Genomic DNA, 126,169 nt, shown 5'->3' with positions numbered 1-126,169 from the left:
TATATAATATATACAAATGCCAGAAAAAGAACATTGTTTTTCAGCATATACTTACCAGAGACAGGTTTCGGTAGGTAGGAACAGTCATGTTTTACGTTCTCTCTTCATCACAAGGAAAAATGTGCAAGCATTTTGTCCCTGCTCCTTTTCGTTCTGACCTGAGGATGGGACACCGGTAAAAACTCTCTGTCCTTTTGAGTTTTCTTGTAGGGAGACAGTGAAGATTTCTTTTGAAACTAAAAGCCAGCCAGTATTGAATGATGGGAAGATGCCGTTGTATGAGTTTTGAGTGGGAAACCTTGTTTTTCCAGGTTCTTAATCCAAAGCAATTTCTAGACGATCACATACGTTCCACTGTTTTGCAGCTCTTCTAGGTCTATCCCACAAAAGCAGGAAACTCCTGAGGAAAGAGGGCGGAGTGAGCAGTGGGGGAGTGCTTACCTGTGTCGGATCTGTTTGGTCTGCTTTACTCTAATGAGATAAACCGCCCTGAAAGCTATGTTCTTCCACCACCACCGCCCTGCAAAACAGAGGAATCTTGATCTCTGCCTCACAAAGCAGGAAGGACTGCTGGCCCAGCCCACGTCACACGGCCCACACGCAAATCTATTTGTGAGTTGTGTAAAGTGGAAATCTGTATATTTTTCGATCCTGATTGCGTGCTGTTTGTCACATGTTGTTTTATCCCGTTTGATTTTACAAAGGAGGCAATGGTTTATTATTTCACAGAGGGATGAGTTAAAATCCTTTTTGCTCCTTGATGTATCTGGGAATGAGAGGTACTGATAAGCAACAGAACAGGTACTGAATTACTTTGTGAAGTCTGTTACCATCTGAACCTTCAGTGCATGTCTGAAAAAGAATGAACAGAACAGAACAGAATAGAATAGAATAGCAGGACAGGACATTTCAGTTGGAAAGGATCTACAGCAATCATTTAGTCCAACCACCTGAACAATTCAGGGCTGACCAAAACTTAAAGCATGTTGTTAAGGGCATTGTCCAAATGCCTCTTGAACACTGACGGGCCTGGGGCATCAACACCTCTCTAGGAAGCCTCTTCCAGGGTTTCACCACCCTCTCAGTAAAGAAATGCTTTCTAATGTCCAGTCTAAACCTCCCCCTGGCATAGCTCTGAACCATTCCCATGCATCCAGGATGTCAGGGAGAAGAGATCAGCGCCTCCCTCTCCACTTCCCCTCCTCAGGAATGTGTAGAAAGCAGTGAGGTTCCCCTCAGCCACCTTTTCTTGAAACTAGGCAGACCCAAAGTCGTTAGCCATTCCTTATAGGACATTCCTTCCAGCCCTTTCACCAGCTTTGTTGCCCTACACTGGACACATTCAACCACAGCTGGGCAACTTGTCCAGAAGGATGCTGCCATAGTAATAGCCTTACTAAAACCCAGAAATTTCTACACCCACCGCCTTCCCTTCATCCACTGCGTGGGTGACCTTATCATAGAAAGATACCAAATGAGCTAGGCAGGATTTTCCCTTTGTGAACCCATGGTGACTGTGCCTGATGACTGCATTATCGTTTAAATGCCTTTCAGTAGTACCCAGTATAATCTTCTCTGTAGTTTTTTCCAGGAACTGAGGTTAGACTCACAGCTCTGTAGTTCCCTGGGTCTTCCCTCATACCCTTTTTGAGGATTGGAATAACTAGTGAGTAGGGACCTCCCCAGACTTCCAAGACCTTTGGTAGATGATCAAGTTGAAGAAGATGGTTCTTCTTTCAGTCTCTAGGAAGCATTTCACCTTTCCCCTGTTTCATCTTGCTATCTACTCTACCTTCTGCCCAAACTGCTACTGATTAACTTAGTACCTACAGTAAGATCACTTATCAGCTTGGTCTGCAGAGAAGCTTGCTTTATTCCTAAGGGCTTGTTACATAGATACCATGGTGCAATTAATCTCTCTGCAATCATTATGTCTTGTCTTCCCTATAACCTTGTCCTGATGCAATTTCCAAGAGTCTGAGCAAGTACTGGGAACAAAGTGCTACTGAACCACCTTTCCCTGTGTGGGGAAGTTATGCCTATGCTCAAATGTTCAAAAAACAGTGTGTAACTTTGAGAAATGCAGTTGTGCTTAACCTGCCATAGTTGAATATTCACAGATTTCCTGGGAGCTGGCAATCTCTTTTTGTCTTCCAGCTTATTCGAGTTCTTACAGGACAATAGTTGAAAGTTATCGTATGCGTAGTCACTGTATGGTGAGGTTTTTTTGGCATGGTTGCCTTCTACCTGCAGTGGCTTTTCTCTGTATACCAAGGTTGAGATGTGGTCACAGAAGGACTGATATTGCAAAGAGAGCTTCTGCTGCAACTAGTTCCTCAACTGTTGCGGGGATAGCTAAAAAACGTAAATCTACAGAGACTGAGTCAGAGACACTTGTTATGTTGTGCACAACTAATGGACTTCTCTTTCCTGAAAGTAGGGAGTCACGTTTAAGGTGACAAGTGCTTCCAAAGCTGTCTGCACACCTGAAGTTCCTAAGTATTTAAAATTAATAAAGCAGAGCCTCTGTTTCTGCCATGAGAAGGATGGCTAAGTAACAAACGTTTACCAAGGATATGATATATGAGGGTTTTTATCTCCTCTTACAGCCTTTTAAATTCATTTACATCATGTTTTGCTTTATCTTTTTATTCTGAGTTCTCCTTAGGGCCTGGGCTTTAAAACTGTGAGGTTTCGTTAGCATCGGTAAAGCTTTCTGCAGCTGGTTTAGTTTAATGACAGAGCTCAATCTGGTCTATATTATTTACTTTTTGTTGGAGGACCTTCTATACTTGTGTAGAAACTCTGCACATGGCAGTACTTCTACTGATGAAAAATCAGATGTTACTGTACATACGATTAAAATTGGCAGTATGCATTCTTGTGAAATAATTCACCCATCTGATTATAATGCTATTAAATGGAATACTACAGTGACTTCTCATTTTTTTGCTAATTTAGAGCTCCTAATGTGGATCAGAGAGAGGTGTAGATGACTGGCTAAAGGTGAAGGAGGAGAGCAGTTAAGATCTTACTGCTAGAATATGGTAAAAGAATCAATTGGAATACCTACTGCAGAAAGAACAAGTGAGCAGAAAGAAACAGTTGCAAGATGAAATTAAGGAATCAGTTGAGGATAGTTGAAAGAACACAGGAAAATCATATGCTGTCATTCTAGACTTTACAAAGTTTTTCTGGAAATAAGAGAAAATAAGACCTGTAGATGCTGAGCTGCTTTACTGTGGAATAGTATTTGCATTCCTTTTCTCCAGATGTAATTTCACCATTCCAAAATGGGAAAGTTTTCAGCCAAAGAACATGAGATGCAGTGAGAAAAGTTAATGTGTAATTGCCACAGAATTCCCATTCCCTATCTTCCTTCCTGGTCCTAGTGACATATTCTTGCTGCTTATATTGCCAAACCTGTTACTCACTGGAACCCTCCCTGACATGTTCTGATTGTTAACAAGGCATAAAACTAACCAGTAGAAAGGGAAAAAAGTTCTATCTTCTGTTGGATTAGTAAACTAACAGTCACAAAAACATGCAGGAAGCACCAGTATGGCCACAAGTGTGGAAGGCCAGAGAGAGGATAACATGGTAAGAGAAGAAATAGGAAAGAAAAAAGTTAGTAAAATCTCTTTTAATGAAGGCAATTTTTGCTTGAAAACTACAACAGTCATCCTTTTTATTTTCTTCTTCATTATATATTCTCCATTCAAACACAACACTGTTTCAGCACTAGTTTTAGCACTAGTTTTCACTGTGCTTTGCTCCAGCCATGTGCCATAAAGGCAGCATACCTCAGAGAGAGGAAGCTCGATGTGGTTCCTTTTTCTACCTCAGGAAAAATGGATGTTATGCTTCAGTTACATCCGTGCGAGTAGGGTGGGTGTTCACAGGAGTCAGTGAAAGAGCATTTTCTTCCTTACTTTATGAAAGCAAGTAGACACATAAGCTGAAAAGAATGTAACTTTTATCTTGGCATGGTTCCTCAGTGTATGAGCTGTCAGTATATTTAGTGATCCATACAGGTTTTATCCAGTCCTGGCATGGATTTGCACTTCTAATGGGCATTGCCAAATTAGCGAGAGCACATGCTAACATATTTCTGGTACGTGCCATGATCATGCCTTGCAGTATTGCAGTTTGTATGGCATCTGAAGAGTTATCCTGGTCCACTGTAGCATGGCATTGTGAAGATGTTTTGGATGGTTTTTTGCTGTGTGGTGAACGACTGTTTCCAAGGTCAGCCATCAGCCGCAGGGACAGCGTCTTAAAGAACACCATGCCACATCACTGGCAGACCAGGCTGCTATTTGTAAATCGTGCTGTGAAAGCAGGACACCACTTTTGCTTTCTCCTGAGGCAGCAGCCGTAGTGATACTGCAGCTCCTGTTGTTTGTAAAGGGAAACTGTTTTATCAAGGCTTCTGTTCTCAAGAGATAGCTTTCTTGTTCACTGTAGGCAACAAAAACCCAGGACACTCAATATGTGTATATCTGGTTGAACTGATGGCTTTGAGAGAATTTTTTAATGGTGATAACTGCAAGTCTGCTTGTTCCATATCGTATCTGTATTCACAAGGCAAGTGATGACTGGTTTCAAAGGGTCTTTCTGTGAATATTGGAGAATTTCAGGACAGAGTGGTCACAATTCAGGACATCTGTGTTGTTCTGAATGTTCTGAATCATATTTGATGCCAAAGATGATCTGTGTGATGGTGCCACTGTTTCTTGAGAAGAATTGTCACGTCTACTGGCTATTGGCAACCTCTGATTCATAACACTATTCTGTGAAACCCCTTGCAGATGAAAAATGTCAGAGTGTTTCAGGAGACAGTGTGAACTATGTGAAAAGCTCTCACTGACACTTGGCTGAAGAGACTTAGTTGAATATATTGGAACTACTGATGAGGTATATTCTCTTGTCTACTGCCTCCTCTTGTTCCTCCTGCTTCTTCCAAATTTTGTGTCACTTGTTAAAAAGGGACAATAGTCTCTTGTTTGAATCATCATTATATGACCCTTTACTTCTCACGCTTCAAAATGTGGCAGTGTGAGACACCCAGACCTCGCACAAGTTTCCAGTCTACACCTTGCCATAAATCCATTGATACTGACAAAGCCTCCAAGGCTCCATTGATACTGATGAAATTTCCCAGTCTTTGGTGGTGCTCTTGTTTCCAAGCTTTTGATGGTGCTATTGTTTCCAAGTCTTTGGTGTTGCTATATTTACCCTGATTCTCCTGTTCATCAAGCTACTCAGCAACAACTCTGACCATCATCAAGACTTCCTAAATTTCTGTTTCAGCCACTGCGATGGGATGTACATTTTGCCATCTGAAAAGAAGATAAAGGGTCTTCATGATAAGAGCTGACTCCTCTGCTTACTTGGCGACATCATGTTCACCTGCTATTCTTGAAATTATATTTGCAAAGTAGGGGATAGGGCAGAATGAGAAATGTGTGGAAGCGAAGGTGATTTGTCCAGTTTCCTATGAGCACTGTAAAGGACAAATGATGCACTGAGCTTTCTTTACGCAAAATCCCTGACAAGTGTTTGCTCATACTGAGTACTACAGCTTTCTGCATCTCTTGCTTCTGCTTGCTGCTTTCCTGTTGAGAAGTGCCCTTGCATGGCAGCCCAGCTACAGTGAACATTGTGAAGCCTGTCTCACAGTTTCTAAAATTCCAAACCTGAAGTATATGAAACCGGCAACATGAGTTTCTACCAGATCAACGCATTTCATCGTGGGGCTGGAGAAGGTAGAAATACGTTAATTTCCATGCAAACTATGAATGGCTTGTTTAATATGATTAAGACCAAAATATGAATCATTAAAACACTTCCAGAGTTCTTTTCAGAGATTATTTTTTATGCTCCTATTTTACATCTTGTGGAGTTGCAGGCTGGTTTTCTTACAGGTTGTGTTGTAACGGGAAGGTCAAAGAAGTGTAGAATCTGACTTCAAACATGTTTCCAAACAAAAGAAAACCAAAAGCAAGGCTTCTTGTGAATTGTGGCCCTCTAAATGTAGACCTTTTGGCTAGTAATTGCTATAGTAAGAGGACTGGGTTTTGGGTTTTTTTCTGTTAGGTCAGTTAGAGATAATGGAAGTGAAATAGCTTGAAGAACATGCAGGTAGAAGTGAAAAATAAAGCCTGATGTTCTGCAAATCAACACTGGATGTATGCCTTTGGATGAGTCAAAGGAAAAAAAGATACCGTTTGGGGCTGACAGATGAAATCCTGATATTATAAACAAAGAGGCTGTGGTTAGGTGATTCCCCACATTTGATATGCCCATGCAAAACTCTTCAAGATAAGAGAGTAACTGACTGTTGTTGTGAGATGTTGTTTGACAGTACTCCAGAAAGTTTACGGAGCACATGTCTGCAGTAAGTAAACTTGAAGCCATAGATTCAGTTTTTATTGCAGGGCTGATAGACAGGGTATATTATGTATTTTATAAATATATGTATATTTATACTGTACAGCCCACATATGCCAATTGGAACTGTGTCCTATTGTGATATGTACTGTACAAACAGAGTAGGATGTATGTTTAGTCATTCACACAATTCCCCACATTTCTTCATTAACAGATTTCCTATTACTCTATTTCTAGGTATTTAGAGTTAGTGGATGGTTCCTAAGTGGTAGACATTTTCTTACTGAATATTATGAAGTGATTATTTTTAAGACATTATATATGCCAGGTACTTGTCTAAGTAAGCGTTGGCTGTTCCCTGCTGTTGTACATACTTACACTACTAGACCCTCCTTACTCTTCATGTGTCATTACTGGTAAGCAAAGAAATGATCCATATTTTGTCTCTGCATAACCCGTCTTCGCCCCTTTCCAGGTGGCCCCTCATCGTAATCACTAGGTGCTTTTTGAGGCAATTCTCTTGAGGAATTCATTGTGAACAGCCTGCACATTGTTTGTTTACTGCCCTGATTCCAGTAAGTCACAATGTCCTCCCCTTCCTGAAACTAAGGGCACTGTCTACTTTTCTTCTACTGAGGAATACTAGCAAGGAAAGGGGAAGCAAGGACTGTTGTCCTAGCTGAGGAGCCGATCTCTGATTCACGTAGTCTCAGTTCAGCTTCCAGTTGCTACAAACCTTTACACTGTGACTTTAAGCAGCTCTCTTTGCAGGTCTCTTGGAGAGCGAGTAGTTTTAGGATGGGGCCTCACTCTTACATTGTGCTTTGCGCATAAGGCAGAGATTTTACTGAGCTGTCGCGCAGCCTCCTTCAGTGGAAAAAAGGAATAGACATGTTTCACTGAAATCACATTTCAGGATCAAGTCTAAAACATCATCAGCACGACAGCTCCCCAGTGTACTTACAAGCGACTTTTCGTGCCTTTTCGGGGTGTAAGTCCTAGCGGGTTTCCCTAACGTTTTTAGAGCACGGTAGCTCGCGAACGCTCCCTACCCCGCGCCCGCACCGCAGTGGATCGTGCCGTCCACACTAATAGGCAGCTGCTCCGGCTCTTAAAGAGACCGCGGCAACCTTCTAATTGCCCGGGATCCCGTCCAAAGGAGGGGACTCCTGCCAGAGGAGGGTGGTCTGGATGTCTTGTCGTCAGGGATTCCCCAGCTTGAGAGGGTTTGACAGGAGCCGTTCCGTGCTGCCCCTCGTACTGGAGGCTGCTTTAACCCCTTCTGCTCCCATCACAGTTTCAGGCTGACAGGAGATGTTTGTGGGGAATAATCCCACCTGGTTCAGATGATCCACACAGATAAAAATTGAGAGCAGCTTTATCCCTAACTCTGCAAAAGAAACTTGTCCGATTGCCCTTCCATCCTGGCATTCCCCTGTTGCTCTCACCTGCACTGACCCTCCAGGTTTGACTTCTCTTCCTCCCCATCCCATGTATCTCCTGAACAGTGCCAGTGCCAGTGCCAGTTTGGAAACTTGTGGGCACACACTTTGTATGTGTGCCCTATCCTTCTGTTTGGATTAGACCGGAATTTTTTCCCTAGCTTGAATAGCACTTCATTGCTGCACACTATTAAACTTGATGACCCAACCCAGGCAAGGCCCCTATCTTCACCTGCGTGCTCCTCAGCCTTCCCTCACTCTATCAGCTTGCCTCTCTGCTGCCAAAAAAGGCTGTCCATCCATCTGTTTTAACATGACCCTGGCAATCCTTTCATGTCTCTGCCTTGATTTCACATGTAATTCACGGACATGAACTGGCTTTGTACACCCGTATATTACAGCTTTTGAGGGACTGGGCTGACTAAGGGTATGAAGAAAGTGTTTCTTTGTTAGAATTATTGGTTAAAGACAATCATGAAGCGAATTGTGCAATAAAGCCCAGGAACTAAGTCTTTCCTCTTAGGCATGATTAAAATACAGATAATGCACTAGTGCTTGCAAAATATGAGCTTCTTAAGGGTGCCTTCCTCTGCTAGAGCTGTCCTCACATCTCTTGTTTTTCCCATCTGCCTGAGCTATCCTCTTGTTGAGCACCTGTGATACACCTCCAGGGCAAGACTTGCTGGGTGCTACGAACTCTCTGCGATTTTCAGAGAGCTCTCACTTATGCCAAGAAAATCCTTACCCACTGAATGATTAGAAAACCTGATCAGGGTGGAAGCCAGTGAAGAATTTCAACTTGGTTATGATCTGATATGCTGCACAATTTGAGGCCCTTCATTTTGTACTGAAATGATGAACTTTGAGCTTTAGAACATTTCTCGCCACAGGTGTTCTAACACCATAGCATAATTAGGATGGAAAAGTCTCATTTAGGTCAACCGCCCTACACAAAATGGACAACTTCAAAGCTAGAATGTGCTGCTCAGGGCCTCGTCCATACGTCTTCTGAAGGACTCCGAGAATGGAAATTATTCAGTCTCTCTTGGCACTTCTTCATGATACTGAACAACCCTCACGGGAGGAACCAATTTTTCCTTACAGATAGCTGAAATGTTCCTTGGTGCAACCTGAATGTTACCTCTTGTCCTTCTGCTGTGCACATACATACACCTACAAACCACTTCTGTGGAGGAGCTGCTTTCTCTCTTCTTAATTGTGGCCATTCCAGTCATCTCTGAAATTAGCAAGTAATTCCGTAGTTTCTGTCCATATGATTTTTCCCTATTGACAAATACCCAGAGTTACACTGTCAAAATCTCCCTCAATTCATACACTACTGACAGTCAGATAACTTAATAAATATTTCTCATATCATTAAGTTCTACTAGCAGAAGCCTTTGCTCAAAGCTTGAAGATCAACTGAATTGTTGTTTAGGGGCTCTGACAGGAGGTGATGCAGTTTCATGGGCCAGTTCATCATTCTATTACTTGCAAAAAAAGGGAGTCCTGCCACAGCCCATTTCCACCCCTGGCCACTTATTGCAGTCCCCTTCATTGCACCAGCACTAGCACTCAGGATGTCACCTGGATCAGCAGGCTGATCCGAGTGGAACTGTGCTGGTGTCAGTGTAGTGTGCAGGTATCTCAAGCTGCTTATGCAACTGTTCTGACAGACTCCGAGCTGTTTCCTCTGTGTGGCCCTGGGTAACAGTGAGGGCCTCTCTGTGCCTGTTTATCCATATGTAGAATAGTGGTAACATCAATAATGTACTGTGACATCTTCAAATAAAGGTGGCGAGGAAATGTGCCTTGTTAGTACTTACATGGAAACAATTTCTTCTTTATTCTTTATAGACAAAACGCGGAGCCCCAGTCAGTTTATAATCTAAGGATGATTGTAGAAATGGCAGGATAATTTTATTAATCAGATTTTAAATTTATTTAAAATTGTCAGATACCAGAATAGTCACACAATGAGTCGACTATGAGTCTAATATCCAGAATAAAATGCCTAAATTTATGCTTCTTTATCTGCAGGTAGATATACAGGTACTGATAATCCATTGTTTACTGAAAAGCCAAACAAGGCTGCTTTTCTAATATTTACAATACCAATTTTCTCACATTATTGAGTTTTACCATACTTTGTTCTTAGCCTACTTTTCTGGAAACGAAACATATTTTAGACAGTCTGTGTACGTGTGTCTGTACACCATTATTCCTCGGTAACCTTTGGAATAATTATCTTCTACCAAAATTAGGGGATCAAAGTCTTAATTTTTTCATTTGATAATTTTCTCCAAGTTATATTTTGATAATTATCTCTTTGATATATCTTTGATAATTACCTCAAAGATCATTTGTTCTCTTATCTCAGAGAAAAGGTTCTTATAAACTTAATAAAAATGGCCCAATGGGAAAAAAAATTCCTGTAGATGTCCCAAAAGAGGGAAAGGTTCCAAAGTGAGCCTCATCAAAAATTCAGCACAACAGTAGGCTCTTGTAAGTGCTCTGGGAGACTCAGTCAGAGCTCTGAGACCTGGAAAAACTACACAAAACAAATCCACAGGAAATTCACTGTTGTTCCATCTATGGAATTTTTTGGTTTCCATGCTCATGCAAAAAAAGGTGCTTACTTTTTCTTTATTAAAATAAAGCATTTCCAGCCTGTGTGACTGTGGGGAAAAGGTTGACAAATCTTGATCCATGAAGTTTTGAAGGCAAGCACATAATTAAAATAATTGTAAGTACAATGACAGTGCCCTCTTTTTAAGAGTTGTCTCACAAGTGAGGTTACAATACCAACATTTTTTATTAGGTACTTTATTTTTAATGTAATTTCAGGAAAATTTATGACTTCTGGTAAAATCAATGCAGATATTTTTTCAAAATATAGGAGAAGTTAAATAGGGCAGAAAAGCCAATGATGACCTACTGTTTGAGCACCCTAATACGGGTTCTTTGGGGGGGGGGGGGTATCTCAGTGGTGCCTCTGCAATGGCTATGGTCATGGGAAGAATTAAGAGATCAGTGTTGTTTGACGTGACCTCATAGGAGATCCCCCCAGCAGGCTGATGGGACCAGAATGAGTCAGGCTGAGTTACTCCAATGCAAAATAGAGTGGTTTGGCCTAGGAATGAAAACGAATTTTGCTCTGAGGCAGATCTGAAGCATTCACACAGTTGTAGGTAGCAGCCCTCTACAAAGGCAAAATGCTTTAAATGCCTTCAGCTAGGTCTGCCAGAACTGATTTTACCATTGCCTATGACTTGTACCACATAGGAACTTCTTTAATTATCTACAAAAATTGTGACTAACAATCATTCCAATCCACAGGTCAGTTTCATGACGCAGGATTACCAAAAGCGTTTGCAGAAAGTAATGTATTATCCTCTCCCCTCATATTATCCTCTTTGATTGCCTCTGCTAGGGTAGTAAGTCAGTGCTAAGGAAGCATTTCTCACATTTTTCCAGTCTGCTACTTTCCCTTCGTGCTCTGATCTCCACACGTGAATCTCCATGACCCAGCTCACTGTCACCAAATAACTCTCATTATACCCGAGAGGACTGAAAAATTGTGCTTTGCTGTGGAGAAAAACAAAAAACCAAAACACCAATGAAAAAAAAACCCCAAACCAAAACAAACCAACCAAACCAGTAAAGGTCATCCCTGCAGGTCTGAGACTAGAAGTGCAGGGAGCAGGATATAGATGTACAGGACTGCCTGTGCTGCACCTATGGAGCTGTCGGTCTGGCCCCTTCAGCCAGGGCCAATCTTCTCTGCTTAGGAGCAGAGCTGCTCCACAGGCTGCTCTTCATCGACAATGATCTCTAGTTTCAAGTATGACAGCACCGACCTCCATTCATCTGCAGGTGGGGGCAGCGGAAGAGAAAGGGAGGGAGGGAGAGGGAGGACACTGCAACCTACGTGAATAATTGATAGTGCAAGGAAAGGAGAGCAGCTGGGTTCCCTGTCTCCATCTGCTCACCAGCTGGGGATGAGAGAGCCTTGCTCAGGTAGGGGATGAACGGCTTAGCTGGTTTTATTCCCGTCTTGCCTGCAATGCCAATTAAATATGTTTTGCATCTAGAAGGAATGGGAGCAAAGATAGCGGGGGGGTGAGGGGGAGGGAGAGAGAGGGCTGGTTCAGATCTCTGCTGCCCGTGTAGCATTGTGTAATGGATTGACTTTGGGGCAGTTTCAGCCTCAGCAGGGAAAGTGGCTGTATGCTTTTTAAGACATTGTGCTATACTGCATTATGTAGACAAGCAGTTGAAGAGAGTGGAGGTGGGGAGAGCAGATGTCTGCGTAGGAAATGAGACAAACTGAAGAAATGGGGGGGGGGGGCATGATAGAAGGTCTGTTCAGACTCAAAGGAATCCCATCCTGATTCTGTCAACCTTTGACATAAAATGATGAGTCCAAATGGGCAGTGGGAGGTGCTGTCTCTGCATACTGAGTACTATATTTAGAAGCTGTGTGCATAGATCTGTGGAAGCAGCTGATGTGAAAACATGTATGTTTCCATCTGTGTGTGTACATCTATGAGTTTGTGATGACCAAGTGTAATAGTATAGTAAACCACAAAAAAAATACGCTTTCTGCCCTGAAGAGCTTACCACTGAAGGATATGCTGCTGTGTGTATGTGGCATTGCACAGTTTCTGTGGACCTTCTGACGTTCTCATAATGACTTAATGAAATTGCAGAGATCAGTTTTGTGTTACAGTTGATACAGACTTTAACTATGCAATCAAGATAAAATGCTAATGCGTTTGCAAGAATGGTAAAATTCTGTTTAAAAAACCTGGGAAAACAGCAAAAGGTATAGATACCAATTACTGTAGTCAATATATTAACATACCTACAAAGATACCTGAAAGAACAGAAACTTGTGTGCCAGTCCCTAAAACACACAATAACTATAAAATGCATAATGATCTATGCAAATACAGACAAATATATGGATTACAATGCAAGACTATAAGTTCACTGAATTAGTCATATACGAATGCAAGTATCAACAGGAAATGAATGTATTTAGTACAACTAAAGTCTTATTTAGGTGATATTGTTGCATCAGCTGTGTAAATAGTGACAATTGTTAGCTTGATTATAAGTTGAACAGTAAGCAAAAAGGGGGCCTATGATTTGCTTACATGTGGCAGTGATTTATTTATATGTTTATTTCTAAAGGAGACTGATCAGATCAGTAATTAGGGTATTTAATAATTGTTTGCTGGTTTGCTTGTGAGTCTTCAGTGCTTTGTACACAACTGGAGTTGCACAGGAGGTTAGGTAAAGCTGTGAGACAGTTAAATGAAAGCTGAGCCCAGTGTTGTTTAGTATGGAACGAAGTTGGCTCTTGTCGGTAGTGGCAAGCTGCCAAAGAATGGCAGAATAACCTCTGTATAGTTTGCTTCCTCCATGGCCAGGCTTGCTATTGCTGCTGATAATGACCCTGGGATGGGGGAGGGCAGTAGTTACTGCTGGCAGCCCTCTCTAACAGCAGAAAATAATGTCTCTTCCTCCTTCCTGGATGCAGCAGAAGTGGCAAGCTTGGCTCTTTGCCTTGGCCCAGTCACATCTCTGCTCAGAGATTCAGGTGAATGAGTAAGAACTGCCTGTGCAGAAAGCAGCTGTTGTATTCAGTGCCCTGGACCCATCTGGGAGGCATTTGAGTTGGAGCAAGGAGGTGGGCTCAATTAGTTAGCCCCTACTCCAGCATCAGATTTGGGGGGCGGGGGGGAAGGAGGGCGGAATGTAGACAAGAGGAAATGGAAACACTTGGTTCCTCTGTCAAATCCTGTCTCTCATTTCCTACTGTCTCCTTCATGAGTTATAACAAACCCAGCGTGAGGCTGACACTTGGCAAAAGGTTGTAGCTGCTGCCTTTAGAGGTCCTGATGTGAAGAGGAGACATTACATCATCCTGTAGAATGAAATTTGGAATCACAGGGAAAAAAAAACGGGTCTAGAAGAGCTGTTTTCTTATTTGAACACAAGTATATGTATTCTGTTGCAATGGAAAATCATGATCTTACCCCCAGTTTTTGACAATTTATTGATGAGTGAGTGCAAATACATGTTTCTGACCCCTTAAAATTTGAGCTTCCCTACAGAACAGCTTACATGTTAGATCAGTGAGCTATTTGGATGGAAAGCCAAATCTCTAGAACCTGATGTGCATCAGCTCCACATACCAAAGGCTAGTGGGTTTGGTATCTTGTTAGTCTTCCCTTGAAGGGAATGGGAAGTTGTGGAGGATTGCCCTGATGCTCACTTTTCCCACTAGATAGGGAGCTTGGGGAAGAGATCTTACTCTACATCCGAGCTGAATGAGGGAACCCTCTGCTGTCCTTGTCCAAGACTGCTTGTCTTACCATCACCGACTACCCGGACGACAGCTTCTTCAGCTCGGCTGTCCCAGCAGTGTGCTCCCTCAAGTTGTGACCATCCACGGATAACCCATAAAGGCGGCGGGGGATGTAGGGGGAACCGCTCTTCTGCAGCGGAGGAGGGAAGTCATCACCCCATCCTCCGTTGTCTCATCTTCCTCCCCTTCCTCTTTGTGTTCCACGGTGCTGCTGCCTGCCCCGCCGCGGCTGGGTCCGGTCCCGGGTGCCCTTTGCTGCTTCTCCTGTGAAGCGCGGCTTGAGAGGAAGAGGAGGGGTGCGGAGCCGCGGCTTTGCAGGGAGGCGGCAGGGAGCCTGTGCCCTTCTCCATGGCGAGGCAGGAGGAGAGGAGGCTCCCGAGGAGGGAACCCGGGAGCTGACTCAGCGGAGCAGCCCGGCATGTCTTCCCGGGAGCACGGCTTCCCTGCCGGAGCCTGCGGAGGGTAGGTACTGGTGCGGCTGGAAGTGAGGTTCCTAACGGGAGGTCAGGGGCTCTGGGCAGGAATGGAGTGTAATTGGTTCTTTTGAATTTTAGGGATCTGTGTGTGAGCAAAGTTCAAAGCTGTACAGGTATTAGTAGAGTAAGGCTTATTCGTGTTTTCAGCTGTCTTCGCTGAATACCTGAAAGTCCTGTTTTAGTAAATATGTGAAAGAGGAGGAGGGAACTGATTGCCCAGAATTTTCCTTATGAGCATTCCAGGCCTGTTCTTGTTTCTTATTGCCTTCAGGTCTCCTGTCCTTTTCTAGTGAGTCATTAAAAACACGTATTAGTGTCTCATTGCAAGAGTCACTTATCAGGCTGGGACGCCAGTTATTGAACTGACTGCTGTTCCATAATTAGCTGAAAATCATGCTGTATTGTTTCTGCTGCTGGAAGGCTTCCAGGTTAGCAAAGGTTTTTACAACAGCTATACAGCTGCTTCCCTGTGAACTGTTAGGAAGTTACCTAATGATTTGGGAACTTGTCTCTTCTGAGTGCAGCAAATCCCCCTTATACCTGGAAAACGTAAGAAAGATGGATGAAAAGATGTGTGAAATCTGTTAAGGCCAATTTGTATTTTTCACAGATTAAATACTAGCATTGACTTGGTTATTGAACTGGCTCAGCTATAGCAGATGGGAATTATTTTGAGGGAGCTGTATAGAAAGATCCCAGGATTGAAATAGCAGAGGATGCTGCAGTACAAGAATATAGGGCATGAGCAGAGTTGTGTGTGTGGAGACAGTGGCTTAGAAGTCTGCAAAAGGGATTCTGGCACTTCAGAATTGAGAGTGGAGTCTTTAGCAATGGATCAGCGGTGCCTGCTTCTAATTTGGCTACCTGCTTGAAATTAATGCACTGCTTACTGTCACTAGTAAAATCCTAGTTTAGTCTGCAGCATTTTCCAGGTCTTCTGCTTCCCCTTGTTGCCATTTCCTAAAAATAAAGCTTCAACAAGTATGCATTCACACGTACATATTCCTGTCTCAGTCTTTGGAATTGCTTTCCTTTTCCAGAAAGATGACATTCTGCTTTTCTGTGGTCAAAGAATTTGAAGTGCCAGTTTGAAAACAATTATGTTCTCTTTCTATTAAAAAAATCTTAGTGCTTTTCATTCCAGGAGTTCCAAATTCACAAATGGGCTTTGAAGCAATAGTTACAATGACCCCAAACAATTGTGGTATTTTGAAAAAAGATAACATAAAATCTAAGTAATTCTCCTGGACTTTTAAAGCCCCTCAGCACATTTCTAATCTGGGATAATTACAGAATTAAGAACATCTCTACATGTATGGTAAGACCAGTGATTTTGGCATCTGCTGGCATCTATTGGCATCTATTTGATATCTGTTTGACAATAGAACTGTACCAGGATTGAATGGTCAGGAGCAGTTGCTGCATGGAGAGCTTGGGTCAGTCCAAAGTGTAGAGATAAACTTATGGTGAGAGAACAAGAGCAGGACTGGCCACACTGACCTCATGTAGGAGCTGCCAGATTTCCATGATGCACGTGTGTGTTCTGCTCTTTACTGAATGATTCAGGATTGAAACCAGTGGCATGCTAAAGAAAAACACTATAGCATGAAACAAGGCCCAAGGGCATCCAGTTGCACTGAAGTTCTACTATTATATTTCTCTGGAGTTGGCTAGTTTCTGAAAATGAGAATTTATCAAATTAAGCTCTTACCTTTTTAGGGCTGACAGAACAGAAACTTCATGTTTCTAAAAGAAACAATAAAATCTTTCACGTACTGCCTTGGGCATCAATTTTATTAGTCCCAAACATACTTCAAGTAAATGACTAGGATGATAAATAAAGTGTGTGTCGGTATAATATTAATTCAGAATAAATTTGCCATCTAACTATTCCAATATTTATTTGAGGATGTCAAGACTCACTCCTACATCTTCTTTCCATTATTATTCTTACATTATGGCTTTAATCTCTAAATGTATTGCACAGATCTCTCTCATTCGAATTTCAGGAGAAAATCATGGGATGGCAGCATTGTGTTAAATTGTGCAGGTCAGCCTATATGCAAGTTACATGATGCCTTTGGGCTACTAGAATAAATTGTGAATTGTCAGAAAATTAATGGGCATAGAGGTTGTAGATGGAGCTTGTAATATAGTGTAGCTTCCCGGTTGCAGAAATATGTTATACTTCCATACAACAGGGAATGTAGCCACTGGTTTCAAAGCAAGAGTCTGCATGACTTACTGATTTCTTAGTGTGGAAGAAACTGCAGTAGGATGCAGTAGGAGTCATGCATCTAACGGCTAGAGGATAGCAGTTCATCACTGCATTATATGATCACATAACAAATGTATTCATGATTGCGTTACAAAGCGGAGTCTTGTCTCTTGTACTAGAAACTTCCTTTTTTGTTCCGAGCTCCACCTGTGTGACCTTCACGATGACTTAAACCCCAGTTGTGACTGCTAGCAAAAACTGTGAATGGTGTGGGATGTTTATTAACTAACAGTAGGAGAACTGCAGCTAGCAGTGGGACTGTCCGTAGTGCAATGGGCAATGCAATATATGTCTTTTAAACTGCAGTTTGAGTTACTTTTTGTTTTCTCTTCTAGGAAATCAAATAGGTGCTGCTGCTATTTGTGTACACTGCTGCTCCAGCAGGGGCCAAATTAATAATATGTTTTCAGTAGAAGATGTGCAGACAAAAGCCTATCTAATGGGCATGCTGGCTTTACCAGCAGTGGAAACACAGAACTGTGTCTGCATCTCTCCTTCATTTCTGTTCTAGCACCATCCTTGTTATGCTCCTGCCTTGGAGACTAATACCCAGACTGTGACAACTGGGGCTATTCTTTAGCTGCTCCTTTCAGTGATATTTCAGAACTTTTATCAAATTTATCAAATTAAGCTCTTACCTTTTTAGGGCTGACAGAACAGAAACTTCATGTTTCTTTTAGAAATGTTTCTTTAATATGGTTCAGTTTTGAGATCAGATCCCAAAGCTTCCCGTGAGACCTAACTTTATTCTGCTGCAAATCTGTAACAGAGGAGGAGCTTGGCAAAAAAGATCATTCAGCACTTACATGGCAGTTGTGAGGAAAATAGTGCATGTGAACAGAGACAGAACAGTCAGGGTGAGAAGATTTTTGCTGTTATATCCAAGATGTTTGCAGGTGGCAAGTGGTAAATTAAGACAGCTCGGGGAATCTCTCAGGGAATGACAGCTTCCTCATAGGCAAGAAATGGTCTGGGTAAAGGAAGGGTAAGCAGAAGGCAAAGGAGGCACTGCAGGCAAGCACCAGCATCTCGAGTTCTTCAAGAGTTAGAAGTGTTTTCTTCTTCCCCTCCACCCCTTCTGCCTCTCTCTTGCAGGAGGTCTGAGGAGGGCGTGCGCTGCTTCAGTGATGTTATAGACTCTCCCACCCAAGGCTTTCCATGTGCTCTCACTCCTGCTGTCCCCCAAAAGGTAAATGCAGTCCACGTTCCTCTGGCTCAGGGTTGGAATGTGCCTTGAACCACTGAGCAGAAGAAATTACTAAAGCAAGCTCGTGTACATACATGTAGTCAGGCGCTGGAACAGGCTACCCAGGGCAGTGGTGGAGTCACCGTCCCTGGAAGTGTTCACACACTGTGTAGATGAGTCCCTCAGTGATGTGGTTTAGAGGGGGGCTTGGTGATCCTGGGGTAGAGGTTGGACTTGATGATCTTAAAGCTCTTCTTCAACCTCGTTGATTCTATGATTCTATGTGTTATAGCTACAGTTGCCCGATTCTGTAAGAATCCTAAACTTATTAATTTAATAATTTCTTATACTATGCTGTGTCAAGTTGATAGTCTGACCCATTGAAAGAGAGAAATTCCTGATACCTGTCCAATCAGGTTCCAGGTCAAAATTTTGCAACCAAGCTGAAGAGAATTTGGCCAATTGTATTGTCCATGCTATATGTTAAGGAAGAATGATTCCATCTTGTCTTCAGCCAGCAGGTAGTTTCTGTGCCAAAACATGGAAAGAGCTGTTGGATCTTTTAATATCTGGGTTACCATAGAAGATGATGCTAGCTTCTGGAAATGTTAAATTGTTTTCCCTGTTATCTTTTCCTTTTCACAGACTGTGGACTTGTTTGAGATGATTGAAAAAATGCAGGTAAGGAGAAGTTATTCTGTCAAACTTTGGAATCTCTTGATTTTTTTTTTCATAGCCAAACAAATAATCAGCTGCTATTTGTCTTGCCACTTCTGATCCAGTGCCCTTCAATTTGACTTGAAGAATATATAGCTCTTCTAGGCCCAAGCTTCTGTACCTACTCTTAAATGGGGTTTCAAAAGCGTTTTCCTGTGTTCATTTCTCCAGCCATCATGATGGAAGCAGTAGACACAAATTATTATAATTCTGTCCTTTGCAGAAGTGTGATTCCGAGAGAAAAGCGAAGTTGCATTAAGGTATCTCTGGCATCTTTGTCATGTAACTATATTTCTTCTGGGTAGCAGCTGCTAATGACGGGTGATTAATGGGATGTTAACATAACTGTATTTCGTAAGGTCAAACAGTTTAATAAATAACTACTGTAGACCCTGTCTTTAACTTGCAGAAGAAAGGAGGACTCTGGCTTAATTATCTCATGGAAATATGTGCATTTAGTTGCATATATTACATTATAAAATTAAAATAGAGTGAAAGGGGAAAAAACCAGCTCTGACCTACCAAATAAAAAGATAGTGATGTAATAATGTATTATATATCTAAGAAAAAAAAAATCTTTAAAACTAAATTTTCAGATTATTTGTTCACAGAGCATTCTTAGAGACTACCAATATTTTCTCTGGATGGTACAGCATTCTTTAAAATGCTGTGGTTAACTTTGACCTAACATAATATGTAACATGGCACGTAACTCCTGCTTTTTATTATGTGCAGGAATTAAACTTATAAGAAACAATTAACTTATTTTTCTGGATTTTGGGTGATCAAGTTATGGATATGAGGAAAATGCAAGACTTTGGTGGGACTACAAAGGTGAGGAGGTGGAAGGTAACAGCAAAATGCTGAGTATAGAATTATGAGACTGACACAGAATTATTTGACAGACTTAGAAAGGAAAAGTGAGGGAAGGAGGGGCTGAAGGTGTATCTTCTGTATATTCATGTATATACAGATACAGACCTTGAAACCACTCTACTGACACTGAAACTATGTTTGGGATATATTCTCAGTACATTAGAATAACCAGTGTGGCTAGCTCATTTAACTCTGCTAGAAAGTGAACTAGAGCGTGCAGAGCTTCTTGTTCAGTTCAAGAGCATGTTGAAAGGCATGACAATCCTTTCCAGGCCTTTTGGAATCTGTATAAGGAAGAATCACTAGCAGATTTCCTTGGTTTTATTACTTGTTTTTATTATTTGTTGTGACCTTTCTTTGTATTTTTACGAATTCTTTAGTTGTTCTTTTGTTCATTTTTGCTTTCCCTTTTCCTTCCATTTGACTTCGTTCAGTTTCAATGTATGCTTCAGTCTTATTTTTTAACAACTACCTTCATGTTTGCTCGGTTTGTTCCCATGTCCCATTTATATCGAAGTTGTCTGTTTTGAAGTAGTCCCCTCAAGGCACCACTTTTTCCCCATAAAAAACATGTGTTATCATAGCATTATTATGGTATGTTCGACCTGACTGTGGGTCTGGATAGTTCTTCTGTGCAGTCTGTTCTTTCATCCTGCTCAAGTCAGGTGTTTTCCCTGTACAAGACCCTGGGAATATCAGAGTCCCAGATGAATGCTGTAAGGGAGACAGTAAGGGAAAGTCTTAACTTAATGGCAGTGCTTCAAGCCAAACTGGACCGAACCAGAAAATTGGCTGAGACTGATACAGTTTATGCCTCTTCCTTTCAAGAAAAAACAGTGATCATCAACCAGTTGTTGTGCCCATGCTTTGACACTTCAGCTTATGCTGTAAGTTCCCTGCGGTCCTGGCTACCCGCTGAAATAATGCTTTGGACTACACAGTGCAGGGCTGCATAAGATCTTTGCCAGTATCTTAAGCATCAGTCTACAGAAGAGGTTGATAGATTTAGGCCTATGTGTTCTGCACCTTTAACAGTGCAGGGTCATGAAATGTGCTGGCACGTTCCTCCACTCTCTGTACAGGCTCCTATACAAACAGCAGCTCTTTTACAACAACCTGTAAAGTTTCCCCTTAGGCCTCTCTTGAGATACTGTTCTCCTACCAAAACCTCCTCTGAAACTGGAAACTTTCTGCTCTTACCAGATCTGCCAAGGAACGGGAGAGATACCTGATAGAATTGCTTTTCCCGACCTCCATTTCCATGTGCAGAAACCCCCTGGTGCATAGCAAGTTTGTCCTGGTGCTTTCCACAGTTTGTTCCAGAAGGCTCGACTGCTTTGTACTTGCATGTCCCTCCTGACTCAATCCTATTTTGATAGAGCATAGAACTTTCCTGCCCAAAAGAGGTGTTCCTGAGATCCCTGTTTCAGAGCCTGATTTTCCTATAACCTTGCTTTTATGTGTAATTTATGCCCCCTTTTATTTTTTTCCCTTTTATTGCTCCTGCAAGGAGCATTCTGATCATTATTAATCCTCCATGTAATGATACTATTGCTCGATGGTGATGATGTTGCTGTACTAGCAGTTTTTTCACCCTATATGGCTGGAGCATTGGCCCCAAAGTTTTGCTCGAGTCTCTTAAATCTCTACTGTTGACTTCCACTGAGATTTATATATTTCTGCCAGCTACTAGTTTACAAGCTAGTTCCACTATAGAATACTTGCATAGACATAGCTGTTATAAATTAGATCCTGCTTATACTGAGAACAAAGTCAAGACCTGCTTATCCTTTCTGGAATCCCTGATTAGCCGCTCCATGAAGCAGTCACTGGTGGTATATGAATATGTAGTCTCAACATCATGTTCTGGTATGAGAGTAACAAGATTTGGGTACTCATGTATTGTGTGTAAGAGAAAGCTACAGCTTAGATCCTGGTCTGCAGCTTCCTATCTGACAATGCAAGTTTTCTCTCTTACTCTTCTGTCTGTGCTGATTCTTAACTGGCACTATGGCTAGCATTTTATGCAGCCTGTTGACTGCCATATCTTTTTGGCTTCCTTTATTCTGGGCTTCTGCTCAGTCCATGTTGGGGCTGTCCTCACTAAAGTTTTCCTATTCATGTGTGCTTCTGCTGCAGAAGTGTGGTGGGAATGAGCTACTCTTGCCATGATGAGAAGGCAGAGGGTGGAATAGCCTTAAGAAAGAGAATCAAGTCTGGATGCCAGCTGCCATTTCAGGAAGAACCTAAGCATCCAATAGTCTTTTGTCTGGCATTCTAACCCACCTCACAGTAATGGTGCCTAGGAAGGCAGATGTGCAGGGCTTTGCTGTGTGGCTCCTTGCTGCTTGCAGGAGCCTGTTGCACTATTCAGGTGTAAGGGTGGAGAGCAGCTCTGATATTCTGTCTTGCCTCCAAGAAACAGATTTGTTTCCTTATGTGGATGGAAGCAAGGCACATAAGCTGCTTGATAAGACAACGTCTTCTTGCCTAGCCCTAATCCTCAAAACAAGTGTTTGTTACTACTCTTAATCCTGCTCTCAGGTTCTATATTTTCTGCCTGACAGTATCTTCAAGGGAGAGGAAAGAGCAGAACAGGAATGAATGGTTTCAGGTGCTGTTCTTTTTGCATTCTGTCTTTGCCTCTTCCTTTTTTTTTTAATTGTTTGGGATAGGAAGTAAAGGAGCTGGAATAGATCAGAGGATTAAAGAAGGGAATCAGTTTGGAAGACTGCTTTTGATTTCTGCCAGCTTTCTGCTTTTAAAGAGATGTAAGGTGGGGGGAGCTTTTCAGTTTTGATGCCAAACTAAGGGACTGGCCAAGTTCTAGCTTTACTCCTCCTTTTTACTCCAAACTTCCAAACTTGCATAAAATAGAAGTTTATGGAGAGAGACAATTACTTATATTGGAGATACAGAGAAGGACACTGAGGGTAAGTGAAGCAGACATGCTAAAACATACGATTCACTGTCTGTGACTTTTATGTTTCCAGGGAAGTCGTCTGGACGAGCAAAGATGTTCCCTTCCAGCTCCTCTCAAGGTCAGGCCAAGTTGTTGTTGCCTCCTAAGTTGCTGAGAGTGGCAGATAATTACTGACCTGGCTGGCAGTGTATTTTCATTTTGAGATGAACAGGGAGCCTACAAACAGCCGAAGAATGCATATATGCTTGCCTTCTTTTTTGTTTTTCCCTTGACGTTGCTGCACAAGAGGGTGAAGCAATGTAGCTGAAATAGAATCAATACTTTCCTTTACAAATTTAAGTAGTTCCAAGAGGTGTTTCTTATTATTAACAATCTTAGTTTTGACTAAGTAATTTCTTAAAATTTATTCAGTTGAAAAGCTATAATAGTATTTTTGAAACCACATTGCATTTATTTCAGTAGTCTGCTTGAGGACTCATATAGATGCTACTAGAAAGTTGGTGTGTTTCCCTCGATATTAGATCAGTAAGAACAGATTCCCAACTTCAAAGTCTCACATCTTCTTCTCCATTTCTTCAGCCTCCGCTCAGGCACAGTAACCTTAAAATCAGCCTTGACCTTGAATTTAATCTTGGAATGACCTTAAAAAGAACCCGCATAGAGAATTGATATAGCTGACTTCTGACAGAGATAGTCAGTGCTCTTTGTGGTGATGGAAGGGGTATCCAGCTGGCATAAAGTGGCTCAGATACTGCTCCTGTTCTTGCTGTCATGACTCAGCACTGCTCAGTTGTATACCACAGGTCTAGCTATGGAGATGGCACAACCTTAATCCCACCGTAAATAATAGTACTATTTCTACCATCCCTACTGTCATCTCTGTCTGCAGAAGAACAGCAGCTGTCTAACACTGTGTGGAAGGAAAGGAGAATGGCTCTCACTCCTAACCTCATCCAATTTCCCTGTAGTTTGGCTACCTCCTCATTTTGTATGCCTGTATTCTGTGTAGTTTCAAAGAGGAAGATGGGTGATATCTGATTCCTAAATTTATTGTTCTCAAAGTTCTGTATTGCTGGGACCTGGAAAATGGAGTCTAACCTTAAATCCTAAAGTAAAACTCTGAAGATGAACTAGGGCAGAGTGGAAGCTGAGGGCACAGCATGCACTATCATGAATTCATAACGCTTTAAAAGATGTCATGCATTTTGCTAATGCTCTCTCCTGATTTCAGACAGAAGAGGAGTATATTCCTTACCCCAGCATCCACGAGGTGAGTTAGTACTGCTCTCCTCTGTTTTTCCTTGGACTTACTGGCCTGTCAGCGTTCATGTTCTCTGTCCTTCCGAATAGGTATTACAGAAAGGGTGGCCATATCCTCTCATTATCTTACCCCAGTTTGGGGGCTACTGGATTGAAGGGACCAGCCACAACCTCTCCAGCTTGAGTCCAACTCTGTCTGATGTACCTTTTCCCTGGAGTGGTAAAGTGAAACTGGAAAGTGACCCTACAGCCAAGCTGTACCGCAAACATTTTCTGGGGAAGGTAAGGGTGTCCTTCAGAGCCTTCTCTGCCCACCCAGCCTCAGGGCTGAGATACATCTCGGGCTTTTTCTGATGGACTTAACTGCACAGCTGTTCCATTTCAATTCCTCATGATGCCTTGAACTAGCGTAAATAAGGTACAAACTACCATATGGCCTGTAGTGTTTTAAGTTAGTCCTGTCCCCCTGTGATACGTGCATCATCCTGTGCACTAACATAAGAGAAGACTTGTACAGGAAATGCTTATATTTGGTTAAGAAGCTCTTCTGAGGCTCCATTACAGATAACAACCTTGGGATGATAAAGAGGGAAAAAGTGTAATAATACCGGAAATTGAGATGGTACTATTTTTAGAGGGGACTTCAGCACTGACAGTGCAAGCCCCTCAGTAGTAAGCAAAATGGTTCATGTTCCTCAGTAGCAAGTATAGTCACCGCAGAATGTGCATGAAGAAACTGAACAATGTGTTTTATAGTTGTTTGATTTAGATTAGTTTAGTGCTGAGTGTTCCTTGACTTCCAGTCTGATAGACAGGGAAACAGAGCTTGGCCTCATAAAGTGGGTGTTTGCTGGCTGGCCATTAAGGTCTGTTGGCCTGTTCAGGGAATTGATTGATTCCCAGACTAGATCTCAGGATGATATTAACCATCAAGAACAAGTGAGAAAAAACCCATGATCTCTTCTGAGATTCGGTTCATGGCATAAGGAGATAAGAAAGCCTGACAGGTATACTTGCAAGGCACCTTATTCAGCGGTCTCCCTCTGCAACTGCTTAATAAGTTCAAAACTAGGGAAGAGGTGGATCTTTGAGTGGTGCTGGGGACCTGTTCTGCGGTAGTTGGGCTTGTCTGAATGATCTTGTGTAGTATCCAACACTAGAAATCAGTATTAATATATATATGTAAAGTGTCATTTGTGGAGGCTTCCCCTCTAGGCTTACAGATCTGCTGTACAATCTGTTAATGGACATTTATTCTGTGACATTCTGGAAGCTTTCAGTATGCCGACTGTAATTATTTTTCTGTCATGGTAAATTTAGGGCCATGCTTGAAGGTTTCCAAAGCCAGCTAGAATGAGAGGCAAATTGGGATATGATTTTTCCAGTCTGATTGTAGGATTCACGGCAGACCTCAGTGTCAGTGACTCAGAGTCAGTCTCAGGACAACATGAGGTCTAGAGGTTCCTGGGAGAGGAGCCTGGGTTGTTGAGGTTGGAAGTAACCTCTGGAGTTCATCTCATCCATACTCCTGCTCAAGCAGGGCCATATCACCATTGTTCTTCCAAGTGAGATCCAGGAATTCCTGTATCATCAGACTCTCTGCATTTGCGGTGTCAACCAGCAGTGCTTTAGTGCTACAGAAACTCCTCTTCCTTTTCCAGAGTGTCCAGTGTTTATTTGTTGTCTTGATATGAATATGTCTTATGTTCAATTAAACATGCAAGTTTTTGGGAAGCCAGTGTCAGAAAAGAGCCAGGAGAACATGACTTTTCTCACAGAAAACTTTACCTGTGGGTAGAAAAGTTCATCCATATCTTTACCCATGGCTTTTAAAGGGTTAGGTAGGAAGAGAGCTCAGAGGTTTTCCACAATGTATTTCCTCAGTGCAAAGTTTGAGAGACCAGTGATTTTGATGCTGTATGGATTGGGTTCTTTTCTTGCTGATAACATGGGAAGTTTATTTCTGAAAGGTAAAGAAAGGTCTTCTGCATGCTTTGAATAACTGTGAACAATTCTTAGCAGAAGAAGAGTCCCTAAGAATCATGTGATGGGAGAGGCATAGCCAGTGGTTAAGGGAATATCTTTTAAGCAAGATGGGAGATCAGATTATGTGTGGTATTACAAACTTAATGTGCATGTCTGTGTTTTGGGTATGCATATACTAGGTCACTCAAATTTGGGCAATTCTTTTGACACTTTCCACAGAAAACCTTACAGTAGATCTTGTAAAACAGCACCAAAAAAAAAGGTGCTAGGACATACAAGCTGTAACTCAGTCCTTTACTTTGTTTCATTGCCTATATTTTATAGGATGATTACACAGTAAGATTCATGTTGCCTGTAGGAGGAAGGTTGTAAAACCTTATGTCTTACACTGTGGGAATTATTCGATGTCTGTGTTGTTTTCAAGACTATAATAAAGAGAAGTAGCTTTAAGCCAGGAAGGATTTAATAAAGGTATACCTTGGGAATACCAGACAGAGAATCTTAGGGTGCAGTTTCACAAACACTTGAAGCTGACAGTGTTGATGAGAGAAGCTTTCTTGCCATACGTTCATATGTGGTCCTGTATTTCTCCATTATGCTGTCCTTTCCTTGTGCTGGTTTAAGTGTTGCTGCAGTGCTCTGAATATGGAGTATTCTCAGTAGAAGGAACTATGTCTTAAGTTATTAGTGTGGAATTCTAGCTTAACCTAGGATAAAGAGGTGGAAACTATTTGAAGTAGTCAAAGGACATTTTTATTATTAGGTGTAACTGTAATGATCTCTTTTAAAGTGTCTCTAATTTCGTTTCACTACAAGTCTATGCTTTTAGTAAACATGATCTCCAGCTTGCTGAGACTGCAAGTCTTCTCGTTCGTAATCATTTTCCTCTGGTATGCAAATACATGTGTTTTGGACCTTTTTACTGTTTACCTGTTACGACAAGCGCGAGATAGAGCAGAGATGCAGAGAGGACCTGCAAGAAGGCAACCTTACCAGGTATTATTTCAGTACCAGCTCAGCCTTAGTGGCTCTGCAGTTGACAACAATGGCAGTAGAGTCTTAGTCCTTGTTGTTATCTGGCTGACAAACAACTCTTTAAACTTTTCCAACAAGAAGGCTTACTGGAATAACCATGCTGCCTAGTCGGTACTGTAAGTTTATTAGTTATCATCTATTACTGTTGATAGGTTTGGATGTTCAAGTATCGTAATATTCCTGTAGGTCATAATGTAATCATTTGGCTACCAACACTGCTTTTCTTCCTTCAGGGATGAAATCATCCCAATATTTTACCAGGTGATCAGAAGTTGCCAAGCTTTTTCAAAGTTAATTGTTTGTTTGTTTTTCTTTATTTTCAGTTGTTTAATGGAAGAGAATGGGCTAATGACTTCTGAATCCTGGAAAGACCTTTCTGTGTTCTCTGGCTTCCTATTTCTAAAAGAAGTGATGAAACATACCAGGCTCAGAAGTTTCATCACGTGTCCCATTTTTTGGCCTTTGCAGCTCTGTGTTAAATTTGGCTGCAGCTAATTTCAGGCTTTGGCTCCTATTCCTTTGTTCTGACTTCTAGTTTTGACTTTTGGTGGCATTGTGCCATCTTTTTCCTTAACAGCCTCTATTGGACATCCGCCTGAGCATATGAGTTCTTTGATTCATGTACCTCTTTGATTCTACATTTCAACTGCCCATTGAGCATGCTCTTCTTTTGCTCCTGGAGTCTGCCTGTTCCTCAGCTGCTCTGTCTTTCTGCCCTTGGGCACAGTGACTACTGCACCTGATTCTTGTTCACATCCCAAAAATGTATTAGTATCCTGAAAGTCATGGTCATGCAGAAATAAACTGTCCTCTCAGCTTTGGGATTCCCTGGATTTCATTTTTTCTTCCCAAGTAAGATAAGTTCAGTCACGACCAACGACTTGTGTGACAGATCAGTCTGTACTCCTGTGATTTGAACACTGCAGCTAGCAGACACGTTATTCTGTTTGCTGCTCTTTACCTTATACCTTATCTTTTCCAGGACCCACTTGTTCGGACGATGCTAGCACCAAAAGCCATGAAATTTCTTCCCCATAAGTCAGTAGTAGGGCAGTTCTGGGTGTTCTTGTGTGGTTTTGTTTGTTTTGTTTTCTGTCTCAGAGAGGAAGTGAGGACAATGATATAAGGATTCTAATACTTCAAGTAAGGTCAATAGCGTCATCTTCACATGCAGGTTCAGGGTAGTGACTGTGGTCTTAGTTATTCTTCTCTTTTTCTTTTCTTTTCCGCATAGAGGGAACTGGTTTCTCTCTGTGTCCACCCAGATAATCAGAGGATTTCACTAGATATATCTTTATTTCACAGTGAGTCAGAACTATGACTAATACAAAAAAATAGTTCAGAGTTTTTCCACAGCAAAAGCCAATCTCACCAGTGTGTCGAGAGAGGTTGCGATCTACCAGAGAAAGAATAGACCTTCTGTGTTTTCTAAGCAAAAAGGTCAGGAAGGAACCATCAGATGAGCAACTCTTTGATCAAATTACACACTTTGCTCCTAGTGAGTCCTTATTACTATTATTTTTTGTGTGTCCAGAGTGTTCCTTTCACAGAACATATTCCAAATTTGCAAGTTCTGACTGTACAACTGGACACTTAACTTACCGTCCTGGTGCGCAACACCCTTGTGTCATGCACAAGAATGCATTTATACAGTGCTTCCTCTGATGCTCCCCCTGAGTCTTGTAATCCTGCTTACTTCATGCTCCCTGGCCGACTTCTCAGGTTGCAAGTGGCTCTGTCTTTGGTCTGAGGTGACTGCTATTCTGGTGATAGAACAGCCTGTTCATTAATTGCAGAGCTGTGCAAATCTCTCTCCCCTGTTTAGTTTGACCATGAGAAACACTTCTACAACCAAACAGCATAAAACCTCTGGTGTACATCAGAAACGAATCTGTACACACTAAAATGTAGGCAGAGTACTTTGAATATATCTTTCCAGTAAGTTGGTGATGAACAATGCCATCATTAGAAAGTATATCAACAAGCCAGATAGCAGATGGTACCTCTTCTCTGTAAAGCAGTTGACCAGTGGAATTGGGGAATCAAGCTCCTCATTAAAGTGTGTGTATTTTATCTCCTGCATTTTATCTCAGTGAGTGGGCAGAGCTTCTTTTTCCTACAGAACCACAGTGGGTACTCCAGCTGGATATCTTGAGGTACATTATCTGTCTACAGAAGATTCCAAAAGAAAGCCTTGATTTTTATTAATTTGTCTTCTGTTGCCTAAACTGTTCTGCACTGAAGATCTCTGTGGACACATTCCTGAGTCCACTATCAGCAGATTGCTGTGTGACATTCTCCTTATTTGCATGTTGCTGAGGCATAAGGAGGCACTGATAATTCTGCCTGCTATGGGGTAGCTGGGACTGTTTTGGTTTGGAAATTCTTTATTTTGTTTTATTTATTATTATTTTTCTCTGCTGAGAAAGGAGTCCTACCCCACCTTCCATCGGCGCTAGCTCAGAAGTGCGATATGAATCTCACTATGTTCTCTTTGGTTGGAGGCTAAATACTGGAATGTACTACTGCCCCTTTCAATAGAAGTTATTATTAGCATCAAGAGGTTAAGATATTAATCTAATCAAAGCTAATGCAAAGAGAATTGGATCCCCTGCATGACATTCTCACTGGTCTCTGTGTCCTGCTTATACCCCAAATCCGATAATTTGGACTGTTTGCTGAAAGCATGAGTTCAGTCTCAGTTCTTTGGTCAGATTTTATACAGCAGCCAGCTCTAATAACTAGCCATAAAGTAGTTTTCCACTAGGAAGATGGGAGTGATCTAAGCATTTCTGGTTGATTCCACCTATATATTGTTCTCATTGTCCTAGAAACGTATAGGTTTCCATTCACATCCCTTGTCAAAAGGCCTCTAACCTTTTGAGGTTAGAGGTCATATATATTGATGTATATGTTATATCTACCTATCTCAGTATATAAAATACATATTGTTATACCCGGGCCATTGGAACATGGGTGTATACCCAAGAGAAATGTATGACTGCAGCCACTTGCATATAGAGCCTGTGGAAATGTTTGCATGGCAGTTCCTTGTTTGACTGAATGACAATCTCTGTTCGAGGCACACTCCACTAAAGCTTATGCTTTAGTGTAAGTAGTGTTAGTGGCACTGCTGAGAACAGTCTTCACCTGCAAAGAAGTTACCTGAACCTCTGATGCATCCTCACTGAGATGTGAGTGCTCTTACAGGTCAGCCACTTGGTATAATGATCCTGCCAATACTGTTCGTATAGAAGATTCCCATGACCACATCCAGTTGAATGTGCTGGAGACCACTACTTAGTCATGCAGAGTCTGAATGGATACAGGGAAAGTCCGTGAAAGATACACATTTATTTACAGGAAAATTGATTACTTCAAAATGTGTTGCTGAATGTTCTCAACCTGTTCCTTCTCAGGAGCCCTTATGGTGGTGGACAGCTGAGGAGAAACTGAGCTGAGAGTGGATGAGCTTTGACTGATATGCTTATGCACCAATCATCAAGGGGGCTGGGAAGCAGCATATGCCTGTCTTCAAGCATGCCATTGCTAGTCAAAGAAAATATTAGCTAATCTTGAGTGACAAGTTGTATGCAAAAAATCTGGTAAACTTTTCTGGGGAGCATGTTGGGAATAAAGCATTTTGGCTTCCTGTTTTCAGGAGCACCAGAACTTTTACTCCAGTGACATGTCCTTGGGCTACCTGGTACTTTCTGTGAAGTATGAACAGATCGAGAAACAGGAAAATCTACGCCTGTTGCTCAGGTAATAGTGCCTGTTGTGGAAGTGTGTGTCACTGTGCAGTGTATATCATCTTACCTTGAGCTTTCTCAATATGGGTGCAAATCTCATGTCTTTCTCTGGTAGTGGGCTGCAAAGAAACCTTTGAGCCTTCTTTTCTTGCCTTCCCCTCTAAGTTTCTCTTAGCAGTTTCTTTTAGGAAGCTGAAGTCATGTTTGCAGGCACATCTTTATAGTTCCTGTGTGAACATCTGTTCTTCCCTCAAAAAGAAAGTGTTTATTCTGCTTTAGAGATACGCGAGTACTCTCTAGGAGAGTATAGATTCCCTGATGGAAGGCAGCCTAGCCCAGGACTTTGGACTTTGTACTTGAGACTAAGGCTCCCTTAAAGGTGAGCTAGAATGTTCTTTAGCTTCCCAGGACAGCTTACAATGTGCCATAACTTTTAGGGCTTCCATACAGAGCCATTACCCAGAGAGAGCTGATGGATGAACTAGAGGACAAACACGAGTGGATCTTGCATGGGTGAGAGGCACGCTGCAGGAAAGCTTTTTACCACACTGTGGTGCACTTCCAGTAGGCAATATGCTACTGGAACCAACTGATGTGCAGTTGCTGCTGACAAGGACTCAGCAAGGACTGAGGGGAAAATACTGGTTGCATAGGAGTTAGCTGCAAGAGCAGCACTGGTGGGTTTCCTCCGTTGTATGTGGAGAACATTTCAGAGTGCCAGGCAGAGCAATAATCTGGGGACGGAGAGGGAGCCTATTTGTGAGCTGTGCCAGGGAGTGTTTCCTACATGGAAGAGACTGGTGAAGAAAAAAAGGGTAGTAAATCCTTTATTAAGATACTGTATTATATGCAGCACCTTTTGCTCGAGAGCTTTTTATAGCAGTTTGAAGAGGTCTCTGACAGCCCAATATTTCTTCTTCCCTAGAAAGACATATCTCCTTTAATATACATATATAGAATCATAGAATAGTTTGGGTTGGAAGGGACCTTCAAAGGTCACCTAGTCCAACCCACCTGCAATGAGCAGGGACATCCTTAACTAGATCAGGTTGCTCAGAACCACATCCTTTGGCCACTGATGTAGTTACTCCATCATAGAAGGCCACTAGCTTGTTCAGGCGGGACTTGCCCTTGGTGAAGCCATGCTGTCTCGAATCACCTCCCTGTCCTCCATGTGCCTTAGCATGGCTTGTAGAAGGATCTGTTCCATGATCTTCCCAGGTGCAGAGGTGGGGTTGACAGGTCAATAGTTCCTGGGTTCCTCCTTTCTACTCTTTTTAAAGCTGGGTGTTATATTGTGCTTTTTCCAGTCACCAGGGACCTCGCCTGACTGCCGTGACTTCTCAAATACCATGGAGGTGGCTTAGCAACTACATCAGACAATTCCCTCAGGACTCTGGGGTGGATCTCATCAGGTCCCATAGATTGCGTATGCCTGGGTTCCTCAAATGGTCATGAACTTCACTTTCAGTGGGAGGGACTTTGCTCCCTTAGTTCCCGCCTTGCAGTTCATCCACTCGAGAGGTGTGGGGAGAGAGCTGCCAGTAAAGACTGAGGCAAAAAAGTTGTTGTGTATCTTAGACTTCTTGTCCGTTGTTCCCAATTCACCAGTCTTGCTCACTGTGGGGTGTGGGGGGCACACTTTCTTTGGCCTTCCTCTGGTTGACATACCTGTTATTCTTTGCATACCTTGCCAAGTTCAGCTCCAGCTGTGCCTTGACCTTCCTAACTCCATCTTTGCACAACCAGTCAGCATCCCTATACTCTTCTCAGGATGTCCCTGCTTCCATGGCCTGTGCATCTCCTTCTTGCTCTTTAGTTTGACCAGTAGATCTCAACTAAGCCATGCCGGCCTCTTGCCTTCCTTACTCGATTTTTACACCTGGGGATCACAATCTCTTGTGCTCTATGGAAAATCTCCTTAAAGATCTGTCAGCTCTGTTCTGCTCCCTTGTCCCTGAGGGCATGGGGTCCTATTGACTAACTCTTTGAAGAGCTGGAAGTTGGCTTTCCTAAAATTCTGGGTCCTGGCTGTACTTTTTGCCTGTCTCGCCTCCCTCAGGACTGTGAACTCCACTAGTGCATGATCACTGCAGCCCAGGCTGCCTCCCATCTTGACATCACCGATTAGCTCGCTCGCGTTGGTGACCATCACGTCCAGTATCACATCCTCCTTGGTAGGGCTGTCTGTCACCTGGCTAAAGAATTTATCCTCAGTGCACTCCAGGAGTCTCTTGGATTGCCTACAGCTCACCGTGCTACTTTTCCAGCAGATGTCAGGGTGGTTGAAGTCTCCTAGCAAGAGCCTGTGAGTATGATGCCTCCTGTAGCTGGAGTAAGAAGGCTTCATCAGCAGTCTTGACTTGATTGAGTGGCCTGTAGTGGAACCAATCACAAGGTCTCCTTTGTTACCTGGGTCCCTGGTTCTTACCCATAAGCTTTCAACTTGCTCATGGCTATTCTTGAGAGACAACGCTTTGCACTCTATCCCTCTCTTGGTGTAGAGGGCAACCCCTCCATACTTCCTTCCTTGCCCATCTCTTCTAAACAGCCTGTAGCCATTGGGAGCTGCACTGCAGTCATGGGATCCATCCCACCAAGTTTCAGTAATGGCCACCACATCATAGCTTTCTAGCTTCACGATGGCTTCCAGCTCCTCCTGTTTGTTGCCCATGCTGTGTGCATTGGTGTAGCAGCACTTCAGCTGGGCTGTCGGCCTCGTCACCTTCTTAGAGGAACACTTCTTAATTCCTTTGGAGTGTTCTACTTGTGTTTGCCTGTTGGCTCCTATTTCCTCAGATGCCCCTTCCTCATCTCTGTGAGACTTCATGTGTGCTCCTGTGTGATCAACACGTCTTGGAGCCATCAGCTGAGGATCCTCCATCAGCTTTCTGGAACAATGCTACACCAGTTTCTACCTCCTATACTTGGCATAGATCTGCTTTCTGAGGCTGTCTCTAACAGACCTTTTAACAGTCTTTCAAACATTCATTGTATGATCTTATGAATCCATTATAATGCTGTGTCCATGAATTGTATTTCAGCATTTAGATTTCTCTGAAAGAAAATGGTGGTAGTGGGAAAGCAAAATATTTCTTTAAGCAAGAAAAGAATGCAAAGGAGCAAGAGACTAAGCATCCCTGTTTTGTCTTCCTCTGCTCCCCACAACAACTGATGAGCAATAAGAAGTGTAAATAACCTCCCTTTTCCAGTGATTTTATGCACCAGGCTTAAAATTAATCCTCTGGAATTGACTGCTTTAAGGATAATCTGAGGGAATGGCTACTCTTTCTTTAAAGAGCCAGTGTTGCTTGTGTCTCCCTTCAGCCTTTTCTCTAATGACTTTTTTGTTTCGTGTCAGGACGCGGACTGGCACCAAGCATGACCTGATCCCCATTTCCTGTCTGAATGAGTTTCCTAATGCTGTCCAGATGGCAAAGGTGAGATTCGTGCTTGCCTGATTGTTCTTAATGCCTCATTCTTCAAGTTACTTTTACCTCTGTCCTCCCACTTCCCTATTTTCTACTATACTCCAACAGTACTGTCATGTACTTCCCTTTTACACTTCCCTTTATCTTCCCTTCTTTCTCTTCTAAATTTACCTCAGAATTTTTGCCTGACTCCTATCAGATAATTAGAAGCAGTGCCCATGCTCTAGTGCCCACAGCGAACCAGGGCACACGATAATCTCACTTCTGTTTCCCTCTTGCTCTCTTTCACTCAACAGCTAGTGTGTGAGGATGTGAATGTTGAACGCTTCTTTCCTGTCCTCTACCCCAAGGTACAATGTTCTGATATGTCCTTATGTCCCTTTTCCATCAAGGTATGGCTAATGACATCCAACTGATAACTTGTGTTTTCATTACCTCAGGCTTCGCAGCTTATTGTTGCATTTGATGAACATGTCATAAGCAATAACTTCAAATTTGGGGTCATCTACCAGAAACCTGGACAGGTAAGCTCCCTTAGATCCCATGATAATTGAGGCAAAACATAAAGAGTCAGTTTTCTTAGCTTAAATGCATTAAGAAAGTCTGTGTTATCCTGTGAAAAATACACATGCTGTAAAGAGAAAGGATGGAAGCTTGCCTTATGTTGATTGATTTGTTTGTGCAGGTCCTCAAAGCTGGTTATACAAAACTGTGTATAGAAATTGCTGCCTGGTGTTTTGTACCGCTTGTGCTCCTTACAACTTCTTTGTCTTTTAAAGACGACAGAAGAAGAAGTCTTCAGTAACACAGAAGAGAGTCTGGGTTTCCTGGAGTTCCTGGATTTCCTTGGTGACAAGATTCAGCTGCAGGATTTCCGTGGGTGCGTACCTAGCACAGTTGGAAAGCCAGACTGAGTTAAGGAACACCGTGTGTGTGACTCTATTAACAGAGCCCTGTTTTCAGAAAAGTGTGGTGTCCTGTGAATCCCAGTGCAGGTGGAGAAGTCCAGAATGCTTTTGTCAGCAATCCTGTCTGGGAACAAGCTGGAGCTTAGGTCTGTGCTGGTATTTTCATTTAAGGGTTTCCTCGTATCTTAATCTGACCCACCATATCAGCAAAGAATAATTTTATTGGACTGTGCAAAGGTAAGTTTGTTTCGCAATGGTATGGGTCAGTATTGTTTTAGTCTCTCTGTGGTGTGGCTCATCCTTCCTGTATTTCTAAAATATGGATTGTGTTTCTCAGAAGACTGTCGCAGAAAGTAGCTCCTTTGAGGATCCCTGGTTTAGCTTCGTGACTTTTAGCAAGCAAGTATGTTCATCAGCTGAAATACTGTGCAGCTTCAATCAGTGCGTTTGCTTTGGGAAGATTTATTGCCTTCACTATTACTGATTTCTTAAGATACACCTTTGATAATATTGATGTACCAAGCTACTGTTATTGATACTGTCTTTCTTCTCTCCACTTTCTAATCTCTGCCCTAATGCCTGACCGATGGCATGGTATGGATTTGCTCAGGTTCCGGGGAGGCTTGGATGTTACCAGAGGTCAAACAGGCACCGAATCAGTCTATACAAACTTCCGAGGCAAGGAGATCATGTTTCATGTATCTACGAAGCTGCCCTTCACAGAGGGAGATTCCCAGCAGGTACTCAAAGGAGAACTAAGAAATACAACAGTGGGGCTAAGAGAGGAGGGGTATTTGGTGAAGGACTGCATAGAGGGGAGAATGCCCAGCTGCATAATATTGGGAATTACTGCTGGAGTAATGGTAAAAGTAGTGATGAGGGATTTGGTTGAACACATGGGTTGGAGATGCTACACAACTCGTGTTTGAGGCTTTATTATACTGTTCTGCTCATTTTCACCTGCCGCCTTGCTTTATTGTTTTTAACAGCTTCAGCGGAAGCGTCACATTGGGAATGACATCGTAGCCATCATCTTCCAAGATGAAAGCACACCTTTTGTCCCTGATATGATTGCTTCTAATTTCCTACATGCTTATGTGGTAGTTCAGCTCACTCATGACACCACTGGGGACACTCTCTACAAGGTAAGCAGAACCAATAGATTCCTCTGTACTGATTTACTGATACTGATGCTTGAAGTGGAAAGGTGTTCTTGGGCCTTTGGGAGAGGTATAGGTTCAGCCAGCTGTCATCCTAATTTGTTAAGTATCTATACATGAAACTTGAATGTAGTTATATGTTTTTAAAAGTAGATGGTGAATTTTTAGAGCTTAAAGCTTGAGAATTGAAGCAAGACGAATTCAAATACAAAATTTTGCTTACATCAAAGAGCACGAGGTACAATTGATCCTATTGTGGGAGATGTCTTGCTTGTACTATATAAATCACATAAAACTCATTCACCTGAGTGACAGCCATGTCTGCATCGCTCATCTGCACAGCACAGTGCTTGAGATCATGCACTGCCTGAGACTGTATGTCAGGTACAGGTGGTTGGCCTAATCTGAACCACCTACATCTGCTTTTGGGGATCCCAGAACTGATGCCCAGCTGAGAGGAAAGTGCTACCTGTTAGGGCCCTCCAGTTGGAAGAAGCCCTGCCAGAACATGAATTCCCTACCTGCACCCTTTGGACACAGCTCTTTCTGTCACATGACTATATATTGATGCCTATATAACTTAATGTTCAACTTTGTCATGCTGAGACAGCAGAAAATGTATGGAAGCTTGCATTCTGTGATGGATTTTCCAGTGCAGAACCACTTTAATCAAAGTGCTATGTCTCATGTTATGTAGGAATTCTGATTTGGTGATGATGAGTCCTTATACCATGGAGGTCTACAAAAACACCAGGAATATCAAAATTAGGACAGGTTCCCCATCTCCACTCCCACCAAAGAGGGTGCTGGGGATGGAACAACCACCTTCCATTGTTCCCTACGCTATGGGCAGCCAGGTCTGTAGTGAAAAGATAGCCTCATGTGGATCAGGGGTATGGCGTTCCAGTTCTCCTCTCATCTTCTATTTTATAGGGTGTAGAAATTCACTGGATTTTTTTTAATGACAAGAGAAAGAGCTGGGGAAGCTTGGCATTTGTCTTGTCTCTTCCTACTACTCTTGTTTTCATGTTTGCCTGTCTGCAATTGTTGTTGTTGTTAGTGTCTGCTGTTGTTTTTGTTAGTCTAGTAGGGTTGCTTGTATCTTTTAATGAAAAACAAATAGAACCATAGAATCATACGTTAGTTTGGGTTGGAAAGGACCTTAAAGATCATCTAGTTTCAACCCCCCTGCCACGGGCAGGGAAAATAGTCCCAGTCTGGACACTGGAGCCAACATAGAGTGTTCTGTAAGGTTTTTCCAAAGGGGTTTTAACTTATTCTGCCTTGAGAGTGTTCAAGTGCCTGGGAGCCTGCAGTTTGGGAATATATTTCCTATCCATTTTTTCTTTACTTAAGCTTTAATGCCTAGAGGTTAAATTGGAATATTAATGGTATTTATTTCTTTGAATCAATTTTTGCAGCCAGAAAATGAGAAATGAACAGCAGGATTTTAACTAGTAGATAGCTATTGGGAGGCCTTGTAGCTATTGGGAGGTAGATAGCTAGGGAGAGGGGGGCCTTGTAACTAGGGGAGCTGGCCTACAGTGTGAGAAATCTGAATTAAATTGAGGGCCCCTTTCCTTCTTTCTCTTACTAAACTCATGCCTCTCATGGGCTCTGTGACATTTACACTAAAGTGTTATTTTGAGGCAGTTGCTGTTAAGTTATGGTATTGTTCCCTGTTGTATGAAATGGCAAATAATGGTATTGTTCCATCTCAAACATGTATGTTTATGTGTGTGTCAGAGAGGTGGTTTCACAGATACTCCGCTCTGTGTGCAGTGTATCTCCACTGAGGATTCTCCGTCAAAAACACATACATATTGGTACATACAATATGGTACAACCATATTGGCAAAGGTTCTTCTAGTGGAGATAAATATTGCAGGCTGAATAGAAGCATTTTGTTGTTGTTGTTCTAAATACACTGGTTATTATTATTGAAAATACTGTTTAAAAAAGCAATTAGTTTAATTGGTTTTTGTTGCTCTTAATGTGTGCACAGCTGAAATGTGCATTTCTGGGAGATAAATCAGCACATCCATTCAGTGAGTTCAGAAATAGATGGGTGCACAGGATAGCATGTTAGATCTCTTTCAGCTATGTAAATATTCAGGAGGGATGGGATGTACCATGGTAGTTTGAAGGCTTTGGTAGTCTCACTTGTGTTATGACACTTATTTTTTGCCCCTTATATTGTTTCAGGTTTCAGTCACAGCCCGAGATGATGTCCCCTTCTTTGGACCCCCTCTGCCAAATCCAGCCATATTTAGAAAGGTTTGTTTCTCTGGTCCAGTGTTGATGGCAGGGGGATGTGGTGCACACCCATGTGTTCTGAGTCAGTATTGTCAGTCTGGCTAGGGGCCTTGGAGGTCTAAAAAGTAGTAAGGTGGAGTGTGCTATTTTTATTACTGTTTTCATCTCCATTCTAGTCTTCATCTTGACTTGTAGAGTGCAGAATTCCGTGAATTTCTCCTGGTCAAGCTCATCAATGCTGAGTACAGCTGCTATCGAGCTGAGAAATTTGCTAAATTAGAGGTGAGTCTATTGCCTGGTTGCTTCCATTAGAAGTTATAAAACTTATTTCTGACGTTAAGAAAATACAGTACAATTATTTTTTTTTTACTTCTAATATTGTGTTGCTTAAAAAAGGAAGATGAAATGGGATTATAATCAGCTGTGTGATGCTTCCTTTATATTTCACAGCAGGTGTGATAGAATATGCACAGGTACATTCTAATGTAAAGATCTAATCCTCAAGTCAGAATGGGAATATCATGCATTTCCTTCATTTTGCTGGAGGAAATCCTGTATTAGCTGAAACTGAGTATTGCGCTTCAGGATTTGTACTGATATTACTGATTTTTGGTTCAAGGTACCAAAATTCTGTTCCAAACTTTGCTGCTTGCCTGATCAAGTGAAAAACAAGCCTCTGTTACATCACCTGTAAAAAATACTGATGTCCTTTATGACTTGCTTTAGAAAGACCTTAAGAGGGCTGGGTGTTACTGTAATGTATTCCATAACTATACAGCTAAAGCCACTTCATATTGTTCAAAGTAATTTTTGTGGTGATTGATTTATTTATTTATATATCAAGGAGTATGTGAGACATTACAAAAACACAGAGGGACAAAAAAATCCCTCCGAATAATAACTGTGTTTTCATTCCTCATATTGATGCAGGAAAGAACCCGGAGTGCCCTCTTGGAGAGCCTTTTTGAGGAGCTGCAGCTTCGCAGTCGCAGTATGATGGGATTACCCATAGGGGAGGATGACAAGATAGAGAACGGCAGTGGGGGCTTCCTTGAGAATTTCAAGGTGAGCCGTAGTGGATTGATTCATTACCCAGTTGCTCACACTTTTCTCAAGTTCATTGTGTGTCCCTCCAAGGAGTATTGACCCTGCTGAGCAGCTGTGCTTAAGTCTTTCCATCCAGCAGCCTTTCTTTAGAGCATCTTCAGCTGTGCTTTACCATGTCTCTCAAAAAGAGACATTTTTCCCCTTTCTGTGCTCCTTCCTGCAGAGCTGCAGTGCGGGCCAGGGTGGAATTCCATACTGTCCCTCAGAAGTCTTTATACTTCATGCTGGTGTCAGATGGGGTTTCACTCCATGACTACAGAAAAAGGAGTGTTTGCAAGAGGAGTTGTAATAACTAGTAGCAAGCAGCTTTCAGTGCCTCCAGCAGATCTCTTCCAATTCATTCTCACTATAACTGAAAGAGTTGCGAGAGCCACTGCAAGAGAGTTTCTAACGTATCTGTGCATGCAGTATGTAGAAATACTGTGATGCTTTACTTACGCTGTAAAAGCCAGAGTTAATTTACCTTTGTTCAGCGTAGATGATGCTTTTTCTGTGATAAGTCAGGATCAAGTGACAGAACTCAATTTTAAAAGTGATCAAGATGATATGAGAAAGCAGAGTTTTCATATGAATGTGCAAACCTGAGTTTTGAACCAATTATATCAAGAGAATCTTGTATCACTTTCCTGTCTACTTCCCCTTTCCACTTCTGTGGGTAATGCCTCAACACTTCTTTTGTATAATAGGTTGTCTGTCTGGACAGAGAGATGTATTTTAAATATCATTTCTTCAGATGACCTCCACCTGCTTTGTGTAGTGGGTTGTTGGAATTGTTGAGGTCTGTGAAACTAATCCATTCATGTATAGGTTTGGTAGCTATAGGCATAGCTTTGGTCAGAGCTGGGATGCTTTAGTGATGTGTATTCTTACATACAACCTGTCTATCCTGTCTTTGCTGCTAACCAGGAATTTCATACCCATCCACGTCTTACACTAATTATCCCAAAATGTCCTTTTTCTGACTTCTAGCAGATGTTGTGACTTGCATGTCATGTACACAGATGACCTTTGGAAAAGGCTGGAAAAGGCTGAGTAAACTCAGAAAATGGCTTTTTCAAATGCTGCCGATTTTGGTATGGCTGCTTTCCCCTTGGAACCAGCACTCAAGTTCATGCAAGACTGAACCTTACAGTCTTGAACAGTATGATTTTGTAGCCTGTAGTGGGTGGGACTGGTACAGATTATGCTGGTTTATCCAGTATGCTGGGATAGTGGTAGGGAATCTCTATTGCAACAGGACAAGGGAGGTAAAAGTAGAGAATATACTTGAGGAAGAGTTCTTCCCTGGCAGTGAATTGCCTAGGACCAAGAATGGGTAATATCTAAGATGCTGCCTTCTAGGAATTCGGATTTCTGTGGTTCTGGTGTTGGTCTGTGACAACTTTCCACCCAATCTGTTGTGCTTTATTGTCATACTACCCTACCGTGTGCATGTCTATATGTATATCTGTGTTTGTCTGTTTCCCTGCCTCCCTCCTGTTCAGCGGGTGATCAGAGGCCGCAGCCAGAGCCTGGATACCATGGGAATATCCATGAGAAAGCAGCAGCCAGCTACCTTGCCCAGTCGCCCAATGCCAGCTGGCCTTGCCCTCAACCAGAGTGTCGCCGAGGGCCCTAAGGCCGTTGCTGCGGTAAGGTATTCGGGTGGGCTGTCAGGAGAAACCTGGCGTACCTTTGTGACCCATCCATAGATTTTGTTTCTCTTTTCCTATTAGTTTGTCCTCTTGTCGTTCTGTGAATCTCTTGTTGTTGTATCATCCTGTTTCACAAGTGGCGACAGCATGCACTGCAGTGTGTTTTAGCTGTGCTGTCTCTAGCCACAGTTCATCTGGAAACTAGAGCTGACATTGTTGCAGACTGGGAGAAAAAAGCCAAACGTGATTCTACATTAGACATCTATCTCTGTTATCCTGGAGTAGATACTGTATGTTGCCATACCTTAAAAAAATGCATGCAGAGTGGTTTGACCACAGTGGTATTGTATTGTCATGTGGCAAGAGCTCAGAACATAAGGGCACTAGATCTGTTCCATTTTCTCCAATTTCACCAGTCAGATTATTTTCTGTAGGATAAACCAGATGCACAATGTTTATTCAAGGTGCTGTTTTGCTGTAAGTAGAATTTGCATGTTGGGAGCAAACAGCAAATTAATAAAAACTTGGGGTGATAAAAAGAGTGAATATTTCCAGTCACCATCAAAGCCTTTCTTATTTGATGAGGATACTAAACATCCTTGATCAATGTTAGCGTGATAGATCATAGAATCATAGAATAGTTAGGGTTGGAAAGGACCCTAAGATCATCTAGTTCCAACCCCCTTGCAATGGGCAGACACCTCGCACTAAACCATGTCACCCAAGATTCCATCCAACCTGGCCCTGAACACTGCCAGGGATGGAGCATTCACAACTTTTCTGGGCAACCTGTGCCAGTGCCTCACCACCCTCACAGTGAAGAACTTCTTCCTTACATCTAACCTAAACTTCCCCCGTTTGAGTTTGAACCCATCACCCCTTGTCCTATCGCTACAGTCCCTAATGAAGAGTCCCTCTCCAGCATCTTTGTAGACCCAATCCTACAAACAAATGACACGACAAACATTTCCCGAAAAGGATACATGTTTCTGATACTGGAAATATGGTTACCTTGGTCAAAACCCTTCCAATTGACTGTGGTCTCTGCACTAATGATGTCTATACAGGCAAACTACAAGAAAACATCTATGTGTAAGCCAGGAAGATGCCTTTCAATGTGGAAATTTCTTGGTGACAGTTTGCTGGGTTGCATGAATTCTGTATGTCAGCACAACAAAGTCACAGAATAGTAACGACTTGGGTTTGCTGCCACCTCCTCTCCTTTTAACTTGTAGTTTTCTCTGCCTTTCTGATTCTGCCTCTCCTTATCTCATCATATGGGATATCTCCCTTCCTGAGTCTCTTTCTCTGTATACTGGCTGTGTATCTTGTTCTGCCTTTGTTTCTATATCTCTGTCTCTTTCTCATACCACCTTTATAAGCCCTAGCTTCTCTTTCTCACTGACAGAAAGTACTCCTTGCACTGGTGGAGCTGGGCCATGCTACTGTGTTTCAGAGTAAAGGAGAGAATCTGGCTCCTTTGTTGCTCCTTTGTAAGGTGTTGCAGACACCCTATCCCATGCTTCCAGTTCTCCACAGTTCTTCCTGTCTTGTTCCCCTCCTTTCTGTCACACTTTCCTTTTTTGTAGTCTTTTGCCTTGCCTGGTAGGAGCCCATCACGTACTCGAGCCAGCCGCTTCCATGGGCGACGGAGTAGCGCCATTGGCAGTGAGAACATACAGGAGGAAAAGAGGTATGAGCTGTGGGAAGATAAGACAGAGGGAAAAAAAAAACAGGAGAAGATGAGAAAAGGAAGATAGAAAGGCACATATAAGGACAGAAGAGAATCAATAGGAGTGAGAACTGAAATGGAAATGGTTGGAATGGGAAGAAAAGCCTGATTGTTTACTAATGGAGAAATGGACAAATGACAGAAACAGACAAAATAAAAAAGGACATGTGGAAGTGGAGACTATCAATATTTGAGGAAGAAGGGAGGAAACAGTTGGAGGAACATAGTAAGATTGCTCTTAAATGTAGTGCAGTATGATCCAGCCCTCCTGGTCCTCCTGTTCTGTATTCGCCACTTTAGCTAAGAGCCAGATTAAAAGCTTTTACTTTGGAAGGCGAAATTGGGAGTGTGTGTGCGTGTGTTTTCTTGTTAAAACATTCAAATAGGCAAAACTTCCAGTATCTTAAAGGAATTAAATTAAAAATGCTTTAAAGCAAAATGACTAGTGTTTAAGTTAGATGGTCTTAGAAATAATTGTAATCAAGAGGTAACATATAGATTCAAGGTATGACATGGCATATTTGAGAGAATTACAACCATTCAAAAGTTGTCTCTTGGTCACAAGAGATTATATAGGTAAATTGATAAATTTGTCTCAGCTCTAGCTGAGACACCTTTTTAAGATTATAAAGTATTAAAAGTCACATGAGCGTTCTGCATCTATTATACAGTTTTCCCAGTTGCAAGAATTCCAGGGAACAGTTTAATGACTCAGTGTAAAAGGGAAAAAGCCATCTTCTATGTGGAAACTACTGATTTCACAGTAAGGATAATTACTGCATTTTTCCCTTCTTTTCAGTTATTGGACCTTTCCTTAATGAGGTGCCTATGAGCTAATCTCAATAAAAATACTATAGAACTTTCTTTGAGAAAAAGAAAATCAGAGACAAATTCCCTGTAACAGTCTCACCCAACACAGTAACTACAGCTCCTGACTGCATTAAATAGTTTCGTACCTTATGCAGCTGCACCCCTCAATCCATTGCTTTGTGTGCAACATGCTTCACTGTCCCCTTAAAAAATCCTGGATTTTCCCTTTTTTTTTTTTCCCCTGCTTTTTGCTAGGAGGGAGTTTGGTTTGTTTAGCTTTCCTTTTGCTTATTTGTAATCTTAGACATGAGGCACATTGAGCCTTATCTTGTGTTTCATGGAAGACTTTTTGGGTAGTTCTTGAAGGTGCAGTTTCACTAGCATCTGGTCCAGTCTAAGTTCATTGCTACTGAAAAGCAGATACCATACTTTCCCTCTCCTGGTTTCTGTTTCAGCTACCCAGCCCTGTCCTGTTCCTTGTGATGGCTCAGATGCTTAGTGGACCCTTCATGGAACTGATTCAGCCCATTAATCTAACAGAAAAAGTACCAACTTTCTTTTATTGGATTAATTGGCTGCCAGGTTCTGCCATGAACTGGCTCATGGAGAAGCCTGATGGGTACCAGGGCTGATGGAGAGTACACTCGGCAAGAGTGAAGGTGGCTGGAGCGGTCTCACTCTCTGGCAACAGTGTCCTCAACATGTCCTGTGGGACTTCACCCTGAAGCTTTATGATATGCAGGCTCTGATGACAGAGCTGACCCAGTACATCTCACTCGTTCCTGCGCCATAGAAGTTTCAGGGTTGTTTTAGTTTCAGGGTTGTTTTTTGTCAGGATAATTTCCAGTCCCACAAACATTTGTATTTGCACAAGTGAGGGCGTGAGGAGCTGTGATGTGAAGGGGTACAGGTAGGATCAACTGGCCAAGAGAGCAGAAGAGGAACTTTGTGAACTCCATCACTGAAGCCACAAAAAAAAACTCCAACAAAATCCTGGGGTTTCCAATCCTTTATTAAACATACCCCACTTGTCAGTTACTCACACAGACAGCTTTCTGCAGAAGTGTCTTTACAAGTACTAGTAGCAATCACACTAATGTAACCATCCTGAAACAAGGAAATTCGCTGAATCCTTTTTTATGCAATAAATATATTTATATTATATATCATGCATTATAAATTTATACATTATATAAATAGAAATATATATTATAAAAATATATTTTATGCAATAAATAAGCTCTCTAATCATAAAGCTTCTTAAAATCAAGGAGATGGGGAAATGGGGAGGGGTAGAAGAAAAAGTTGAAGAATTTAAGGAGAATACTGAAATAATTTTATGCTTTTATATGAATTCATAAGGAGCTTAAAGTTAGTAATTTCTAATACATTGCCCTCAACAGGTCACATCTAAGGAGTCTGTCCTTTTCAACACAACTGCATTTGCTTCCCTTTCTTGTGTATATGAGAGATCCAGCTTTGTATTGTGGCTTGTAAGGAAGTGTTAGAACAGATAGTGGTTAACTCTATCCCTGGGCTATAACTGGTTTCTCTTTTTGTCACAGCAGAGACACTGCAGAGAGGATACAGAAGGTGCTAGACAGTCCAGGAACATTCTTTGACTTGAAGTCTGATGGATCATCCAGTCCCAGCTCCCCAGAGTTCCCCAACAGGAAGAGCAAGTGAGTTGAAAATAATGTTAATATTTGAAAGTTGCTCACTGTGTTTGGTATTGGCTGAAGTGTGGTGGTATCTCTCTTGCTCAGTTGGAGGTTTTCCTGACATTGTCCACATCAGGCATTTCAGCATCTTAAAAGGTAGATGTCTTTTGGCCATGGCACAGTAATTCAGAGCATGTAAGTAAGGAACTGAGCTTTCTTAAAGAGCCAGTGAAGAAAGATTGGACCACTTAAAGGTGATTTTGGCTATATCTTTACTGTAACGTTAGCTTGCATCGAACAGGATACACAAATCCCTAGCTGTCCAATTATCCGTGCTTACTCATGTATATGTTTCCTCTGTAGTTTGCTCTGGAGTGATTTTGGAGCTTTATGGAGAAGCTTGGACAAGGGTATGTTGGGTTGTACTCAAGTTCTGCCCCTCTAAGCAATATTCATGCTGCTACTCCCAACCAGTGTGAACTAGCCTGTCTTCAGTCATCCCAAAGTGTTACAGCAGGGTCTCATGTGCATTTTCCATTGATAAAGCATGCCACACCACAGCCAGTGTTCTCCAAAACACTTCATGCAGTAGTCTGCAAAATAGTTCTTCAGTTTCTGGTGGTCAGAAACTGGAAAAATTAACTTTCTTGATAGCACAGCTTTGCTGCTGCTAAGCTGTATGATGCTGGGCTGTGTTCCTTCACAACTTCATGGAAACCACACATTTATACTTCCAAGACTCCGGAGCAGTCTGTCTTTAAACCCAAGACTGCCGCTGACTTTCTGGAACAGCCTGCCCACACCTGATTTTTGTCATGAGAATTTGGATGAGACCTGTGGGAAAAAGGGCACCGAGTACTTTGTGGTGGGGCATGTCCCTTTCTCGGGAGTGGGGCTGCTCTAGGAAGATTTCAGAAGATGCCCTACAACCAGGCCTGGATTGTTGTAGTTGCTCCAGGTGCCACGTCTGGCAAGGAAGGGCCTTCCTTCCAACTAGACCCAATGCTCTCTAAGAATTACAGGCTGGTGACTGTTTGCAGTAGTTCAGCTACCCAACTGTATGCTGTAGGACTGCCCAGAATTTTGTCACAGCCAAGATGCAGAGTTCTGGTAAGTATGTTTTTGTGATACTAGTTTTTAGGTTGTGTGGGTGTCCAAAATTTTGGTGTGGAGGAGGATGAGAGCACAGCTAGGAGATAACAGACCATTTAAGATGCTAGCTCTGGCAGCCAAGGACAAGAGAGAATGCAGGATGTGGAACTGCTGACTGGTCAGCAACCCCCATCTTCCAGCATTACTTGGACTTTGTAGTGAACTAGAAGTTCATAGCTACGTGTGTGTGAGGGACTCTTGCTCTAATTAGGTAGCTGAAGTAACCTTGCATAATCAGCAAGAATTCTGCCTAGTAAGAAAACATCTTACCAGCTTGGTTGATCCTGGTTACCCTCCTGTAGAATGTGTCTTGCAAAAAAAGGATGAAGCTTTCTTGACATCAGTTCCTGATTTCTGCACTTGATTATGGGCTTCCTCTACTTCCCAAAGCCCCATCCTCCATTAGTCAGCTGAGGAGGTGAGCCAGCTGCAGTGGCTGTTTCAGATTGGTATCACATGCTTTCAGAAAGCAAACATAGCATGGGATTTCACTAACAATACTTGCATAAATGCTGTTCATGCATGTGAGGCATGACCTGTATGACTTCTTAGCCCTCTGTCTGCTTCTGTCCCCAGGATTCTCTCTATGCATCTTTTTCCAGTAGTGGACTCAAACCCACTTGTACAATCACCAGAAAAAGTCTTTTCACAGTTGTGGTAGTTTAGCCCATTCCTGGACAGTTTGTTCTTGAGATGGGATGTAGCATGGAGTTCTGCACAACTGGTGATTAGCCAGGGTTAAGAGTTGTGATTTCAGAGTTAGGGACCAGCCCACGTACAGTCATACCTTCTGCATCGTATCTGGGATAAGGAATCAAGAACATGTAATTCCACCATGTAAAGCACACCATTTTCACCAAGAGAGCATTAGCACAGTATTGCAGGAGCAAGCTAGGAGTGTAATTCTAACAGTCTGTCTTAGAGACAGAAGTTCTACTGAAGTTTTACTGGATTAGTCTATTTATTGGTCATTAATCGTGGAACTGCAAATCAGGATCATGATACAGGCATATTTCTAATGCAAAAAGTGTTCTGGCTAGTTTTATGGTAGTTTATGCAGCTCATATTAAAAATGTTTTCTCTGGTAGCATGTCATTAATCCATCCTGGTTCTCTCCAGGGGGTAGCATCACTGGAAATTTCTCTATTGCAAAAATGCTCAGCATCTTGCTGCTAGTCTTAAGTAACAATTTCAAATTCCAGACTTGAATGATCAAACTCTTCATCTATGTTCTAAAAACAACTTGGAAATAAATGCAAAGAGAACACATAAATAATAGATTTATCGTTTTGCAGTAGAGACAAACCAGCATTTACCTTTTCTATTCTCGCATGCTGGTTTTCAACACACCCTTCTGCAGTGATCAGCCCAAAATCCATGAAACCTCATCATTCACTTGGGCTAACAGTGTCTTCTCTCCTACATGCAGGGACAATTGTCCTTAGTTTTTTCTGCTCTCCTGGTAGCTTTCCAAATAATCTTTTTTCCCATGGACAGACTCAAAAGAATGAACCCAGCCTAAGTAACCACGTAGCAAAACTCCTCAGGATCAGATGGCTTTTAGGGTTGCATCTCAAAAATCAAGCACTGTACTGTGTATGTTCATGTCCTAGGAAAAGTACATGGGTTTTTTTGTGTGTGTGTTTTCCCTCCTCAGACACATCTGAGTGGGGACATCAAGCCAATCAGGAGTGGACCGGATGCTACTCAGTCATTGGTTGCCTCACTGAAGATACTGGCAAGACTTTTGGGGTGAAATGAGAGTCCGGGCTAAGAGGAGCATGAACTTACTTAGAGGACCTCAAGGACTGTGGAGAGACCATGTGGCTTCAAGTAACGCTCCACTGGCAGTTCCTGGAGCAGGAATCCTGGGAAAGGGAGATGGACAGATAGCTCCTATTGGAGCATTTTGGCTCTATGCCCTTCCTATTGCCCCATCAGCAGCCACTGAAGCAGCCTCTACTAATGATGGGGAAAGGAGGCCACCTTGAGTGCCTCCCCTTCTCTTCCCCTCCCCTCACATGAGTGAGAACAGAACAGCTTGGCCCACAGAAGGCAAGAGAAGAAGACCATGTTTCCATCGGTCTCTAGTGCCTTTCAATGACATAGGTCAGGAAGTGCAGTGCAGAGAACAAGGATGGAGAAACCTGCTGAGGAAGGATGCTGATAAGGAGATACTTTGGGGAAATCTAAGTCCCAGTTCATTTAAATTCATGTTATTCATTTGTTCTGCCAAGGGAGAAGCATGTTGGCCTTCATTTCCTCCAAAGTATATTTCCTAGTCTCCTGAAGAAATACCTTGGCCTATATTGGCCCTATCTTTACTGTTCTCCCTGTTGCATGCTGGCATGTAATATGCCTGGGACTTTAGGTTTCATTACTGCTTGTAGGTCAGACTGGCCATATTTTGCAGTGTTTCTGAAGGAATAAATATATTTAGTATGTTAAAGGTGTCTTATCTTTCTTGCCTCTTTTAGCTTTTTTGGGTTTCTTAACATTTTTGAGCACTTCATCTCTCTCTTATTAGATGGTCTCTTGTGCAGGCACTGACTATTTTGTCATAAATGCTAGGCTTACATGCACAGTGCACTTTCCACCATGTAAAGCATATCAGCCTCATGGACCGCTCTTTCTCCTAGATGGCAACAAGCAGTGGATCCCAAATTCTGAGCTGTGAGAAGCTGACCTTAAGGGTCTTTCTTGACAGATATGAAACATGCACCAGACTACCTCAGTGTCCAGAAACACAGTGGTAACAGTTTATAAGCTCCATGACATGAAGAATGTGCTTTTATAGTCCCTTTGTACTGTCTGGAATTTCACATAAGACCAAATATGATGGGCTGAGAGTGGCTGTGGGAATGGGTGGCCTTAGGCTGAGTAGCACCTTCCCTTTATGCTCAGTTTAACACCTCATCATGTTTTATTTAGGCTCCTAAAATCTCTGCTCTCCAAAATGAAGGCATCTGTTGACTTCAGTGAATGTCTACAGGTAATCAGTGCTTAAATTCAGGTGGTTCGACTCTGCATTAAGACTGTTAGGTCATACAATTATCCAGAATGGAAATAAGTGGTGTTTCTACTAAATGAAGCAGCAACTAGAAATGAAGGAATGCAAGCCAGTTGATCTGAATTCTCTTCCTAGGTGGAAAAACTAGCTGTGAATGGATAATTTCTTCTGCTTCTGACTGCTATATAATAAAATATGTCACAAGAAGTGCGAGCCTGTGTGTAACAATAAGCATGATGATGTTGAATGCTTGCATTTCACAGAATGCTCAGGAGTCAGACTTCAGGATACTGTGTGATGCAGCCATTATCACGTTCTTCATCCAGTGTAAGCAGTTGTTGTAGTGGTTTGAGAGAAAATGAAACATCTGAGGAAGAGGAGAATGACAGGGTGGGTGTATGATCTCTAACAAACAGAGGCTACCCTCACTGATTTTACCAACTGCATTGTCAAATTACATCTTCTTTGCCCTCTCCAGGAGCTGATGTGCTCTCTTGAGGGCCCTCCAAAACAGGATTCAGTGGTTCACAGCATGTGGCTGGATGACGGTGACTGCACACCCAGTACTTCCAGCTCACCAGGTAAAAAAGAAAGAAAAAAGAAAAAATCCTCTACTTATGCTTCTAGAGGCACATGAGAGGTTGAGCCATGTATTTTGTATGCTATACTTCAGATCTGAGAAGCATAGGTAGATGATAGGCTCTGCTAATGGGGAGAGAAGGTAGCAGTAAACTTTAATGGGGAGAGAACAGGAGAGGAAGTGTGTTTCAGCAGCATGAGTAAATAGTGCTGTACACACTGTAGAAGTTACAGTAAATTGCAAATAATTAATGTGTTTGTGTTTCTATGGAGAGCATGTATTTCAGTGATTGTTTTTTTGAATGCAGTGCCCATGTCTCTTTATAAACCGGGTAGTTTAGATCTGGGAATTACAGAAACAGTACTTCCTGAACAAAGCACTATGCTTCTGAGAAGGTGGGTAATCAAGTAGCTAACCTACTGTTTGACTGCCAAAGCTGGGCTCTTAGTGTAGTACTTGATTAAATTATAGTTGATTAAAGTCAGCTTGCATTCATTCACAGTGCAGAGATGATTATAGCCATTACAAGGTCTCTTTAGTCCTATAGCAGGCAGAACTACTGCAATATCTGTTATTGAGGTTGTATCAATCAGCCGCACTGATCTCAGACCCTGTTTGCGGTTGTTTCACTTTGTTAAAATGAACTGGTTTGGACTGAAGCAGTTCTTTTTGAGCATCAGCCTAATGCTAAAATGATGGAAAATTTAAATCAGTTTCAGTCTGTTTCTGAGAATTAGACTGAAGGGACTGTGCAAGATTCTGGGAAAATATGATTGAAATGACCAAGCTTTTGAGATTGGGAAGCCACTGGGAGCTGTGGAAGGCGAAACTTAATGTTTGTTGCTAAAAGCTTCTGGAATAGGAGCAGGTTGAGATGCTAAGAGATACTAGGGATTATGTAGAGGGCAAGGAAGAGACTTGGTTGGAAGGAACAGTGAAATCTTTATAGGAATTATGTGAAAAGGGATTGTTGAAAAAGATTACAAGGGTCAGAAAGCAGAGCCAGCTTACTTTGAAGGCAGAGTTAGGTCTCTCAATCTCTGCAGCAGCCGTGTCTGAGATACCAAGAGCAGACATCAGATCCCTGCTTAAAATTGCCTATATCTTAGCAACAGCAATGGAGCTGTGATACTGTGCGGCGTTCTGCAGAGGCCTCTGTTCTGTGAGATGTTCTGTAAGATTTTTCCACTCCTGCAGAACAACTCACAGCATGATTGCTTAGAGGCACAAGAGAACCCGAAGAGCTGGTATTGAAACTGAAAGAAAACAATAAACAGATGGAGCTACTGATCATGCAGAGGAAGAAGAGAGCCATGCAGTATGCTAGAATTAGGAAGTGGTGTGCTATATACAGAGCCTGCCTGTCCTGAGGGAGAGACATAAAGGTATTAAATGTGGTGATACAGAAAAGGAGCATGTAGGGAACTTTCACAGCAGGAGACAGCTATTAAGAGGCAGAAGCTGAGAATGAGCTTCTGTAGATCCTTGTGTTCAAGGCTTTCGAGTTTAGTGTCATCAGCTCAGAGTGATCAATAAATACTATAAGGCCAGGAGGTCCAACACCATGAAATTGTGTCTCTGAAGGGATCTGAAAATGACACCATAAAGACAATAGCTACTTTGTGCCTGGAGGATTTTCACCGTATCACCCTGGCACTGTGCAGCCTACCATTTCCACAGATCTGGGACTATTCTGAGCAGGCCACAGCCCCCCTCACAAATGTTTGAGCTCTATTCACTCCAGTAGTCTTGGTGGCACCACACTGAGACCAAGCAGGTGTGAAAGAGAGTTCCCCATCAAAAGCGAACTAATAGCTTGTGTTTACTTGTGGTGAGAAATACTAATGGGAGCAGAAAGTAAGTGTAAACGCAAATTAATTTGTTCTGCTTGAGTCTATTGTCATCAAGTAAAAGATTTCACATTGCTTTTGACCTTTTGGGTAACTGCAATTCCCCTTGCCCTCCATTTTTTCCAAAAGCACTCCTAGTCAGACATAATGCAGTGCTGCTTTTAACAGTGCTGTACGCCTGCCCTGCCATGGCCCATAGTTTAATCCATGCGTGATCTTTTCACAAATCCATTTACTGCTCCCATCTACCGGTGTCATGTAAGGCCAAGTGGAAGTGAGCCACTATAAACTGCTATTATATTGGCTTGTGTTCTCTCTCCTTTTACCCCTCTACACACTTGTTCAACATTTTTCTTCCTGCATTCTTTTTTTTTTAGACAGAAAATCCCACTGGATCCTAGAGCTGTAGCTGGGCTATGAAAGTTCAGATTGAGATCCAAGTGTTAGATTGATAGCACAGGTCCAGCCCGCTCTGAGCTCCCAGCTTGCCACCTTGGGAAAAAGCTGCTGACTCAATGTACTCTCCAGTAGAAGAGTGCTAGGTTATTCAGCCAAGCTGTTCCCCTTTTATTATGGATATTGGAAGTAGGGATGCTTTCCAGGGGCCTCTGCTGCTCTTCCCAGATAGCTTCCGTATCTGCTGACTCCTTATTGTCACCCAGGTATAGACATTATCAATATAGATCGCTAAGAATAATCAATACCGAGAATGCGATGTAAAGTTCAACATCATTTTTAGGTGTTATACTCTCCATTGACAACAGCAGCGATCTGATACTGACATTGCAAAACTTTCAGTGTGGTTTCTCAGTAGTAGTGTCTTTCTCATGGTATGAAAGGAAGTGCCATTGCTGGTTGGAGTAAGAAAGCTTGATGATATCACCATCCACACCATTTATAATGTGTTTGTGGTAATAGAGGAAGGGGGAGAGAGGAAGGAAATAAAAGGTTATGTGTGTGTGTGTGAGGTACATGAAGTAGCAGAGTTGAACCTGCATTTGATAAGCATAAAGTGAAATCTTGTCCTTAGGAATTTCAAAGTTTTTGAAATTTTATTTTCTAGACATTCTGGCAGTTCTTGAGCTAGGAGAAGATAGGATTAAGATCAACTTCATAAACCCCCAGGAATGGTGTAGTTATTTTGAGTTTTGCAAATACTGAAAAGTTCATAATTTATGTACTACAGCCAGTCCTAATAAAGGCTAATTACCAAAAGATCAATACATGTTAATATACTTAGACAAAATTACATTTAAATGAACATAGACAATTTGGGTTAATCTATGCAATGGGGAAGAACTGTAATTATCCATAACCAAGCATAATAAACTGAAGAAATGCTGGGTTAAGCTAAACCTAAAACAGAGAAAACATCTTGGGATGCAAAGAGGCATCTGAGTGGTTTAGTTTTGCCCTTTAGTGAGCTAAACAATAACTATTCAGCCACAGTTAATTTACTATGTAAAATCAGTCTGAACTGATTTTTTTTTATGAAGAAACCAGAGACATTTTGGATGCCTGCTGTAAGTCTGGATCTTACACTGAATGATCTGGATCTTACACTGAATGATTCTAGAATTCCTAACCCATGTACACATTCTTGGATTCTCCAATTTGCCATTCAGATTGAGAGAGCAAAGTTACAGAAAGGGGGAAAGAAACAAAAATGGCAGCAGTGTGGTCATTGTGCTGCCAGAGCTAGATAAAGACATAGAGAACTGCAGCCGCCAAAACTGCTATTTTCTGAGTTGGCTTTAAAGCACCAACATGTCTCATATGCCACTGCACATCACGTGAGGCAGAGGCGACCTTCCCCCTACCCTCAAGGCCAGGGTATAAATTCAGCTATAACCCACATTAACACTTTCTTGAACACACTTCTGGGTTAATTAATATGCATAGTTGGTTTAAATGTGTTTTTAAGTTACCTGGACTATTAGTCACTACCTTCAAACATATATCATGATTAAATTTCGAAGTACTGGAGCTGGGATTTATACAAAATGGAGAAGAACCCTGGTATTGCAAATTCATGTTGTTTAAAGCCACAGTTTAGCAACAAATGACAGTGATGTACCAATTTTGGTTTTAAATTACAGAGTTTTAAATTACATCATGAAATTGGGAAAGGGAATAGTCCATCTTTGAGAAATTGCTGAAACACAGTTGCATCTCATCCATTCCCTAGAAAATACTGGTAAGATCGTGTATAGGTCGAAAAGAAAAAATGTTCCTGTGAAGAACATCTTGGCTTACCATCTTACTGCAGGAATCCCTCGTTAGCTGAATTTTACAGCTTTCTTAACCTGCCTGATCGAGTGGTGGATACGTATGCCATTGAAGTAACTCATCTGCTCCTTCTGCCCCCTTAGCACATTCCACACTGACACCAACTCTTTAATTCAAACTCTCCATTTTCCTCTGATTCAAAGAAAATAGTTATAATACAGATTTACCGTTGCAATAGAGATAGGCATTAAATCCCAGAAACTCTACTATTTATGCAATTATTATATTTAATAATGTTAAACCATCCTTAGTGCATAGGATGGAGGGTTACCTAAGAATAAATTAGACGGGTGTAAGGAAGAGGGCTGTTACATTAAAAGACATCGTACTCATTTCTTGTGAAGTGTGTATGGTGAATATGAGATGAAAGCAGAACAATGTTTTATGTTTGTGAATTTTGCAAAGTATTTCATCCCTGTTTTTGCCATGGTGTTAATATGTGATGACAGGCAAATTCCTTAAACCCTGAGGTCAAATGCAGGAAGAGGGAGGAGAAGGAAGAGAAACACTGAGAGATTAGACTCTGCTTCATGAAGTGTATTCTTAAGGATAAGGGCACAGATGTATTCACTGGCATTTCTTAGCTTGACAGCATGATGCTGTCACCTACTGGAACCTGATGTATTATTTTAAACTATTTTTTGTGTTACAGAAATTGAAAACGGGGTCTAATGGAAACATCTGGGAGGTGGAGAATGCCTTCATTACTCATTAGATACAGCTTATTTAGGCAAGAAGCTATAGCCAGAACAGCTATGGAACTGAAACACAGCCTCGAACCAGTGGCTAATGATTTCTATTTTATTTTCTTTTAATAATATGAAAGCCAAGTAGTCATTTTCCTTGTGTGGCAAGCTGGAATGAGAAGTAGGTCAAGGTAACATTAGTCAAGTTAGGTGTCGATACATTCCTTTCACTCTTACCTCTGGATGAGCCACAGATGTGTGGAAAGTTTGGGTAAAACCATGTGTGCACCTCCTGGATACTCTCTTGATTATTTCTTTATTGTTCTGTGCTTGCTTCCCATCTAGGAAGCAGGTTGCTTCCTTCCAGCAGTGTTGCTGGCTCCAGTGGAAAAAGAAGAGACAGCAAAGCAGATGCTCAGCACCATAATCCAGTAAGTGCTTCAACAAAATGTTTCCTTCTCACTCGCACAGAGGTAGGGATGGGAGAAAGGAGAGACCCCTAATTTAGGAGGCTTTGGTTTGCTGCGGGTTGAAAGGACAACATGATGATGATTGCAGAGGAAGGTTAAAGAACTGCCTTGTTCTGCAGGCTTCCATTTTGTGCTGCGTGTGAGGTCGCTGCTGGAGGACTGTGTTGGTGCACACTGGGTGAGGAGCGCAGGTAATGGACATGGAGAAGCGCTGTAAGCCCATGGTTCAGCATGGAGGCGGGTCCCTGGGCTACCTCTGACCTCACAGAGAGAGTGCAGCAAGTACTGTACAGCTTCACAGAAAACCTTCTTCTCCAAAGGATCTTCCATGGCCTGTTTAATCCGCCTAAGCTCTGACTTTCTCGCTTGCCTGCTCCCTGTCAGAGAACATTTTGCACTGAGACACCTCTCTCTGCCTTAATCTCTTCTCTTCTTTCATTGTTCGGTTTCCTTTGCTCAGATGCAGCCTAGCTTTCTTTGCACTTATCCTCTGCTTCCTGTGGTTTCATTATTTTACTGAACCACTTTCTTTTGCTCATTTTGTGACTTTCTGCCTACTCTGCACTTGCTTGTTTGCTTTCAGCCCAGCATTACTGGGACAGGCTATAAACAATGTAAGGAAAATCCTGAGTTTGAATTTTCCTTATCTCTGTACTCTTTAAGTACTATTTTAGTACCTATGGCGTTGAGCATTTCGTTTCTGCTGATTTCAGGTAGGTCTAAGGGCCTTTAAAATCATGCTGGGAAATACATAGTAGTTTGTAAGATCCATCTCATTTGATCCATCTGCAAAATCAACAACGTTCTGTCACAAAGGCTGGGGTTTTTTTTTTCAGTCAACCCTGGGTTCCACCATGAAATTATTTCAAGATGTTCCTTGCATTCTTCCCACCTTCCTACCAGAGTTCGTTACCTCCCCAAAAATATATTTCACCCATTTCTGAGATGGAATTGCTTCTGGCAGTGGCCCTGGGCCAACACGGTGATTTGGCCTAAAGTAATGTTTCAGTCCTTCCATTTTTATCACAACCTCAGAATCAGCTTGATAGCACAGGTTGGGGACTAGAAATTTCAAGGGGGGAAATGGTAAATTTCTTTAATGTGGCTTCAAGGGACTCAAAGAAACCTGTGACATCCACCTACATAACTTCCTTATCATTCTAACTAACTCCTAAAGAAATGTAGCCTCTTGTATCTCACAAACATCTCCTTGAATTCCAGGCAGGATTTGCCCAAAGACTAATGGGTGTACTGGTGGAAAGGAGGAAAGAGTTCTCAAATGATAGCATATTTCCTGAAGAGCTGAAAGATGTGCAAGAAGGAAAAATTGTGGATGGGGGAACAAATGATACTACCACAACGCTTACAGGTGTAAGAACATGAAGGGTACAGATTTCTTTTTTCTGATGCTTTGTTCCAAGCTTTGCTGTTTAAGTGAACAAATATGAATATGCTTTACTTAAATTTCAGAAAGCAACAAAAAATGGAATTCCAGCTGCTACTAGTTCTTCTGCTTCCTTCAGTGGTGTGTCAGAGACAGCCAGGAATCACTGAGAAATCAATATTAAAGTGTGTTATTCCAATTCGGCCAATATAGGGCCAGGTTCAAATTATTTCAGTGTGAAATTTCTTAAATTTTACTGGATGCCTATCTTTCTCTCTGCAGACTATATGATGGGAAGTCATATATAGCCATATCCAAACCACGTTTGGATAGACAGCAATTAGACCACCCTTGAGGAAGCGAAACACAGTCTGGTTCAGTTACCAGCTAAATTCACATGGTATTTACCACTGTCCTCCAAAGACATTACTATAAAAATAGCATTAATTTAAAACCCTGCAGGGTCTGGGGGTGGTTCCCAAGAAAGCATTTGTATGATGGTCTTCTCAAACGTCAGTCACCGCAGAGCAAGGTATATAAAATACTGTCCAGGAGGGGCACAGTTCCTTCTGAAACACTTGACTGGTTCCCTAGATTTTTCTTTGGGCTTGAATTGTTCCTCTGGCTTCCACTCTTCTCTCTTGTGTCTCCTTAACTGCCATGCTGCAGAGTAAAAGGCAAGTGTGAATACCTTGTCCTGTGCTTCTAGTGTCTATGTAGTACCTTGGACTTAAAATAAAAGGAGAATGTGGCCAACTTCTCTTAACCTGTATGTATGTGTGTTTGTAAAGGACAAGCAGGAAGGTATGTGAAATCCAGAGATCACAGTCCCATAACAATTTAATCCTCATGCTTTTTGGGTAAGAGAAAGAGAACTGATCAGGAAAGAAAAATGTTTACTCTCCAAGAAGTTAAATATTTAAACTTTAATGTTAATCATTAAGCTATTGAAAGAAAATAAGCACATTTTTATTAGCAAAGACCTCACCAGACTGGCCATACTGGCAAACCCTGAAATTCGTCGTAATTAGAGAAGAAAATCAGCTGTCAAGTTAGCTGTTAAGGATGAGAAAGCCATCTCTCCATAAAATTGGATAGGTTCATGTAATCACTGAGGATTGACCATGTACATATATATTTTAATTCTTATATGTTTCTCCAGGACTTTTCACATCTTTGGGCTTGGAACTGGTCCCAGCCATTTTTCACCTGCAAGACAAACCAGCACAAAAGAGAAAGTTAAATACATGTTAAGTGACTGGTCAGTCACATTTCTGCATTAGGATGACTATTCCTACTTCTCTTCTGAAGGGTATCTACTGCTGATGAAATACAGATTTGTACCCTGTCTGGCATGCTTCAGCCAGCTCCATACATCTGCAACTGTCTAGTCGCAACTGAGCTGTACAGAAGAACTATTTTCCTCTGTCACACAAATTTTGCAGGGCTGGGGCACTCCACATGAGGGACTCCTGTTTTGAGGGGCTGGGCATAAGGAAGAGAATATGGGTGGAAGGCTGGGGAGCCAGAGAAACAAAAGGAAAATCTGTTGAAATTGTTGGAGTTGAGGCTAGATACCAGGCCACAACATTCCAATTAGGATTAGTGACTATCGTAGAGGGTGTTGGGTATTCATCTTCCTCACTCTCCTTTTCAACAAGAGTGTTTTTATAGGACCAGAAACCAATCCAGAAAACAAACCTCAAAAAAATTCCCTTCTGTTTAAGCCTATGACTTAAATGCATCACAGCTAATTTATATGCATAACTCTTTCTAGTGAGAAACCCTTTCAAGTGACAAATTTTGTGATCACAAGTCAAATGTGCTCTAACTCATGTAAAAGCAGGTGACTGAGTTTTATTACTCACAACCTATTCCAGTTATCTTTAAAAATCCAAAGTTTGCATTCTCTTAATAGAAGAAAGAAAAGAAAGATGGTCAAGATAGGAATATCTGTTAAAAAGTTGTGTAGTTACGGGATTACAAGTTACAGACCGGGAAGCTGTGATAATATGCTTCTATTAAGAAGGAACATTAAGTATCAGCCATAGTCTTAATCTTAGCCCAGTACTGAAAGGTTAAATATGAACACCTGAAAACTAAAGAGTTTTGGTAGTAATTTGAGAATGGCATGTGGAGCACAAAGCCTTGAAACATACAGAGAGAGGATGGAGGACTCAAGTTACTTCTTGTTTGGAAAAGGACTACATCTTTGGTCACTCTTATCTGTACTGAGAGACATTCCAGTCAGCAGTTTCATCTCATGAGAAGGACACCCAACATTATTTAATATTTGGAAGACCTTAAGAGTGTTTAGTTTAGCTGTACTACATATTTCACAAAAAGAGGGTGAAAGCATTAAACCAAAACTGATGTTATTAGGTACACTCACCTATAATGCTGCCTAACAGCTCTAAACGATCACAGCCAAAAAAGAGATGAGGTTCCCCATTAAAATGTGCCACAACAGCAGGCATCCCAAATGCCTAATCACACCATAGAGATGAAACAGAGAATGTTATAATGACAGAAAATTTTGCAGACACATCATCAAGCCTCGGAATAAAAAGCAGTGACTTTGACTTTTTTTCCTCCCCTTCTTTTCACCTTCTTCATTCTTAAAGATGAGCCTAACTGGAGCCATCAGAAAGAAGACGACTCTCCAGAGCCTGTGTGCCCCTTTTGAATGAGCACAAAAAAAACCCCTTCAAAATACCTCAGCCTGATAAATCCACAGTTTTAAGTCAAGTAGCAATAAATGGTATCTGCTAGTACTGGTCCTGTAGCTCCTCATACTTTCGGTCCAGCTGGAATGAGCTGGATGGCTCAACCTTGGTTTTGCAGATGACAGTGAGAAAAACTACCAACAACAGTGAGTTAGCTTTCACATGTACAAAAAAAAGCAAAGACCACTTAAGGGAGATGGTCTGTATACTGCTGTCTAATCATCACCTTCACTGTTCCTCGCTTCCCAGTATTCTTAATAGGAAAGGAATGCACAGCTGTGATGCCAACTGGCATTGGAAGCATCTCACCCCATATTTTATTGCTTCATCTGTTGTGCCTTTCAGTCGGTTCTTCACTGCAGGGGACGAAATCATTTCAAGTGTTTTCTGGGCAAGCTCTGAAGATAGCCCAGCCTGTCTGGCAGCCTGAGAAAACATGATAGAATTAAGAGTACTCTCATACTAAATATTCCAACTGCTACTATGGTCTAATTAGTTTAATCTTCAGTATTGTCACCCAAGGTCTATTACCAGAAAAATGACAAAATACCCTTGAAGTACTTCCTGCACGACTGTCTTGCTGTGTTCCCGACCCATTCATCATTGATGAACTCTTAGATAGATAGAAAGCAAAAGGGCTATTCTAAACTTCCAAGCCCAAAGCTGCACTTTCAGGAGTTACTAAACATGAAAAAATGTTTAACCTCTGATCCGATGACGTATCAGATAATTAAAAAAGCAGTGTTCTTCTGAAAATCTTACTGTACAAGCCTGCCAAGACAAAATTTATGGCCACATAGGATCTGTATGTGATACTGCATGAAAAAAGACCGTAACTCACAGAGGTTAAACAGTTGATAGTGTTATTGCTGCATCTTTTTAACCTCCTCTGCGCCTCTGCCACACAGGAATGAGATAAAGTGGTGAAAGGTAAAGGTTCAATGTTTATTGGGTACCTTTGAAATTACAGTAAATAAATAAGTATAGCACTGGAATAGAACAAATCACTGTGTATGTTTGGTAGCCCTGGTGTTTAGACTGCAACATTTACGAAGAGACATAGTATCTGGTCGTCACCATTTTAGAGCTGAAGGAGGGTATTTAAGTGGATTGGGGCAGGATTCAAAGACTATACATTCTAGTTTATGTGTAGTTACTGCTGAGTAAAGAAAGAAGTGAAAAAATACTGAGGAAGCATATAAATACGGTTTACAAATATACCATACATAAATACGGTATAAATAAACAACATTTCATTTTTCTAATTGATGTGTAAACTAAACTCACTTATAAAGACTTGGATGAAAGGGTTGGGACGCCTCACCCACCTTTGAATGGCATATTTCCAGAACCAAAGTCTAGTACTTGCTGCAGGGGTGAATGGAGACAGACATGAGCAAACAAGATGCTCACCTTGTTCATGCCTTACTGAACATAGGGGGATGCTCACAGACCACCAAGCAGTGCTTGTGTGTGTCATTCAAAGCCTGACCCCCCACCCAATCATTCCAAACAGAACTGCTAGGAAATTAAATCCACTTTTTTCTAGCTGAAATTTTTCAGAACTCCCAAGTGATCATTTGACTAAGCTGTCTTCATGTCTATTACTGATCCAAGCAACAGTAAGAATCTGTACCTGAAACACAGAAGCACCAACAAAAAGGAGACACTTACAGCCAATATATTTGCTGGCTGACTGATATCTTCATGCTGGTAAAAGAATAAAACACGTAATTCAGTAGTTAAGAACAAAAGCTTAGCTCTGGACTTGAAAGCAAGTTTTCTAAGAAAAGAGAAGTAAAAACAATACTAGCTGCTGGAGAAACTTCCTCAGAAAAGGTTTTAAGTCACCAAATTTAGGAATATATTGAGTGCTTTCTGATGTGAACTGTTCATGCACTCAACCAATAGGAAGGCAAATTAAACTGACTTTACAGCACGTTCTTTTCTTGCAATAGCTCCTGAACCACCGTGACCTCAAGTTTCCTGACTTTTCATTACAAGACATTTCCTTTCTCTTACTCAAATTCCACATTTGAACAAAGTGGGACGGGAAGGGTGACAGAGAATGGATCAAGAAGTTGGCTTCATAAAATACTGACCTGCGACCAAAAACGTAGCCAGAACTCCCTAGATAAGGGTTCCACATATTGTGGTTGTGTCATATCAATGGCTGTGATAAAGCGCATGGCCCCAAGACTGCCTGGGATTAGTGGGAAGACAAAGAAACATACTGAAGGCACAAGATCAGGAACAGATATGGTCTGCACAAGAGCTACCCAAGAACAGTTATGATCTTCTCTGTAACAGTCCCCAGACAGTAAAGGGTATGTTGTTTCACAGTATCTTCCATGCTAATATCATTCATAACCATATTTCTCCATAGATTTATGGTTAAAAATGTACAAACACCATACTGCTCACAGATATAGGAAGAGGCTGTGGACAAGGAATTCATCTTTACTGTTAGGGAGAACTTGAACCAGAAGTGCTAGAGCTGAAAGATGCCAACTAAGCTAAGTCTCTAACTTACCTGTACCAAGGACACGCTGGAAGTCATCTCCTAAAATTTGTACAGGCACTTGGTAGTATTTTGCCATCCTTTTTATATCCTTCAGCAGGTATTCTGCACGCTTTGGCAACATTCCTGGGGGCTTGTTACCTTTCAGGAAAAAATTTCTGTTGAGATTTTTCTGGACAAAGCCAAAATTGGACAAATTAGACCTCATGCATCCATGTGCCTAAGGAAGAGTATAATTTCATATTGGCTTACTGAAACATACACAGCTTTTCCAAAGATAATGCTAAGCTTTGAACGTGATTTAGTTTGGTTTTGCATAGATCAACCCTTTAAGTTAGCAAAATCAGTTTTAAACCAAGGTAAAAATGCTCTAGCAGGGATTTGTAGATGACTTTTAAGCTAAAAACCTATTAATGCATGGGTAAACAAATGCAGAGACTTGTTAATTTCATGATTTATAAGTCTCAGTGATTAATTTGTTTTAATAAGGCCATGGGTACCATTTTAGGTCATACTTGGATCCTTCATGCATATTACAAACTGCAAGTGTTCAATAAACTAATTCTGGTTTGAACACAATAGAAAATTTTTAGGAAAACATTCCATATCAAATTTTTATTTTCCTATTTTAGAACTGATGAACTTTGTCATATACTGTATGTGCCACGAACAGTGGCTGTGTAGTTGCAACAGTATGAAATCCCTTGCGGCTGATTTCTCAGTCACTACTGACCTCTGCAATTCTGTATTTAGTTATTGGTGCCAAAACTCAGTTTAAAGCTGTCTCCGTAGAATCTGCCCTCACTAAGAGCTTGTCCACTAGTTTGTAGTACTGAAGAAGGTATTTCCCTACAGAGCTAATCTCCTTGTATTGCCTACCAGTTGCTTGCATTATGCCACCAAGGAAAGCTGGACGAAAGCTCAGATCTATGTTCCAGATGTGTCGGTACCGGCAGAGCACCTGCAACATAAAAAAGTAGTGATGGATTAAGTCAGAAGAGATGTCTATAGAGCTGTGTGCAGCTAGGAAATAAGCTAGGGTATTAAATAGATACTGCAGATAAATCCTTTTCTATCATATTAGTAATAGTCCTAAAAGCCTTTTGTGGATGCTGCTAGAGAGACTTCTGATCTCAGAAAAACTGAAAAGACTGCATTTGTATTATGACTATACAAGTCTAAGCAAGGGTAAATATGGAAAAGATCAAACTCGTGAGTGGATCCTTCCACCTGTTAAACACCAAAACTCCAAAACACACACACGCTATGCTGCCATTTGGCTGAGGCACGCGAGGAAGAAACCGAAATGCTCCTCACAAATGAGACAAAAACAAAACCTAAACATAAAGGTGGGAAGGGCGCTGCGGCGGGAAGCCACTGCAGCCAGCCGGGAGAGCTAACCATCAGCCGCCCTCCAAAGGGGAGCCAGCAGCAGCCGCAGCAGGCCGGGCCGGGGCCGGGCCGCGGGAGAACGGCGGAGCGCCCGCGAACGGCCTCCTCCTGTCTCCGTCACCCCCTCACCTCAAACCCCAGCCAGGAATAAGGGGAGATCACATCGTAAAAGAGCTCCACGACCGTCCGGCCCATCGCTGCCCTGGCCCCGTCCCGCCGCCACTACCCAGGGCGCCCCAGCGGCAGCGGCACCTCCTCCGGGGCGGGCGAGGGGCGGTGGAGGTGGAGCGCCCTTCCGCTCCCGTTGGCCGAAGTCCTTGTTGGGCGGTTCGGCTTTTCCTTTCTATGTTCCACGGCGCCGCTGCCCGCTCCGGCGCGGCTGAGTCCGGTCCCGGGTGCCCTTTGCTGCTTCTCCTTTGAAGCGCGGCTTGAGAGGAAGAGGAGGGGTGCGGAGCCGCGGCTTTGCGGGGAGCCGGCAGGGAGCCTGTGCCCTTCTCCATGGCGAGGCAGGAGGAGAGGAGGCTCCCGGGGAGGGAACCCGGGAGCTGACTCAGCGGAGCAGCCCGGCATGTCTTCCCGGGAGCACGGCTTCCCTGCCGGAGCCTGCGGAGGGCGTGTAAAATCAAAAGAGAAAAAGATTCCGCCAGAAATCTAATCATTTGGGGTAACAAATTGAAATTCTTGCTGGCTAGAAAAAACTTGCCGTTAAGAACCGTTCTTTCTAAACACTAGCAAATTTTTTTAGGCATTTTTTTAAGGGGTGTTACAAGACAACTGACATGGGCATCCTCTGGAGTCTGGGAGTTCCTCCTTCCAGGCCACTGGAGCCTACAGATGTGACTGCTGCTGTATCAGGTGCAGGCTCAGCCAGCAGTGAGGCTGCGTGTGTCCCCCACAGAGATAGATCCATGCACATACATACACTGAGGATGCTAACATGGCTATACAGACTGAAATAGGCAGAGTGCTGCCTGTAACAACATTCACATACAACATACCAGAACTAAAAGTAAGTATAGATACCTAGTCCAGTCCTGTTGCTCTATAGCTGATTGGGGTTAAGTTCACTAGTGAAAACATACCCCTTCACCCTCTAGATTCACAAGCACATGAACATTTACAGATCCCTTGAATGAGCATGGCCTCCCAGCCCCTCTCATGTTCATGCACTGATCCTGAGCCATCTTGCCCACTGTATGGGTATTTTGCTTGCCAGCTAGTCTGGCTCAATACTCGCTGGCAAAGGCGTGAACTTACACACTTCTCTCACAATCACTGTTAACACTCATGAGTGCCTTGATTATCAACAAAGGCTCTCAGCTTGGCCTGTGAATGGCGCTCTAAGCTCCCTTAGCAACCTGCTACTCAGACATGGTGTGGCATGTCGTTCCAGGTTTTCCTTCTATGGACCAGGTAATACAGCTTGAATGTGTAGCTTATCTATCTGATAAAAATAAATATTCTGCACATCAACAGAGTAGCACAGAAAGACGATGGTGGACGGGGGAGCCCAAGTAGTACCCTGCCCTGGCTGCTTCCAGGCCTATCACAGGAGCATGTCACGGGCCTATCTCTGCAAGTGCAGAGGTGCTCAGGGCACCTCAATGGCATGTGAGAACCCAAATTGGGTCTCTCTAGAGGTGGAACACACTGTCCTGCCCTACCAAGGGCTATCCCAGGACAGACATCAGCCCCATGGTCTAGGGACTCATGAAGTCAGAGGAACAGGACTGTTGGAGGGTAGGGATACTGCAAAAGGGTCTGGGTTCCAGAGGAAGATCATTTTGGTTTTACAGTAGGGGTGTTTATGAGAGGAAACAGGGAAAGGAATGGATCTAGGTGGTTTTGGGAGGAATAACTATGTGAAATTGGATATATAAAGGGATAGAAAGGGTTGGTCATATGTAGACATGACTTGGCTGCCACAGGGACCAGGGGAGTCCCAGTAAGCTCTGCATATGTGTCTCAAAGGGCAAGCGCACAGAAGGACTTGGCTACCAGAGGGGACTGGGGGAGTCCCAGCGAACTGCTGGGAAGTTGGGAGCATATATATGTGTGTGTTGGTGTTTGGAGGTCTGTAACAGCAGCTGGACTTAGGCTGTGGCCTCAGGAGCTTCTATGAGCAAGTGCCAGCAACTAAAGAGACTGGGATTCAGTAGCTAGCTACTTGGTAGTCAGAGTGTCTTAGCGCAGCTGTGGGGTGAATCCACGTCATACCTAGTGGATCTTCATTCAGATTAGGTGGAGCAGGGGTAGTATGAGGGGTAAATTATTGGGAAGGGGCAGGGGGGATGTTGATGGGTGGGATGTCATACAGTGTGACACGTTTGTAACTTGACCAATCTTGTGTGTCCCTATATCTGTTGTTTTTCAAGGCCAAAATATTTTAAGTTTCTCGAGGAAGGTCCAAGTGTTGTAGAAATTGTGCTTTTTCGCTTGGCTCAGGATCGTTATCCAAGCATCCTTGGAAACACAGGCCTTTGTGCTGCTAAAATAATACTGGCTGACATGGGGTTGTCCTGTCTAGCTATTTCTTGCTTCCTAGCAGGATGTCTAGGTGTTTGTCTAATGACAGGAACTGTGAGAAATTTGTATTTCCACTGGGTACCTTATTTACATTATTTATGTAGTTCTGTGGTTTCAGAGAAAGAATTAAAGGCAGTCTAGAGAAAAATAGGTATGTGAAGATTAGAGGGATCAGTGATTAAAATCAGGTGAGGTTGAAATTTGTATGCAATAATTGAGAGTTCTCCTGTAAGACTCCATGAGGTTTAAATCTCTCTGCAAGTTGAAACTAGACCTGTGCAATTGTGTATTTTACTTTTATACCTGATTTTTTCCACTAATTTCAAAGATGGGTTTGTAATGAGCTCAGCCTTAGCCTGGTTCTCTTGGTTTTCATCCTGATCATCAGCCGATATTGTTTCTGATTTAATAATTTGAAGTGATCTGTTACTTATGGGAGTCTTACACATACTTCTGTAAGCATCTGTTTTCATCCCTTAGAGTAGAAATTTTACCTGGTAGTTAATCCACTTTACATCTTTTATTATTCCTGTGTTCTGTTAATATGCTTTCAAGCCAATTGCTCCAATTATTCTAAAAATTCCCATGGGCAGGTTGCACTCAGGTGCGCCCATAATGTTGTAGGAAATTGGTTACAAATTTTAACACTGTGGGTGCATTTCCAAGATTAGTCCACTTGTCTCATTGAGGATTATATACCCCGGTCACCTGCATAGTACTCAGCTCAACTGGATCGTGCCAATAACATCAGTTGTTGCCGTCTCTGAGACCCAGGGGATTCCTTCTTCCTGGTCACTGGAGCCCAGCCTGGTGCAGCCAGGGAGGGGAGGTCCTGTCCTGTAAATTCTGACAGGGATAAATCAGCTGGCATTCTATTTCTAGCACAGAATTGGTTACCCCTGTTTGTTTCTGGTCTTTATTCCTATTCCTTGCAAACACTCTGTATGTCTACTTTCCTAGCTTTTCTATTAGTGACCCAGGAAAAGCGGATAGTGTGATGCAGTTAAATTACATGGATGCATGTGTTTCTCTCCTGTATTTACAGCATGCCTGTAGCATGCCTATGAGATCTTGCTGATGCTGCTGGAGAAGCAATCAGCAATAACACTCTTCTCAAAGACTTGGCTGCTGCAATGGTCCTCCTGTGATCCTGGGTTTAACTAGGGAAGATATGAACCGCTCTTGCCTGGATTTAGATGTCAAGGTGGTTGCATTCCCTTAGGATCTCTTTTAATGAAGTGCCTTGTCTTTGCCAGAATTGTCTTTCCTTTTTAATTTTCTTCTCACTACTTCCAGGCCAGCTTGGAAAGGAAAAAGTTACACAGATAGAAACATCCTATGCATCACAAAATCATAGCAGTACAGAGCACTCCTGTGCTCTCACGATATTCCACAGGAAGCTCCACTCGGTGCTGAAAAGAAGACAGACAGGGAAGTGTAGATTTGCCAGGATACTTACTGAGTACAAAGAAGTATTCAGTTTATCTCAGTCCAACCTCTTCTGCCTCAGTCATTGGCACAGGGTTGTAAGGTGTCCTGATGCTGAGCTAATGAGGTTAGTGAGATTATTTGGGAAAGGATTTTCTTGTCTGTGTGTCTTCTCAGCTGTTTGGGACAAACTTACATTTCTTTATGTATCATGATGGCTAGAACCACTGTAGTTTTCATATACGAATGAGAGTCTCATCTAGATTATGGTGACTCTTCAGGTATTTCTTCTTGACATGTCATTACCCTGGCATACTCTAGGCAAATTCTCAACAACCTGAGTTTCCACTGCATTTACCCTCTGATCCAAAAAATAATATCCATATTGAAGTTTCAGACCTTTTTCTTTTGAGATACTTAGTTGATCTGAATAAGATTCATTAAAACATTCTTTCACATTCAAGACTTGAAAGAAATTTCATTAGGAGCCAAGACAGCAATACTTCACCTTCTATTCCATCAATATGTTGTCTTTTTCAATCTGCCTTCATATGATTAAAATAAATAACATGACAGACACCTGTAGGTATGACCACCACTTGCTGTTTGTGGAAAGAAATTAAACTCACTATATAATTGGGATGACTTTGGGAGACTGTAACTCATGGTATAGAGGGAGAAAAGAGAAGCTTTTCCTTCAAATCAAATGTGTGATTCACTTGTACATAATTCACATGACAGGCCTACATCTAAAGTGAGGATGATAATTAACCTCTTGTTGAGTTTCTCATCTCTTAAAGCACTATCTCAAAAATGAATTCTAGTCCTCACATTTTGTGTGACAAGCAAGAATACCCAAAAGATGAAATAGAACTTTGATTATTTTCTTACAGTTCAGTTTCCATTCCTAATAAACTCCAAAAAGCTGTCTTGTGTATCTGGGAGGAGAACCATAAATTTGAGAACACATCTTTAAACAATTTCTAATAAAATATCCTAAGTTGAAAAACTAATTCAGTAGGAAAAAAAACCCAAAAAAACCCAATGAAAAATATTGTAAAATAAAAAGCAAAAACTGTCCAGGTAGTCTTGGCAACAAGAAATTATAAGGAAAATTAGAAAGATTTTTTTAACAGTCATGTTGGTATATCTTCTATGCATGTAATCGCTTCTCTGCAAATAAACCAAACGTAGGTAAACTAATCCTAAATGCAAGTTGTTCTGGTTCTACTGGTGCCTGATTAGCATTTTATGAACAGAGGTGTATTTACAAAAGTGAAAAGTACAGCTCATCAGTCTCTATCAGTGTCCCAGCTGTTCAATGTCATCATAGTCTGTATCTTCAAGAGCAGGGGATGAATGACTCTCAGCTGCAGAGGTCCTGTTTCCTGACACGTTAGGACTCCAGTCTGAAAACATGAAGGGAAGAAAACTGAGATAAATACATCCTGAACATATTACATGGTTCTCCAGCTGGCAGCATGGGCTATCAGTCGTCTCCTCCAGAAATTAGAACCTTACATATGCGTGGCTATGAAAGACCTGAGAAATGTTTGTCTGATTCTGCCTCCTGCTACACATACACATGGTCATTGTAATAAGAAGTAACAATTCTAATTTGCAGCAGTGAAGACTTGGGTTAGGCCATAGGCAGTAATTTTAGAGCTGTAAGGAAAACACAGCATAGATTACCTGCAGAGATTGTGGAAACACTACTACTGAATGGCTGTAAGAACGGAATAATAAACATCTAACCTATACTCCCTGTGTAGGTAGGTAGTGTTCCTGACAGTGGTTAGATAAAACCTAGGTGATACCTTGAAGTACCCTCCACCTTGATTTTCCCTGAGTTCAGTACAATAACTATAGATTATGAAAACCATCAGCCTGCGCTTCTGGCCTCACCTGTCCATGAATCCTTGTTTCTGTCACTTTCTTCAGGGATCTCAACGATTTCCTGTTCATTTTGCCCAGGAAAAGGAGCGTCTTTAGGTCCAGGAGCTTCTGTCACATCATCATAACTATCTTCCAGGGCATTTTCAGGCAGTGGAGAGACCTCCAGAAAAATACAGGTATTAACTATAAAAGGGAGAGATCTTCCTCTAGAGAAAGCAGTAGCTGATGATCCAGCAGTAAGGGCCTGTAATACTGACATTGTCATCATGTTAATGAACAATAATAAACCAGGAATCCTCCTGAGAACTCTTAAGGTATTCCAGACAACAATAATATAGCTCCAATGATTGTTATACATTGCTGTAACGAGTAGAAAGCAAAAATTAACATGGAGGAGGGACAGGAGTGGGACGATGTGGAGAAGGAGGCAGTTACTGACAGGTTTTATTTCAGAGTAAGATTCCACATTGCATTTCATAATTTCACAATGACAAGTTGCTCTTGTTTATCTCTGTGTAGCACGTGCTTGCTTGTCTTCTCCTTACTTTAACCACATTCTGTTCAATTTCTCTGAAATGGTCTAGCTAAGTAGCCACCCTTGGCCATTTGCCTATGGACACGTGGCTGCAAACTTAGGCCAAACCTTTGGGGAAAAATGTCTGCAATTCTGCTTCTCTTCTCCACACTGGACACCACCAGCTCTCTCAGCCTTTCTTCGTAGGAGAGGTGTTCTATCCCACTGATCATTTTTGTGTCTCTCTTCTTCTGGGGACCCCAGACCTGGACACAGTACTCTGGGTGGGGTATCACCAGTGTGGAGCAGAGGGGCAGAATTGCCTCCCTCAACCTGCTGGCCATGCTTCTTTTTATGCAGCCAAGGATACGATTGGCCCTCTGGGCTGCAAGTGTGCTTTGTTGGCTCATGTCCAGTTTGTCATCCACCAGTATCCCCAGGTCCTTCTCCACAGGGCTGCTCTCAATCCAGTTGTCCCCCAGTCTGTACTGATCCTGGGGATTGTCCTGAGCGTGCAGGACCTTGCTCTTGGCCTTGTTGAATTTCATGTGGTGAGGTTCATATTTACATCCCTTCCCTCAAGCATATCAGCTGCACCACTCAGTTTGGTGTCATCCACATACTTGCTGAGGGTGCACTCAATACCACTACCTATGTCATTAAGAAGGATATTGAATAGTACGGACTCCCGAGGGACACAGCTTGTTCCTGATCTCTATTTTGACATTGAGCCATTGAGTGCAACCCTTTGGGTGCAGCCATGCAGCCAATTCCTTATCCATTTAATAGTCCAACCATTAAACCCATATATCCTCAATTAATCCAAGAATTTGTCTTGGGAGCATGTAAAAGGCCTTGCAGAAGTTAAGATAGATTACATCCATTGTTCATAACAAGGCAATTGGTGCTGTGTGTGTTTGTGTCACTGCTACATCTTTCTATATGTGTGGCCAGCTGTGTACAGATGTGTATGTGTGTATGTGCACATACCTGTATATCAGTATACGTTACATATGTGTGTGACTACTGGGGCTACAAGTTAGCCTCACTACCAGTTGGACCTCAGGAAACAGAGCTGTAGCTGCCTTATCTCTTATCATGCTACCAGTTTCAGCGACCCCTGCACAAGACGGGTTTTCAATAAGCATTTTATCAAGCGGTAATCAGACATTGAAGCAGTGATAATGTGAAAACATACGTGTCTTAAATCTTGGGAAACAGGACAACCTGAAATTAAGACAGGTGTGTAATTATTTGCTGGATATAAATGATCAATTGAATTACACATAGAATGTTGAAATATTTGAAAGGAATTTTATGTTTCAGAGGAAAGGAAGCTCTGCAGCTTTCGTGATGGCATTAAGAAGACTGGGGTACTTTTTAAAGATTGAAGTCTGCCCCTTAACAACTAAACAGTTCTGTACTGACCATGTTCATCTGTTACCCATTGCTGTTGCTCATGCACCCCTTGTAACCAAGTTGTTGGATATGAGCTTTGTGCTTCTCGAGGAAAAAACTTACAGAAAAAGCATGTTGGCATTACTAAAGCATGGGAATTGGAAGCCATTGGTGTTTATAGCATGAAAGAGGACACAACAAAATGGGTGGAAAACCAAATTATGGAAAACCACGTGCAGGACCTTGGTATTTCCACATTAAGGACAAACTACAAGCTAAGTGCACACAGGAGTCAGGAAGGAGTTGATGGCCACATCTGGGACTTGTCTTCACTTTGATCAGATTTGAATTTCAGCATCTAATGGAGCAGGTCAATCCCTGAAGAGAGCTGGCAGCTTCTTCTGGGGCCTGGAGAGTCATTCAGATTGACCATGTAGCTAGAGAAGGTTTATAGGACAGACATATAAGAAGCCTGGTAATTTTGGTCCCAAATTAGCACTGTTTCAAAACCTGACATGCAATGGAAAATTAAAACAAATATCTATAGGAGAAGTTTGATCCAATTGTCTGTGCCTTGACAATAACAAGTGTACTAATCCTTAATGGCCTTGTCCTTCCCTACCTGGAATCTCCACCCTCACACTCTGCCCATGGGCCCAGCCCTCCATGTAAGCACAGACATGGACCTTCTGTCCCTGCCTGAGCTCCCTCTAAGCGTTTCTGTGTTCAGTTTGGGCACAGCCATGCCTGGCTGTGGGCCCTATTGATCTGCGCTCTGGGACACAGACTGACTTCTCAGCTTGACCTTGGTCTTGCCTCATCACCATGAACTTGCCTGATGATCTGAGGCAAGTGGGCCACTAGAGTGGAACCCCGCTACCACCCCTAAATCTGCCCTGCTTGCCTTTCTTGGGTATTGTGGGGCTGGACTCTGGCTGGACTCTGGAGCAGCTAGCCCTTGCTGTACCCTCATAGCAACCCTACAGACTGCACTGGAAGCAAGAAAGGTATCAGAACCTGGCCAGGTACCAAGATAAACCTGCAGTACTCATTATGACCCAGCACTGGGCAGTGATGTGAACAGAGAACAGTGCAGTTTGCAAATAGTCCAGAAAGACACTTCTCAGAGATCATCTCCTATCAATGATGGTATTTGATAAGCCACAAAAGATAATTAATTTGCACTAAGAGCCTTGGGTTTTCTGGTAAGAGTTTGCAAAACAATATGATGTTGAAAGTGTCACCTCTCTTCCTCAAGATGGAGGTGTTTCTACATATCACACTGCTTGCTGTCATTTGAGATTGTGAATAACTACAAAATCTCTTTGTACTTGCAACATGTTGTCTCTCATGTCTTAACATGAAATTAAATTCAGTGGTACTAGTCACAGAGTGAGGTTCTGCTTGGATAACGCAGCATCAGATTTTGGCTTGCTCCAGCTGAAAACCTAATTCCCCTCATCCCGTCCACCCCGCAGCAGTGAGAATGAGTCGTGCATTCCTGCCCCAAGACCCTAAGTGGAGGTTTTCAGCAGATGGGAGGGCTCGGTGCACCTTCCCGGTGGAACAGCAGAGGGCTGCAGTAGTGTGAGAGTGCAAGTACAGTCAGAGCAGAAATATGGGTCCTAGGTGCCGAGCATAGTGTCAACGTAAAGCTACTGTCTTTTGCATCTGCCAGTTGGTCACTCTGTTACTATTCCCTGTTATTAAAAAGAAGTTGGCAGAAAACTCTCTCATATCCACATTACTGCTCAGTTGACACTCAAACATTGCTACAAAGATGTCTAAATACAAATGTTTGATACTGTTCTTCACACTCCTTTGCCCAGAAAGGCCTGCGCCTCCTCTTTCCATCCACATCAATTGTGACTACATCCACACAACTGATGAGAACCTTTAAGACTAGGGCCATGCTACATCAAAGTATCAACTCTGAAGTCTTTTTCTCATCATATGGATATGAGCTTCAAACATGTACACATAGCTCTAGAAGAGCAGAAAGACAAATAGTGATAAGCTTTTGATATACAGGAACAACTGAGGGGATAATATGTTCCCCAGCCAAGCTCCACTAGACACACAGAGCATAGCAGCATAATTTTAACTGGTGTTGAATAAAGACCTGGAATTATTCACTCTGTCCACACAGAGCTTAACAGGGAAGGCAAGGCAGTAGTAAGAATACCCCACTGGTTGCCATTACAGCTTGGCTGTTTACAAAACTTGGACTCAAATTCCTGTGAGAATGGCCAGTTACTGTTGTCTGAGTAAAATACAGAAGTACTACAAATGGCTTACGCTTCTTTCTCTCAGAATCACCAAGGAGTTTGCATCAAAGACAGAAATATATTTAAACACCTTCTTGTCACTTTGCCTTACAGGTTGATGGAATAACAACCTATTTATATTGAATTTACATTCTTTTTCTATCTCACTGCCTTATGTGAAATAAAGTATGTACTTAACCAGGGAGACCTGAATGGAGAGAAACAGCCACAACACTGGCATAGAAAGATGTCTTTTTGTTGCCATCCTGATAGCAGACAGATGAAACTTCGCTCTTTGTTAGGCACTGCCTAGACCAAACTCTGCATGGGCTTCTCTGCCTTTCACAAATGACGGCAAAGGAGGAAATATATAGATTCACATGCTAGCATGAACTATGTGAAGGAACCAATAGAAATATTGTTCACCTTTTTAGACATTATCAACAGATTAATCTCAAATCTTGAGAGAACCAAAACCTCCAATAAAATTTGAAAATTGTGCCTGTGACCTTATATGAAGAATGATTGTGCTTCTGAAGCCATCATCGATATTGTCTTGTTTTTACTATGGGATCAACACCAGTGGTACAGAGCAGTACACAAAATGGTTATTTCTCATCCGACAAAGCAATGTGAAAGTACAGAATGTTGGTCATTTTATGGATCCCTTTGGAAGAGAAAAAGGCAAAGAAAATCCCTAAATGTGTAGCTCAATCACCTCCTTGGGAGAAATTGTACTCTCACTATAAAATCAAGAGAAGTGATGTTTATCGCTTGCAGTAGTTGTCTGAGTAAAAAATGACACCCGCTGTGTCTTTGAGGCAAGCGCTTCTCAGGGCTTCCTTATTCGGTCAAAACGTGCGAACTGTATGGACAGAAGCTCTTGAAAGACCATATTCCTTAGGATGTGAATTACAGGAGTTCCTGTTTCTGATACTGGGCTTCTCTTTGTTTCAGGTTATGTATGACCATTGCTAGTAGTTCTTCCCACTCTTCCATTCACTCTAGAATGGTGAATTAAGGGAAATAAAAGCTGCTGTTAATCAAACTGTGGCTACTTGACTCATTCTTGGCATTTGGAACAAGTTGCAGGGTGCTATCTGTTTACACCAGTCTAAACACACAATCCTCTTCATGACACTGACACATACCCTTTTTGGCTGGTGGCATCTACCTGGTGTTCATCCAGAATCCCAAGTTCAGTGATGTGCAAGCTGTTAGGTCTTTACTGCACCAACAACCTCGTTCCTTTCTCAGTGGGCTTTGTCTGCCTTTTCAAGGTCTGTATAACCTTGCAGTGGAACCTTGGATCAGACTGCTGTGGAAAGAGCTGCATGAGAAAGAGCAAAGAGAATTTTGGTCAGAGGCTACCCATTCTTTGTTCAGGAGTTGCTCAAGAGCTCACACACATATAGCTCTCTGCTAGAGCTATATGGCAGCCAGACTTGGGTCTGGCCATGAACTTTGCTGATTCTGATCCTGATCTGCTGACTTGACTTTATGGCTTGACCTTGGACCCACCACCTTACTATTGTCTTGTCTGGATTGCCTGGACTGCTGACTTAACCTGGCTGCAGTCACCGGACCTATTCTGTTCTTTTTGTTCAGGAGCTATGGGACTATGCCTGTTGGTGAGGATGCCTCATGCCTGGCTTGCTGTCAACTTCAGTTCCTGGCTGACCTTCCCGTGCAGAGCAGCCTGCTTCTGCTCCCTGGTACAGACCTTCTGAAAAACAGGAAGTCACTGTGACTCCATTGGAAATCGAGTCAGGGTGAGGAAAAAACCACTACAGATGTGTTAATGACAAGGTACCCATTATAATGTCTGTTCCTGTACCAAGATTCAGTGGTTTCACTTAGCACTCTTTTCCTTGCTGATTAGTGACCATCAACAGAATTCTCACTGACATTTTAAACCCACTACAGGAAGGCTGAGATCTGTTTCTCAGCATGCAGGCTAGAAGCTCCTTCATGGCACTATGACCAAGCAAACAGGTACAGTGCCCATAGATGTTAGAACTCCAGAATTCTCAGCTAGAGAGAAGCTGGTGCTCCCTTTTTCTTCTCATTCCCATTGCAGACAGCTGCTGTACTCTCTGCTTACCAGGCAGTGCCATCAGTAAAGGCTTCTGGTAAGCTCTCAAACTGAGCTTTCCCAACAACTGGAAAAAGGGGAATATAATCCCCATTTTCAAGAAGGGGAAAGTGAAAGACCTGGGGAACTACAGACCAGTCAGTCTCACCTCTGTGCCTAGCAAGATCATGGAGCAGATTCTGCTGGAAAGCATACTAGGGCACATGAAAAACAACGAGGTGGTTGCTGACAGCCAATCAACATGGAGATGGTAAAGCTACACAACACAGGTGTAGCTTTACCACAGGTATAGCTACTTCTTCACAGGTGTTAGCACCCAGAATGTGATACGGTGACACATGGTCACAGAACTTTGAAGGTGACCAAATGTCAAAATTGGGCACTTCCTGCTGGCCCACCCAAGTGCACAACACAACATGACCTCAGGAATTGGAGGGTCATTTTCTGCAGCATAAAGAAATTACCTAGCCTTCAGCAGCTTACTTTTCCCCAACCTGGAGAAAGTGATTGGTCCAGTACTTTCTAGATAATTCCTGAACACCCATTTTGGTTTCTAATGTAGAAGGGTAAAATAATTGTGCAATTCAGGGAGGTATTTAGGCATCATACATAAAGTACAAATATAGGCATGTAAAGTGGGACGTCAGACACTGGAGTTCAAACCTGTAGTTTTGTACTACAAAACTACTGTAAAAACCCCAATTCAGCTGCTGCACAACCCTAGACATGTCTGTATTTCAAAACATTAAATGTCAGCATGTCTGGTCTGTCACCTCTTCCTCTGCCAGTGCTAAGGAAAACACCTGGTTTCCCAGTGTTCATTGAACAGACATAAAGGAAAAAAAGGAAAGAAAATGCCCGAATTTCTCTCAGTGAAGTGAAAAAGATGTAGATACTTTCCCATCCAGAGTATTATTCTCCCTGAAGTAACTTTTCAGTGTAGAGAGATTCCTGATCTTCTTGGCAATGTCAGCTTCAAATAATTTCTGAAGCAACCATGTCTTTGTGTCATGGGAAATGAGGCAGGTTCCCATTATCTTTCTCCTCTACTATGTAGCAGTTAGGACATTTAACTGAAAGTTGGAAGGCTTCACTACCTATCTGGAGGATAGGTGAGTAACCTATCTTCCAGACCACTATGCTCCAGCACGGTGGGTGAATAAAAACAGGGACAAGTGGGCTGGCAGCAGTCAAAGCAAAGAAACAAGGCAGTAGATTCAGCTCCACATCATAACATGATGATCAGCAAGGGCAAATCGTGTGCTTTGCTTCATCAGTGAGCTGGTATCTGTGTGGATTTTTCACAGACTGTATTTTCAAGGTTTCCTGACAACAGTGACTTTGAGAATTTTGAAACTATGGTAACTGTTATCTGGTGCAGTTCATCTTTACTAACAGATTAACCAAAACACGAATTCTGGTATGTGCCTGCTCTCTGACCACATAAGAACTTGAAGATACCAGGGCTACAGATACTACAGATAGCTACATATTTAGGAGGACACTGCTTATGAAGCAATATTGCCAGTCTTATGCATGTATGGGCATCATTATGCAAGCAGATTTGCAATTCTTGAGGAGTTAATTGTTGCACTTTAATTTTTTGTGACTTACCAGCAATAACTCATCCTAAGTAATGGTAGTGTCATATGTAAAGATAAGTCATTGTCACTCTGTTAGGAGCAACAACCACGCTATTTCTGCAAGCCAGAAAATTACTTCACTATTTCCATGCTGTAAGAAAGCCAGATTCAAAACAGAAGGTCAAAACCACTGGGAGAAACTCCTAAAATTTTCTAGATCTCTCATTGCTTACCTTTTATTTGTGTTTATTTGAAGTTTATTTGTGCCTAGAGTGCTTCGGGTGTTTTATGGGAATTTCCTGGTGTTTTCTGGAGTGAATATACCATAGCAGTATGCGGGTACTCGAAAGAGAGGTCAGAGTGTTTTGGGGCACAGCTTTCTCCACAATGGCCTTCAGGAGACACAGAAAAGCTGTCCAGGACTACCAGCTATGGCAATGGTTTTGTAGACTTGTTGGCCTATACTGAGTTTCACATTCATGCGGAAATGCTTCTGTGTACCAAACCAACCTCTGGATGTTCAAATATGAGATGCCAAGGTCCCCTTTCAGCACACGCTGTTACATGTCTCTGAACAACTTCAGGGATTTTTGCGCTTTGGGTACTGCTAGCTCCTCCACCATAACCAAGTAGCTCAGGAAGATTGTCTAGCACTACTACCTACCTCACGCTTGCTGGCTTTTTGAGGCACAGCTGGCCCTGGGCCACTATCTTTGTTCTTCCAGAAGGAATCTTGCATCCATGAAGTGCCAACCATTCCCTGGCACTTTCAGGCACAGCTGATGCCATTGCGTCTCCACAGCGTCCGCAGTAGTGTTTTGGTTTCAGTAGCTGGCTAAGAAAAATGTTTGTGTTTTTGCTGATTTTCTTACATTTAGAGTGTTTTCTAGTCTAACTTAGCGTTTTTTAGTGTGGCACCACACAGATGCAGATGTAGATGCGCATGGTTTCTTTCTCCCTTTAAGCCTCTCTGCCCCTTTATGGAGAGTCACAAGTAAAATCTGAGATCTACTGAAGGAGTGGTTGTTTCTTTCAAGCATTTGGTGACATGTTTCCTAACTATAATATTCTAGAAGTACAAGAATGTGTGCTCAGTCAGAGTTTCCATATTGTAAGTAGTAAATCTCACAAAGATTTTTCTAACCTTTTAAGGGTTAATATTTCTGAGACACAACTAAGTTCATAGGATACATATACTTCAGACTAATAAGGATTTGTTAGGGATATCTGGCTAGACTATACAGATATACAGAAAGCAGTCAGAGCAGCAGTGACAAATCAAGAACTCAGAACTAGGCCAACCTAATCCTTCTAAATCAGCCACTCCCCAAAACACTGAAGATGGCTAATTTAGTAATTGCCCCTGTTGTTAAACACTCAACAGTGATTCAATTCTCTTTGGAATGCAGTGCAAATGAAGGCAGACTACTGCATAGAGGAGTACAAAAATTAAAATGAGGAGCTTGGGGGAAGAGGATAATTTTGTGGTTAAACAATGGACATGATTTTTAATATTATAATGAAGGCAGTTCACTGCAGGATACCTTAGAAGTTAGTTCTTCTGCCAAGTTAGGGAATCGAATGGTCACTTCACCAAACAGTCAAAAAATTCATCCTTTTGGTGCCATCAGAAAAGCTGATGTGCTATATAGAACATACAGAATCCTGTATGTTCTCTGATGCTTCAAACACAACCAAGATCTGGTTGTGCCCATGAGTGGCTTGTTTTAAGTGGGTCATTTCCTCCCAGGCCCAAGATACAGTAGCTATGTAACGATGGCTATCAATTGCAGATGCACAATACAGCAAACATCTGATATCAGAATAATTTTGGTCTTGACAACTGAGATCCTGGAATTCAATTAAAAACTAGAGGTGACCCCACCATTCTCTGAAGCAAAGTCATAGCACAATGTACCAACATTGATGCAACTTTTCAGAAGCCATTGGATCAGTTGTTCTGTCATTTGTTGATTGCACGCTCATGATGAAATCCTGGACAGTTACCTCAAGTTAATTTTACCATATGTGCCTCGATGAAAATAATAAATAGTGATTTCATGACTACTTTGAAAGAATAAAAACTGGAAGGAAAAACATTAGCAGGGAATCTTTTTTTTTTTTTTTTAATTTTAAGGAAAATGGTACAGAAAGAAATAATAGTTACAAAAAGAAACCACCAAAGTTTCTATATATAAATTAAAGTGTCTCAGAGAAAGCGCACTGAAAAAATCTGTCTTAGACCAAAATTCAAAGAAGTCACTGAAACTTCAATTTCCATTTGTTTAACTCTTGGTGACAAAGACATTCAAGGGATCATAGGATCAAAATATAGCTTATTCTGAACCTGAATGACATCTTGACTTGTCTTATAATACGAATCATATTGGCTTGCACTTGAGACCTTCGTCCAAGAAAACAAATTTTTCTCAAATATATTTTTTATATAAAGTGTGCTTTCACCAAATCATACTTCTGTTGGAAAATATCTGACTGCCACTTCTCCAAAAGCATTTCTGCCCACAAGAGGGTAACAAAATGTGTGACTAATTCTTGGAACTTTTTAAAAGATACATTTATAAAGATTCAGAAAAGTAAATACCACTTGAGATGACTTAATTTCAGGTGTTTCTTTAAACCATTGTCAGTTTGAGATACAGAGATTAATCTTTCTCAAGCTCAGCTTTAACTTAACCACGGGATACAACTCATTTCTCTGAAAACCAAAATCCCTCCAGCACAGCCCGAGTAAGGAAGCAGTTTCCTTCCTAACTGCTTGTTTTCTTTCAGACACCCCCATCTTTACCTTACCATTAAGTATATTAGTTCCATTTCCTACCTCCTTCTATGTTTTGTTTCAGGATAACAGCAGTTCAAAGACATAGATAGCTCCAGAATAATTGTTTAAGCAGCATGTATTAACAAGACATGTGTTTGTGTGTTTATCTTCATTCACTTTCATAAACATATGGGACTGAAGGTCTTAAGACTCGGAGGAAGCTTTTAGAAATCCATTTAATAACACTGTAGGACAACTGTTTAAAAATCATAGAATCATAGAACAATAGAATGGTTTGGGTTGGAAAGGACCTTAAGATCATCTAGTTCCAACCCCATGCCAAGGGCAGCGACACATCCCACTAGACCATGTCGCCCAAGACTGTCCAACCTGGCCTTAAACAGTGCCAGGGATGGAGCATTTATCACTTCTCTGGGCAACCTGTTCCAGTGCCTCACTACCCTCACAGTAAAGAACTTCTTCCTTATATCTAACCTGAACTTCCCCTGTTTAAATTTGACCCCATTACCCCTTGTCCTATCACTGCAGTCCCTGATGAAAAGTCCCTCTCCAGCATCCTTGTAGGACCCCTTCAGACACTGGAAGGCTGCTCTGAGGTCTCCACGCAGCTTCTCTTCTCCAGGCTGAACAGCCCCAACTTTCTCAGCCTGTCATCTTCATACAGGAGGTGCTCCAGCCCCTGATCATCCTCATGGCCTCCTCTGGACTTGCTCTAAGAGCTCCATGTCCTTATTATGTTGATGGCACCAGAACTGCACACAGTGCTGCAAGTGAGGTCTCACAAGAGCAGAGTAGAGGGGCAGGATCACCTCCCTCGACCTGCTGGTCATGTTCCTTTTGATGCAGCCCAGCACACGGCGGGTTTCTGGGCTGTAAGCGCACACTGCCAGCTCATGTTCAATTTCTCAGGTCCTTCTCTGCAGGGCTGCTCTGAATCTCTTCTCCACCCAACCTGTAGCTGTGCATGGGATGGCTCCGACCCAGGTGTAGGACCTTGCACTTGGCTTGGTTGAACTTCATGAGGTTGGCATTGACCACCTCTCAAGTGCATCTAAGTCTCTCTGGATCCCATGCCTTCCCTCCAGCGTTATCAACCGAACCACGCAGCTCCGTGTCATCACAAACTTGCTGAGGGTGCATCAATCCCACTGTCCATGTCACTAATGCAGATGTTGAACAAGATCGGTCCCAACACCAACCCCTGAGGAACACCACTCGTTACCTGTCTCCACTTGGACCTTGAGCCGTTGACCGCAACTCTCTGCATGCAGCCATCCAGTCAATTCTTTATCCACTGAGTGGTCCATCTACCAAATTAATGTATCTTCAACGTAGAGACAAGGATGTCACCCGCGACAGTGTTGAACGCTTTGCACAAGCCCAGGTAGATGATGTCAGCTGCTCTGCCCCTTGTCAATGAGTTCTGTAGCCCCATCACAGAAGGCCACCAAATTGGTCAGGCAGGATTTCCCCTTAGTGAAGCCATGTTGGCTGTCACCAACCACCTCGTTGTTTTTCATGTGTCTTAGCATGCTTTCCAGGAGAATCTGCTCCATGATCCTGCCAGGCACAGAGGTGAGACTGTAGTTCCCCAGGTCTTCCATTTTCCCCTTCTTGAAAATGGGGATTGTATTCCCCTTTTTCCAGTTGTCAGGAACTTCACCTGACAGCCATGATTTTTCAAATATGATGGACAGTAGCTTAGCATATACTCATTGCACAACTCAGAAGCCAGGCCAAGCCTACCCTGTCGTGGCAACTAACTGACAAACTGACTGATACTGATGCCATTCTAGCTGCTGGTTTTGATTCTACTGCTGCTATATTCTCAATTACGCTCCTGTTCAGGAATTATCTGGAAAGTACTGGACCAATCATTTTCTCCAGGATGGGGAAAAGTAAGCTGCTGAAGGCTAGATAAATTCTTCATGCTGCAGAAAATGACCCTCCAATTCCTGAGGTCATGTTGTGTTGTGCACTTGGGTGGGCCAGCAGGAAGTGCCCAATTTTGACATTTGGTCACCTTCAAAGTTCTGTGACCATGTGTCACTGTGTCACATTCTGGGTGCCAACACCTGTGAAGAAGGTCCTCCACTGTGTTGTGCAGCTTTACCATCTCAATGTCGATTGCTAGGAAGCCAAATTGAAGTCCACAGTGCAGATGGAGATGAAGGTCTCCCAGGCCATCTTCCAGACTGCCTACTCATGAGTGAAAAGCAACATCACAGAGATCAGATAGGTGTTAGCTGAACCTGAACTCCCCATCTTCAGGGAGACAATTAATAAAATATAATTCCCATATACTATTTACAGGGAGGTTACTATCAGTACATTGATTTCAAAAGCTGCTCAAAGGGAGAATTATTAATGAAGCAGATATTACAATGCTATGTGTGTCAAGGAGCAGCAGGAGGAGCTGTTCCATAAGGGAAGGTGAGCAAAGAAGTTAGCATCACCACAAAGCAGGCAGGTCCATTGTCAAGCATGGAGTCCCAAATCATATGAGCAAGGATAGCAGATAAGCTCTGTGATGGTAACTTGGGCCAGCCAGCAGTCCAGTGGTTGCCAGACAAGTCCATAGTGACAAGGCATGTCCATCAAGCCAGGAATTCAAGTCTGCAAGGTCAGGATCAGCTAAGCACATGTAAAGGCACAGACCTAGCTGCAGCATAGCTCAGGCAGAGACCAAGGGTTTCTAGTGTTAAAACTTAAGAGATATAAAATATGACATATATTCTCGTTGCAAACTTCTTAGAAGAGTTTGAAATAGAAGCTGCAGGAATGTCACAGAGAAAGTTGATCCTGCCTTTGAGAAGTGGATGGAAGCACAGTTTATGCATTTAAAATCTGCTAAAAATGCATTCATTTCCAATGCATCAGTCTGGAAGAAAATTATGCTGTTCAGTTTGACTTGGTGTACTAGAGTATTTGGTACCAAGTAATACCTTATGATCACAGAGGAAATTATTTAGTTAAAATCCCAAATATGTCACATAGCTGGGCAGATACAAACAACTCCATTTTATAGATGTACGAATAAGCAGATGACTCAAATCCACACATTATATCAAGATCAAAGATAGGAGTGGAACCTGAAATCTTCAGAATCCTGAGCGTAGGCCTTACCTACTGAAACACAGTGCAATATCTGGAGATAACGAACAGGATGAAAAGGGTAAGAAGAGAAGACATAAAATGAAAGCTTAGCAGAAGTACAAGAGTAAGAAAATGGAGAGTCTGCTAAGGAGAGGTGAGGTCAATTTTGTTCTTTTTTTTAGTTTTTAATTAAATCATGTCAGGTCTCTGCATTTCGCAAGTGTTATTTGTGATATTGTGGAGCATATGAAAAGCTTTAGTATCAAGTATGATCTGAAACACAAATGGGGACAGCAGATTTGGGGACTGAACAAAAGAGAAGACTTTTTATGACTTCACTTCAATATTGGTCCACAGCTCTAACTAATGGTAAGTAATATGGATAGACTTCTAGCCAAAAAAATATTGAAAAACAGTGTTCTTGCTGACACCTTCTTGCTGCTGGCAATGCTTCTAAAGCATTGCCAACGGCATGGAATTCCTGTAGTTTCTAATTTAACTGTAAACTTTATGCTTCTGCATAATTTCTTGTTGTGGCATTACAGGCAAAATATACATGTTGAGACACAAGTATCTGAGTTTTCGTCAAGTGATTATTGCATTTTAACAGTCATGTCAAATGATATTGCACCAGAAGAACTTTGTCTATATGTGAAATATAATTGATTCTATTCGTACATCTATAAAATGGAATTGTTTGTATCTGCCCAGCAATGTGACATATTTGGGATTTTAACTAAATAATTTTCTCTGTGATTATGAGGTATTACTCGGTACCAAATACTCTAGCACACCAAGTCAAACCGAACAGCATAATTTTCTTCCAGACTGATGCATTGGAAATGAATGCATTTTTAGTAGATTTTAAACGCATAAAAACGCATGATTCTGCTTGTTAGCCTCACAATCTCTGAAATTCAAGGCCCTTTTCACCTCACATTAGCACCCATCCTTTAGGTTATAAGGTTATTTAGGCTATTAGGTGATATAGGCTATTTCACTGTCACCAAGCACAGAACTTAGCCTGAGTTTGCCATAAATAGATATTAGTGAATAGCTCCACATTTTACACAAGGTTGTATCTCACCTCAATTGGATCTGTAGTGCTAATGCAGTAAAACACAAGACATCACCACTTTTGGTTATGTTGAATATGAAAAGGGATTTTTTGTTCTACTGATTTTTCAGAAACAGAACTGAATTTTAGAACAAATATCATTATAAATCAGCCTGTAAGCGATTTTAAAGGACAGAAGTAGGTAGCCAGTAATTTAAAGAACTATGGAAAATGATTTTGTAGGATGTATTTTGGAAGGTGGTGCACTGTGAAGAAACAAGAAAAGAGTTGGTACACACTCAATTTTAACAGAGCCCCTCCGGCAGACTTTTGGGCTTAGCAATTTCATTTACCTCAGCATGCCTCCGCAACAGCAGGCTGTGTGGCTGCTTATTCAGGGATTATGTTTGAGTTTTTTTTTCCTTGCCTTCCTTCATTTGAAATAAACTTTTCAGAGGTTAGGGCTTGCTTTTCAGAATGGAAAACAACGCCTCAGGTGTGTTTTGGGATGGTTTCACAATTAACGTCTGAATGTGTAGAAAGATATACACCTACAAAAAACCTTTTTTAACATAATTCTGTTGCGTAGAAAAAAATTCAAGTACTCACTAGTACAGTAACTGCAACTAACCTCAAAATCATTAACAATAGCCTGGAGTGATATAATTAAGCACATTTATTATTACAGATTGTGCCCAGTGAAGCAATAAAATGAGATATGAATGTAACATGGAAAATACTACAAGACATTCATGTAGGGCAGGATGATGCCCAGGGAAACACAAGAAAATAAGGTGGTTGTTGAGTAGTTTCAGCTTCAATGTCTTCTCCCATTCTTACTTTCAATGCTTTCCGCTTCTGCCGTCTTTCTTGTCTAATCTTCTCTATTCTCTTATCTTCATTCTCAGACTTCCCTTCCCTAGTACCTGAAACCAATCCCTTTTCTGTCATCAAGGCTACCCTTCTCATCTATTTCCTGATTCACATACCTTGCATCCATTCTGTCCACTTGGCTTCCTGGTCTGAGTATATTCTTCCTTTTGAATGGATTTATGAATCTTCAGTTTGGAGGACCCACACAGGTCAGGCTATCCCACCTTTTTTGTCATAATCTTTGACAGATTCAACCAAGTAACCACACTACCACTCACTGAGCTACTCACAACCTTTGGTCTTTCTCCTTCTTCCTGCCTCCTGTGAACCTAAAATCTTTTGACTGATGTTAGTAGTTAGAAGCATCAGTGTCTTTTCTGTCCCTTTTCCTAAATAAAGGTGTTGAACAAGTGGCCCAAAGAAGCTGGAAGAACAGGTTGCCCATAGAAGTTGTGGATGCCTCATCACTGGAAGTGTTCAAGGTCAGGTTGGATGGGATTTTAAGCAACCTGATCTAGTGAAAGATGCCCCTGACCATGGCAGGGGTGCCGGACTAGATGATCCTTAAAAGGTCCCTTCCAACCCAAACCATTCTGTGACTCTATGATGCTATGTACCTGATGGACTGAAAATAGATGGAGAGACCAAGTATTTGATGGGAAAACAGGTGGTGAAAAGTTTCCATCTGCATGAGTGACTAAGGGTCTGTGAGAGCATTTCAGCCACAGAAGGGATATTTCTATGCCACCTATGGGGCAGTTAGAACACACTGCTAGATCCCTGACTGTCAGCTCCAATTTTGTGCTGTTTAAACTGAATTTATCCTGCCATCAGTCCTTCCACCCACAATGGAAAATGTAATGGCTTTCAGGTTATCCTGCCTCAGGTTCTCTGAACTTCTCTAGTAAAGCAACAAGCTCTCACAGTGCTACAGTGTTCTGATTTTTTAAAACAAATTTGTGCTTTTGATGGTTGCTAAAACTATTACTAACCTTTGGCAAGCAGTCTTTCATATAAATGAGAATTTCTTTCATGTTGCTTTAATCCACAGATCACACTGATCACTGGTGGTACCACTGATCGTTAGAGGTAGAAAAGCTTAAGTTAGACAAGTTTATTTTCAAATGAAGTATAGTCTCTTTGTAAGGGATAACCTTCCATATGAGTTTTCAAGATGGCCAGTGACATTAACATTGCTGCATCATGGTTTTCCGATGCTCCTTTTTTTTCATTTAATTACATAAAGCTGGCAATTTTTGGTATAGTTTATGATTGATACATACATATTTTTTGAAAGTTGAAGCTGGAATATCAATCTGTGAAGCAAAACTTCACCCTACCAAACTGTTGCAGGGAGATTTACTATTCACACAATGTAGAAGGTCAAAGTCCCTATTCAATTTCACTTCAGGACAGATATTAAGGAAATATGTTTCTGAAATCTGCATATATTCCTAACCATCTTGAATGCATAAGAAATGCTTGCAACGATATCTGTCAAACATTAATACACTTAATTCCACATTCTTTGAATCATATGACTGTTTAAATCTAAAAGATAATTGCTGTTAAACCTTTTTATGTGTGGTAGCTGGAAGACATGTCAAACACTGTACTCTTTTCAATGTGCTGATCAGTATTACGTTTGGAAAAGCTGATGCGCTATATAGAGAAGAGAAAGTCTGTCACAGAGAAAAAAGCCTGAGGTCCTTCCACTAATTTGTGGACTCAAGAGAGCAGAGCTGTCATCTGTGCCTGAAAGATAAGAAAAGAATTAGTCGATAAGGATTACTTGTGACGTCTCCCCACAAACACCCTCTTCCTGCTTCTGTAGTTAGAAAAAGTTTACAGGGAAACTTTTTGTCTTCACATTCTGTAGTTGATAAAGGAGTCTTCAAAGAAACTTCTGTGCTAGCAGGAAAAAACCAACTGCACACATACAGCACCATATTCTTATATACATGAATACTTTACATGCTTCACAAGATCTCCGAAACTCTACAAGCTCTATATTCAATAAGATGTCAGATCTCACACTGTCGTAATGCAATCCCCTCCAAGGTAGACCTCTTTCAAGTCTTAAAGACATATACAGGCATTACACTCTCCTGTGGCACCTAACCTGAAGAAAACTTCTGTATCCAGTTGGTAGTTTGGAAAATGTAATATATGCTTCCCTAGCTTATTGGTACCAGATGCAAACGTGCTGTGTCCTTACTCTGATAGATGGAAGAAACTCTGCTTGAAAAGGTACATAACTACAGCATCTGAATTACTCAGCTTCAGCTAATGACCGCAGTCAAACAGATTTTTCTGAAGTGTGGGGTATATGATTTTGGATAAAATATGTCTTATACCTGGATCTCTCAGAGCACAAGCACAGAGAGAGCACCTATAAATCCACATCCTTTCCATAAAGGGACATGAATTTTGGAATAAAAAAGTTTTAACAACTTGATTCTCTCCATAACAGTTCAACGTTCCTCCTGATTTATTTAGCAAACTCTGTTGCAGCAGAATGGTACTCAGTGATATACTCTCCCAATGGAAACGAACAGTAGTGTCTGTTAGATCCAGTATATAATGTTATTATGGTCTGTGGTGGCTTAGGAGAGGGAATATCACATCCATGCCAGATCTTTCAAGAAAGCCTTCTCAGTATCACACCACCACTGAAGTATGTACGAACTCAAAGACCCATGCTTTTCACTGAGAAAGTGATGTGCACTTCATTTCTTGAACATACTATCACACTTATAATGAGGATGTGATCCAACTACTTTTCAAGATGTGTCCTGATTAGCTTACGAGGTCTTGAACAAGTAGTCCATATATACAAATTCACAGTAATTTTAGATAGTGTGTGTATGACAATCCATATGGAGTGTCAAATTATGTGGCAAAATTACGTTCAATCCAGAGGAGGGAGAAGACTTGTTTAACAAATACTGGCTCAGAAAACCATGTTGACTCCAATCATATCCCATCATCATATTGACCAAAAGGCTTTTTTAGTCTTCTCAAGTTTCACTTTAAAACTGAACACCTCAGCCAAGGTTTTATTACTTGCTTTAATTTAAATTGCATTGTGTTCAAAATGATCATACCTATTTTATAAACAAAAAGGCAATGAATTCCTTGGCCAGAGAAATTTTAACACCTACATAGTATCTGTTAGAAAACCAGAAATAATTTTAGCTTCATTATTTTAAGCTTGGTAGCTCTTGGATGCTGTAATTACAAAGATGGAAGAGTCTGTCTGATAAGATGGATAAATAAACTGAATATTGTCATGAACAAATTTGTCTAGTCAGCATCTTCAGTGTAAGATTACTTATAGTTAAACCTCGTCAGGTTGCTACACACATTCGCATACCATTTCTTTGTCTACATTATCAGTGCAATTACTGAAAAGCATTTGTGAAAGAGTACTAGAACTGTAGCTATTGTGAGAAAACGTATAAAGCAGGGAAGAGTGGAAATGGCTCAAAGGCAAATGTGGCAGAAACACATGGAATACTTAAAGCTATGTTAAAACAAAGGATTATAAGGAATGAATTTTGTTACATATTCGCATCTTGCAGTTTGAACAAAGATTTGGGATTTGACTAGCTGTAGATTAATTTAGGCCATAACGAACTGTTAGACAGTAGGAATCACAGTAATGCTCCTCCCAGTGATGTGAGAGTTGTGACTACCAAGAGTGTCTTGTTACTTCCACTAAGTGGAATCTGAACCGTTTATGCAAGAAGTATCTGCAAATTGGATTCTGATGTTAACCTGAAGGAAAGTGACCTATTGCAAGGAAAGCAAGGACCTTTTTTGCAGTACACAAGGACCTTTTTTTGTAATGCTCAGTGCTGTTTGTTTGGTAAATGTAGAAATATATAGCTACCAGTGACCCGAGAAGTAGAAAGAACTGAATGTAAGTTGTTTCAGCTATATAAAAAGTCTGTTGTCACAGTATAATCAAAGATGTTAAGAAATTATGCAAGCATTACAGGAATAAGAAAAAAACCCTGATGAACATGAGAAGAAGATCTGAACTTTAGGAGAAAGAGCAAAGATTTGGGAAGCTCTGAACAACTAAACAGATATCTAATTATATTCAGACTAGTGAACCAAGTCATCGTATTCCTCTGATAGACTAGCAAGGTAAGGAGGTAAACAGTTCTGTCCCAGTATTCTGCTTGTTTCAGTCATTTTGGAAGCTGACACCAATACTGTGAGGGTGGTGAGGCACTGGTACAGATTGCCCAGAGAAGCTGTGGCTGCCCCATCCCTGGCAGTGTTCAAGGCCAGGTTGGACAGGGCTCAGAGCAACCTGGTCTAGTGGAAGGTGTCCCTGCCCGTGGCAGGAGGGATGGAACAAGATGATCTTCAAGGTCCCTTCCAACCCAAACCGTTCTATGTTTCTGTGATCTCTTTCAGCTCCCAACTGCCACTTGAGAAGGTCTCAACTCCCAGTGTTCACTATTCAGTTTCAATGCCTCAGGGAAGTGATCCTAGTTCTCAGTCTTCAAAGCAGAGAAACTTCTGTCCCAAATCTTTCCAATATGCATCTCTACAAATAACTGTAAATAGAATCAGTAATGAATTATTTCTTTTATGTGCCTTAATGCTAAGAAAAAGAATCAGAAGTGTATTTGTGTTCACCTTTTGAATGGACTTTGGATGCAGATGAGTGAGAGCAAAAAGAAAGCCAGCATATTGGCCTTCCTTTGCCTGAGGAGGAGCACTTGGATTCATAACTCACACTATCTTGCAATAGGCAGAGGCCTCCAGGCCCCAGAGCAGCAGGTTGAAACAGGCTACTAGCAGTGAGAATATCAGCCCAAAACAGGCTTCTTGGGTGGGCAGGATGGTAAGGCAGTTGCAGAGTAAAGCAGCAGCAAATAGTTGAGGCTGGGGGAGATAGAGAATCACATACTTCTGTTCAAAAAGATTTCAGTGGAACTCCAAGAGGCAGAAAGACTCTGTGAGAGGCAGAAGGGAACAAAAAATATAATTCTATAAGAAATAGAGGTGTTAAGAAGAGAAGGTGGGTGGAAAGTTGCAGAAATGTATCCCTTTCCCTCCCTCACATTTTCTTTAAGGGCGTTTTTCTCAGAGCTTTTCCTCTTTTCTCCTCCCCACAGCAATCAGCCAAGCTGGGAAGAAAAGATTGTCTCTGACCTTACTAGTGTGTCTTGGCACAGAAGACTGGTAGTAAACAAGTAAACAGTTGACAAGTGCAGTAACCACGGGAACAGAACCTGCTCAGTGACAAGGATGAGGACTATTCCAGAGGTAAGGAAATGGGTCTGTCTTATAGTCTGCTGAGGTACCTTTGTTGCACCACTCTCTTTTTCTTCCGCTGTCACAGCTACAGTGCTTATTGCCTGAGAGAGCCAGAGCAGTTGAGTTTTTCACATGTTGGATCCAGAATGGGCTTGTCCCACTTTCAGAATTAATGATGTGGAATATGATGAGAGGATTTAGGAGTTTTTAGCCTTCCTATTAGTCATCCAAATGGTCATTTTGAGGCTGTATTCAGATCTGTTTGAAGCACTGACCAATAAGTAACAACAACATCATCATCATCTTCATCAACAACAACAACAATAATAATAATGATAATAATAATTTTCATCTTTCAACAAATGACTTTAAGTAATTACTTACGCAGAAACATGCAATCTTCCCCCCGCCACAAATAGTAGTGGGTAAACATGGCATAGTTTTCTGAATGTGAAAATGCCATGGTAAGCCTAATTTGTCGCCATGTAGTATGGTGTCTTTTTCCTGATTTGATGTCTTATATAAATAACTAGTAAAGTGTTAATTGCATTTTTACAGACAAATTGCACTGAACTGAATTGTTTCCTCAGGCTTGCTAAAATGTACAAAACATTCAAGAACAATAGAGATAAGTAAAAGTTTTGCATGTAACATTTACGTTGTGAATGTAGATCGTTCACCGTCTCCTACATGGTGAGAGATGAGAGCTTGCGCATTGAAGAATACTTTTTCTTCTTCCATTTCAGCCAAACTAATTTTCTGTTGCTCGCTTCCCTGCCATACTGATAGGTCATGACACTTATTCTCTACTTGAGGAGTAAAAGCTAAAGTGTTTTACCTACAAGGGTGTACAAAAGGAATTTGGAATTTCCTCCTTTATATTTCGCTGTACTTTGCCAGTATGATCATGTTCTCTGTTAGTACCTTTTAATAATAAGATTCACTTGTATGTACTTGCTTTCCATTCATTTACTCTGTATCCTGCCTAAAGAAGTCAAGAGAATAGGATTTTAAAGGAGAAAAGCTGTCAGGCATTTAACCCTTGTTAGCAGTTTCCTTGAGTCAAGTCAGCTGACATATGCTTTTGAGAGGCTTCTGTTAATGACTGAATAAAATATATGTTTGAAAGATATAAAATGAAGTCTGGTTTTCTATTTCTTTCTGTGTTTTCTGTCCTGGTAGTGTCTTTATACAGGGATTGTATATAGTATATTAAGCAAGATGATTAACAGCAGACTTATTTATTACATGCTCTGAGGTACTTAATTCTTGTAGGATTTTGCTTCATTTTTTCTTGGGATTTTTGTAAAGATCTGTGTTTTCTGTTTTTGTGGCAAAGAAAATAGATAGATACTGGGTGTGGTGACAAATGCAGTTTAGCTGCAGCATTTGAAATGAGCAAACTGTGATTATGCCAGACTGTAACAGAATAAGCAACCACCAGTCCTAGCCATCCTGTTATCAGCTTTATGGGCTCAAAAAGGCTTTGATATCTTCAGGAGGTATATGCAAGGTGATTCCATAAACCAGAAGGAGTTATGGAGGGACAGCTGGCAAGCTGCCTTTCTGATGAATAATTCATAACACTGTGCAACAGCTTTAGCTGAAAATAACAGGGAAACAAATGAGGTGAGAAAGCTCCTGGGGGAATAGTCACCTAGATGAGTTGGATGACTGTTGATATTCTGGCACTAGTCCTGTGAGTTATTTTCTAAGAGATTAGGTGGCAAATGGAGTATATGACCAGTGATAACTTTAATATGAATTTTTCTTTCTTAATTTTTTCTGTTTGTCTTATTTTTCTCTCTTCAGACCCATGACCAGGAGCTGAGAACAGGTGCAAAGAAAGAACGATGCCTTCAGAGAAAATGCTTACTTCTGTGTACACTTCTTCTCAGTACTCTCCTTGGGTTTACAATGCTTATCACCTACATCGTGATGACTTGTGGTCTAGGTATAATACAGGATATCCTTTCCCCTGCTTCATCATCCACCCCAACTGTAAGACCCCTTTCTCTCCTGCCTGCCTCCATTGTGTATTAGGCTTAGTATCTGTGTTCAGAATGAGATTTTCGGATTCTCAAAGTATCATAACACTGGTTGTAAAAAAGATATGCTGTTCTGCCTCTCCCTTGGGCCATAGTGGAAAGAGATCCCTACACCCATCCTCCTCCTCTGCCTGCCAGCTAATATGCATGGGCCCAGTTTTGGGAGAGAGCATCATTGCACTGTCTTGCATCTCATCATCACATCGTGCTCTGTCATAGTCACCTCCAGGAAACTGTTCTGAATCTGAGATTTGGAGCTCCTCCTCCATCTTTCCACCTCTGACCAGACCAAAAGTCTGGTCCTAGTTTTCTAGCACAGACCAGTACAGTTACAGTCTAGAAAGAAAAGTCATGATCTTTTGCTAAGGAGGAGAGCTGTAAGCATGGACCAGAAATACTAATTTGCCTTTCAAATTCGTTGAACAACTCTCTGCAAAATGGTCTGTGTGAATGTTTATGTGTATAGAATGCTCAGTAGTGAATGTGCATTCATATTAGAGGATACAGACATTCCCTGCTCCAAAATAAACATTATTGACTCTTTTTCTTTAACCCCTGTGTTGGGGTTCACTACAGAGACCAAGGAAAAACTGTTAGTTTAGATTTTGTCTGTTTCCACTCTGCCTACCTCTTCCCATGTCAACTGTTGAACCCATAGTATGGAAAGTCTTTGTCTTGCAAGTGGCTTTTTTCAGCAAATAATTGATCTGATCTGATGTCGATACAAGATACTGAAACAAATGAGAACATATACCCAATTATTTGAATTGGTTTAGATAAAGAGAGTTTTAGATCAAAGCAAGATATACTAGAAAGTCTTTGTTCTGTTCTAACAAATGTCATTGCTGAGAAATGTTTCCCATGCTTGGACATCTGCCTCCATGTTTACAACTTATCTCCTTACTTCCTCAGTGCTATGTCCTTCTTCTGCTTCATGTGTTCACACTTTCAATTGCTTCTTGTTTATCATTTGGCCAAATTTGGCTGATTCAGAGGAAATACACTGAGAAGGCAGAATAATCCAGCCTGTGACTGCCTAGATAATATGAAGAGAGGACATTACCTCTGGACTGATTACCTGTCCTTTATTTAAATAATCTTACTTACAGAGTGTAAATGCAATCTTCCTGTGAAGTGAAAGACAGAACACACTTTGTTCCACAGTCAGCGAAAACTTACAAGGAATTTGACACTCTGCATGCAAAGGCGTTTTTACCAAACAGAAATCTTTGGGGGGAAATGTCCCACAGATAACTCATTTTTGTTGTTGTTTGGAGCTGTTCTCACTCTCCACTGTTACTGCTTAGTTCTCTCCTATTTACTTCCTGCCCAGGATCCTGTGATGTCGAGCTGGGTCTTACACTGTTGGCCAGACTCCTGGATTCTAGGAATGACACTGTGGACCCCTGTGAGGATTTCTACAAATATGCTTGTGGCAGCTGGGAAGGCAAACACTCAAGCAGAGCCACAGAAGAATCACTAAACGTATTTGATGTGTTGATGGAAGAAAACCAGTTGATCCTGAAAAGACTTTTAGGTAGGGACAGATGAGTGGTGTGTTATGTTCAGCATTTTCCTCAGTCAGAACTGACAATACCAGTAATGAAGAGCACAATCATTTGCAAGAGGGTCTGTGTCCAGTCTTTTCATTCTTCTGTCATTACAGGTACAGATTTATTCTTAAGCATGTCATATTACAATAGCTGCATTTTATGCATTTTATTTCCACTTGCCAAGTGTAACAGATGAAAGTCACACTGTGAAATTCTGATGGAAACCCAAACTATTTTCCTGTTGCCTTGTGAAAACAGACCTTTGTTGCTGTGCTTGTCCGAATGTGCACTCTGGTCATATGTCCTGATTCGATGTGGGACTGAAGCCCAGATACACACCACCTTCCTGTTGTGCTCCTGTTTCCATGCAAAGAAACTCACATATTTGGCTTCAGGAAGAGTCATGGCACTTGCTTTGAGTGACTGTGGGAAGTCTGGTTGTGCTTACCAAGTTATTCTGAATCAAAGTGCAGTTTAGTATTTTCTTACAACCTTTCTCTGCTCTAATGTTGCCCCAACATTTTTTTAATCACTTTTGTAGTTTTTGATTTTTTTTTTTTTTTCCTAAGAGGAGCCACAGTTTGGGATAAGAGGCTCAGCTAAGGAGAAAGCAATCCAGTTCTATCACTCCTGCATGGATACCCAAAAGATAGAATCCCAAGGAACTCAGCCATTGAAGGACCTCCTAAATCAGGTGAATGTTTGTGCTGTTTCCTTTCCCTCCAGAAGATAATTCCTGCAGGGAAAAGGAGAGTAAGTGTGAAGTTAAGGTCATATGATCCTGCATGATGGAATTTTGCTAGCATCCAGCCCTGAAATAAGCTCATGGTTCACAGCACAACTTCCAACTGATGAACCTTCTATATTTAAATACTGTTTCAAGATCTGATTTTCTAACATCAAGTACCCGAATTTCTCCTCATGTCCTTACAGATCACTTTAGGACTGTACAACAACCAAGACTGTAAAGAGGGATCACTTCTAATCTGAGAAGCTCAGTTTCAATAGTATCCTCTTTCCTCTCTCTTTCTTCTCCTGCTTTTTTCCTATACACCTTGTTGTGTTGATAGCTCCTTTTCCCTGTGTCATTTTGAAGTTTCTTGCTTTGCTTAAGTGAAAGTGACACGTCACCTTAAAGAAAACAGGGTATGTAGAACTCTTCATGAGTTTCCCCTGTTGCTCTCTGCTTTGCTGCCGCTCAGTTGTCATCATGACTGAGCTCATAGGAGTGAAAAGGAAGATTTAGTAAATATGGATCAAGCAAGTATTTTTCTCACCTGCTGTCTTGCTCTCTCCCTCCCTCTCTAGATTGGTGGATGGAATATCACAGGTGTGGGAAAAGCAAAAGATTTTAATGAAACTCTTCAGACTCTCATGGGCAGATACAGCACCTTTCCCTTTTTCAGAGTCCTTGTGGGACCTAGTCCTTTTGACCTCAAGACCAATATTATTCAGGTAAGTGGACTAAAGAAAGAAAATTATCTACTGGGAATAAGGAGCCAGTTACACAGCCCATGAGGCCCAGGCTTGCTGAAGTTAAGCCTGTGTTCTCTGAAGAAAGTTTTCCTAAATGTCAGTAAGCTTCTTGATTTTATTAAATAAAAAGCACTTATTTCTGGAAAATGAGCAGATGAGGAAGAAGAAATTGCTTACTTTCTCTCATCTCTTCTGCCTGACAGTGTAGAATGTACTTTGTTGTGGAAGGGTCTAGTTGTTCTTATGTTTGAGATACAACTAGTACAATAATGGACAATAAGTGCACAGTGTATTATGAATTTTGCAGTTCACTGTTGTGGTTTAAACATGATAGGCAGCTAAGCACGACACAGCCACTTATTCACTCCCCCACTCAGTGGGCTGGGGGGGAAATCAGAAGAATAGAAATGTGAAAACTCACGGGTTGATAAAAAGACATTTCAATAATTAAAAAAAAAACAAAAAAAACCAAACAAACGAACAAACAAATTAAAAAAAGAAGTGATGCAAAAAAACCCCTAATTGCTCACTGCCAACCCTGGCCAACCTCCTTCACCCCACTTTTATTGTTAAACAGGACATCACATGGTATGGAATACACCTTTGCTCTGCTGGGTTCAGCTGTCGCAGCTGTGCCCCCTTCCAGCTTCTGGCCCCCACAGCCTGTGGGCTGGTAGGGCAGTATGAGGAGCAGAAAAGGCCTTGACACTGCATAAGCACTGCTCAGCAATAATTAAAACATCCCTTTATTATCAACACTAATTGTTTTAATCATAAAGTCTCATACAAGCTTCTATGAAGGAATTTAACTCCATCCCAGACAAAACCAGTGCCCCATGTAGAAATATTTAAAAATGTGGTTTACATGTGACTCTCACTCACTGCAGGTTTGTAAATGAACTGCAGAACATGATAGATCCAAAAAATTACATAGCAAACATTTTCCTAAAGTGAAAACAATTTATTAACGTTTCAGATTTTGTGACACAAAAATTAACAATGCCTGTTGAGCACATCCTCACATTCCCAGTGTTTCTGGAAACAGTGAGATGTTTTTCCTTTGCTTCTTTTTGCAGATTGACCATCCTGAGTTTGAGATGCCACCTGAGAGTAAATTCAAAGAGAAAAATTATCTTGAGGTAACATATCAGAGGCTGAAGAAAGGTAAAAATAGCTATTTGGTGTAGGGATCTCCTTGAATTGCCTCCTGGGTCAGAGTGGTCTGTTCCCATGGGTTACGGTCAGTGACCTCGGAAAATGTCTCCAGAAGGAATTATTTACAAAACTCTCGTCTTTTCAAAAAAGACAGTTTGTAAAATGTAACCCATTTTTAGAGGCAAGGTTTAAAACTTCTAGTGTAGAAACAGAATATTATTGTTTTCATTTGCATTTGTTAAGAAATATGAACCTGGGCGTCCCTCTAGGTTTCCCCTTGAATGTTCGTATCCAAAATAAGGCTTTATAACTTCAAATCTGTGTATTGGTGGAGGGGTAGCTAACATTTTAAAAGTTATTTTAAAATGTTTTAAGCTAAGCTGGGGAAACAAGCTCTTGGACGCTGGGAGTCATGGCAACAAAGTTAATTTCATCACAGCTCTGTCATTTGTCTGAACTTTATAAAAAACTGATTCTGATATTTAATGTTACTTTAAACTGGGACAAAAATAGCCTTTTGGGAATTCAATGTTCTTCACTGGGAGAGGAGCTCTACTTGGCAAACTCTTCCACCTGAAGAATTACATAAGACAGTGAAGAAGGACTGCAGTGGTTTTGAAAGATTGAAACTTGTATGGTCAAGACGGATGGTCGAATGGATGGATGAATAGGTTGACTAATTTTCAGTCAAGTTTCTCCCACTGGTCATATGCTCTGTATTGCAGGTTCTCCGTGTGTATCTCACATATTTGAAGAAACTGGGGGGCCTACTTGGAGGGCCACAGGATGGTCCCCCAGATTCTTTTTCCCTTACCTTGTCCTTCATCTCTAACCTCCAGCGAGTTGTCACCCCACTGCAGGAAAGACAGCAGCGGGGGATGCTGTTCTTCCACACTACCATTAGGGAGCTACAGGTATCTATGCCTTAGAACTTGAGCCATACAATAACACGTCGTTCACATTCTGAAGACCCAGATCAAACGAGATATAAGAGAATCTGCTTAGATGGCGTTCCCTTGCAACTTACACTTAAAGACTGTTGAGCTTTAAATAACCTATTAACTTGCAGTCTTTTATTGACAGTGGTTGGATTTTTCAGGCACACAACTCTCTCTCCTCCCCAGTCCTAATTCAATAATAAAAAAGGCAATTTCTTTTTCTACTGTAATCAATGCCTCATAAAAACAGTATAACTTGCTGAAAGTATCTCTTAAGGGTATTAAAGAGACTGCACCAATTTCCCTATTATTTCTTGTCAGTCAATTTAGATTCATAGTTCAGCATGGAAGCTTTGTTTTACTTCTAGGAAAAGGCACCTGCTATAGACTGGTTGTCATGTCTCCAGGCTGTCTTCCATCCTATGCAGATGAACCTGTCTCAGCCAATTGCAGTGCATGACATGGATTACATAAGAGGCATGTCACAGCTTATCGAACAATGGCACAAGGAAAGGTAGGAGTCAATCTCTATGGTTGTAGTTGTTCATGCCTCAAGGAATATTAACCATAAATTAAAGAGGTCTGCGTTAGAGTCTGCTGAACAATTGCAAGGCTGCTGTGGCTTTATATCTGCAGGTTTAGCTAGTACTAAGGCTTATAATATATTCGCAATAGACTTGCACATGCACGCAATATATATGTATACACATATATATGTGTCACACAGATAAATAGAGAAGGAACACACTGCCTTTACTGGCATACCCCTTTCCCTCCCCTCCCCACCTCCAGCACTCATGCAAATATGAACAGCTCAGACAGCCTGATCCTACTTCTCTTCTCCAGCTGATCAGGATTGGTCTATACTAGCGAAATATATATATACACATACACACAATGTGGATCATTCCAATATCTGGTCTTAGATATTCAGACCAGCTATATGTCCAGAAGCTAGCCCCAGATCCCCTGGTGTCCACAGCTGCTGGCACCTGGATATGTGAGCTCCTGCGTCTTGCAGCCTTACTTTGGTTGCTGATACTCTGGTCTCTTCCTGTTAGAAACACACACATATGAGCAGATCTCTCCAGTAGCTGGTCCAAATCACTAGGCAACTCTCAGACCCCTGTACTCTCTAGCAGCTAGCTTGAACCAAACTCCCTCCAGTAAATTTTCAGACTCCTTGTCTCTCCAGTATCCCATCCCCACACACAGAGAGTAGAATGTTATTTAAGAATAGCATTTAATAAGAAAAGACAGATTCTGGTGACCATGTGCAGGGCACAGTCAGACAGATGTCATGGCAAGCCACAAGTTTACACTCAAACATTCTCTCTTACCTCTTTTCTTCTCCCTTTTCCCATGTGTGTTCCCCCCTATCCACCATGATCCTTCCCTTTCCCTGCCTTTGGTCCTTCCCACAAACATCACGTAATAAGTCTCACAGAATCCCACAGACCCCTCAAAATATTCTATAATAAGTTTTACCCAGTCCTAAAAATGGTCTTTCTCCTGCTTCCCATAAAGAATCCTGTGCCACAGCAGGCAATTACCCTTGAGTCTTCATGGTGTTCTGGGAGAGAGTTTCTTTGGTTGGCTCATGCCAAATCATCCTCCTCTGATAGACAAAGGTGTAGCCCATTCAGAGTACTTTGTTGTCATTACTCAGGCTATTAGGGTTCCTCTGCCGTAGATTATTTCTCTCACACTTGCCATACCTCTGTGCTTATAGTAACCAGCCTTCAATCTTCAGTCCTTTTAAATGCCATTTTCCTACAGGGTCCTTCACATTTATATGATTGTTTGTCTGGTTGGGAATCTCTCCCCAGCCCTTGACAGTCGATTCCAAGATGCACGCCTGGAACTATCTAAGATTCTTTATGGAAAAATGGGATCTAGAATGGTGAGTTAGGCTTTAACTGCCTTTATTCAGCCTCCCCAGCAGCTGAACACGCTGTGACATGCCTTGTGGATGTTCTTTCAATGCCTTGTCTGGATGGATGTTTCTTAGATTTGGGGAGGAAAACTCTCACTAGGCCATTAACTGCTTCCTTTTTCTCAAAGAAATGTGGGAGTAGACAAGACACAAAAAACTTCAGAGAGCTAAATGCACTGTATCATGGGATAGGGAACAATATATAGATGGTCACCTTTCTACATATTTTTCTCAGCTAGCATATGTATCTTCATCTTGTGTGAAAATAAGTGGAGTAAATGTTTTACTTGATTAAATTTTTCTGAGATAGCTTAAATGGAACTATATTACTTATCATTCACTGCTGTCATTTTTAGATAGCAGCAAGTATGTTACGGACTGTAGATCTACGTATCTTTTTACTGTATTCCTATCTCTCTGTCCTCACTCTCATGTGTCTCTATTTCTTTCTCTGTTCTTATAGATTCCAGCTGAGCGCTGGAGGAAGTGCTTGACTGATACCAGCTCTTTCTTTGAGCCAGTTCTAGGGCAGATGATTGTGCAAGAAATTTTCCCTCAGCAGACCAAGACACTTGTAGGTATTCATCCTATTAATCCCAAGCAGAGCTCAGCTTCATCTTTCTTTTTTTGACATTCCAGCTTAAGACCACATCAAGGCAGCAAAATTATGTGTAGGTTTTATACTTTTTTACATATTCCTGTACTTATGCACTTCCCCTCCTTTTTGGGGAATGAAAGATGTCAGAAACAGGTATTGCTGTCATTGGTAGAATAGTCATTGCTAAATGCCAGTTATTAGCTTTGTATCAACTGCTAGCAAAGTCATGTGTGCAGCACCATTACTTATGACAGCCCTACAAATGCATGCAATTTCGGTGTGCTTCCTGGAATGACAGTGCTAACAGCATTCATCACCAGTCTGACATATTTAAATAAGACTTTCAATTCCTAAACCATTAATGGATTGTATGACCAGTTGTACAGAAACAAATCAATGCCAAAACATTCTGAGTGGATCCACAGTAAAAGAAACACCTGCCTGCAGTGTGGGATTATTCTTTTTCCTTTGATGACCAGAATTCCTTTTTCTTCAAGGGAAGTTAGCTCAGGCACCAAGTTATATAAAAAGCTTGCAGTGTATAAACTGACAAGAGTAAATAACTGCAGCAGAAGTTAACAGAAAACTAAGACTACATGTAGTGAAGCACAAAGCTGAATGAGCAAAACATAATTTTGTGAAGGAGACACTAAGGTTGCCATAAATTTGGAAAGGGAGACATCAGCATGAAATACTTGCAGATACTGAATTCTAATCTTAGTCAAGAAGTGGGGCAATCACTTTGTCCATTCCTATCCCAAAAGGGATTGAACGAAAAAGAATTATGTTTCATTCTTAGTTACAATGAGAGGCAAGATGAAAAGGTGTGAGAGAGAGAATGATAAGCCCCATGAGGAACCACTGGATGCCAAATAACTTAAGCCTAAATCATTGTAGAACTGAAATGTCCTCTTTCATCACAAGAAGAGGAATTTTCCCTCAATTACTCTGTGGTTGAATTGCTGGAACATAGAAAGATGGTAGCTAAGCCTGAAAAATGTTTTTCTGCAGTTCTGGCCATGCCTTCTTTTCTTCATGGCAGGCTGAGCAGATGTTCTCTGAGATCCAAGATGCCCTCTATGACCAACTGGATCAGTTGAAGTGGATGGATGAACAAACTCGCCAAAAGGCTAAAGTCTTGGTGCGTGCAGAAGGCAAAAGTTACTGAGACCTTCCTTTCCCTGGAATCTTTGCAGACATATTCCATGTTCATGTATTCGTACCTGCTTCTATAGGCACACAAGCTTAAATAGATGTCTTATACACACTGAGAATTTTAAGTGGTTCTATTAGTGCCATCATGCACATGTGATCATACACTTATGTAGGCATAGAGAGGCTCAGTGTTTGTTTGTCCATTGGATACTCTGAATTAATTGTATTGAGATACAGTTCAGTTCAATACACCCAGAGAGGTTAAAAACTACGAAGGTGAATGCCACAAAATAATGTTATAAAGAAAAAGAAGATTAGAACAATATTAATCCTCAGGTCATTGAATTAAGAAAGCAAAGTAGCAAGAGAAGATGTCTTTTTGAAACAGAGTAGCTGTCATTTTGAAGGGTTGAATCACAGATCATATTTAGGTTGTTTAGAAATAGAGTTTTAAAACTACTTCTAAAATGTAAAGCCTTGTATTGCTCATGTTTGTTGTTGTTGTTATTATTATTATTATTATTAGGTTTCCAAACTACAAGTGGAGATTGGCTATCCAGCTCACATACTCCAGACTGACAAAGTGAACATGGAATACCAGAATGTGAGCTATATAATGTAAACATGCTTGCCTCATTATTGGCAGTTTACCTGTACCAACTGCTATCTTGTCTGCTCCTAAAAGAGGCTATGACCTCTGTACCAATGCACGTTTTCTGAGAACATACGGGCCCAGAGAATCTTCATGTATTTCTTCGATATTGTTGCTTATATTTAGAGTGTGGGTGGCGTGATAGAGATTGGTTGTGACCTGCTTGTATATTCTGTTTGGCCTGCAGATAACATTCCTGTCGTATCTTAAATTGAAGTCTTTAGAACTGGGAGAGAAAAAACCACAAGTATTCCATTGGTCTGTCTTTTGATGAACCCTTTTTTGACCCATGGGGCTTTTTCTCATACTGTCCAGTTAATTCCTTACTCATGCCCTATGACAGTCACATTACCTGTCTCTTCCCTCAGCTGGTGATAAATGAAGACACTTTTTTCCTCAATGTGGTGGCTTGCCTGAAAGTACAGAGGGAAAATTCTTACTTGAAACTCCTTCAGCATCACTCACAGGATAAGTAAGTGTCAGATAGCGATCTAAAAAATACAGCAGAATCACACACTTGTGGACTAACTGAGGTTGGGAAGGGACCTGGACCATCTAGTCCAGCCGTCCTGCTCAAAGTAGGATCAGCTAGAGTAGGTCACTCAGGACTGTGTCCAATTGTATGCCTATATCTCTCTTTTACTGCGGAAGGAGGAGTAGTGCAGATGGAGGAGGGGTGTGTGTGTGGAACTGGACACACTACTTCCGGATGTGGTTTCACCAGTCCTGAGTAGAGGAGCTGCCAGCGACACTTCTCCTAATGCAAGACAAGGTGCTGTTGTCGTCCTTTGATGCAAGACTGCATTGCTGCATCCTGCTTAAAAACCTCTTGAATATGGCAGCCTGTCTTGCACTCAGCCTGAGCTCATGCTACCAAAAACCCCCACTGTTGTGGAGGGGGCCTCAGACCCCTGGAAAAAAAAGAACATTTTTTGTCCATAAACCCTTGATTAAGGGAGCTAGCTGGTTGTCCTGGACTTAGCAGCAAAACAAACAGCAAAGCACTGTGGTGATGTGAGTGCTGGCAGGATTACCTCAAAGGCATGACATATGATGCTTCATAAGGCAGGCAGTGTTCACAGGCATGCTTAGGACTTCACACTGCCTGAAGGGTTTCTGTGCAGGACTTCACAAGAGGTTATGAATCCTGACTTACTTGGCAGGAAAGTTGTGAGGGTGAATCCCTTAATGTGTATGAAAGCAAAGCTACTAGTTCTGACCATCTGTAAGCAAGTGCAGGTTTATTTCAAACACCTTTAACTGTAGAAAATGTGAATTTCATTATTTGGTGCTGCTGCATGAACAGCTGTACTGAGCAGACCATTTCTGCAAGCCCAATGGAGGAAAAGAGTAAGGGATAAGGAGTTAATACATTTTATTTCTCTTTTTCTGCTTCTAGCTGGCATGTGTCCCCCTGGACTGTGCGTTCATACTACTCAATAAGGCACCACATGGTGGTCTTTCCTGCTGGAATGTTCCGCAGCCCTTTTTTCCACACAAAATTTCCCAGGTATGAAGGGGCTGCAAAGGTGGAAGCTGAATGTAGTCCCTTGGCTAGTTGGAACTAGATGATCTTAAGGTCCTTTCCAACCCTAACCATTCTATGATTCTATGATTCCATGATTCCATGATTCCATGATTCTATGATTCCAACCTCTTGTAGCAAGATCACCAATGCTAGACAAGAGTAATTGTAGTCAAATCTTCATGATTTTAATTTGCCTGGCCAGTTTTATGCATCATTTTTCATTAGAGAACTGTTGCAAGATTACTTCTGCATCCATAATGCTTTTGTATGATTACCATTGCCATTGCTATTTGTGCAGCAGGTCAGGCAGTAGTGAGTAAATGACATATTTCAACAACAATGCATCTCATTAGAATTCATAACGGCAGAATCTCATTCACAGACTCTTCATTATTATGATGGCTTATTAGCTACAAATACTTTAATACAAGCCCATAGTAAAATTTTAAGCATTGGTATAGTAATTTACACTAGTATTTGCATTTTTACAGAGTGTACCGCATCTAAGAGACAGTGCTTCTGGGTGTTCTCCGGGTAGAATGCTCCTGTGCAGCCCACAGTTGTGCTCAGTGGCCATAAGGAATGCTCACCTGCCCCCTTTTTCTTTTCAAAAGCACTCCTTTCATGTTTATTTTTCAGCGCTGTGAACTTTGGAGCCATCGGGGTCTTCATGGCACATGAACTTCTTCACACATTCTACGGTTACGGTGGGTACTTCCTGTGGTGTCTTTGTTTATTCTTCCAGGTCCCCACTGGTACTTTCTCTCAGGGGATCTTAAATCCTGGCCCCTATATCAATGTACACATATATTATTAAGGTAGATTAAGCTAAGAAAAACCCACTACAGGCCATGCTGACTACTAAGATGACCCAATGGTTAATGTGAGGAATACAGGTGAATGCCAGAAAAACCTTTACTTTTTCGGACTTTTTTCTCCCACAGTGCTGCCTGGGGGCTGTCCTACATGCGACAGGGGTGTACTACAAAAATCTATAGACTGCTTGGTTGAACAGTATGAAAGCTATGGCTCTAAGGTCAATGGTACTTTTACACTGTTGGAGAATACAGCTGACACTGGAGGGCTTGCCATTGCTTACCAGGTATTTTAGGATACTTACCTCTCTAATCTCACAGTCTCACCACACAACTCAGCCGCTGTGTCACAAGATTGCTATGCTGCATCCCCCTCCTACATACTGTTCCAGTTCCAAATTTCTTACATGCCTGTGCCAGTGCAGCATGTGCCCTGCACGTCCTCTGCTGCTCTAGGCATGGTTTCCTCACAAAGCTCTGCCCATAACCTCACTACTTCCATGTAAGATCACTTCTCCCCTTCACCAGTTCTGGGGTGGGCCTTTCTTCCCCATTTATCTCATGCATACGAAAGCCTGTTACTATTTATATGTTTATGTTATACCTGAGGAACTAAGCTGAAACATGACCCAGAATTCTGTGTGATGGTAAAATGACTCTATAATGATGTTTTCAGCAATACTCGAGTCTAGGCAGAATTTTTTATTTCCTTACACAGTGGTTCAGCAGTTTAATCAATTACTGAGTGCAGGGTGCTCTGAGATCTCTAGGTCTCAGATGGTACTTGCTATATTCTTACATGGGAAAGTTGGGAAGTAGAACTTGTTTTAATTTTTATTCAAATATTTGTGACTTGCTTCGATAGTAATTTTCATTCTTTTATAGTGCAGTCACCACATCTCTTAAAAGGATGTGTATGTAGTAGAGTCTGAAATGGGAAGCAATGGAGTTATGTTGTTATTCTCCCATCTTGGAGTTTTTAGGGGCATGGTCAGCAGCAGGGACTCTCAGAATGAAGAGAGATACAAACTTGCTAATTTATTAAATATATACTAGATTTATATATTTCATTGACAGAAGACATGGGTTTGGGACACTATCTGAAGGGGAATTTATTGTTATTAATTTTCTCTCTACACAGGCCTATAAGAATTGGCTGAAAAAGCACAAAGAAGAGAAGGATTTACCTAAGATTGGACTTTCACATGACCAGCTTTTCTACCTCAGTTTTGCTCATGTAATGAATTTTAGGCAACTTGTGTCTCTCTCACTCTCCATTGTCTTTCACATTATTACAGTTTGTCTTTCTCAATATTCAATCACTTTTCCCCCCTCTTCCCAGAACTGGGAATGACCAATGTTTCCAAGAGAAAAGAAAACTAAAATTCACATACAGGACCCCTAACCTGTTACAGATCTCAAAGCTAACAAAAGACCTCTCTGCAAATATATCTTTTCCAAAGCTCTGAAATACACCAAAATTAAGTTGTTGCAGACAAGTTGTGTCAGCGAAAGCATGTTTCATTGCCAGCTTCTGAGTACTTTTTTACTGTTGTGAGCAATCTTGAACATGAAAAGTGGAATTTTACTGGAAAAGGCACATATCTCTCCATGCCTTCCTTCAACCACTTCTCTGTCATGGTGTATAACAAGAGGTCATACCATTCTGAGTAGCTGAGAGTGAAAAAAAGAATTTTGAATGTTAATTAAAGAGCTAGAAGTACGTGCACACATTGTTGAAGATTTCTGTGGGAACCTGGTTTAATGATTTGTGAAAAGTTGTACCGTTGTCATTGTTGTGCAGTTGATTTCCTCATGATAGATCATTGGATTTCTCTACTCAGAAAAGTCACACTCTTATAAGTCACCGTAATTGTGCAAAGGAAAAGGTTTTGTGCATATATCAACTTTAGGTCAGAGAAGTGGGTAGAAAAGCAGTTCTGAAATCACAGGTTACTGGGTCTTGGTGGCAAGTTTTGCATTTCAGAGGCTGTCTGACAGCTATTGCATCATTTGTCAATGAATAAAAACTGAAAACACAAAAGTGAAGACTTAGATTGCTGGTTTAACACCAGTAAAGTCACATAACCTTCCACCCAATCTTTGAAGTAGTAATGGGATGTTGTCTAAGGATTAGCACTCATTGCTTTTGCGTAAGAATCTAAATCTAGACACTCAGACTACATCTACACCATTATTTTAGATGGAGTTCAAGTTTGCATGAGCCTAAACTCCTAGATGGTCTAAATTACCTGTGTTCTGTACTATGCAGTATAGAAAAAGAGCAGATGGCTTGTCAGATAGGGAAATAGGGACAGAGAGGCTTAAGGAAAGGGAAAAGGGTCAGAAATTGTGGTGGTGGAGAGAAAGAACTGAACATAGTTGGCACCCATGTGTGTTTCCTTGTTTACTCCAGCAGCCTCAGTCAAACATACAGGGGCATGAGAAGCCTAAAGTCTTGTTCATGTGAGGACTTTCAGACAGATTCACTTTCCTGGTTTGCTTCCTTTCAGGCAATGTGTGGAAACCAGGATCCTGAGAAATTACAGTCTTCCCTGAATACAGATTCACACAGTCCCCTGCCACTTCGTGTCTGTGGGCCTGTCAGCAATAGCCAGGACTTTGCCAAGCACTTCCACTGTTCCAGTGGATCCCCAATGAACCCAGACAAGAAATGCCACATCTGGTGATCTGCATGGAAAAAGAGGAAGAGAGGTATGACCGCAGGGAGAGGAAGGCGTGACTCGTAAAGTGTGACCATCTTCTCAAGGCCACTTGGGTGATGTGGTGCTCTTGTTCACTCTTCTACCTACATTTTCTTGTTATCTTTTTCTCAGCAGTTGATTGTAGCAAAATTATTAAACTGGGGTCATAAGAGGAAAGGGTCTTCTACTGCTCTCAGCACTTTGTCCTGGATATGACAACTAGAGTTTAGCAAATCCTAAAGGAGCAAGATGACTACCTGGTAGACAACAACTTCTGAGTCATTGTAAACAGAAGGACTGTTACATTATTAGTCACTCTGTTCAGTGCATTTCCCTGCCTATTCTTGCAACCTTACAGTCATGTTGAATGGGCAGAGCAATAAGGCAGAGCTCTAAGACTTGTTCACATAAGATTTGCTGTTAGGGAAATCCTATGGGTTACTGTGTGTTGTGGTTTAAGCCCAGCTGGTAACTCAGACACACGTGTGGCAAACCACACGTGTAGGTTACCAGAGAGGGAAGAATCCTCTTTTCTTCTTCTGCCAATAAATGGGGAAAGGAACTAGGAAAGACTCAAGGCTCTAGCTTCTAGGCTGAAAGATAAGTCACCTAATATTGAAGGTTGCTGAAGACCTTTCCTGTTCTTTCTTTGTTTCATCAGCAAAACTCCTAAGAGATAAAAGAGGGAAGAGGAAAGCATCCTCATTAGTGGGAGTAGGATTGGGAGCTGGGAAGAGTTTGTCTTTCTTCTTTCTTTCTTCTCCAACAAGATTCTATTTCTTTTTAGTCTATATTTAGAGTTGAGGATATGGTTGAGGGTGAAGGAACAGTCACAAGGGGTTTTAGAAGTCTCTGAAGACTGAACAATTGGAATTCCAAGAACTTCTCTGGATCCTGAACCTGGTTCTCTCATCCCTTCATTTGTAAACATATAGCATCCAAACAGAGTAGAGTTGCAGTAGGGGTTTACCTTCTACTTGAAATTTAATTTTATATATTAATTTGAAGGAAAAGAGAGCAAAAAGTAGTGTATTTTAGAGTAGCAGGAGACATGCTTAAAAGCACATTCTCAAGAGCAACCTAATAATTGCATCAAGTTCATGTTCTGATAATTAGAAAATATAGACCAATGGTCTAGAATTTACCAAAGTTGGTAAATATACAAAACACAACTACCTTTTGCATGTTCTTCAAAGTGTTCTTAATTGTGGGAAGATTTTGATTTTACTTATTATACTGGCTGCCTCGGGATTCTTTGTAGAACACGTGATGGCAAATGGAAATATCCCTTTTCAATGTAAGCATTGTACAAATTCTTAAAATCCTAATTACTCTGTTATTCCTTTCCAATACTGACTAATGCGGGTAAATATTTTCCAAGAACAGACTTTTCAGAGATTTTGTTTTCATTAGTTAACTAAAATATTAGTAAAGTGTTTGCTTCAGTGAAAAAAGTTGTTTGTATTGCAAACTCTTTATGACCTGTTTCTTTGTTCTGTATTTGTACTGTTCCCAGCATGACTGGAGTTCATAGCTGAACCTCACGAGTAATAAATAATAATATCTAGAATTAATTTTATACATTTGCATCATAAAAAATAACAAATTTGGCTTGTGCTTATTTTTACTCTTTAAACAGTGTATGCTCTTCCTCCACTCATTTAATGAATTTTGTCCTAGCAACATATCCAGAATATCTTTTAGATTAATAGCAATTAACATTGTACCAGACCTTGTGTGTAATATAGAAGTTACTTCAGTGTGCTGAGACTACTTGGCTTCTTTGTTTATTATGTATAGAAAAAGCAAAATCTATTGATGGTCTGCATTTTGAGGAGTCTTCAACTTTTCTTATATCTATCTTGTGCATGGCAGGGACAGGTCCCTGGAATATGCAATTTTTTCTTGTTCTTGCTGTGTATGATGAAATTATGAATATTTTGTTTTAAAGACAAGGTCACCTTGAAGTTGGTGAGTTCAATCAATTCTTGTTTATTACTATGATGTTTTTACACAAAGAATAAATGGGAAGTGTAAGAAGAGACATCTAGCTTAGAAAAAAAAATGCATGCACCTTGGACTGAGAATTTATTGTGTTTCTCAAGGAGAGAAGGAAACACTCAATAACTATACAAGATCCCAGCCCTTTTCTCAGTGTTGCAAGTTACCTGAGATATGATTGGTGAAGAGAAGCCATGCTGCCTAAGAGCTGATCATAAAACACAGGTAGATGTTCAAATTGTTATCAATGACCATAGCAATTATTTCATGCTTTATTTCACACATAAAAAAAAGAGCACAACGCTGCCAGTGCTCAGGGCAAGAGCCAGATCCAGCACCAGATCCTTCACTGCTGAATTCCTCAGTCTCTGTGAATCCTTGTGCTGTACCATGTCAATCACCTCCGTTCCTTCCCCTGTTGATGAGGCCACAAATGTTTCCTCCATTTGCTCCCAGTCTTTACCTAGGGGTGATTAGGGACAACATCAGCTTTCTCTTGTTCTCTTGTTCTCTTCCTTCATATTTCGATATTTTCACCTGTTTCCCTTCCTGTTTTGTCTCCCTGATTTCTAAACTTTCAACTCCATTTTGTCCTTCATACTAAGCAACTTTTCATTCATACCTCCTTCCTCTTGTCCTTTTCTTGTTTCTATTCTTCCTCATTCAGCATGTATTCTTCTATGCTCACTGTCCCCATAGCATCCTCATAATTCTCAGGTGTGGTTTTTTGATGTGTATGGATGTGAGCATGCAAACCTGGTCTAAATTTCTCTCCCTTTACTCTGCTAAGTGCATGCAATTGCAGCAGGGTAGTGAGTGGTCATCCAGGAAGGTGAGACCATCATTGCTGTTTTACAAGGGTAAATGAGGTACAAAGAAGCAAGACACTGGAAGAACTGGGGACTGGAATCTGGATTCCTGTGGTTTGACACTTGCAGGATATTTTCTTTTCCCAAGACAATCTTTCCTGTCCTCTTATTACAAGTGTATCTTTCTTCCACTGATTTTCTCTTTCCTCATCCTCTCACTCATGCCATTTGGCCAATTTCCCCACTCAACACACTTCCTTCCTTCCTTTCTCATCCTCTCACTTCAACCTATCCTCTTACCTGCCGATGGACTGTTTCCCTCTTGCAGTTCATTTGTGGCTGTATGAATCTTGGTCTGGCTTTTCAGTGGTATGAAGGCATTAGAGAAGACTGGACAGTAAGTGGCTGGGAATATGCCCATCATATAGATGGTAAATCCCAGGAAAACTGTCAGCGTTAGTTTATCCACCATCCAATTCTCCTGTCCAGCACAAGACACTTTTGCTCCTCGCTCCTTTTCAGCCAATGGAGTGAGGATTTCTCTAGCATCGATCTCACCTGGGACACATTGTGACATCGCTGGGCTTGTCTTCCATATGAAGCTGTCATAGGCTGTTTCGCAGAAACACTGTGGGCTTTACACCATGTGTAGCTAACAACACCCTAAAGCATGAAAGCAGTGTGAAAGCTGATGTGAATAATCACACAATCCTGAACATCTCTGTAGCTCCCTCTTACAAGTAGTGCTCACAAGTAACTGACTGAAACTGGACAAAAAATGTTCTATAAGACTGATAAAACTAGAGGTGAAAGAAAAATTTAATGACTTTTCCACTTCAGTGGTTAACCAATCACTGTTTTGCAACTGCCTGTGTGAATAGAAATACATTTAAAAACCAAAAACCAGTAGAATGACAAGCATATGTTTTTAAATGTCCTCTAGATGGTGGTATAACAACATCAATGCAGAAACAGTTCACATTACAAAGCACCTATTCTACCGGGGGAGAAGGAGGGAGGGAAAGGAATCTCGTGGCTTATCAACCCTTGACATTCACTTTGCCAATTTGCTTTAATTTGAGTCTATGTCCAGACTATATTTTAAGACTCCAGTGATGACTTTCCACCATGTAGCCTGGGAGACAATTTTCTAATTATTTTCAAACTCACACTTAGCCCCAACTATCATCTGCTGTACCAAATATCTTCCATGCTTCCTGAATTTATATACAGTTTCATGTTACCATTGGCTTTCCCTTTTCATTCCCCCTCCCCCTTTTCTACTATTAATAATGGTGGTTTTAGCCAAGATCCTCCCATTTTTTCTGAGATTCCCAAAAACCTGTCTGGAATTTAGGCAGGTCAGGAATTTAGCTTGTCAAATCATGATAATAATTATCTCAGGCCTATGAAAGTAACTACAGAAGTAAGCACATGCAAGGATATATACACTGATTTAAAGACACTGAGATTTCTACATCAGGTGGTGGTCTTGGGTCATCTTTGGCTTGCTATCCAAAACATTAAAGGATTTTTTTTCCAGTTGGTCTTCAAAAGGATTTACATTGAGCCTAGAAAGTGCTGGTTAGAAGCAGACTTCAGGAACTTAGAAGATAAATTTTTCAGAAATATTCATTAAGTTGTATGGTTGAGTATGCAAAAATTTCTCATCTACTGTCTCCTACTGAATGCTATGTGATAAGGAGTGAGATCGATATACTGAGTATCAGTGGCTATATACTCTGACACAGGAGAAGGACGAAAGCTTCAACAGGTCTGAAGATGGAGCACATCGGACAGACTAAGAGGGACCTAGACTGGAATGTGGAACTTTCAGTCCTGCAGGGTGTCTAGTAAAGCAACTTCCCCGGGCATGTTCCCTGCAGAGATCTCTGGATCTAAAGGAATCTGTACCCAATTCAGTGTAAGATTGTATATCAAAGGTGTTCTGCATTCCTCACAGGGAGTGTGGAATACTTTCAAGTCCTCACCTGCACCCCTGAAATTCTTTGTTTAACCAAAATAAGTAAGTAAATAGATGCCAGATGTGGAAACTCATACTACTACTGAGGTCATGGTAACATATTCATTCTGGCGTAAGTCCAGAGTGCTGCCTCAGCAAGGGATCCTGTCACAGGACGCTTATTCCTACATCTTTTCCTGTGCTGATGCCGATGTTGGTCTGGCTCAGTTAATGAGGCATATTACATAAAACCATTTTAAATACAGGTTTTATTGAGCCTCTTTTCTAACAGCTGAGTTTTGGATCCAGTTAACTGTACTGTCACGCAAAGGCTGGTCTGCAGCTAGGTAGTAGAAACAGATGATTGGGACGGGATAGAGGAAGGCTAGGCTGCCCTTTACTGAGTGCAAAACAATACAAATTCAATAAAAGCTTTATAAAGGTTTTACAATGCTTTATAGAGCGACATAGTGACTATGCAGTCCTTGCTTGAGTTCAGAGAGTTCTGATTCTTCTTTTCCTTGGTTTGTGGTTATATATGTTCACCAGCAATGAATATGTGTAATGGAAATAGGAAATTAATGTTCTAAGATGAAATGTGAAATGTGAAAGATTTAAGCTAATAGAAGTGATGCTTAAACACAACTCAAAAAAAATCAAAATGCAAATTTCTTTTTAAAAAAAAAAAAGAAAACAGATGGAGGACAGAACGAGACTGCCTAGCAAATAGGTTTTTACTCAGTATTGCTGGCAGCAGGAGGATATTTGGCTGTGCATCTCAGACCTTGTTTTGCATATTTCTCTGGATGTTCCCTGTTACAGTGTTTTGCATGTGTGGGTACAAGTATGTGTGAAAATTTAAATTCGTATCCATTCAGTACAAGAAAAATAGAGCAAAAAAAGGTTGAAAAAATTAAATGACTATTGACTTTTTTTCTACTTCATTTCTATTCCCAGAATTAAATTGCAGTTTGCTAGCACTGCCACCCCATGTGGAGGCAAAGACTGCTCTACATAATAGAAATCTATCTTCAATAAATGAATTAAACTGATTTGTTTAAGAAGTTGTTGGATATTGTGCTTGAATTGGACATATCTTGAACTGAGTCTGATGTGCACCACTTCCACTCTGAAGAGGACTGACTTCCATTCAAAAATCTCATTCTACATGGCCTTGTCCTTTGCTGGAATCCTCATGGTTGTGTCTGCTTATTGTCACACTGGCTGCACTGGACAACAGATTCGTTCCTAAGGCCACACTTTTCTAACCAGATAAAGAGATACAGGTGTATTTCTGTAGTCAGTGGAGTGGATTCTTAGCATAGGTTGCAGGACTGCCCTGGGACACCTCTGAAATAGAGGCTCCAACGTAGAAAAGAACAATGGATACTGATTCCTCTGTCCATACAGTGGGGTGTATGGGATCCAGAGTGGTGGGGAATGAGCAGCCTATGAAAGAGGTGAGTACGTTGAAACAATTGAATAAACTAGAGTCACGGAATCACAGAAGTGTTAGGGTTGGAAGGGAGCTCTGGAGATCATCCAGTCCAAACCCCTGCCAAGGCAGGTTACAAAGGAACATGTTCAGGTGGGTTTTGAATGTCTCCAGAGAGGGAGACTCCACAATCCCCTGGGCAGCCTTTTCCAGTGCTCTGCGACCCTCAGCATAAAGTTCTTCCTCATGTTGAGGTGAAACCTCTTGTGTTTTAGTTTATGGACATTGCTCCTCATCCTGTTGCTGGACACCGCTGAAAAGAGTCTGGTACCATCCTCCTGGCACCTGCCTTTGAGATACTGATCTGCATTGATGAGATCCCCTCTCAGTCTTCTCTAGACTAAACAGACCTATCTCCCACAATCTCTCCTCTTATGACAGATGCTCCAGATGCCCCAGTCATAGCAGTAATTTATGTTGCTAGGGATTTTGACTCAATATTTCATGTTTTCTTCCATTAGCTACTTCTGCAACATAACCCAATGTGAGATGCAAAGACAATGAAAATACCCAAGCCAGTACAGCACATTGGCTAATGCTCTCAGATTGGGCTGGGGGAGGGGGATAAGACTAACTAGTTAATGGGAGAAACCTCATCAGGTTGAAAGAGCTGGTGCATGAAATGTAGTAAAGCAGCTCTCCGGTCCAGTGAAGCCCAGGACAACTGGCAGCACCAGGAAGGTTATCACTGTCTGTATCAGATGACTCTCCTATGTGAGGTCAAAACCCCATTGGATTTGTAATTAGGAGGTGAAGGAGGCTGTAAAGTCATTCCCAAGATGGAGCAATGAGGGCCTTGAGGCAAAAAAGAGCCAATGGAGGGAAGAAAGGAAATGGACTGAAAGATCATAATCAGTGAATTTCTGCATCCTACCCCAAGGCTGTATTCCTCAGAGACTAGGACAGTGCCCGGCAGCTAAGGGCACACCCACTGGCTGATTTTGGTGCCACGATCAGAAAACTGATAGAGATGGAGATCTTTGAATACTCCAGTCTGTAATGGGGAACTCCAGAAAATGAGTGAGAACAGATCCCCTTGGGAATGCCCAGAACTACAAAAGCCAGGGAATAGGTATGGGGGAAATGGCACAAGCAGAACTGTGAGAAGATGCCAGAACAGAAATAAGTGGAGAGATGCAGGGCAGGACAGAGAATTAGCAGAGGCTTTTTTGGACCATAGGGTGGGAATGACAGGGCAGCTGCAAGGTAGGAATAATGGATGTTGGAAGTTCTGGGTTTGAGATAATGGACTGCTGCAGCTCAGGCCACAGATGGTCTGGAGTGGAAGTCTGTGGTGGGGTGCCTGCAAACAGTTCTGTGTTATGGCTACCGATCTGGTGCTGCAGGGAGTCAAAAAGTGCACTGCAAATTCTGAGGAACTAGTTCCCCCCAGCAGACAGTTCTTTTTATTTGTCATGGTTCTTATCAGAATGGTAACTAGTCTGCTGGGATCTGGTTTTTACTACTGTTACATGCACGACACAGGAAGGTATGCACTCTTTCCTTTCTCATGCAGAATTCACAGCTTCTAAGCTATGCATAGAAAACCTAGAAAGAGGGGTGAAAAAGAGCAGAAACCTGTTTGCAAAAACGTGGCCATTTTCCACCACTAATGTTGGATCCTGAAAATGGAAATATCTTGCTTCTTCTAACTGCAGATACCAGCAGTCAGGTTGTGTTACCCCATTCAAGAAATTAAGTAACGTCTTTGCCCCAAAGGTTTCATCTATCTCACCATGACACAGTGACAACAAACTAAAAGCTCCTGATCTGGGAGTGATGGTAACAATGGCTGATGACTTTTTTTAAGTGTGAATTGGATTTACCCTGAAGTGTGGGCTGTATTGCCGCTTTCTTTGCTCATTCTCTCTTTGTGCCACCTGCTGGATGTGTTTTCATCTGCTCTTGTCCTGATTGATATTTATTATTTAAAATAATAACAGTGGAAGCATATGCAACATACATAGTGTGATCAAGCCTCTGTTAAACCTAGTCTTCTCTATAGATACTCACCTCCAGGAGGCAATCGTTCTCAACCAGCTCGAAAAGCTGAATTAGGACAGGATAAATCGCTTTCTGCACTAACTCAGACTTAATCAATTTTTAAATATCTAGGTTTAAGGGGGATAAGCACCCCTGCTTGTAATTCTGAAGAAAGGGAATTAAGATAAAAAAGGAAGTTCGCTGCTGGGAGCTTCTAAATCAAACCATTCCACCCCCTGCCTAGCCTCTTTAAAGCGCATAAAGAACCTGATGCCTTCAGCAGCAGCAGAGGAGTCAGCAGCTGCCTAGGCAGAAGCTTTAACTCTTGAAGCACCTTTCTGTCTGGCCTGTCAAGCCTCACATCATTCTCTTATGGCAATCATCAACCACCTCCCTGTGGATTCAATGAATGTTGAAATGTCTCTACTGTGTTTGGTTTAAAGCATTCTTATGCTTTCTCTCTAATTTACTTCAGGCTACCCTGGCTGAATTTAGACACAAGATAAAACATAAATTACTTCAAAAGAGTTTCAGCTTCTTAGTATTTCAGAAAGTCACAGTTGTTAAGCAAGTTCTTAAGAAAATTAATAAACTACCTTTTAGAATATAAGAAACAGTATGAGAAGTTTTATTTGCCTTCTGCTCTGTGAATATGTTTGCTTAATATTTCAGGGCTCTTTTTTTAGAAATGAAATCTAGGAAGTCACTTTTTCAATAGCTGGCAAAATCCAGGGGCTCAGTCCAATATGCACTGTAGGTTTCAAAGGTTTTTCTGCAGATAGCATTGTGGTGCTTGTACAATGCAAGTTATGTTAATTTCCCATGGAATCTGCATATATACATTCCTCTGGTTTTTATTCAGCTTTTATGATTTTCTTAATTTGTGAAGCTATCTAAGGTCTATGCGGAAAAAGATACAATTTCTTGATTATTGAATTAAATTGATAACGGTAATTACTCAATATTGGTTAATAAACTAATATATATTGTTATGGCAATAGATTGCAGCCTCCAAATGGGTGGAGGCTACATATACCCAAGGTTATTGCAAATTTGAATGTGAGGCAACTCTCCATGTGCTTACTGAAACTACAGAGAAGAGGAATGGTATAGCTACTGTGGGAATGCAGAAGTCATCAGGTGCATTGTCAGGGCCTTGAATCTCTTTCTCCCAAGGCAAAACATCAGTGGCATTGCTCTCACATGTTTTGTTTATGAATGGGCAATTATACAATGTTCTGTCTTATTTTATCTTGAACCTGTTATAGAGTTGACCACATCATGTAACTATTCATTAGATAAGGTACACAAATCACTGCTGCAGTCTCCTTTCAGGTTGTAATTTGGTTTGGGGTAAATGAGGGCAGCACAATGATAAGATGGAGATTCAAGATAATTAGGTAGTTTGTAAGAAAGACTGTGATAGTTCACTTCTGTCAGAGGTGTTACTGTGAACTGCCCCTGAAGCTGTACAGTCTGTGTCATGCAATACATTTCAGTCACTCTTACTAGCAAGGAAGAATATTTAGTATTAAAAAGACTAAATAAATAATTATTGTCTAAACTATATTATTATTCCTAATATTATTATTAGGAAAATGAGTAATTTCATTCTTATTATTCTAATCATGTTTTCTAAATAGCCATGGAAGACTGTATGTTAACCTTAGTGACTTTCACTTCTGAATTTCCCATGGGATATACGTGATACCAGTTTCTCTCTGTTCAAAAAAGATTTACTCTTCCAGTCTCATTCTTTCTTCCTTCTGTATTTATAAGCCTGGATTGGCAATATGGAATTTCTGTAATGGAATAGGGAGGTGTAAGGGATTGCACTACTCCTTTAAATGTAACTGTATTTGGATTTTGGAAAGAAGTCAGTTGCAAAATAGAAATGGCTTCATTTGGAGCCAAGATTTTGCTTAAGTAGTAACTGCATGTGTGCTAGCTAAGTGGGAGTATTACAAACAGTCCTCAAGGTGCCTGACGTAGGTACTTACACAATACAGTACTCTAGAAGTTTGAGTGCCTTTTTTTTTCCCCCTTTAGTTCGCTGGAACAAAACCAGTCAACCCAAAATTGAATTGTTTCTTGGTAAATTACTGAAATTGTGTAAACAGTGTTGTCTGGAGAAGTATTTGTGGAATACTGAAGCATTTGGACTCTGGGGACTATCACAGGACAGACTGGACAAGTAGTGGCTGCAGCTGCAGAGATATGATCTCAGATGCTTTGTACTATCTACATCTTCTGTAACGTGCTTGACCTTCTCTTATCTATTGGATAAAGCTCTTTTAAATCTGGGGCCCTCCCTTTTACATATGTTCCTTCCAAAATGGGAATACATTGATACTGCTTATATATATCAATACATTGATACTGTTTATAATGCAAGTGAATGTGTTCTGAAAGTGTAATCTGTAATCTGTATGTTTCGGAATGTGAACCGTGCCCACCACTACAGCACCTGAGCTTGGCTTTTTATACTGAGTTTCTTTGTGTGTATCTTGTAGTCTTGCCCTTGGAAACAGTTTTGGAGATTTTTCTGTTATAGTTCTTCCTTCTTTCCAGAGATAGCAGATTCACAAGCGAACCCCAAAGGTGGGGAAGTACAAAAGCCTCATGTTAGTAACTTACGTGGCTGCCTTCTGAGCTTCTTTTCCTGTGAAATAACTTTTGTTAAAAGGTATATTCTTAGGGGTTTCCCCCTGTAGCTTCCTAAGCATGGCTGGAAACTTTTGCTGTTTCTACATAACATAATCAATATGCTATTAAAATAAAAATTACTTTATATAGTTTCATAGGAAAGGATAATATTACACAGACCATAAGCAATATTAAAGAACTGACACAAAAGATAAAATAGTAGAAATTGTATTTGCTTCCTTGTAGTGAGAAGTATTCTTAAAATTGCAAAATTATCTTTATTAGCCCTATAGTAAGTTACTTTCGGTTTTTAAAGTCATTTGTACATTTGAGTAAGGTTTCATTGTATAACACTCCTCTAGGGTGGATAGCTATGGAAAAACTGATTATTAAAATTATGTAGTGTTAAATTATCTTATAATTTCTTGCAATATTATCATTTCTCTATTATTTAAAATTGTTATTATTTATTTATTATTTAAAACTTTGCCACATTTAATGCAAAAAACAACAGTACCTGAATGACTGTCCCAATTCATAGAGTCATCACCAAGATATCCTTATGAAGCACTCATTGTATGGCAACATGTGAACTAACAATGCAACTAAGAGTTTATGTTCATCATACCATGGCAAAGAGGTCACTATAGGTGGTCTCAGACATAGCTGCAGTAGCTGAAGGAACTACCAGTTCAGATAAGAAGTTTAATATCACAGTTGAAATTTATACTGTCAGTATTGTTACTTCCCTTTAATTTTAATGATAAGTAACTCTCGGTCCTCAATTCCTCCCTAACAATAATGTGCCCTTTCCAAAGGCACTTTTGACCAAAAACATTATGGAGCTGAAAGTGTCCATGAAACAGTTGTAGAGCTGCACTTGTGGATCTGCAAATCAGCTGTGCTTTGTGAACTGTGGAAATCAGTGGGCAAAATAAGCCCTTCAGGTGCATTGATTATATGTACACTCTTCCCATACTCCAAGTTCTGAGAATGTTATTTCTGAAAAAGAAACAGGTACCAGAGTTTTGTTACTGGATGGTGGGAATGAAAATGTCTCAAAGTGCTGGGAAAAGAAAATTTCCAAATAAAGAAAGATTAAAAATACTACGTAGCCTGAAGAAGAAAAGACCAAGAGGTGACTTTTTAAAGACTGGAACTAAAACACTAAACTGATGATCTGGTCTGTAATAGAAATAATCAGTTTATTAAATTTTTTTTCTATATAAATATATAATTTATAAATTTATAATTTATACATTTATTTATAAATTAGTAAAATTTATATATGGCATCACGTGAGAATAAATTTAGAGTCAATATTTATAGCTGGCTTCAGAAGGAACTTGAAAGGCAAAAAAGGCTGTAATACATTTTAAAACAATTTTCCTTGGCACTCATACATAGAGGAGAAGCCAAATGGAGTAAGTGTATCCAGTTAGCATTTCTTTTTCAGTAAACTTGGTGACTCCAAAGGGCAAATTATGGAAAAATGCCGTGGGGGCACAAGGGATGTTCAGGTGGAAAAATACTTTGTGGTCTTTTCCCCAGGGTTTGCATGAAGGTCACCCAGATACAATGTTCTTACAGCAGTTCTAGAGACATGACCTCTGATCTTAAAGGCTTGAAATCAGAAGATGGGCAAAGACTTGGGCCCTGATGCTGCCATTATTTGTGGGGAATCATCTACTTTAGAGATGAATCAGTGCTTGTGAAGGTCCCGCTCTAAGTGAGAGGCCACACTGATACCTCAAGAAGTTCCTTTCAAAAAAATGTGATGCCACCTTTTAATTATTTTTTCAGAATAATGGCCTTGAACTTCCAGCAACTTCACTGTGATACCACGAGGAGCAGCTGAGAAGTTGCTTCTTCCTAACTATAAATACATGTTTTAAGAGATACCAGTTTAAGAAGCAGAATGGTTCAGAGGGGAATCTTCTGTGCAGAAAAAGCTAAAATGGTCTTTGTGGAAGTAGGTTTACCCTTGCAGCCTGTAGTGGGGAGATACCAGAGATAGCTCGAAATTAGATACCATGGTTGGTGGCAGCGGCATAGATTTACACTGAATTCTAAGCTGCTGTGGCTGCTTGGTGGCAGGCTCTTATGCAAAATCTTTTAGCTAATACAGAGATATACCATGGTGACTACAGTTTGGTTGTACCCTTGGTGTGTATATGTCCCAAACAGGTCAAGGTTTAAATTATTTGGTAGAGGGTACACCTTGGGAAGACCGTTGTTTTCCAGGTGTCATGAAAGGCAAAATCTCCGTTGTTTTTTTTTTTCCCCAGCAAATTGAGATTTTGCAAGTTTATTTTACCAAAATTCAAATCCTCCAAACCTTGTACATTTCAGTTTATTAAAGAAAATATATATATTAATGCTACAAAGTGAATTTTCTCTTTTTTCCTAAGGTCAGCTTTAAAAAATATTTTTCAGCAGAAATAAGAGATGTAGCTTTAGCTCTTTGCTACTTGTAAGTACAATTGACTGTTTTAGTTATACCAACTCATGTCTACATCACAAATTGAAGCGTGTTTGTAAACAGCATTCATGTCTCAGCAAGTGCTGGAAATACAAATAAAGCTGGTTCACACAAAACCCCCTGAAGGACAACAGAGTCACATTTATTAATGAGTTGTTCACCTCCAGTATCTGCTTTGGCTAATGCTTGAAAATAATGACAGTGATGTAATTTTGATGGCTGTACAGCTCTAGATGCAACAACATCAGTGACCAGGAAGTTCATATCTTAATTAACAAAATACCAGTTTTAAAGAGTTGTAAATGTTTTCGTTCTGAAAAGCACTTCCATAGATTTGTAGCCTTTTAAAGGCTGGACTTGTCCTTGCTGAAAGCAGTGCCAATACCAGAACTAAATCAGCTTGCTTGAAGTGTCATTCCACTGAGTTTTGAAAAACTCAAAAGAATGAAGATTTCACAGTCTCTCTTGACAACCTATTTCACTGGTGAACCACCCTCACTGCAGGGTTTGAAAGTTGCTGCTTTTTGCCCTTGGTACCTCTGAGAAGAGTCTGGCTCTATCTTCTCGATGACCCTGTTTAAGGTAGACACTGCAATTAGACCCATGGCTTTCCTTCCCTTCCCTTCCCTTTAGCTATTTCCATGATAAACAAACCCGGCTCCCTCAGTCTCTCTTCACAGTGTTGTCCATCTCAGCGGCCTCTATGTGACACACTCCAGTTTGCCACTATCTCTCCTACATTGGGTGGGGAGCAGCCCAGGAAGAAGTCTCTTATATGCAGTGTAACCCCTCTGAAATGGAAGGGAATAATAATTTCTCTGACATACTGTCTACAGTATTGCTAATGCAGCCTAGTGTGTGGTTGACCTTCATTGCTGCAAGGGCACACTGCTGGCTTGTGTTCAACTTGCAGAATCTTTTCTGCAGAGATGGTCCCCACCAATCTTTCCCTAACCTGTGCTGACATGTAGAGGTTTTTGTATCCCAGACCCCGGGTTGGGTATTTGTTGAACTCCATGTGCTTCCTGTTGGCCTGTTACTTCATTTTATCAAGTAGTCTACGAATGGCAGCCCTGTCCTCCAGCTTAGCAAACACTCCCCACACTTTGGTGTCATCTGCACATTTACTTTGAATGTATTTGTGATACCATTAACAATGGGAATGAAATTTCACCAATTCAGTAGAGGACAGTCAGTCTCTGCTAGTTAACACACAGGGCACAAAGGAATAGCAAAGCATACATGCTACCCCTGCACCAGCTCTTGTTGTGTTTCATAGATAAGTAGGTTAAAAACTAGGACACTCACTACAGAAGCCCTTGGGAATAATTAAAATAAAATATGCATTTCTTTGTTATCTATGTACATTGATCCCTGAGCTTGTGTTTAGTGACAGTGGATGTATAGTGACCACACCTCCATATTGGAATATAAGGACTAAATCAAGACGAAGTGAGGTTACTACTGAGTCATCTCTAATGCTGTCGTGCTTTGTTGTGATCTTTGTGCCACATTACTCATACTCCCATTAGCAACACAAGTGATATTTTCCTTGTTCACTCAAGGAAAAAGTGTTGTTTTGGTTCATTTAAACAACAAAAGAAGGAAATCCTCAGTTAAGATCTAGTTTAAGGTAAGATTTAAACATTTGTAATTGTTTGGTCCATGGCCACTGCCAGGAAAACATCATGAATCGTACTTACAAAGGGAAAGGTAACTTTTTATTTCAAGTTCGATTCTTAGAAACCCTCAGAAAGATAGAACGCTGCTCTAATAGTTTGTTATCTAAATGTCTGTCATATTCAGAGTTATGTGAGTCAGCGGAACTTCTTTCCCTGAATAATTGAGTTAGTGGTCACTGCAAACATATGCTTTGTATGCTTCAGGAGATTCTTCATGATAGAAAAAATCAACTGTTCCTGGCAGGGAAAACCAAATCAAAACTAAACAAAAAGAAGAAACCAAACCAAACAAAAAACAAACAATCAAAGCCCAAAACAAAACCGGGGGGTTTTGAGAGAGACAACAGATTCATCACTTTGGATCATCTCAGGCAGTGCCTGGAGTATGTACAAGTACCTGAAAAACTGACTTCTCAGAATAACTTTTGTTCTCTACTCAGTTTTAAATCAGTGCAGGTCTGCTTTAGGGAACGCTTTCTGATATATTCAACATTCTCAGGGGGAAAAGAGGGTAAAGTTAATTTTGATCATTCATCATGTTCTTAATTGTGTGGTTGCAATGACAAATATGTTTCTGCTCTCAGCTTCTTCTTCAGGATAACCTGCTTGAGAGGAACATTTCTAGGTTCTCTGTTGTTTTTCAGAGGAGGCCTTTTCAAACTCTGTCTGCTTGGGATCAAGCTCTGATATACTCTCTTAATCAAAGGCCTGCCAATAGTTAAAGCAAGAAACCACTGGCTCCTTTGTCACTTCTTTACCAGGAAGATTCTATAAGCAGTTCTTCAGATACCATAAGTGGACTCCACCATTTTTTCAGTAATTATTTCTTTACCGTTGTTGAAAGCAACAAGTTCATGTAAGCAGAGATAATTGTTTCTACTTTAATACTACTTTAGGTACAGTGGGTTGTCAAAGTTAATTTCAAAGAACAACCAATCAAATCTGGCCTCTTCCCATGCTCTCTTGTACTGCCAGAATTTTCAGAACAGGTCAAGACTTCACTGGGACAATCTCTGATACTGCAATTTGAAGAGTGATAAGGCCAGAGGTATTTGTAGGACCTCTTAAATTTGGAGGGAAATGTTAACAAGTAGCAAGGGCAGGCTGACCCTAAGGATAGGATACTGAGCATGACTTCACACCAGGCAGTACAGGGGCCTCATCAGCTAGGGTACAGCCCCACACTACTTTGAGTAGGCAGACTTGGAGATGGTACCCAGGTTCAAGCAAGAGCCTAAATTGTCTGTCAATTTTGTGGTGATGAGGCAGGTCTCAGATCAAGCTAGGAATTTAATCTGTTGATTAGAATGATGTCCAGTGATAGTAACCAAGGTCCACTTATCATTAGGTAGGTCCATGTTGACAAAGCAAGTTTGAAGTCAAGTTAAAAGTCATTTAACAGGTCAGGGATCAGATCTCTGGAGCCCATGACCAAACACAAGCATAGATGTACCTGAGCTAAAAATTTGTGCTCCTACAAAACAGCTCAGGCAGGAACTGAAAGCTCAAGACAGATCTTAAATGGGGCTTTTATTCTCCTGGGCAGGGCATATGTCTGTGCACCTGTGTATTTGTGAAGGCCCTGGATTAGAATGGTCAGGGCCATCAAAACCTATTAGTGTGCTCAGGAACGTAACAATAGTGTCCTCTCCCAGCAACACATGTCCTCACACCTTAGAGAGCCAGAAAGGACTGTTTGTAGAGTGGTTTAATTATTGTGAGTTTTCACAGGACTATTTCAGGGGACACAGAACAGAGGATTGGGTACTGAGAAAGACAGAAGGCATGGGAAATTTGGGGTTGGGTAGTGGAGCTCAGGCTGCCTATGAGGTCACTAAAAGCTGGGTGGGCTTGGGAGGCAAGGGTGGATAAGGGAGGCAGAAATTCACTTTATCCTTAACAAGCTCTGGGGGCAGAGCAGGGTGGGGCAGGAGGAAAGGTCTGAACTACCACCAGGGAAGCCTTGGAGGCTGGACAGGCTGTGATGAGTATGTGTGTGGACACCACAGGTGAGGCTTTTCAGGGCTGTTAAAGCCAATTAGTACACTCAGGGACTTGACCAAGGTGGGAGAGGGGAATAAAAAGAAGTGAAATGGTTCAGCTCTGGTATGGGATGTCCCAGGTTACAGATGCTTGTAGCATGCTCTGAAATCTGTGATATATACTTGAATGGCCCTAGCAAGACAGGTTTTTAACAGGGCCCAGATTTGCCATGTTAACCAGGACCAAAGCTGAATCCTTGTTATCAGCAGGGTCTACCAGTTCCAAGACTCACATACAGGACTTTGCCATTATGGAATTAAAGACTTTGGTATTATGGCATTCCTGACCACAAGGTAAGACTAATCAGTGATGTGCTTTTCTTACTTTTTGCTAATGCTTTCTCCCTCTGTGGTGGGAGTCAAGAGATTCCCAGTAATAGTCTTGGGTTATCTTAAAATTGCAGAACCTCTTCTGAGGAAATCCAAATGAGAAGGCTCATGAGGCTTGATTTCAGTATCTTACAGGTTCAAATCCTACTGTCACAATTTTTATGTGAGCTTACAGTCTTGGTGAGGCTCCAAGCCCTCACTCATTTCCATCTTTTCTTTGCTTTTATTGAGTACCTGAGACCTTCAGCAGGAGGCTGGGATATTGGTCTCTTACCTAAACTGTGGTGAGCTTCCCAAGTCACCAACAGAAAGTTTTCTGACTGAAGTTAGTAGCTCAAATTACAACAGTAGGAAAACATCCAAGTCACTTGCCCAGGTTCCCCAGTGAGGTGAAATCCTACTGACCCACTCATTCAAGGTTACTTATGAATTAGGAAGGTTCTTGGTGATCCTATTTCACTAAGAGTTCTCCTTTGTCTTGCCAATACTGCTGCACTCACCAGAAGTCTTCAGTTCTTGCTATTGTTTCCTTTAGCTTTTCCTGGAAATGCTAAAAAGTCTGCGGCAGGTGTTGGTGAGGTCAGTTTTATGAAGCCTGGTGATGTTTGTGCTGCTGCACCAGGATTTTCTGTAACAGCCAATGGAACTATTGCTGATCTCTCATCCAACTCAGCAGAACCTTGGGAATGCATCTTTCAAAGGTGTCTGTTCATCTGCTGCCATTCTCTGCCAGAAGTAGGTCGTCTTGCTTCTGCTACTCCAAGTCAAGAAGTGGAGAACCACTCCACTTCAAGTCTCTTTTAACCAGGCTTACTATGCGCACATGTTCACATACAACAAACACACACTATTAATAAAGGTAATTCAGCATAATATTTTATTTAAAACAAGCTTGCCTCCAGCCTTTTGCACCCCTTCACGCCAGGAGACTGATGCACAGAATTGCATATCAGGATTAGTTGCATAATATATAGTAGAATCTTAAAGGATACCTATGTCCTGCTATGGTTTATCACACATTGTTACTTCTATTTCTGAGTTATCTGTGATTTATCAGTGGTTAAATAATTTCTATTTACACAGTAGGTGAAATCTGGTGGAGATGACACTACTAGTATGTTTCTTCTTAATATCTACTTATTTTCCTCTGTTACTTAGTTTTGGTTTTAGATATATGTCAGTTGTGTGATATGAAACTCTATGTAATACCATGTATTTGCATACAATCATCCACAGCTTTGTTTACCTATGCTGCACAAGTAAGATACTATAACTTGAACAACTGGAAATATCATAGTCCAACAGGATTCCCTAACATATCTGTAATTCATCAAGCAGTTGTTGGCTAGTCACTATTACAACCTTCTCAGATGGAAGATCATCCATTATACTCATGGAGAAACTCCATCACTGCTTATTGCTGACTTTGCTAGTTCTTGGCTTTCTTTTCCACCTTCTGTCTAGACACGGAAACTCCTATTTTCATTGCTTTTCCCTGTACTTCTGCTTGCCTCGTTCTTTTCTCTTGCAACTCACATCTATAGAGATTTTATTAGATGCTGCGATTTCAGACAAAGAACTGCAGTACAACACAAATGTACAGGGGCGATGCTGAAAGACTGGTCTGATTGTAGGCTGCACTTCCGCTCTTGCTCTTAAGGTGGTAGTGTAAACCTGGGTATGTATTTCAGGCACTTCTATTTTTGCTGTTGCTGAAATGACAGAATTTCTCTTCTGATCTCTGAAGTAGGAATTTCTTAAGAGCAACTCTTTGAGAGGTAAGGTGAAGGATTTTTGTGAACTGGAGAAAAAAATTTCTTTTTATTTTTAAGGTTTGAGCAGATATATGTGATTCAGAAAGAATATATGGAGCAAGACAGGGAGAAATACGCAATGGAAAAA

The 126,169-nt window shown here is 41.3% G+C and overlaps 3 protein-coding genes across 25 annotated transcripts; 2 read left to right on the top strand and 1 right to left on the bottom strand.

The window, feature by feature from the left end:
* The first annotated feature begins 11,637 nt into the window (after positions 1–11,637).
* LOC115601563 (rap1 GTPase-activating protein 1-like) lies at positions 11,638–57,589 on the top strand. 22 transcript variants are annotated; one of them, XR_003989388.1, is made up of 24 exons: positions 14,148–14,676; positions 18,064–18,157; positions 18,800–18,835; positions 22,741–22,788; positions 23,902–23,940; positions 24,021–24,212; positions 30,613–30,716; positions 34,065–34,143; positions 34,431–34,484; positions 34,575–34,658; positions 34,914–35,014; positions 35,653–35,782; positions 36,032–36,187; positions 38,408–38,479; positions 38,654–38,740; positions 39,389–39,523; positions 41,050–41,196; positions 42,789–42,892; positions 45,307–45,423; positions 49,828–49,954; positions 50,043–50,145; positions 55,315–55,400; positions 55,559–56,825; positions 56,910–57,589. XR_003989388.1 is itself a non-coding variant. In XM_030471745.1 (24 exons), exons 1-23 carry the CDS (start codon positions 14,633–14,635, stop codon positions 55,580–55,582), a joined length of 2,163 nt encoding a protein of 720 aa, XP_030327605.1. In that variant the 5' UTR covers positions 14,148–14,632; the 3' UTR covers positions 55,583–55,630; positions 56,661–57,589. The 22 variants fall into 22 exon arrangements, 15 of the variants coding, with proteins under 15 accessions (XP_030327611.1, XP_030327610.1, XP_030327618.1 ...); XM_030471745.1 differs by having other exon boundaries at positions 55,559–55,630; positions 56,661–57,589; XM_030471751.1 differs by lacking the exon at positions 14,148–14,676 and adding an exon at positions 11,638–11,711 and having other exon boundaries at positions 55,559–57,589.
* Positions 57,590–57,730: 141 nt separating this feature from the next.
* Positions 57,731–63,984, bottom strand: GSTK1 (glutathione S-transferase kappa 1). 2 transcript variants are annotated; one of them, XM_030471761.2, is made up of 8 exons: positions 63,592–63,984; positions 62,950–63,031; positions 62,083–62,211; positions 61,652–61,752; positions 61,224–61,259; positions 59,859–59,975; positions 59,216–59,309; positions 57,731–58,032 (listed from the first exon to the last, which is right to left on the bottom strand). In XM_030471761.2, exons 1-8 carry the CDS (start codon positions 63,655–63,657, stop codon positions 57,992–57,994), a joined length of 666 nt encoding a protein of 221 aa, XP_030327621.1. In that variant the 5' UTR covers positions 63,658–63,984; the 3' UTR covers positions 57,731–57,991. The 2 variants fall into 2 exon arrangements, with proteins under 2 accessions (XP_030327621.1, XP_030327622.1); XM_030471762.1 differs by lacking the exon at positions 61,224–61,259 and having other exon boundaries at positions 63,592–63,977.
* Positions 63,985–90,143: 26,159 nt separating this feature from the next.
* KEL (Kell metallo-endopeptidase (Kell blood group)) lies at positions 90,144–108,408 on the top strand. Its single transcript, XM_030471620.1, has 18 exons — positions 90,144–90,284; positions 92,088–92,229; positions 93,657–93,860; positions 94,446–94,570; positions 95,185–95,331; positions 96,429–96,491; positions 97,233–97,421; positions 97,814–97,959; positions 99,225–99,348; positions 99,845–99,955; positions 101,022–101,120; positions 101,661–101,738; positions 102,155–102,258; positions 103,186–103,296; positions 103,954–104,021; positions 104,259–104,416; positions 105,271–105,366; positions 106,643–108,408. The coding sequence occupies exons 1-18, from the start codon at positions 90,267–90,269 to the stop codon at positions 106,817–106,819; spliced, it is 2,160 nt and encodes a 719-aa protein (XP_030327480.1). The 5' UTR covers positions 90,144–90,266; the 3' UTR covers positions 106,820–108,408.
* Positions 108,409–126,169: the final 17,761 nt, after the last annotated feature.

Source organism: Strigops habroptila, chromosome 2, assembly GCF_004027225.2.
Source record: "Strigops habroptila isolate Jane chromosome 2, bStrHab1.2.pri, whole genome shotgun sequence".
In the NCBI taxonomy this organism is placed as follows: domain Eukaryota; kingdom Metazoa; phylum Chordata; class Aves; order Psittaciformes; family Psittacidae; genus Strigops; species Strigops habroptila.
Note: the sequence above shows the minus strand (reverse complement) of the source record. Positions and strands in the feature narration are given on the sequence as shown.

What these genes read in the sequence shown, in the direction of transcription:
- LOC115601563 (XM_030471745.1), top strand. Translation starts at nt 14,633, where the DNA reads ATGTCTTCCCGGGAGCACGGCTTCCCTGCCGGAGCCTGCGGAGG. An exon ending in CTCCTGCTGTCCCCCAAAAG is followed by an intron (nt 18,158 to 18,799) that starts GTAAATGCAGTC and finishes TCCTTTTCACAG; the next exon opens with ACTGTGGACTTGTTTGAGAT. An exon ending in CTGGGGACACTCTCTACAAG is followed by an intron (nt 36,188 to 38,407) that starts GTAAGCAGAACC and finishes ATATTGTTTCAG; the next exon opens with GTTTCAGTCACAGCCCGAGA.
- GSTK1 (XM_030471761.2), bottom strand. Translation starts at nt 63,657, where the DNA reads ATGGGCCGGACGGTCGTGGAGCTCTTTTACGATGTGATCTCCCCTTAT. An exon ending in ATTCCTGGCTGGGGTTTGAG is followed by an intron (nt 63,032 to 63,591) that starts GTGAGGGGGTGA and finishes TTTATGTTGCAG; the next exon opens with GTGCTCTGCCGGTACCGACA. An exon ending in GCTGTTAGGCAGCATTATAG is followed by an intron (nt 58,033 to 59,215) that starts GTGAGTGTACCT and finishes TTTGTCTTGCAG; the next exon opens with GTGAAAAATGGCTGGGACCA.
- KEL (XM_030471620.1), top strand. An exon ending in GATCCTGAAAAGACTTTTAG is followed by an intron (nt 93,861 to 94,445) that starts GTAGGGACAGAT and finishes TTTTTTCCTAAG; the next exon opens with AGGAGCCACAGTTTGGGATA. An exon ending in TTCCACACAAAATTTCCCAG is followed by an intron (nt 103,297 to 103,953) that starts GTATGAAGGGGC and finishes TTTATTTTTCAG; the next exon opens with CGCTGTGAACTTTGGAGCCA.